The 105536-nt window shown below is 50.8% G+C and overlaps 5 protein-coding genes, 1 non-coding gene and 1 pseudogene across 8 annotated transcripts; all 7 read left to right on the plus strand.

Moving 5' to 3' along the window:
• The first annotated feature begins 2614 nt into the window (after positions 1–2614).
• LOC116827229 (E3 ubiquitin-protein ligase TRIM15-like) lies at positions 2615–10569 on the plus strand. The gene is made up of 6 exons (XM_032784598.2): positions 2615–2708; positions 3667–3897; positions 5777–5799; positions 7509–7624; positions 8322–8354; positions 9044–10569. Exons 1-6 carry the CDS (start codon positions 2625–2627, stop codon positions 9547–9549), a joined length of 993 nt encoding a protein of 330 aa, XP_032640489.1. The 5' UTR covers positions 2615–2624; the 3' UTR covers positions 9550–10569.
• Positions 10570–11739: 1170 nt separating this feature from the next.
• On the plus strand, positions 11740–27252 carry LOC116827221 (zinc finger protein RFP-like; annotated as a pseudogene).
• Positions 27253–32646: 5394 nt separating this feature from the next.
• On the plus strand, positions 32647–40350 carry LOC142045775 (zinc finger protein RFP-like). Its single transcript, XM_075071655.1, is given in 7 exon segments — positions 32647–33063; positions 33919–34014; positions 36418–36648; positions 36971–36993; positions 37767–37882; positions 38497–38526; positions 39424–40350. Coding segments are annotated over 7 exon segments (1089 nt in total). The 3' UTR covers positions 39600–40350.
• Positions 40351–49006: 8656 nt separating this feature from the next.
• On the plus strand, positions 49007–61601 carry LOC116827219 (E3 ubiquitin-protein ligase TRIM7-like). The gene is made up of 7 exons (XM_075071595.1): positions 49007–49456; positions 50616–50711; positions 53886–54116; positions 56428–56450; positions 58213–58328; positions 58837–58911; positions 59759–61601. Exons 1-7 carry the CDS (start codon positions 49049–49051, stop codon positions 60640–60642), a joined length of 1833 nt encoding a protein of 610 aa, XP_074927696.1. The 5' UTR covers positions 49007–49048; the 3' UTR covers positions 60643–61601.
• Positions 61602–66070: 4469 nt separating this feature from the next.
• Positions 66071–78481, plus strand: LOC116827224 (zinc finger protein RFP-like). 3 transcript variants are annotated; one of them, XM_032784594.2, is made up of 7 exons: positions 66071–66789; positions 70635–70730; positions 71587–71817; positions 72493–72515; positions 73594–73709; positions 75496–75528; positions 76894–78481. In XM_032784594.2, the coding sequence occupies exons 1-7, from the start codon at positions 66373–66375 to the stop codon at positions 77406–77408; spliced, it is 1431 nt and encodes a 476-aa protein (XP_032640485.1). In that variant the 5' UTR covers positions 66071–66372; the 3' UTR covers positions 77409–78481. The 3 variants fall into 3 exon arrangements, with proteins under 3 accessions (XP_032640485.1, XP_032640484.1, XP_032640486.1); XM_032784593.2 differs by having other exon boundaries at positions 66117–66789; positions 73582–73709; XM_032784595.2 differs by lacking the exon at positions 70635–70730 and having other exon boundaries at positions 66313–66789; positions 73582–73709.
• TRNAR-UCU (transfer RNA arginine (anticodon UCU)) lies at positions 69818–69889 on the plus strand. The gene has a single exon. It is a non-coding gene; the product is annotated as a tRNA-Arg (tRNA).
• A 14555-nt stretch (positions 78482–93036) lies between the features above and the next one.
• Positions 93037–103589, plus strand: LOC116827218 (E3 ubiquitin-protein ligase TRIM39-like). The gene is made up of 7 exons (XM_075071527.1): positions 93037–93480; positions 95240–95335; positions 97581–97811; positions 98837–98863; positions 100017–100024; positions 101164–101267; positions 102927–103589. The coding sequence occupies exons 1-7, from the start codon at positions 93064–93066 to the stop codon at positions 103466–103468; spliced, it is 1425 nt and encodes a 474-aa protein (XP_074927628.1). The 5' UTR covers positions 93037–93063; the 3' UTR covers positions 103469–103589.
• The last annotated feature ends 1947 nt before the right edge of the window (positions 103590–105536 follow it).

Here is a 105536-nt window from a genome sequence, read left to right on the forward strand (position 1 = left end):
GTCCCAAAACCGATCCTTGAGGGACTCCACTAGTAACCTCCTTCCAGCCTGACAGTTCACCCTTCAGTACGACCCGCTGGAGTCTCCCCTTTAACCAGTTTCTTATCCACCTTACAACTTTCAGGAGCTGGAGGAACTCTGCCACTTCCCTGGCTACCCACTCTCACTGTTAACATTTTGTGCCCTATTTGTCATTTGAAATGACCTGTCTTTAATTTTGAGCCATTTGTTCTTGTTGCTTTATCACCCAATCCACTAGATTAAAGAATCCTTTAGTACCTGGCATTCTCCCCCCACCCCCTTTGAAGGTATTTATGCACTAATCAAGTTACCTTTCAATAGTCATGATAAAATAATCGGAATGAAATCCTTAAATCTCTCGCTGTAATGGCTGGGCTACATTGAAAACTTACACTGATATAGCTACGTCTCTCAGGGATGTGAAAAAAAAAAATCCCCCTAGCCCTAGTGTAGACAGTGCTACCCCACTTCTTCGCTCAACCTATCTACCACCTCTTGGGGCGGTGAATTAACTACAACGGCCAGAGAACCTCTCCCATGGCTGTAGTGAGTGTCTACACTGAAGTGCTACAGCAGCCACTGTAGCGATTCAAGTGTAGACAGAGCCCTAACTCGTTGTTTCCAGCCCTTCAGTTGTTTTTTGTGCCTCTTTCCTGCACCCTGTCTGATTTTTCATCGTTCTTTTAAAAATGTGGACCCTGGAATGGGAGGCAGTATTCCAGGGTCAGCCTCACCATGAACAGGTAAAAAAAATATACAGACTAGTCACAACCCCACTATTAATATATCCAGGGATCATATCAGCCTCCGCATCACAGTGGGAACACATGTTGAGCTGTTTGTCCACACTGACCTCTAAATCCATTACGGCAGTGGTCCCCAAACTTTTGAGGGTCATGCCCCCCCTTACCCCTGTCTGGCTCCTCCCCAAGCCAGGGCAGGAAGCAGGGCTGCGGCTCCAGGCAGGGGATGGAGGGCAGACAGGGGTAAGGGGGTTGAGGCTGGGGCTGCAGCTGGGTGTGGGTCGAGGCTGGGCCAAGGCTGGGGCAGGTGCGGGAGCGGATCCGCAGCCGAGCTGAGGTGGGGTCCAGCAGCCGGGCCCGCAGCCAGGTGTGGCTCTGCTCCTGGCCGCACCCCCCAGCCTCAGCCCTGGAGTTTCACCGAGGCTAGGATGGGCCAGGGATGCAGCTAAGGACAGGACTGGAGCAGAGTTGGGGGTAGGGAGGGGCTGGGTGGCGCTCCCTCCCTGCCCTCTGTGGGGGTTGGCCCAGGTCCCATTGCGCCCCCCCATCGGACGTTCCTCCACACCCCCCTGGGGGGGCATGCCCCACAGTTTGGGGGCCTCTGCATTACAGGGTCACTGCTTTCCAGGATTCAGTCTCCCCTTCCGTAGGTCTGGCCTGCATTCCTCGCTCTTAGATGTATAACTTGGAATTTGATTGTAAAATACGTTTAACTTATCAAATGATCCAGATCACTCTATATGACTGCCCTATCTTCATCATTATCTACCACTCCACCAATCCGCACACCATCCGCATATATTGTCAGCATTGATTTTATATTCACTTCCTGGTCATTGATAAAAATATTGAATAGTTTTAGGCCTTGCACTGATCCTTGCAGAACGCCCCAATTCAGTGAGGGTTTCCTATTGAAAACTATTTTTTTGAGGCAGGTCAGGCAGTCCTTAATCCATGTAACATGGGCTCTGTTGACACTGTGTAGTGCTAATTGCATTATCACCCCACATTCTGATTAAAAGTCAAATGCCTTCCAGAAGTGTAAGGACAGTACATCTGTACAGTCAACAATTAAACTTGTAAATCTCATTTAAAAAAATTGAATCAGGTTTGACGACCTGTTTTCCGTAAAACCACATTGACTGGCATTAATTGTGTTCACGTTGAATCCCATATCAATTTTTCCAGCCCAAGATTACCCAGATCATCTGATTGTCCTTTTTGATTACTGGCATGACATTAGAACTCTTCCAGTCCTCTGGAATTTCCCTACCGTTCCAAGATTTATTAATAATGAACACCAGCTAGCCAGAGATCTCCTCAGCCAGTTCCTTTGGAGTTAGTTATCTGGGAACGCTGATTTAAAAACGTTTATCCCTCCTAGATGTTTTCTAACATCCCCTTTGGTTGCAAATGGGCTGGGAAATACTTCATAATCCTCACATGTGGAATGGATCATCCTGCTTCTTCCCAAGCTCAGACCAGAAATATTTATGGACTTCTGCCTTTTCTGCATTGTTCTTAGCAGGTTTATCATGATCATGATGTAGTGATGTGCCTACACCATTGTTGGGGGGGGTTGTTTGTTTTTTCTGATATGCTTAAAAAAACTCCTCCTTGTTGTCCTTAGCCATGCCAGTTGTGCTTTCTTCCCCCCGATGTCTCTGGCCTCCCTTATCAATTTTCCACACTTCATTACTTCAGATTGATTACTGTCTACTTCCCCTTTCCCCCTTTTGTTACGTATTTTTCTAAGAAAATCAATCACAGAAGAAAATAGCCCCCCTTCCCCAGTGAAATAGCCCCCCTTCCCCAGTGAAATCTCATCCAGATCATTTCCCCCCAAAGGAACAAATCCAGATGCAATTGCAGACTCTGAAAGAAGAGAGAAGAAAGCTCCTGGGGTTTAAAGTGACTGGAGAGAGGAGAAGCCAGGAATATCTGGTAGGTTCCCATTGTTATTACCCAGCAGGGACAGGGGCGTGGGTCTCTCTCTCACTGGGTCAGCCTCACTCTTTGACCAGTACAGTGAACAATAAAAATCAAAAGATGCTCACATTGCTAGATCAGCACCTAAAGCAAAACACACAGGGGTCACTAGGAAGAAGAACTCAAACAGCCACAAGCTAGGCTGCTCCCGATGGCTTGCAAGGAGCTATCCCCCTGGCAGTTACTTCACTAGAATGGCCCTGTGCCACAATAAAGCAGACTTGCTCCAAACGCAAAATCGGTGGCCACAAACTAGGGGGCGGAAAGCGGGAGGTGCAACGCACAGTTGAAAGCAGCATTTCTCAAACTGGGGAGCCCGACCCAAAAGGGGGTTGCAAGACTATTGTGGGGGAGTCGCGAGGTCGGCGCCTGCTGGCCAGGCGCCCAGCTCTGAAAGCAGCACTGCCACCAGCAACAGTGCAGAAGTAAGGATGACCTGGTATGAGGGGGCTGGGTTGTCACAGCCTGAAGTATTTTCAAAGGGGGTCCCAGAAAAAGAGTTTGAGAACCCCTGGTCTAAACCCAGAAAGGTTGGGCTGAGCAGGCAATGGGACAGAGAGAGACACTTTCCACTCCAGCGGACTAAATACAAGGAAGCAAGAGACAGATATTGCCTCAAAAGTATGAGCAACCATAGAAGGTTTCTCAGCCAAACATGATGAGGATAAATTGTGTGTGACCCTGGGAGGAAGGGAAGAGACATCAGCGATAGCAACTGGCCACCGGCTCACAAGCTTCCTAACTCTGAAGAGCGTTAAGCGCTGGGAGAGGTTAACTGGGGTGGGTGTAGAATCTTTGACCTTGGAGGTTTTTAAGGACAATTAAAGTACATTCAGGGGCCAGTTATATGTCCCCTGAGTCTCTGTTCATGACCTGCCTTTCCTTTTCCTTCGTTTTAATCCGTTCATTACAGGAACAGACGAAAATCGAGAGGTGCAAGGTCGTGTCTGAATTTGAGCAGCTGCGCCATCTACTGGAGGAACAAGAGCGGCTCCTGCTGACCCGGCTGGGAGAGGTGGAAAAGGAGATTGTGAACTGGCAGAATGGGAGCGTCGCTAAACTCTCGGAGGAGATTTCCCATCTCAGCGAGCTGATCAGTGAGTTAGAGAAGAAGTATCAGCAGCCAGTGAGTGAATTCCTGCAGGTGAGACTTCCGTTCTAGGCAAGAACTGGAGCCTAGGCAACTCAGTGTCTGTCACTTTTGATGTATATTATCTTTGTTTTCCAATCACTTTTCATTGGGATTTATTGTATTTCATTCAAATACGTTGATTTTTTTACTTTGCATTTTGTCATGGTGCTGAGATCCTGGGTGAGATGGGCAGCAGGGATAATAGGCCGGTGGAGGCTCTGCCTCCCCTGGTGCTGCCGTGGTTGCGGGGTTTGGCGGCAAAGTTTTTGCTTTATTATGCCCCATGCAGGTTCTGGGGCAGCTGAGGAGGTGGCTATTCAGCTTCCTGGGTTCCTCAGTAATCTCCCTGGACTCCAAAGGGATTGTCATTCAGGGTTGCAACACCTGGCTTTTCAGCCTCTTGAAAATCACTGGCGCCCACAATGCCAGGTTAGCCGTGGAGGCTCCCTATGCAATGTACACTCAGCGGGGAGCTGCCTCAGCCAGCCAATGGGAGATGCTGATGAGAGGGATGTGTGCTAAGCCCGGAGTTAGAACCTAAACCTGGGCTGCAGGGAGGCTCCTAGCTCTGCGTGGGAGTCACAAATGGGACCCACTCTCCTCATTTAGGCATTTCTTGTGAGAAGGGTTTAGGCCAGGGGTTCTCAAACTTCGTTATATTGCAACTTTCTGCTGACAACAAAAATTACTACATGACCCCAGGAGGTGGGGTCAAAGCCCAACCCCTGCTGTCCTGGGCGGGGGGTGGCGGGGCCCTGTAACCTGAGCCCCACCACCCAGGGCTGAAGCTGAAGCCTGACTCTTACCATCCAGGGCTGAAGCTCTTGGGTTTTGGCCCCTGGGAGTGGGGCTCAGGCTTCGGCTTTGGCCCCAGGCCCCAGCAAGTATTGCCAGCCCTGGAGACCCCATTAAAATGGGGTTGCGACCCACAGTTTGAGAATCACTGGTTTAGGCACCTGCTTAATGGCAGACAAAATGGCTGGGTGAGGGGATGAAGCAGGCTCTGCCCTCAGAAGCCTGTAGCCTAGCGGTTAGTGTACTTGTTTAGGCTGTGGGTGACCATGGTTCCCGTCTGCCACCTGTTAGGTGAGTGTCTGCCCTAGGGGATGGACTGCAGTGGGTCTTGCTGGTTGAAGCTATTGTGCTTTATTTACATATTAATTAGACCAGAGACAGAATGAGAATCACCCTCCAGTACAGTGAGGCCTCTTCCCCTTCCTCCGGCCCCATCCCTGGCTCTTGTGCTTACCTGATCGGCCCTGTGGGAAAGCTAGGAATAGGAGCTGCTCTTCTCCCTTGGTTCATTGATCTCACAGAGGCTTGGACATGACGTAGGTCCCCGGACACCGGACACTGCCTGCCAGAAGCTTGGGGGACTTGTACAGTGAAAATGTAGGTGCAATGTGTGTTTAGGGGCTGGTATCCTCATTTCACACACGAGGCACGGAAAGATGAAGTAAAGTTTGCCAAGGCCACTGAGGAAGGAGCCGGGCCAGCAACTGAACCCGGATCTAAGCCTGCCCAGGCTATTAAGCACAAAGGTAGTCACTCTGTGTTAGCCAATAAAGGTCTATCGGTTGGGCAGCAGGTGTGCCAGCTGGGCACACCAGTAGCGCAGTGGCGTTCAGATTCTCATGTGGCCAGATCCCAACACCTAGGGGCCTGCTCCACTCCAGAACTGATTGATCCATTCCTTAGTTCATAATAACTGATTTGTGCTTAAAAGGGGCAGTGGCAGGAAGGTGTGAAATTAACAAAGCACTGTTGCTCACCAAATAGAGCAGAGGGTCATGGGGATAAAATGCGTGGAGAGGTGCAAAGACCCTTTGTTGTTCATTCTAGTTGTTATTGCTGTGGGTCTGAGCTCTCTGTATCTCTCTCTTTTCTGTAGGACATCAGAAGCACCCTGAACAGGTACGTGGCTCCTTCTCCCTCCCACTTGACTGTGTGGGAAGCTCGCCCCAAAACTCAACAGCAAAGCACACAGGAGAGGGGCACAGTTCAGCTTCTCCTCTCTAGCTGGGGATGACTGGCTGATTCTGATTCCCGAAGGAAGCACGAGTCAATTTGATTATATAAACTAAGGGTACGTCTACACTACCCGCCACATCGGCGGGTAGTGAACGATCTATCAGGGAGCGATGTATCGCGTCTCATCTAGACGCGATACATTGATCCCCAAATGCACTCCCGGTCGACTCCGGAACTCCACCAGGGTGAGAGGCGGGAGTGGAGTCGATGGGGGAGCGGCAGCCGTCAATCTCGCGCCGCAAAGACGAGAAGTAAGCCAATCTAAGTCGGCCTAAGATACGTCAACTTCAGCTATGCTATTCTCGTAGCTGAGATTGCATATCTTAGATCGACCCCCCGCCCCTTAGTGTAGACCAGGCCTAAGGGGCCATACTGCAGTCACGAGGTATGGTTTTTGCTCCTAGCCAGTCTATAGCTCACTTACTGAGAGCAACCAACCTTCAGCGGCCTGTGCTTTCGCACAGGCAATATAAACCTACCCAGAACCTTGGGTCATTACTCACCTGTGCTGAAGCATGTTCTGCCATGGCTTTACAGTCCGGGACCTGAGTTCGTTCAATGAAAGCTACCTTGGGTACCTTAACTGGCATTGCAGTCACATCCCAGGATTGCAGTGTAAGCCATACCCTGAATAAATAAAGCCCCATCTCCCTAGCTCAGCCTTTGGGGCAGAATCACCATTGGTATAGAAATCTCCCACTGCTGAACAAACCCCCAGGGTAGCTTCCATTTCTACTAGACTATAGAATTAGCCATCCTAAGGAAAGGACTCGTCTGTCATCTGAATGTGTGTATTGAGTAACTTGGATACCTGAGGGACTGACACGTCTGGAAGTGGGCTTTGGGTTGTTTCATCTCTGTGTCACGGGTTAGGACCCTGGGCAAATCAGCCATGATCAAAAATCTGCCCCACCCGATGAGTCTTTGGGGAGTTGGGTTGGAGTTCTCAGTCCAGTTCTTGCTGGATACATTTGGTGGCAATGATATCCAAAAGACTGAGATGACTAAATGCCTTTATATTTGTTTTGGGAGGATGGGGGCCACAGAGAAATTAGTTGTCCAGGCTTGTGACAGAGGTACCGTCCCACCATGCCCCTCCCCCCGACGCAGAGTGGTGATGCCTCAGTTTCTCCACATGATCTTCAGCCAGCTTCCCCTGTAGAGGTGGCTTAGCCCTCCATCCAAGACACTTATTCAACCCCTTCCATCCAGGGTTACAGACTCCTCTGGTCAAAATCCAACAGAAACGCCAAACAAAAGAATCATCAGGCCAGCTGGGGTCTGCTTCCAACCTCCTTCCTAGCAGGCAGGCTCCTATCTGCAAGTGTCTGTCTCAACACCCAGAACCATGTGCCTAGGCTTCAGTCAAACCAATAATCCAGTACAGGCCCATTCTCTTGCCATGGGCTCTGGGCAGTTGCCATCCCCAGACAGCACTGATTTCAACTGAAGTTATGCACCTATCCCTAACCCTAACCCTAACCCTAACCATAACCCTGGCTGCTTAGTACAGCAGAATTCACTGGCGTGAAAGTCACGTTACAAGCTGATAAAATGAAGACCAACCAATAAAAAACTGTGTCTCCCTCCAGGTGCAAGGTGGGAGACTTCCAGCAGCCACTGGAGATTTTTCCAGACGTGGAAAAGAAACTCAGCAATTTCTCTCAAAAAAATATTGTTCTGAAGGAGACACTGAGGAAATTCAAAGGTACCAAGGGGGTGGAAATCCAGATGTGTGTCTGTGACGGGGAGGATTTAGGCACTATGCAATTGGCTGCTAAGGGAAAGCCCAGCTAAATAACAGTGAAGGAATATTTCATCATCTCTGAATTAGGGATAGGGTTTGGAGAGGTGTCTATCATTGTGTTCTCATAGATGGATTTGCTTATCTATCAATTACTGAGGAGTGCGATATACTGGGGATGACATCAGTTCTACCTAGGGTGATCAGACAGCAAATATAAAAAATCAGGATGGGGGTGGGGGATAATAGGAGCCTATATAAGAAAAAGACCCAAAAATTGGGACTGTCTCTATAAAATCGGGACATCTGGTCACCCTAGTTCTACCTAACACAAAGGGATCAAATCATATTCTTGATTCTATTTTATTTCAAACTGCCTCGGAATTCGCAGGAGGTGAAACTCACCCCTCTGCTGAGAGCCAGTGATCCATCATCTCTCACTTGAATTGTATTATGGAGATTCAAGAGGTGCATAGATCTTGGCCTGGCCCTTCTGTAGAGGGATGAATTCACACTCTGTCCACCTTAATTTCTCTCTGTCTGGATAGCTCTGTCCCATCCCCACCATTTGTTTCCCATCATCAAAGCCCTGTTAGACTGGTGAACTGCAGAAGTCTTATCCTAAAGATAACACCATGACATCCCTCTCTTCTCTCTCTAGATTCTCTGCCATCTGAATTGGAGGTGGAATGGGGTGAGTGTCTGGAAAAAAGCTGGAAAAGTGACTTGTGTCAGGTATATTTTCCGACTGAGAAGACCATGAGAGTTGTGGCTCAGGCTTTGCTTGCAGAAGAAGTGTCTGAGGTCGGACAAAGTAGCCTCTTGGCAATGAAGGAGGATCTTTACAGGAAAGAGGGAAGGCCTTTAGCACCCCAGTATTAGTAACTGCTGTTATCGCATGGGAGTGAGAAGAGGGCTGCCGGGCCATATGGAGACTGGCCAGCTCCCATCACCACTGAAAAATGGCAAAACAGCTTTGCTAAAAATTGGAAAATTTGGAAGTTGTTTCAATTTCTTGTGTCTCCAAATTCCACCCGGTCCCTGGGCTGGGAGAAGAGTCTTGAGTTGGTTCCTTTTCCATTCCCCGTGGGCTGGGGTGACCACCTGGGCTCTTTGGTACAAACAAGAGGCCTCTGCTCTCATTCAGGGCCACTGATTCCAGCCCTGCAGAGTCATTCCATGTGCCCTGGGGTTTGCGTTCTCCCTTCAGCTGCCTTCTGGCTGGGTACAGGACGTCTCTTCAGCAGGCAGCATGATTCTCTTGTCTCTCTCTACTGCTGGGAGTGTCCTAGCCAGGACGGGGCTGCTGGGGAGTGTGAGAAATGGTCCCAGCCTCCCCCAGGACTGAGCTCTGCCCCTAATGCTCTCATTCTCTCTTCCCAGCGAATGTGACTCTGGATCCGGACACGGCGAATCCTCACCTCGTTCTGACCGAGGATCGGAAAAGCGTGTGGTGGGAGGACACACCTCAGGATCTGCCCGACAATCCTGAGAGATTTGATACGTACTGCTGCGTGCTGGGCCGGGAGGGATTTACCTCGGGGAGGAATGACTGGGAAGTGCACCTGGGGCAGCAGGGATTCTGGAGTGTCAGGATCGCCCGAGAATCTGTGTGGAGAAAGGGATGGATCAGTCTGGACCATGCCGAGGGGATCTGGGCTGTGGGGCTCTGTGGGGGACAGTACTGCGCTTACCCTGACACCCTGCTTCCTCTGAGTAGAAGGCCTGGGAGGATCCGAGTTTCTCTGGACTACGAAAGGGGGCAGGTGGCTTTTTTTGATGTTGATAACAAGGCCCCGATCTTCACTTTCCATCCTGCCTCTTTCAATGGGGAGCGAATCCTCCCTTTCTTCTGGGTCTGGGAATCACAGCTCACGCTGTGTCCCTAAGCTATGGGCTAGTCTATCCCAGTGTGGACCACGAACCGGGCTCCTCTGGCCTCTGACAAGCCCATCTCTATGATCCTGGAAACTGAAGTGTATTTCTGAGGTGTCAAAAATGAGGAAGAGAGTGAAGAGGTCGAGCTAGAGAAGCAAACCGCATGGCTCAGCCTGTGTGTCTTCATCCTCCGTTCTTGGGGAGGATTGTAGATGTCGGAAGGATGAGTAAATTAGAAATTCTATAGCAAGTTCTCTGGATTCTGTAGCCCCTGGGCAAAATTCCATGGGAGCTCCAGCTAATTGTTTCCTATGGAGTATTTGACTTGAAGTGAAATGGGGTATTTATTTTGGCACGGAATTGGGTTTATTTTACTCTGTTCCCACACGGTCAGTTTCCGGGTTCCCATTCATGTGTTTATTGACATTGTTGGGAGAAGGAGAATCTGAAGGCTTTGGCTGCTGGTTAGTACTAATAGGGCCTTTAAGGATGTTTGGGACTGTGGATGTTTCTGCTTAAAGCGATTGGCAATCAAAGGGTTAACAATGTTGACGAATGAAATCACCCTCTTTAGGTTTCAGAGTTAAAGCCCATTGATTTCAATGATGTACTCCACATTTCTCAAGGCTGCATGGTAAGGATGGGTGAGGGACAACAAGATGGGTCCTGAAGGATGGACCTGGAAAGAGATGGAGAAAATTTTATGGACTTTTATAGTGTTAGTGTTTTAGCAAGTGGATTCTATGTCTTTATGATCCACCAGATGATTGTATTAAAGTGTCTTGATCGCTGCAATGGGCTCTCTGGTATTTCCTGTTTAGTACACAATACGGTAGCACCTCAGAGTTACGAACACCAGAGTTACAAAGTGACCGGTCAACCACACACCACATTTGGAAATGGCAGTACACAGCCAAGCAACAGCAAAGTCATAAAAAAGCAAATACAGTACAGTGCTGTGTTAAACGTAAAGTACTAAAAAAAAAATAAAGGGAAAGCAGCATTTTTCTTCTGCTTTGTAAAGTTTCAAAGCTGTGTCAAGTCAATGTTCAGCTGTAAACTTCCGAAAGAACCACCATAAATTTTTGTTCAATGTTACGAACATTTCAGAGTGACGAACAACCTCCGTTCCCGAGGGGTTTGGAACTCTGAGGTTCTACCAGAGAGAAATAAGCCAAGGAACCCTCAGAACTGTCTAATGGGTGCGGTGGTTGCTTTTTACTGACATTCCCATTGCCATGAGGGTGGGTCACTTCAGTGAAAGGGAATGGCAACCAGAAGAACTTTCTCACCTCTTTTTAGAAATGTCCACACGTCTACTGGGCAATATTCAAGTGTCTTCATGTGGTTCCTTCGGGATCTAAATGTCCAGTGATGGAGGCACGTCCATCATTACATCTGGCTGAGGAGCTCAGCTCAGTGCACGAACACTTCTTGAAATACTTCCTGGACTTAAACAAGGTTCACGGGCAGAGGCGCCAGTTTTCTACGTTCCCAGGGGGTGCTTGACCCCCACTCTGCCCCAGGCCCTTCCCCCACTCCACACCTTCCCCCAAGTCCCCACCTGCCCTGCCTCTTCCCTCCCTTGCTCCACCCCAAGCCCCACCCCCACTCTACCCCTTCGCCCAAGCCCCCACCCTACCCTGCCTTTTCTCCCCCTGCTCCTCCTCCTTCCCCAGCAGGGCCTCCTGCATGCGAGTGAATAGCTGCTCATTAGCGGAAAGGAGGCACTGGAGGGATGGGAAGGAGCTGATTGGGACTGCTGCTAGTGGGTGCTGAGCACCCCTATTTTTTTTCGAGAGTGTTCCAGTCCCAGAGCACCCACGGAGTCGGCTCCTATGTTCAGGGGCCCCGAGGGAAGCTGTCAGTCCAGCCTTTGGAGGTGGCACTTCCTGAGGTGTTTATCTCATAGCGGCATCTGTGACAACCCAGACAGCCCAGACAACCATGGCTGCCAGCTAGTGGTGTGACCGTGTCAGCCGTTCTACCGACTTGGGTTCTAGATCTGTCGCTGCAGAACCTCACGGTTAGCTTCTTTGCCCTAATTATCCATGAGTGAAAAGCCCTCGGCAGACACAAGCCCTGGAGTCACACAAAGCACATGTATTATCTTCCTTATTCTGGGAGAAGGGCTGGGGTGGGGGCGGGGCCTTGGCTGGGAGGGGCCAAGGTTTGGGCACAAGTGCCCCCCGCCCACTTTTAGGGAGCTTAAGCTGCTCCTGTCCCCCACTGGAAAGGTTCATAGATAGATAGACAAAACAATCACAACAACTTGCAGACAAACAGACTAAACGTCAGGGCACCGACTTCCTGCTCTGCTTTGTCTCCTTTATCCTCTTCCCTGACCCATCATCTGACTGGTAAACCTAAACCAAAGCGTCCTAAGGGCGGGGATGGTCTTAAATCTCCAACCATCCATGTCTCCTCCCACTGAGGGCAGGTCTATGCTTAAAACGCTGCAGTGGTGCTGCTGTAGCGCTTCAGTGCAGATGCTACCAATACGGACCGGAAGACTTCTCCCACTGTTGGCGTAGGTACTCCACCTTCCCAGAGGGGCAGTAGCTATGGAATTATCCCATCAACACCGTGCTCTCTACACTGGCGGCTTGGTTGGTTTACCTGTATCACTCAGGGGGGTGGATTTTTCACATCCCCTGAGCAATGTCATTATATGAACTGAATTCCTTAGTGCAGACCAGGCTTCAGTTTCTGATTTTTTTTTTTTGATTGCTTGTTGCTCTGGTAACACAGTTTGTCTTGCCTTTAATGGTCTGCCTTGGCTGATGTACAGCCCTGTCTGCAGCATCCACTCCTTTCCCCTTTCCAGGAAATCATGGAAATTTTAATGAATACAGAGGAAGGATTTTTGCTTTGACCCAGGTTCTGAAATGTATGGACCAATGGAGACCTCCAATGGAGACTAAATACCTGAGGATCTGGACTTTTATTACAAGTTTGTCTGGCCTGCTGCACAAGAGGACTCTGAGCCTGACTGGGGCAGGTCTTGGAATATCAATAAATAATATAAATGCAATTTGGTTGGCACAAAGGTGTGAGATGAGCAAGGGATAAAGACGGACAGGGACAGAGATAGCTTGGAGCACTTCCCTACTTGGTAATCATAGAATCATAGGACTGGAAAGGACCTTGAGAAGTCATCTAGTCCAGTCCCCTGCCCTCATGGCAGGACTAAGTATTATCTAGACCGTCCCTGACGTGTTTGTCTAATCTGCTCTGTAAAATCTCCAGTGATGGATAATCTTTATCTGTTAGGTGAAATCTGACTGCTAACCACCAATAATTTTTCTTACTGTGTCTGGATTTAAATAAATGATTATATTACATTTATTTATTGACATTTGAGGGCAGGATTTCACCATTCTGCCCTTCAATAGCAAAGAGATGCATTCTCTTAATTGTGGTTTCAAAGAGGTTTTTTTTGGTTTTTAACCTGGAAATCAAGTAGCATTGTTCCCTGCATGGGGAGGGTCACCTTGCTCTCCAGGGCCTCAGGGGCTGAAACTAGATGGGGCTCATTCCAGCCCAGCAAATGAACCAGCTCCAGGTGAAGAAGTGCTGTCAGGATGCACTCAAAGGGAAGTGATGTGAAACTAAACTGCTGTCACACTTGTCTTCACAGAAGACCATGACTACTGTGGAAAAACTCCAAGAGGAAGCTTCTTGTTCCATCTGCTTGGAGTATTTCCAAGACCCGGTGTCTATCCACTGCACGCACAACTTCTGCTGAGCCTGCATCACTCACTGCTGGGGCGAACTGGCTACAAACTTCTCCTGCCCCCAGTGCAGACAGACCTCCCAACAGAGAAACTTTAGGCTCAACAGGGAGCTGGCGAACATGGTGGAGCTAGTGAAACAGCTGAAGTTGCCTCCAACAACAGAGCCAGAGGCAGAGCGAGTGTGTGAGAAACACAGGGAGCCTCTGAAACTCTTCTGTGTGGAGGAACAACAATTAATCTGTTTGATCTGCAGAGAGTCCTGGGTGCATGGAACTCACGCTGCGGTTCCCATAGAGGAGGCTACCCAGAAGTACAAGGTAGCGAATCTCTCTCTCCAGAGTGTCTATTTATTCTGCATTTATGTTTTTGGTTGGTTGCCTTCTCAAAATCAAAATGGCAGGAGTTCAGTAAATCCTAGTGTAATTTGGGCCCTTCGTCGGGCAATTTCTAGACTAAATGTTTGGGTTTCTTTCCAGTTTAACCTGAACGCCTCATTGCCTGCGTTATTGATGATCAATTTATGCTCACAACAATTCTTGCATGGAATTTTGGCTCAAAGCTTCAGAGGTCTTATAGATTTCTGGATTCCATTGAAATCACTGGAAATCGAGAGCCTAGGAATCTTTGAGGAGCAAGGCCTTCGCCACTAAATTTTTGATCTGTGCTCCTGGTAACTGGGTTTTTTTCTAGTGGAACCTGAGTGCCTAATGACTCATTCATTCAATTTGCTAACAAGCGTTCCTGCAAGGGGTTGTGCTCTTAAGTTACTGATCTGTGCACCTAACATTAAATAAAATGTTATATAGTCTGGGAATCAGACCTAAAGGACCTTTTGCATCGAAGGTTGCAGTCTTCCAAACACTAATTAGGGCTTGTCCGTTACGTGGAGAAATTCCTGATCAACTCTGTGTGTGAATACTCTTATTTTGGAGCAAGAGTGCCCTTGCCCCTGTGAAGTGGATTAAGCTGAATAGGACTATGTCACTGTTGTTTTGGAGTAAAAGTGTCCACACACGTACTGTGCTTTAAATTCACACCCTCAGTGACTGGCAAGTCCAGATAAGTCCTTATGCACATACTTCAATTTATATTATCATGTTGATGAGGCTACTCAGAGTAGTAAGTTAAGCACCTGTGTGTCGCAGGATCAGGGCTATTTCACCCTGAAATTACATTCCTCAGGCACTGAACCTGTTGTGAATAAAACTGTTGTGAATAAGACTGACTGGAGTAATACTCCTTGTTCCTTGTCACTTATTTCACTCCCAATAAGGTAATACACTTCTCCCATTCTTGTACACTGGGTATCTAGTTTAACAGCCAGTCAACATTGATACAGCTGTGCTGCTGTAGAATTCTAGCATAGATGAGCCCTTTAGATGTTGCAAGTCCCTTTCTGAAGCTGGTCTATTTGAAATAAAGTTGACTGAAGTCGTTTTATTCTTCTTTTGTGTCATTAATTTCATACCCAACAAAGCAATAACCCACTCCTTGCTCCCCAGACTGCCTGACTGCTAAGCAGGGTATTCAGAGCCCTTGGTTTGTGTAGATCTGGAGTCAGCAACCTTTCAGAAGCGGTGTGCCGAGTCTTCATTTATTCACTCGAATTTAAGGTTTCACGTGCCAGTAATACATTTTAATGTTTTTAGAAGGTCTCTTTCTATAAGTCTATAATATATAACTAAACTGTTGTTGTATGTAACGTAAATAAGGTTTTTAAAAATGTTTAAGAAGCTTCATTTAAAATTAAATTAAAATGCAGAGGCCCTGGATCGGTGGCCAGGACACGGGCAGTGAGAGTGCCACTGAAAATCAGCTTGCGTGCCACTCTCGGCACGCGTGCCATAGGTTGCCAACCCCTGGTGTCGATTATACAGACCAGCATTACTTACTGGGGGAAAAAACCCAGTGAATTATGGGAGGCAAACTTGGCCCCATCTAGCCAGGGAATTTACATGCAAGTGACATTAAGAAAGTTCCCCCTGTGAGTTAGAGTAGCTGGTAAAGCGTTTATTTAAATGAAATCTGAATTGGATCCACTCCTCTCCCACCCGAAGCAGAAATCCCACCAAACCCTTTTTGTCTTCTCAGGAGCAAGTCAAGGCTGGACTTCAGGCTCTGAGGGAAGAGAGAGAAAAACTCCTGGGGTTTAAATTGACTGGCGAGAGGAGGAGCTGGGAGTATCTGGTAGGTGCCCAAAGTAGAGATGGGTATGTCTGCCTGTGAGTGAGTATCGGTGGCCTTGTCTAGACTAGGATTAAAGTGTGGATTATTAGATCTTGGGGCTTATCTATACTGAAAACACGACCGCGGCACAGCTGTAGTGCTTCAGTGTGGGCACAAGTTATGCTGACAGGAGGGGCTCTCCCACTGGTGTAGGTAATCCACCTCCCTGAGAGGTCAATGGAAGAATGCTTCCTAGTGCTGGCTACATGGGTACTTAGGTCAGCTGAACTATGCTGCTCAGGAGTATGAATTTTTCACACCCCTGATCACTGTGGTTATGTTGATACAACTTTTAAGTGGAACTCAAGCTTAAGAGCCTGGGATGTGACTGTTTGCGTCCCTCTGAGACAATAAATGTGTGTGTATCAGGATGTCTCTCACTCTACAGCTTCCGTGTGGGGGCGGTATTTGTGTTTTGTGGTGACCACATGCTCCTGAGTGTGGTGCATGTGTGATTGCATTTCCACATGCAGAGGCAACACATAAGGGGGTCATGTGCCCCCCCAGATGTGCTGCACGGTGTGTACTGAGCATGCACCCACGGACTGAGCATGCTCAGTAACACTGCTGAAGCTGGCTTCCCTTACTCTGCCCATAACCTCCCCTCCTCCCATTAGTGGCAGGCAGGGGTCCTTTCTGTCCCTGAGAGCACCTGATAGGAAGTTTCTGGGTGTCTCTCTCATATGCGTCCATGAGCATTTGTCTCTGCAGTTTGTATTTGTTGTTAAATGACCAATGTGCTGATATCATGATTTTTCTCATTGGATTTTTTTGTTGGTGTCAAGCTTTTAATTTCCCACACCTCCCTTTGCCCAGGAGTCTCTGCCAGTGCAATGTGTGTGTGTGTGATAGACAGACGGGCCAGGTCTATGCTAACATGTTAGTTTGACCAAGCTATGTCATTCAGGGTTGTGAAAAATCCACCCCCCACGAAAGACGTAGTTAAGCTGACCTATCCTGGTGTAGACAGTGCTAAGTTAATAGAAGAATTCTTCCATCACCCTGGCAACTGCTTCTCAAGGAGGTGGATTTAGCACAGCAATGGGAGAACCAGTGCCGGATTACTGCATGGGCCAACGGGCTGGAAAAATCTCCCCGTCACAGCCCCAGGTGGGAGGAGCTCTCACTCCCCACCACAACCTCGGTGCAGAGCTTCTTCAGTCTCAGTGCCGCAGTGGCGGGGGAGGAGCAAGCAGAGGGGTGGGGCTGTGGCAGAAGAGGTGGAATGGGGGCAGGACTGTGGGTGGAACAGGGGCAGGGCCCCGGAGAAAGGGTCAGAACAAGGGTGGGACCATATGTTGAATGAGGGCAGGGCCACAGGGGAAGGGGCGGAACAGGTTGGGGCCATGGGTGGGGTCGCAGGTTGAAGGGGCGGAACGGGGGTGGAACTTCAGGCGGAAGGAGTGGGGTAGGGCCACAGTTTGGGCATCAAGGCCCCCTCACTTGCTGTGGCCCAGGGCCCCAGGAGACCTTGATCTGCCTCTGGTGAGACCCTATCCTGTTGCTGCAGTGAGTGTCTACACTGACGCATTAGCAAGGTGCAGCTGCAGCGCTGCCACTGTGCCGCTGTAGCGGTTTCAGCGTAGATGCAGCCAGAGAGAGAGAGAATGTTAACCTGAGTCCTGCCTCCTGCTGCCCTTTCTGCTGCTAGATGAATCTGGAGTTCACTAGGCCAGTGATATGACAACAACCTAATCATGCAACTCTGTAGCCAAAATGTGATCCTTGGATACGTAACTATGGGACTCTTGAGTAGGGGTAGAGAGGTTATTTTACCTGTGTATTTGGTCCTGGTGAAACCGCTGCTGGAATCCCATGACCAGTTCTGGTGTCCTCAGTTCAGAAAGGATGTTGATAAACTGGAGAGGGTTCAGAGAAGAGCTATGAGAATGATCAATGGACTAGAAAACATGCCTTCTAGTCATAGATGCAAGGAACTCCATCTATTTAACTTAACATAAATAAGGCTTCAGAAGTGACTGGATCATGATGTGCAAGCATCTATGTGGGAAACAAATGTTTGATAATGAGCTCTTTGAAACTAGCGGACAAAAATATACCACCATCCCCTGGCTGGAAGTTGAAGCTAGACAAATTCAGACTGGAAATAAGGCGTATATTTCTAACAGTGCGAGTAATTAACCACTGGAATATTACCAGGAATCATGGCGGATTCTTAATCACTGACAATTTTTCAATCTAGATTTTAAAAAAATAAATAAATAAAAGAAAAAGATATGCTCTAATTAAAGAGAAAAAATTTCGGAAAAATCCTATAGCCTGTGTTACACAGGAGGTCAGATTAGATCAGGGGTCGGCAACCTTTCAGAAGCGGTGTGCTGAGTCTTCATTTATTCACTCGAATTTAAGGTTTTGCGTGCCTGTAATATATTTGAATGTTTTTAGAAGGTCTCTTTCTATAAGTCTATAATTTATAACTAAATGATTGTTGTATGTAAAGTAAATAAGGTTTTTTAAATGTTTAAGAAGCTTCATTTAAAATTAAATTAAAATGCAGAGCGCCCTGGACTGGTGGCCAGGACCCAAGCAGTGTGAGTGCCACTGAAAATCAGCTTGCGTGCCGCCTTTGGCACTTGTGCCATAGGTTGCCTACCCCTGGACTAGATGATCACAATGGTCTCTTCTGGCCTTGGAATCTATGAATCCATGCTAAAGATCGTACACTATTAACATAAATTAGGACTGACTAAGGAAGTTTTAGGAAGATCTCTCTCTCATTCATAGGGAGTTTGTCTCAAAAAATAGTCTTGAAATGACTTTTTGGGGTAGTGAGAAATTTCCCTGTGGCAGACACATGGCTGTATGAAATACCCCTGATCTCTCTACTGGGTCTTTACCTGCCCATTCCCCATTTCTATCTGTCTGTAACAGGAAAAGATCAAAAAGGAGAGGCAGAGAATTGGGTTTGAATTTCAGCAGCTCCGCTAGTTTCTGGAGGAACAAGAGTGCCTCCTGCTTGCCCGGCTGGAAGAGTTGGACAGGATTATGAAGTGGCAAAAGGAAACCAACACCAGATTTCCCATGGACATTTCCCATCTTAATAGCCTGATCAGTGAGCTGGAGGGGAAGTGCCAGAAGCCAGTGAGTGATTTCCTGCAGGTGAATTTCCTTTCTGTGGAGGTAGGCTCCAGCAGTGGGCAGCTGCAGGAGCCTTTCCCCGCTGCCTCTCCCATTGCCAGAGCCAGGGCAGCCGGTGCAACCTATTAGGCGACCACGGGCACTAGGATTTGGGGGGCGGCATTTTCTTCAGCGGCGACCGGGACGGCTGACGATCCAGCCGCCATAGTCGCCGCCGGCATTTAGGCGGAGGGAGCTGGGACAGGGGGGCGCAGGGAAGGCCACCTGCAGCAAGTAAGGGGGGGGCAGCACACAGGGGAACTCCCCGACCCAGGTCACCCCTGCTCTGCCTCCTCCCCAAGCACGCCGTGGCTGCTTCACTTCTCCCGCCACCCAGCTTGCGGCGCAAATCAGCTTAGGTGCCGCAAGCCTGGTAGGTGGAAGAAGTGAAGCAGCCATAGCATGCTCGGGGAGGAGGCGGAGTAGGGGCGAGCTGGGGTAGGCAGCTGGCACACGGCTCCCCGGGCCGGGGGAGGGGGGGGAGCTGCCATGGCCGGGGGAGGCGCCTCAGGGCAGAGAGGGTGTAGGGAGCTGCTGCAAGGGGGGTGCCTCAGGGTGGACGGGGGGAGCTGCCACGGGAGGGGGCGCCTCAGGGCGGGAGTGGGGGGTGGGCAGGGAACTGCCGCAGGGCTCGGGAACGGGGGAGGGCACAAAGTGGAAGTTTCCCCTAGAGCGCGAAACATCCTTGCACCGGCCCTGGCCAGAGCCTTTCCCCACTTCTGTTAGAGACACCTCAGTTGCCTTTGCACAGTATCCTGAACTATTTTCACAGGGGATGATGCCAAAATTACCCCCCAAATTCTCTCTGATGCGGAATATTCCTGGTATGTAGCCTGCTCTCCCAGTTCTCTGAGATGCTGCCTACGGCTGCCCTGTGCATGCAGACTGCGTCAGAGCCGCTTGGCAACTTTACTTGCCAGAGCTCTGCACTCAGCTAGTGTCCTAGGGAAGTTCAAATCCCAATGAGCCCATGAATATTTAACCTCCTGTTTGTATTGCAGTAGCCTCCAGAGGCCCCAGTGTGCCAGGCACAGAGAGAGGCTGCAGCAGAGCCAGCAAATGAACCCTGTATCCCAGCCTCCAAAGTAGGAGGCTAAACATTTTGCTAAGGCAACATAACATGTACCAAACCCAGGAATCTGCTGCGGAGATGGAGGTGGAGATTGGAGTGGGAAATGTTAATCTTCCTGATTAGCATTTGCCTTTTGAAAACACCCTGGATTGTTTCTCTGTGCCCAATAGAACGTGCCATCTAACCCCAGGGGACGATTTAGGGGCCGTTTTGGAAAATCCAACTCCGTGATCTAAATGCTTTAATAAATATATAGAAATAGGTTGTGACTTTAAGCTGTGGAACTTGAAGGGTGAAAGCTCGTTTCCCACAGGTGGTATCTTTGGCTTTTCACATGTGCAATCAACTTCCTTTCTCTCTTTCTCTCCCTCTAGGATATCAGGATCACCCTGAGCAGGTACATGGCTCTGTCTCACTCCCCCTCGCCTCTCATTCTCTTGTCATGTTCAAACCCCAGGGCACAGCAGCAGGGTGTAGGAGGCACAGTCACAACTCTCCCAGTGTTAAGTTTAATTTAGTGGTTTTAAATATCTTCCACCCAGGGCTGACTTTGTAATGAAAGAAGTGCCGTGGCTCAGGCAATTAAGAGCCATATATTTTACTTTCATAACTGATGTGTCAAGCCCAGAGCTGCCGGGGCTATGAACTGCCAGGCCCAGAGATGCCAGGGTTATGAACTGCGAGGCCCAGAGGTGCCAGGGCTATAAACTGCTAAGCCCAGAGGTGCCAGGACTGTGAACTACCAGGCCCAGATGTGCCGGGGCTGTGAACTGCCAGGCCTAGAGGTGCCGGAACTGTGAACTGCCAGGCCCAGAGGTGCCAGGACAGTGAACTGCCAGGCCCAGAGGTGCCGGGACTGAACTGCCAGGCCCAGAGGTGCCAGGACTATGAACTTCCAGGCCTAGAGATGCTCGGCCTATGAACTGCCAACCTAAAGGTGCCGGGGCTAGGAACTGCCAAGCCTAGAGGTGCCGACACTAAGCCCTGGAAAGCCCTGGCACAAATTAAGCACTGCTTCCACCTCTAAGGGACTGGCTGTGTCAGGATGCTGGGGATGGAATAAAAGGCCTTTCATCTCTAGGGCACTGGTTACAATCCAGCAACGCTGACTCTTTTTTTGGCTACATCTACACTACACACCACTGGTGGTAGCATGTGGGGTGTGTGTAGCTACACAGCACAATGAGAAACTGCTGCCTTTCCCATTGCCGGAGCCTTACCCCACTTCTGGAGTCTTTTTTCCTGCAGCGGCCAAAGGCTCCAGCTGCAGGCAGTCAGCGGGATGCTATTCTGCTGAAAACAGCGCTGAGTGGACGGGGAGGCATGGCTTGGGTGAGCAGAGAGCATGTGAGGTATGTTCTCGTGTACACCCTCACCCTTTGGGAGTGTCTTTACTCTCCTAAGCCATGCCTCATTGTCTACACTGCACTTTACACCATGCTAAGGGGGCCTCCCCTTGTGTGCACTCTATACGCTGCTGAAAGAACCGTGCAGATGAACCCTTTGTGTGGAGTGAGCTGTGTCTGGGGAGGGACTGGTCTGACTCCAGTTGCTTTTGGGCTTGAGGTCTACAATGCAAAGATCACTTGCGACATGGGAACATCCTGGCCATCAGAGCAGAGAGGACATGGACCGAAATGGCCATGATGCAACTTCCTTCCTACCCATACACACAGGCCCGGATCTTCTAAGGCATTGCAATGATGAGATTTGACCATAGGTTTTCCACCTCTCAGGTGAGTGCCCTCTGGGACTGGCAAGTCATTCTCTGTCTGACTTAAGTTATATTGAATTATGTATAGAAAGGTTGAATGATCTCGACAGGAGATACTGCGAGACCCACAGCAGAACATCCCGTACCCCAGAGGTTACCCATTTTGTGTGCCGTTAGGCTTGTCTCAGTACCTCTACAGGCAAGATAGATGGGGGGACACCTTCCTGGTTTGAAGATTACACTGCAGCATAGGCAGGAGACACCTACTGGGAGGTAACAGTGCCTGTGCCCGGAAGCAGAAACATAGGTACCCAGGGCATTTTTAGAACATAAGAGCGGCCACACGGGGTCAGACCAAAGGCCCATCTAGCCCAGTATCCTGTCTCCTGACATTGTCCAATGCCAGGTGCCCCAGAGGGAATGAACAGAACAAGGAATCATCAAGTGATCCATCCCCTGTCACCCATTCCCAGCTTCTGGCAAACAGAGCCAAGGGACACCATCTCTGTCAGCCAGGCTAATAGCCACTGATGGACCTGTCCTCCATGAATGTATCTAGTTCTTTTTCAAACCCTGTGATAGTCTTGGCCTTCACAACATCTTCCGGCAAAGAATTCCACAGGTTGACTGTGCATTTTGGCTAAAAGGTAGGTGTTGAGTGAGCTTAGGCACCTACAGGGTTAGGTGGCAGATGAAAGGGGTTGCAATGCCACTTAAATCTGGGACTCAGGTGCCTAAATCCCTTTGTGGATCTGGGCCTAATAGTCTCTGTGGCCTAAGGATGGATCATAACTGTGGGGGAAGCATGCACAGCTGGTGCTTCAGTGTCACCTTCTGTGAGGGTAGGACACACAGAGGAATCCATTCTCCATGGCCCCCAGTACAGCAGCATTGACTGGCACGAGCTTCATATTAAAAGGCAATTAAGTAATGCATAATAAGGAGTAATTAATGTAATTAATACAATTAACTTCAGAGAGTTTTCTCTCTCCAGGTGCGAGATGTTCCAGCAGCCCACGGGGATTTCTCTTGAGCTGGAAAAGAGACTCAGTGATTTCTCTCAAAAAAATATTGTTCTGAAGGAGACACTGAGGAAATTCAAAGGTACCAAAAGGGGAGGCAGGCAGAGAATCGAGATGTGTCTCTGTCACTGTAAAAGGGAAAGAGCTCTGGCCACTTAGCAGCCAATGTAAAACCCAGCAAAAGTACAGTAGAGGACCACTGGACGGGGCGGTGGGAACTGTCGAGGGCTAAAGAAGTTTCCTATGAGAATTCAGAAAATAAATAACATGAATATAGTTCAATATTTTATTTACTTGTTTCTCCTACATCATGAGAAATTTGGGATCCAGGTGAAGGGAGCAGTGCCAGATCCAAAAGGGGCTGAATCCTGCTTACGAATAGGGCCCTATCAAATTCACGGCCATGAAAAATGCGTCACAGACCGTGAAATTTGGTCTCCCCCTGTGAAATCAGGTCTTTTGTGTGCTTTTGCCCTGTACTATATAAATTTCATGAGGGAGACCAGTGTTTCTCAAATTGTGGGTCTTGAACCAAAGGGAGTTGCAGGGATGTCACAGGGTTTATTTTAAGGGTATTGCCACCCTTACTTCTGCATTGCTGCCTTCAGAGCTGGGCGGCTGGAGAGTGACAGCTGCTGATTGAGGGCCCAGCTCTGAAGGCAGCAGCGCAGAAGTAAGAGTTGCAATACCATACTGTGCCATCCTTACTTCTGTGTTGCTGCTGGCGGTGGTGCTGCTTTCAGAGGTGGGTTCCCAGCCAGCAGCCACCGCTCTTCAGCTGCCCAGCTCTGAAGGCAGCACCGCGGCCAGCAGCAGCAGCACAGAAGTAAGGGTAGCAGTACTGCAACCGCTGCTACAATAACCTTGTGACCTCCCCCACAACTCCTTTTTGGGTCAGGAGTCAGGACCCCTACAGTTACAACACCATGACATTTCAGATTTAAATAGCTGAAATAATGAAATTTATGATTTTTAAAATCCCATGACTATGTAATTGACCAAAATAGACCATGAATTTGGTAGGACCCTACTTATGAATGAACGGAGAAAGAGATCCAGTAAACAATGGTTTAATAATAGAGAAAAAGAGGGAACAGATCAAGGAGATAGAGCTGGGGGCTGGGAGTCAGGAGACCTGGGTTTTGTTCTAGCTCCTCCACCCATTTGCTGAGCAACCCTGGAAAAATCAATTCAGTTCTCTGTGCCTCCATTTCCCCATCTCCAAAATCACAATGTTCTATTCCTCCAGCACAGACAGCCCCTTGCACTTCGTGCACAGGAAGTCCCTTCTGGCTTCCGGCAGGCAAGAAAACATGGCGCATCCGTGGTAGGTCACTGCTGCTGTTCTAGCGCTGGCCGTCTTGAAACCCGCATGGAGAAGGAAAGCTTCTCATGTGACCACTCTCGGCTCTCTGCCAAGCTCTCCCATTAGTTTGCCCAGCAAGTGACAATTTACATCGAGTCTCCCGGCTTAGGTCAGCCCAGCCCCTCACCACTAGGGAGCAACCAGTGGGGCTGATCAAAGCTTGGTAGGTCAGGCCAACAGACGATGAGAACTGCAGTCTGCGCTGGGTTCTCTGATGTTCAGTCTAGGAATGTATTGGTGTTCTGAGATCCTTCAAGAAAACAAGTGATATAGTCACATAAAAATGCTCCTGGGATATTCTTGGTTCTGTTTAAGGTATGTCTGGCTTGACTAAACACATTTTTTCTCTCCATATCTCTGCCCCTTTCCCTCTCTCTGTTTTCCTTCCCTCATTAAGCAGACTTGTTTAATTCAGAGTGGAAAGCTGGGCATAATGCTGACTGCATGACATCTCTCCTCTCTAGACACTCTGGCTCTGGCACTACAGACTGGGGCAGGGAGATCTCTAGCATGGGGAGTGGACACCATAGGAAGAAAGGGTGAGTTTTTACAGGGATATTTCCTGGTTTGCATTTGTAGCTCGGGCTTGAATGGCAGAAGAGCCTCCAAGATCAAACAAAACAGCTTCCTGGCAACAGAGGAAGAGAGGGGATAGGAAAAGGGAAGGGAACTTAACAATCCTACAATATTAACCCCTTAACAATCCTACAATATTAACCCCAACAAATGAGGCATGGAAGTGAGACGGGGGCAGCAGTGCAATCCACTGACTCAATGGGACTCAGTGCTGTTGGCTTGATCCTCCCCCAGCCCCAGTGTCCCCCTGGGGCACTTGCTTCTCTCCCTCAATCACCTGGATCTCCCATTTTCTCTTCCCACTGGGCTGCAGGGTCTCCATTTATGATCCTCCCTTCAGCCTGGCTCTTTAGGACTTCTCCACTGTTGCCTGATCCTTTGGGAGGTTAATCATGTTTGGATTGGCAGCCAATCAATCAGCATGTGATAAGGGTCTTCCCCCAGAATCAGACCTAACACTATGGAGCTTGATGTCTTGTGGGGAGTCTCAGGTTGGATGACAAGGACACATACCCTGAGGGCAAAATAAAAACTTAGATACCTTTATGAAAATAATGGAGAAAGCTAGAAAAGACCCAAGCCACATAACAAGGTAGAGATCATATAGATCAGGGTTATTTGTGGTATCACTCGACGCATAAGCTCCCAGAATTGCATACTCAGCCTTGGTTGAGGACCTGGTCATAAGGGACATCAGGACCAGCCCCGTCTCTGGCATCTATGGGCTAACACAGCGGTTCTCGAACTTTAGCAACCCGAGGACCCCCATTTTGATTTACAAATTTTTGAGGACCCCTAAGCCCCGTGCTTCACCCCAGGCCCCACCCCACTCCACTCCTTCCTCCAAGGCCCCACCACTGCTCCATCGCTTCTTAACCCTGCTCCACCCCTGCCCCTCCTTTTCCCCACCTCCTCTGAGCGCAGCCCTTCCTTGCTCCTCACCCTCCCTCCCACAGCCTCCTGCATGCTGCTGAGAAGCTGTTCCCTGGCTTGCAGGAGGCACTGGGAGGGAGGGGGAAGAGTTGAGAAAGAGAGTGGGAGGAGTTGATCAGTGGGGCCGGCAGACCCCCGAAGTACCCATGCGGACCCCCAGTTTGAGAAACGCTGGGTTAACATGTAACAGCCATTTCAGCCCATGATCATACTGTCACCCCTTGCTCCAGTGGATTCGCGGTTATTCCTTCTTATGTTCCTTGCAGTAGCACTGACTGGAACATTGTACCACTGAGCAAGCTCTCCTTAGTTCCCAACATCTAAATGTAACTGTTAGGCCAGGGGCGGGCAAACGTTTTGGCCCGAGGACCACACTGGAGTTGTGAAATGGTATGGAGGGCCGAGGCAGCAGGGCTCGGATGGGCTCAGGCTTCAGGTCCTCCTCTTGGTGTCATATCGTAATTTTTGTTGTCAGAACAGGGTCGCAGTGCAATGAAGTCTGAGAACCCCAGATTTACAGTACACGGGCCTGTAGGTTTCTTGCATTAAAGCTGAATATAATGAAAGCAGCTAAATATAGTGAAGGCAAGACAGTGAATATTGGCAAGCTTGCCCTATGGGATACACCACTGCCTGCTGTCTTTTCTCCTCGTCCAGCTGGGCTGGGAGGCAGCTCTCCAGTGGTTGGAGTCCTCTATTTCTCTTCCAATCCGCAGTGCGCTGGGTGCTGTTCCCCAGCGTTGTGCCACCCCCCCTTCCCCAATTTCCCACTGCATAGAAATTTGGGCTGTGATCTGCTTCCTCATTCCTTTTGCTAGTGGGGGACGGGGCATCTCTCCCTAAAAGGCACAGCTGGTGGCTCCCAGGCTCTGCTGCCTTCCCTGCTCTGTCCCTGATGCTGGCAATAGGGCAGCCCCCACAGGGAGACACAGCAGGGGAGGAGGCAAAGAGAAGCAGCCACAGCAACAGATATAGGAGCACCCCTCAAGCCTGGGAGAGGACAGAGAGCCAGGACAGAGAGCCAGAAAGTCAGGGAGCGACCCAGGTGGGATGGGGCTGCTGGGGAGTGCGAGAAAAGGTCCCTTCCTCCCCCAGGGCAGAGCTCTGCCCCTAACGCTCTGATTCTCTCTCCCCAGCGAATGTGACTCTGGATCCAGACACAGCTCATCCCCAGCTTGTCCTGTCTGCGGACGGGAAAGGCTTGAAACGGGGACATGAGACGCAGGATCTGCCCGACAATCCCAAGCGATTCAATTCCGTTCTCTCCGTGCTGGGCTGTGAGGGGTTCACCTCGGGCAGACATTACTGGGAGGTGGAGGTGGGCGTTGGGGGAATCTGGTCGGTGGGGGTGGCCAGGAAGTCTGTGAGGAGGAAGGGACGGATGAGCAATTACCCTGAGCAGGAGATCTGGGCTGTGGGTCACTGGGGCAGTCAGTACCGGGCTTACACCTCCGGTGAGACCATTCTGCCCCTGCCTACGATCTCCAGGAGAATCCGGGTGGCTCTGGACTATGAAGGAGGGAGGGTGGCATTTTTTGATGTTGACAACAAGCTCCTGATCTTCATTTTCCCACTGGCCTCTTTCACCGGGGAGAGACTCTTTCCTTTCTTTTTGGTAGGATCCCCACTTCGGCTGTGTCCCTGAGATAGGGGCAAAGGAGAATGGTCCCATGTGACCATAGGGGCTGACTCCACGGGTGCTCCGGGGATGGAGTGCTCCCAGAAAAAAAACAATGGCTGCTCAGTACCCATCAGCCACAGCTGTTCAGTGGCGCAGCCAATCAGCTGTTTGGCCGTTCCCCATATCAGCTAATTGGAGGCGCTGCTAAACAGCTGATGGCGGTGCCAACAGACAGCTGTTTGGCAGCTCGGGGAGAGGTTGGAGGGAGGGTGGAGAACAGTGAGTGGTGGGCAGGCGGGGGCTTCGGGCAGTGGGTGGATCGGGGGCGGGAAGAGGCAGAGCAAGGATGGGGCCTTGGGGGAAGGGGCAGAGTGGGGGTGGGGCTTCAGGGCAGAGTGGGATGGAACATAAAAATGAAAGTTGGAGCCTATGCATGTGACTACCATAAAATAGGTTTCTCTAACATCTGACTCCACGACACTGAGGCTAGAGCATATTTCTGGCCAGTCAAAATGGCAGAGAGCTGGACGTGAAGGCAAAGCAAATGGCATTTGTCTGTCAATTCTTTATGATTCTGAAGGCCTACGGATTTGCAAGGTCAGGGAATAAGAAATGCTGCCTGTAGCCACCTGTGATTCTGCAGCCTCTAGGGGAGATTGCAATGTCTGCAGCAACGTCAGAGAATTTTAAAGGGCGTTTTAAAATAGATTTAAATGGTGCAATTAGTGCAGCAAGATGTTGTATTGCATTTATTTTACACTATTCCCAGGTGATCAGTTTCCAGGATCCCAACATCTTTGTGCTGAGAATGTGCAGCCACTGGAGAGAGTCTTTTAAGTGGGGCAGCTGGAGGTTTTAGTTTCTGGATGGGGGACATTTGGGGATTTTGGCACAGGACCTTAAAGGAGTCTGTTTCAATGGGAGTTACACACTTAAATACCTTTGAGGATCTGGGCCAGTGGTCCCCAACCTTTTTGTGGCCAGTAGCACATTCGTGTTTTCAGAAGAGTGTGGCTGGCGCCAACAATTTTTCAAGGCTTATTTTGTATTTGTACATTAAATAATACGAAAACCATCATATTTAATATAACATAATGTACGAATCCAGAGAGAAGAGAGAAGCCGGAGAGAAGCCGCAAGGACAGAGAACACTGGCGCCCACAGCCTGCAGCCCCGGAGTTCTCTGTCCCCGTCAGGCACGGGGCAGCAGCTTGTCTCCCCTGCTGGGCACTACGCAGGCCCCGCACCGGCTTGGAACAGAGAACACCACACTCGTAGCCTGAGTTCTATGTCCCCATTAAGGTGCGGGGTTGCGGCTTCTCTCCCCTGCTGAGCACTAGGTGGGTGCATATAAATGCCCCGGCGGGCGCCATGGTGCCCATGGGCACCACATTGGGGGCCACTGATCTGGGCCATTGGCACCTGGGGTGGGATGAGATGCTGTTTGGCGTGGCTGGAGGTTTCGGAAAAAGAGCAGCAGTGAAAGCATTGACAATGCCGAATTTAGTAGGAAGAGAACCTAAGATATAAGCCCTGGTATGAGGCCTGAGCTAAAGTAGTGGGCAAGCTTTGCTCATATAAAGCAAAGTTAGCAGAAGTCAGGCTGTGAGCAAACATCACTCTCTTCCTGCTTGCAAGCTCACAGAATCTGGCAAGAACAGGGCTAATATTGCAGAAACACAAATTCCTAAGATATAAGTGCTAGTTGCAGAGTACTCACCCAAACACATTCCAGAGGAGTGGTACCAGAACATCCCCAATATCAAGGATGGTACCAAAACATTCCCCAAGGATAACAAGAACACACTGATACCTCCTAAAAGATAAGGTCAGGATGACAGTGTAATAAATAAAGATGTTTTAATCAAACCAGTATGTACAAGGAAATGGGTAATAACTAGCTATGTCAGGGGGCAGTAACTAACTATGTCAGGGGGCAGTACGTAATTTGTTTGTATCAGGGTATAAAGATGCATCTCTGAGAGAGTGTTTTGGTCCAGCTGAGGGGGCAATGAAAAGTCCCGCAATTCACTGAACTGCATCCATTTTCACGGGCATACTTGTCTTCGTATCTTCGTAAAGTCTGCCAGGTGCCATTACTGTGCTTTGTCGACAATAAACCTGGCCTGGTGCCTTCATCCCTTAATGGATCTTGTGGTCATTAGGTGGTTCGCTTGAGGTCTGCTGCGCCGGCTGTCTGCGCAGAGGTGGGGCAGCACACAGGGAGCACACACACGTGGCTGAACATCTAACCACACCCATCTTTATGTTTGAGTTAAAAACCCACTGAACTCCATGAGGGAGTCCATATTTCTCAGAGCAATTGGAGGTGGGGGGAGGTAGCGAAAGGAGGAGAGAAGACCAAAGAGGGAGGAACCTGAAGAGAAGGGAGAAAATGAATCATTTCCAAGTTTGAAGTTTTAGTTTTTTTAAGGAAATGGGTTTGACTTTTTCAGGATTCACAAAATTGACTGTGTTAAAGTGTCTCAATAGCTCAAAAAGGCTCTTTTGGGGCTGGGTATGTGTGTTATTGATTTGTTTGTCATTTTTCTGTTGGGTGAAATAATTAACAATGCCATCATTAGGTTTCAGCGTACCCAGTTGATATCAGTGGTACAGGCCACATTTCCCTGAGCGATGGGATTGTGGTTGGGGACCCCAGGGAGAGGGGAGAGGAGATGATGGGACTGGAGTGGCAACCTGAAGATGGTGGAGAAAATTAACAGGAGCTCTCAAATCCCTTTTATAAATTGGGAATGCTTTTTTTGCTGGTGTCTTTGTAACCACTGAGATGAGTTACACTGAATGGGAGCTACAGCAGCCCCTTGCTCCTTCTCAGTGATATGCTGCATCTAAATGTGCAAGCCTGGCTGGGTCAGATGCTCATATGCTATCAAGATAAAGGCACATAATAAACTAGAGAGCTTAGCATATCCTCCCCAAGACTGAAACATTTATTCTTCGAATAGAGAATGCATGTTCTGAGAATTTACAAACAAATCAGTTAGTTGGCTTATACGTTAAAAATGGAGCCTGTCAGAACTTTATCACACCGTGTCAGACCATTTTTTGGATCATGATGAGCTTACGGAAGACTGCAGACTCCTCAAGCATCCCACATTTCACTGATCTCTAATCCACAGGCTACATTTGAAGTTTTCTTGTCCTTTTTTTAAAAGGGAGAATAGTCATTTTTTGCCATTATTAATAGATTTTAGGCCCAGAAGGAATGATTATGATAATCTAGTCTGACCCGCATAACAGAGTGGTACAATTTACCTAGTGATTTCTGCATCAAGCCCATACCTTGTGGCTGAGCTAATGAATAGGTCCATCAATAGCTATTAGCCAAGATGGTCAGGGATGCAAGCCCATGCTCTGGGGCCTGATTTAAAGGCCTCAAAGCATGGAGAATTTGCTGTATTCCTAGGAGGGTTGTTCCATCAGTTACTTATCACCACCATTAAAGATTTGTATCTTAGTTCTAATCTGAATTTGTCCAGTTTCATCTTCCGGCCACTGGATCTTGTTATGTCTTTTTTTCTGCTAGATTGAAGAGCCATCGGCTATCAGAAATTCCTTTCAAATAATCGGTTCAGTGACAAAAGAAAAACCAAAATGCCAGTGAAACCAGAGAAGAGAAGCAAACAAAAGTTAGCAATGAAAATACTGAAATGAAGGAAAAGAATCAAACTAAGCTCTTTCTCCTAGCGCCACCCCCAGAAGCCTCTTCTTCACTCCGGGGGTAAAAAATGATGCATTCTTAAGCTGCATTTAAAGCCTAATGAAGACAAGCTTTACCCTGCAGTAACTGGTCTGGGTAAATCCTCTGGGGGAAGTGGAGTGGGGTCAGATCTGAACCTGGGAAACTCCACTGTCAAGGCCCAAAGCCAGCCAGGTGGCAGTGTGGAGGGAGCCTCCAGGATTGGGGCTTAAATTTAACTCAGATACTCACTAGTGGCAGGGCCGGCTGTAGGCACCAGCATTCCAAGCATGTGCTTGGGGCGGCACTTTCAAAGGGGTAGCACTTCGTGCCCCTCCCCCCACTCCCTTTTTTTTTTTTTGGTTGTGATGGCAAAAAGCCAGAGCCACTCGCCCTGTCAGCGCGAGAACTGGGATCCGTGGCCCCTGCCCAGTCCGGCAGCGCCCTGCACAGCCCACTCGGGCGGGGAAATGCGGCGCCACCCTGGGGAGACTCAGAGCAGAGCAGCAAGACCCCTCCATCCTCCCTGCATCCCAGGCCCTGCTTCCCTCCCTCCCCGGCTCCTCAAACACTCCGGGAGCCCATCTCGCCCGCTGCCGCAGCCCATGCTCGGCTCCAGGGCCTGCCTGGGAGAATCAGACCCAGGGGGCCGCTCAGGAGGTGCAGACAGCCAGCCACACATGCCTAGGGGGCCACTGGGGAGGTGCAGAGACCCAGCCGCTCATGCCCAGAGGGCCGCTAGTGACAAGCCCGGAAAGGCTTTCGAACCAGGCGGCGAGCCGGAGTCTCACTTGATTCTGCATTCCAGTTCCCAGGTTGCCTCGGCTCCAGCACAGGGCCAGTCAATAAAACAAAACACAAAGTATGTTGCGGAGCAAACCCGGACCAGTTCGGAGCCTGGCCTACGAGGTTGCCTTGTGCAGGGCATTCTAGCATGTGGCTGGCTGCGAGCTGGGGCTAGGCACCATCTGTCCCCCCCACCCCCCAAGCTCGGGAGATCAGATGCTGACTTTGGGAGTTCTTCCTATTCCTTGTATGGAAAGTGGCTCCCCACAGGGCTTGCAGAGACTTATCTAACACCCTCCCCCGCTGTGACTTTCCCCAGCTCCCTTTTCTTCCTGCTCATAGCAGAGAAGCAAAGAAGAAATCTCCCAGACTCTGCTGCTTCCCACAACTCACCCCTCTCCAACACCCCCACGCTCGCCTCCTACCGCATCCCTCCTGATACCCACTATCCTCCTCCATGAGTACATCACACCCGCTTCTCTGCCAGTGTAGAGCCCCCAAGCACCCCCACGTCCGCTCCTGTGCCTGAACCCTCTTTACTAGATCCCCATCCCTTTCCGGGTACAAGGTTTGAGGGTTAGTCCCTATGCCTTCCATGTGCATTTGGAGCACTAAAGATGGGGTTGCGGTGGACGGGGGGCGAGATTTATACGAAAGTGAAATAAAAATAAGAGAAACTGTTTGATCCCCACCGCAAGTGTAAATGGGGATTGCTGCGGTGAACAAGGAGGTCACTTTGCAGGGGGAGCCCAGTGCTGGGGCAGCAGGGGGGGCATCGGTGGGCGAGAAGCGGAAGCCCAGGGCTAGGGGAGAACCAAAATTTTCTTTGCTTGGTGCTGCAGAAAACCTTGAGACGGCCCTATTAGGAGAGCATCCCAACACTGAGAAATCAGATCTGTTGCAATGAACAAAGCCCCGCCCAACAAAGGGGTGTGTGGATTTGGGAGTCAAATAATAGAATTCAAGTCAACTGTTCACTTTTTTGAAACCAGTGACATTCCCCCTAACCTGACTCTGCTTTTTCCCCTGAGCACTCTTTCCAGCAGAGAGAGGGTCACCTTTCTCATCAGAGCCCCCAGGGGCTGGGAGAACTCACAGACACAGCTGATTTTAGCTCAGCCAATGAGACAGAGCCAGGAAGGGAGACACCCAATTTCTGACCCAGACAGCTGGAAATTGAAAGTAACTTTCTGTTACCCTTCCCGTCAAAAGCCATGGCTGCAGAGAGCCCTGCGGAAAGTCTCCGGGATGAACTTTCTTGTCCCATCTGCCTGGAGTATTTCACAGACCCGGTGACTATTGAGTGTGGGCACAACTTCTGCTGGGCCTGCATCAACCAGTGCTGGGGGGAGTCGGTGCCAAACTTCTCCTGCCCCCAGTGCAGAGAAACTGCCCAGCAGAGAAACCTGCGGCCCAACAGACAGCTGGGGAACGTGGTGGAGTTAGTGAAAGGACTGAGGTTCCAGGTGGTGACAGAGCCTAAGGGAGAGACAGTGTGTGAGCAGCACCAGGAGGCTCTGAAACTCTTTTGTGAGGAGGATCAAACCCCCATCTGTGTGGTGTGTGATAAATCCAAGGCTCACAGATCTCACACAGTGGTTCCCATAGAGGAGGCTGCCCAGGAGTACAAGGTAGGAAATCTCTGCCCAGCATCAGTATCTGCACCTAAGGGTTTTTCAGATCTATTTCCAGGCCCAAAGTACAGGTGCTCATGCAGAAAACATGTAGCCTGCGGCCATAACCGGGGGTTCCCAGACTTCCAATGTTTGGGTTTCCTTCTAGTGTCACAGGACTCCTATGTCCTCCTGTCATAAAGGATGGGTTGTTTTTTTTTTTGCTAACTGCAGTGTTATGATAAAGATTTAGAATGTTACGCATGGATCTCTGCTCTTACTTGAGGACGAATTTCCAGGTGTGAGTGGGGAAAAATATTCATTCTCTTGTGATGCCCTTTTCCTGAACTAATATTTCTGTTCCAACCCATGTTCCTGCTGAGTGGGACACACCGGAGCCAGCACTGCCAGCCCCCACTATTCTAAAATCCTGAGATCTTTGAAAAGTTTCAATCAGACTCTGGGAATTTATCCTCCCACCCTCTGCTTCACTCATTTCAAACCAACAGAGAAATAACTTGGTTCTTGGTCCTAAAAAGATTTTGAGGGATGTGCGGTGAGGCAGTGGTGTAGTCAGAGCTCCTGACTGGTGGACAGATGATGAAACCCAGTTTGTGCTCTTGGCCCCCAGGTGTCAGAATGAACTAGCTCTCCTTTGCTACCTGCTGTTTTTCCCCAGATCCTGCAGCATCCCTGGCCTGGTCTGTGAGTTGCCATGTGGGTGCTCTCCTGGCCTGCTGCTGTAAATAAGCTAGACATGTAAATCCCTGCAGCAACATTATTGCAGGGGGAGAGGAGGAAATCATTGCTTCTCAAGCTCCAAAAGAAAAAAAAATTAACACCCCCTTGCTCCTCCCATTTGTCTTTGCCCAGGAACAATTTCAGACCCGACTGCAGGCTCTGAAAAAAGAGAGAGAAAAGCTCCTGGGATGGAAACTGACCGGAGAGAAGAGCAGCTCGCAGTACCTGGTAGGAGCCCAGTGTTGTTACCCAGGAGGGTCATGGAGATGAATGTGTGGAAGGATTGTGCATCTCTGGGGCCGTGTGCTTCTCGTTTGGGATTGTGTGTGTGTGTCTCTTCCCCTCTATGGGCTGGAGTGGGACTGGGACTCCTTGCCTGGCTCTGGGGCTAGGACAGATTCCCCAAGAGCTCTGGGCAGCTTGAGACAGGGCAGATGCTGATTGAATCCAGCAGCAGGTGCAGCCTGTGCTCCCCTCCGCCCATGATGGAGGGGATGTGGGGTCATGACCCGACTTCCTCCCTGCTGCTCTGGCAGCGCCAAGGCTGCGTTCATGGTCCATCCCCAGCTATCAGAGAGGCCTGCTCGGCTCGGCTTCAGGCTTGATCTTTGTCTGTGTCTGCACACGCTGTCTGTTTCGCTGTATGCCAGGGGTGGGCAAACCGGCCCTCGGGCTGGATTCGGCCCATCAGGGCTTTGGATCTGGCCTGGGGGACCACGTCCCTGCGGCCAGTGTGTGTGTGTGGAGGGCGGGGGGGCAGAGGGCTCCGTGTACTGCCTTCGCCTGCGGGCACTGCCACCTGCAGCTCCCATTGGCCAGGAACAGGGAACCGCTGCCAATAGGAGCTTCAGGGGAGGTACCTGCAGGTGAGGGCAGCATGCGGAGCCCTCTTCCCCCCCCCCTCCAGGGGGTGCAGGGATGTGGTGCCAGCCGCTTCCTGCCCTGGCATCGGTGCTTGCCACTGCCACCCCGGAGCTGCTCCAAGTAAGTGGCATCGGGCTGGAACCCGAACCCCAACCCCCTGCCCTGAGCCCCCTCCTGCACTCTGCACTCCCGCCTTTACCCCAACCCCCTGCCCTGAGCCACCTTGTACACCCCGCACCCCTCCTGAGCCCCAATCCCTTGCTCTGAGCCCCTTCCTGCACACTGCAACCCCGCCCACACCCTGCGTGCCCTCCCGCACCCCAACCCCTTGCCTCAGCCCTACATTCATGACCCTGCATGCAATTTCCCCACCCAGATGTGGCCGTTGGCCAAAAAGTTTGCCCACCCCTGCGCTATAAGGTGCAGTTGAAGCTGTGTCGGTCCCAGGATATTGGAGAGACAAGGGGGAGAGGTGAGACCTTTGATTACACCGATTTCTGTTGGTGAGAGGGACAAGCTTGCACACTGCCCAGAGTTCTTCAAGTCTGGGCTGGAAACCTCTGCGTGGCTCAAAAGCTTCTCTCTCTCTCTCCGACGGAAGTCGCTCCAGTCAAAGATATCACCTCAACCCCTGGTCTCTCTCTCTCTCTATTATAGGTGAGCACTAGAGAGGCAATAGCTGAGTGACAGCTAAGCTCTCCTGCTAAGCGCTGATGGTTTCACAGGGCTCTAAAACCCAACTGCATCCTGACGTTGTCCTGGGAAATCACTGTGCCCCATCCGGGCCTGAGACAGGTTATTGGACTGAATCAGAGTCATGTGGCCAATGGGATGCAGAGGTGAAGGGCTCAGAGGAAAAGAACCAGACATTCAATTTGTCTCCCATTCTGATAACTTTTCTGAGCCCGCCTATGGCTGAGATCATAGCACGGATCAGCCCCAAACTGATCTGGGTCTGATTGGATTGGGCCACACCAGGGAAGCAGCATCTTAGATCTTATTAGAATGTCTTTCAGTCTCTGTAAATACGCCTACATCTCGGATATGCACTTGGGAAAGTGATGTGAGCACGCTCCAGGAGACAGTTACACCTCAAACCAGAGTGAGGAGTGGTAGAAGGCAGCTGTGGAAAGGGGGCAGAGTTAAGACTGGGTGGCAGTGTGCTGTGGGAGGCACAACCTTAACCCTGCATTCCCTTGATTTCAGAGCTGTGTTTGTCTTCGCTTCATTCTTGATTTCATGCTACAAGTTTATGGCCTGGGGCTGCATGAGAGATCCTGAGCTCTGCACTAACACAATTAGCTTTTAGGCACTGAATTCTCACGTCTCTCCAGAGGTGCGGCTGAGCATCCTTCCAGGGCATGTGAATATCAGGAGCTTCTTCATTGAAACTTGGGAGTTTTGGTCTGTTTTCTTATTTTATTTGTCTTTTCTTTACCCCATTCAGTCTCTCTCAGGAGTCTGTGCTTGTGTACTTTGGAGTCCTGCCCTTTCTACTGCTGGCAGGACTGAGATTGTCCGAGGTCACTGATCACAACAGAAAGAAACCATGTCAGATGGGAAGGAAATTTAGGGCAAGTTGGGACTTTCTAGGAAAATCTTCTCTCTGGTCAAATGGGGAAAGTTTCTGTCTGTTTTTGAGGTGCTGAATACTTAGAGATTGCAATGAAATTCCCCCTCCTGCTGACACAGGGCTGTGTGAAATCTCCCCTGCCTGTCGGTGTGTCCATGATGTGCGTTTTCCCTGTTTGTCTCTCTTCTTTACAGGGAAAGACTGAAGTTGAGAGAGAGAAAATTGTGTCTCAGTTTAAGCAGCTGCACCAGTTTCTGGAGGAAGAAGAGTGACTCCTGCTGGCCTGGTTGGGAGAGCTGGAGAAGGAGATTGTGAAGCTGCAGGATGAAAATATCACCAAACTCTCTGTGGAGATTTCCCGTCTCAGCGAGCTGATCAGCGAAATGGAGGGGAAGTGCCAGCAGCCAGCAAGTGAATTCCTGCAGGTGAGACCTCAGAGCCTTGGAGATATTTGGGAAATGGATGAACGGGGAGACCCATGTGGCTTGGAGTGCAGAATCCTAAAACTACAATGAAATTCACTGTTTCTAGTTTTTAAACAGGAATCCTCTCTCGCTCTCGCTTAATGTTACCTCATCTTATTGTTAGGAACTGTACTGTTAAAATGTGAATTCTCTGGTTTATGATCACTTCCACTTGCTTCTGTTTTATTATTCTCTTTTCATTATTAATAATTTGATTAGGGGTTTCAACAGCTTCTATATCATTTGTAACTGAGCTCTTTTTCCTCTGTCTCCCCCACTCTAGGACGTCAGAAGCACCTTGAGTAGGTATGTGGCTCCATCTCACTCTCAGGGAGATGTCACTATGCAGGGGAGGGGCTTGAACCCCATTTGAGGCCCACATCTCTTCAGGGCACCATGGCCAACTGTGTGGGGCAGGGTCACCCCTCAGATCCAAATCTCCCCTCTGCTGACTTTACTCCTGGGATTGCAGCAGAGTCCTGTGGCACCTTATAGACTAACAGACGTGTTGGAGCGTGAGGTTTCGTGGGTGAATAACCACTTCGTTGGATGCATGTAGTGGAAATTTCCAGAAACTCCTGGGACTGATGCTTTTTATTCAAGACGCTGAGATGAGGAAGCATGAGGGCAAGTTAACAGGTCCATTAAATCTCTTGTGTCCTGGGGAATGGCAATATGGATGCTTCCAGAGCAGCAGTAGTCAAATATGTCCAGCTTGTGTCTGTTTGGCGCCCTGTGTGAGGTGATTTGGGGTTAGTGGTCTCCATCCATTTCTGACTGGGCAGGTGTGCACGCTAAAAAGCTTAGCAGAGTCAGTGCAGCTTGTTGGCCCATCTGCCTGCTCCACTTCCCCTCAATGTCATCTCTCGCCAGGTCATGCTGGAAACAAACTGGGCTGCTGCGGGTGAAGCTTGTGCTGCCATTGCCTGAGTGGTATCTGCTCTGAGGCCAGGATATATAGAACAATCCAGCCTCCAGGCCCCGCAGTCCAGCAGCTTTCACTGGCATGAAACCGATCTGAAATGAGGATAAACCCATGATTTACAATCAATCAGTTAGAGAATTCTGTTTCTCTCCAGGTGCCAGCAGGGGAAATTCCAGCAGCCAGTGGCGATTTCTCCTGATCTGGCAAAGAGACTTGATGATTTTACCCAGAAAAACATTGTATTAAAGGAGACTCTGAAGAAATTCCAAGGTACTGAGCAGGGATTGAAAAAGGAAAGTGGAGTCTGATCTCTGTGAATGTTGGAGGAAACGGGCTGTGTCCAATTAGCTGCGAATCTAAAACCCAATATAAGAACATGGAAGAAATATAGACAAAGTCTTGAATTAACTAAGCAATTTTTTTCAAGACACAAGATATTTATGCAAAAACAAGCATAGTCTGAATGTGATTCATTGTCACCTTGTTTGCCCTAATTCTTGAGGACTGCAAAGACCTTGGTTGAGATAAATTCTGTGCTAATGCAAAGGGCTCCATCTTCTCTTCCTGAGTCTGTTTCATTCTGGTCTGACCTGTCAAGGACTTTTCTCTTGTGGAAAGGCAAGAAACACTAAATGCCACTTATGCCATGTTTATAACCATGTTATTAGTGCAGAAAGGGTCCATAAGCCTGATACTGGCCCATCTCCATATGGGCACATTTTCCACCATGTGTCTCTCTGTATTTCTCTCTCTGGGTCTCCCTGCCATTTTACCTCTGTTCATGGCCTAGAACTAAAGCTCAGTTGTTCTGATTAATTGTAAAAATCCTGCATGAAACCTAATTTTGATACCATGTAATCTCTTTCTCTCCCTCTCCTCCCTAGACGCTCTGATGTTTGAACTGCAGACAGCAAGTAAGTGGACCTCTGGCAAAAGGGGGTAGTGGAATGGGTGGGGTTTTAGATGGATTGAGAGAAAAGGACAGTTTACGTTTGTGGTGGAGGATTCATTTGAGGAAGAATCTTCTGAGATTGAACAAAACAGAGGCCCCCTTCCATAGAGTGAGCATTGCAGGGGATGGGGCTGGAGCACTCCAATCTATTATTAACTCCTTAATTGCTGTGCAGTGCACTGCCTGAGTGAGGGCTCTGACTCCTCTGTTATGCTGAGGGGGTCGGTGCCTGGTCTGACTCTCCTCGGTGTCCCCGTAAGACATCACCCCCTTCTCTGTCTCTCCCTGTAGGTTCCACCTCTCCCTTCCCCCTGGGCTCTAGTGTTGCCAACGTGGCCCCTCCATCCTCTCTATCTTTGGGAGGTCTCCCCTGGTGCTGCCTCCTTCTTGTCTATTCCCCATGGGCTGGGGGCCCCCCTCTTTCCACCCAGGGCTGCTACCTCCTCCCCCCGCCCCACCTGGACTAGGGTGTGTGCTCCTCTCTCTGCTGCCTCCTTGATTCTTGCTGACTGCGGTTGTCTCCCCAACAGCTGAGGCTGATGCCCCTTCGGTCCCACTCCAGGCTCAGCTGCCTGCCTGCCCTGCTGAGCCTGGAGTGGGACCGAAGGGGCATCATCCAGGGGCATGAAGGGGCATCATCCAGCAGGGGGAGCAGGGAGACGCAGCCAAAACTGTAGCAATTGTGGCACCTCTAGGGCCTGGGAGGAAGGAGCCCTTGTGAAATCCTGGCTCAGCCCCAGCACAGAGGCAGCTCCTTGGGACCCAGCCAGAACAAGGCTGCTGGGGAATGTGAGAAATGGTCCCACCCTCCCCAGGGCTGAGCTGTGCCCCTAACTCTCTGACTCTCTCCCCCCCACAGTGAATGTGACTCTGGATCCAGCCACGGTTCCTCCCTGTTCCTATCTTTCTGCGGTTCAGAAAAGTTTGAGATGGCGAAACACACGGGAGCTAGGGCCGCCCTTAGGTATCCGGGCCATACGCAACATGCACAGCTGTGTAAGGCCCCCCAATATTTGGGGCACCCCTGGGTCTTAGTGTCCACCGTCCTCCTCTTCCTATCCCTGTTCTGACCCTTCCTGCAGGCTCCCACCACAGCTGACTGCTGCAGCCTGGTGAGTCTTCCTCTGGGGGTGATCTAGTATCTTAGGCTTTGTCTACTCTGCCAATTGAAGGGCAAACATTTTGTCGTTCATAGGTGCTTAAAGAAGCCTCCCCTTCCCTCCCCCTAGACAAAAAGTTTTGCCTTGGCAAGTGCCAGTGTAAATGGCTCCTTGTCTGCAGGCGCGCTCTCCTGTCCACAACAAGAACCCTGCTCGTAGCAGGTGGAAGTATTTTGTCTGCAAGAGTGCTGACAAACAGGGTTTAGGCTGCCCGGCTCTTAGCAACACGACCATGTCAGCATGGCCGTGTTCCAAAAGCTGTGTAGTGTAGAAAAAGCCTTAAAACTGAAAAGGCCTCTAGCCTGCCAGACCAATTATCACAACATTGAAACTGTTAAACAGCCATTCAAGTGGTAATGAAGCCATTTAACAGGCATTTGCTAACCCCCTGGTATGTACTGTTAGTTTCTGGATTTACTGACAAAAACAGTTGTGCATAATTGTATCGCTTCTTGGCCTTTTGGCTAGATGGGTGAAAACATTATATCTGAGGGCTTGGCTACACTTGCAAGTTGCAGCACTGGCGAGGGGGTTACAGCGCTGCAACTTAGCAGGTGTCTACACTTAAAAGCTCAGCCAGCGCTGCAACTCCCTGTTTGCAGCGCTGGCTGTACACCTGGGTCTGCTTCCGGTGTAGCGAGACCAGCGCTGGTGATGCAGCGCTGGTCATCAGGGTGTGACATCACCAGGTTTTTATTGGCCTCCAGGGTATTGGACTCATCTACGCTTCCTTGTCAGCCTCTCTGTCATCGCTTTGCATTTCCACTGACTCCCTGGCCCCTCTAGAGCCATGGAGAGGAGGGGGAGTTGAGAGGAACCCAAGAGGGAGGCGCTCCACTGAGTGTTTGCGAGACTCTCAGTCGCAGTCATGCATGCTGGTAGCGCCAGCGTTGATGTTTCCAGCCAGAAGAGCTGTCCAGTCGCAGCTGCTGGACTGGTAGTTGAGGACTCATACGCAGTAAGAGGAGCCATTTTACCGGTAAGAAGCTTATTATAAGGATGCAAATTTTGGAGCAAGGTGGTATGCTGCCTGCCAAGCATGCCTAGATGTGGAATAGCCCATTGATTTCCTTGTAGCTGCTTTGCCTTTCCACAAGCCAACAGGAAACTCCCATGGCTTCCAGAGTGAAGCAACCCCCACTCCCCACCCCTTCCCAGGTGAGCTGCTGTGCAAGATGGCTCTAGAGTAGCTGCTGTGGCAGATGTGGGTGTAGGTTCGTGTTATTTCCATGTAGCTGCTCTTGCTTTTCACAAGTCACAGAAACCCATGGTTCCACAGTGAAGCAAACCCCACCCCCACCCCTTTACCCAAGTGTGACAAGTTCGCGATTCTTGGCAGCCCCCCCTTTCTACTTGAGGCCGCGTGGTGGTGGGAAGCTTCGCATCTCCCTAATCCTGCAGCCTCTCGCGGCTCTCTGTGCTATGCGCAGAATGTGTAAATGACTGCTACAAAAATCTTAACAAACGTGCGGCTCTTTATTAACAAGTTTATCTTCTGTGTTTTTCTTTAAAGTGACCTTGAATACTGCTCATTCTCACGTGCAGACTTCTGGAAACTAGGGCATAGACGCGGAAAAGCTTAAAGAAAAAAAACCAAGGAAAGACTAAGAAAGAGATGGTGGAAGCAGATGGAATCTGTATTCCACAGAAAATAAAAAGTTGCAGATGGAGCAGGATCAAGGAAACATGAAAAAGGCAACAGGCTGCCCAAGACTTAAGGAGAAGGCTGCCAGCAGAAAGGAATTGATACCCAAGAGAAGCACAGAATCGGCAGGGATGACTTAAAAAAAAAAAAGGGGGAAAAAAAACAGCCTCTCATTTCTTCATGTATATATTTTACTTTTTCCATAACTATATGACATAATAAAAATTTATACATTGCATCATATATGCTGTTGATTGAAACAGGCATCATTAATATACATGGTTGGTCTCCCAGCGCTCCCCTGCAGGTTAATCCCTCGGAACTGCAGGGCAGCAGTGGACATGGGGCTGGCCTGAAGGCAGGCAGGGGCTGACTTGGAGGTAGGGCTGGCTGCAGCAGGCAAGGGATGAAATAATCTTTTAATTTGATGGAGAAGCCTGGTTGGAACAGGGGTGATGGAGCGAGGTGAGCTTCAGGCAGTGGGGGGCCTTACTCGCGCCTACTAGTCTGAGTGGTTGGTGGAAACAGGGGCAGTGGGGTGCGGGCTGCGGCAGAGTGTTGCAGAGCTGGTGCGGGGCAGCAGTGTGGGGGGGCTGGCTGAGCTTTGGCAGGGCTGCAGGGGGTGTGGCAGGGTTGGCTGGAGACAGGACAGGTGTTGGCAGAGGTGGCTGTTTAGGGCACGTAGGGGGCCGGACTGGGTGGGCAGGTCATGGCCGGGTGCCAAGCAGAAGGCATCTGGAACCCCAGCCCTTTTAATGTAGTCTCCCAAACCCCCTTCTACTGCGGAGGACCGTCTGTTCAAAATAGGCTGCGGGCTAGCGCCTGCGGCCGAATAGCGAAGAGGAGGCCGGGGCTCCGGGGCTAATTTGACGGACCGGACCTAGGGTGGCCAGCTCAGGCACGCTGGATGCCCCAGCGACTTTAAATACCTCCCTCACTGCGCAGGGCTAGGGGGGCACTACTAAAGGGCCCGAGGAGCTCGCGAGCATAGGTAAGCGGGGCTTGGCACGCGCGTCGGCCTCGAGCGTTGTGGGTCCTTGCCCGCCGCTCTCACAGCCTGAGCTCCCCGATGCGAGAGCGGGGCTTGCCCGCCGCTCGGCCGTGACGCTGCGGGCCTTGCCGTTGCTTAGCCGCGAGCTCCAAGACGGGTGAGCCGGGCCTTGCCACGTCCGGCTGGTAGCCCCCGTGTCAGAGCGCAGGCAAGCTCCGCGATCCAACTCTCCGGCTGGAGCCCCCGGTCAGAGCGGCCAAGCTCCGCCGATTCGCGCTCTCCCGCGGCTGGAGCGCGTAACAAGCCCGCCGCCCCGTCTCTCATGGCCCTGCCAGCCCCGGCCGGATGCGCCGCAGAGCCCCTCAGCCGTGGCTGGCTCTAGCGAAGAGAGCGGGGGCTAACATCGACCGCGCTGCTATTGGCGGGCCGTGTGGCCACCCACTGTGGGCTGTGCCCGCAGGCGCTTCCTCTCACAACGAAAGCTTAGGGACCATGGAGCCAGACCGCAGCTGGGGACAGGGTAAGTTTAAAAAAAAAAAATTAAAAAAGGTGCCTAGACGGTGCCAGGGGCTCCTCTTAGCGTGGGGTCCGATTCCCCGTGCAGCACGGTCGTTGGAAAGGAAGCGGAATGACCCGCACCCTTCCGCTCCCCTTCCCACAGCACAAAGTGACGAATGCGGACAGGTGCTCGTGTGGAATACGCTGCCCACAATGCACCACTCACAACAGCGGCTTGGCTAGTGTGTGGACACACTCATACTGTTGCTTCAGTGTGAACATCTGCAGCTGGCTGCCCGTATCACATGCTGTTTAGCGGACTCAGCCTGTATATACCTGACACGCTGCTGCAAAACCCTGCGCTATAGTGTCTAGACTCAAAGTGAGTTTACTCAGAACATGTCAGTCTACAGACCTTAGTTCTGAAAGATGCCTTTAAACTAACTCATCTCGAGTATAGTAAAGATAGTGATATTTATACCTACATCTCTAAAAAATCCTTGAATAATGATTTTTAGATGCACATCATCTTTAGCCTTAAATGCTTGGATCTTCAGAATATCGTTTTTAAATAAAATCAATTCAATACCCCTCTATTAAATTAAAATAATCATCATTTGAATTTTAATATGACTTATACTACACGAAGGAAGGCTTGCTTCCCTATAGTGTTCTTCTGGCCTGTTGTCCAGATATCCTTTTTGTCTCTTTCTCTCCCTGTTGTGAAGAAAGCCCTTAAAGGGACAAACACCCTTTTTCTCTGTCCAGGATTAGCTGGCACAAATGAGTTTCCTCTTTCTTTACGTCTGACTTATTTGATGGAACGTAGTTTTAAGAGAACCCCTTCAGACAAAATGATCAAGTAACCTTCGGTAAGATCCAATATCCTTTTTATGACCTAAAATTTCTTGTGGAAACATATTTTTAAGTATAGGTGGATTGCAATGTAAAAGAACAAATAGCTACCTTTTGTTATGGAGATCACACAAAGTAAATTACTGTTCCCTTTTTCTAAAAGCAATGAACATTGTTATGAACACATTAAACTTCTGTGACTGATTAATTTAAAATAATGTCTTTGTGTCAGTGTGTTAAATATGTAGTAATCTGGAATGATTACTTTATGAAGGCTTACGAGTACATTTAAAATATAAAATCAGCTTAGAAATACTGATTAAGAAAATGTAAAACAGAGAAGAGCTGCATCATGTATTCCATAATATTTAATGTTGTATTCAGCAGGACAGATGACTCGCCCTTACCATAGGTGCCAACTTTCCTCGGCGCCGCTGGGTACTCGTGCCTGCCCGCCCCGAATCCACCCCTGCCCCACCCCCATTCCAACACCTTCCCCGAAGTCCCTGCCCCAACTCCACCCCCTCCCTGCCCCTTTTGGACCCCTCCCCAAATCCCTGCCCCAGCCCCACCTCTTCCCTGAGAGCATCATGTTCCCCCTCCCTCCCAGCGCTTGCTGCATGAAACAGCTGGGGGGTAAAAGCAGGCACGTGGCGCACTTACGGAGGAGGCAGAGGCGAGCTGAGGCGGAGGGGTGGGTCGAGGAGCTGCCAGTGGGTGCAGAGCACCCACCAATTTTTCCCCATGGGTGCTCCAGCCGTGGAGTTTTTGCAAATAAATCTCTGACAAACTTCAGGGCATATCAAAAAACCTGTGACTGACATTTTTTATTCCCAAGTTTAGTGCTTTTAATTAGGTACCTTCTGCATGTCCAGTCTTCACTATGTGGCACGCAGTGGAAAACATGCTCCATTTTCTTTAGAAAGAAATTGCAGAAGAGTGTTTTTTTCAAATGTCATTTGCATCATTTGGGTTCATGGATTTGGCTGGAAGGGTGCAGGAGGGAAGAGAGGAAGGAGACAGTGGGGAGAGGGTGGGGCCTGGGTGGAGTGGGGCAGGGCCTGGAGTGGAGCAGGAGTGGAGTAAGAGCGGGGCCACAGGCAGAAGAGGTGGGCTGGGGAGCTGACCTCCCCAAGGGGCAGCTTCACCCACTTCCCATGACAGCAAGTAAGAGCAGGTCGGCTCCCACACACCCAGCACGTGCTGCAGTCTCTTTAGGCAGAGGCCGTCGTCACAGAGCCGAATGCGCCGGCACAGCACATTCTGCGTAAGGGAGATGGGTACGAGGTTCTGCGGGGAGCTGTGACTCTCTGCCGCTGTGAGGCTGGGCATCTCGGTATCCTTTGCTGCCTCATCCCTCCCTGCCCCCACACTGCGAGCCCTGGCTGCCGTTGGGCACAGGGGCACCAGTTCAGTAATACTGTGTAGGGCCCCATAAATCCTAAGGGACGTCCTGCTGGCAGCATCTGCCTGACAAGCCTGAGAGATCTGGCACTTAGTTCTGCATGCTGGGCTGTGAGGGATTCACCTCAGGGAGACATTGCTGGGAGGTGGAGGTGTGGGGATGGGCAATTCTGGACTGTGGGGGTGGCCAGAGAGTCTGTGAGTAGAAAGGGACAGATCTGCTTTAACCCTGAGGAGGAGATCTGGGTTGTGGAGCAGCAGCGTGAGGGTCAAACTATCATGCCTTCACTTTCCCTAAGACCACAGTGTCACTGGGCCGGGTCCCCAGCAGGGTCTGGGTTTGTCTGGACTATGACCAGGGACAGGTGGCATTTTTCTGTGCTGACAACAAGTCCTCGATTTTCACTTTCCCCCCAGCCTCTTTTTAATGGGGAGAGAATCCACTCTTGTCTCAGTGTCTGGTACAGTGAAAACCAGTTGAGACTGTTTCTGATACACAAGGTTAACTATCCCCCTGCAGGCCATGAAATGGGATTCTGTAGCCTCTGGTTGTGTTTTATTGTTTCCACAATCATTGGCTGCTGCAGGCGTTTTTGTTCTTTCACCAAGAGGATTCTGTATCTTCAGCTGCAAAGATGCTGAATTTTTTGTGGCTCACAATGGATTCTCTTGTCTCTCCTGTTGGGTAAAATATAGCAATAAACCCAGAAGCCATCAGAACTACTTGATAAACTGGTGAGGGGTTTGTTTGCTTTTTCCTGACCTGCTCAGTGGGATCGAGGTGGGTTGTAGGCCATTGGAATTGCAAGTAAAGCAACCCCTCTGGAATCGCAACAACAGTAATGATCATGACTCTGCTAGGCCATATTCAGGTGCTTTCACCCAGTGTCTGTTGGAACCGAATTTCCCAGCCTGGGCGCATCAAGCATTCAGACAAACAGTGACATGTAGCTAGTTCCTGGTCCAAACTTTTCAGTGACCAGGGTCACGTGTAGATTTGCAACACTTCTACTGGCTGCGTTCAGAAACAAAAGGGCATCATCGTCTGTTCAATGTGACCTTGCACGTACACCGTGTGCAAGGTTATGCTGTGCAGAGGATGCCATTTTACTCTACAAAATGGTGTCTGGACTCTGTTAGTACTGTGTTTTTGAGATTATGACCTCATTCCTATGGTGTATGAGAGGTTGCGCTATGCAGAGGACACCATTTTGTAGAGCTTGTCTGCTGCGGGGACACATACGTTCAGGGACCAGACAGAATGGCCCATGAATCTGGCCCATGGTCCTGCGGGTGAATCTGGCAGATACACAGATGTCAAAGTTACGAGTGGGGATCTAAAGTGGGAACTTCAGCCCTGAATTCACAAGCCCGACCCCTTGCCTTAAAGCAGTGACTCCTTTGAGCCGTCATCGGTGGAAGCCAAATTTAAGTGAAGACACTTCCACAGCTTGGATGCTGAGCCCTGTGCGCTGGGCTGTGAGGGCTTCAGCTTGAGGAGATGTTACTGGGAGGTGGAGGTGGAGGGATGGGCGATATTGGGCTGGGGGCTGGCCAGAGAGTTTGTGAGGAGAAAGGGATGGATCAGGTTTAACCCTGCAGGGTGGATCAGGGCTCTACAGCAGTGCAAGGTTAAGTATTTTGCTCTCACCTCCCCTGAGACCCGCCTGCATCTGAGTACGAACCCCAGTAACATCCCGTTTCTCTGAACTATGAGGGGAGGCAGGTGGCATTTTATGATTCTTATAGTGAGGCGCCGATCCTCACTTTGTCCCTGGCCTCTTTCACTGGGGAGAGAATCCTCCCTTGGCTCCAGGTGGGGCCAGGATCCCAGCTCCGATTGTAGGCGTTGCTAACTGCACTGGAGCAAGTGCGGCCTAGCAGAAAAGGCTGTTGAGTTACTGCTGCATGTGCTCACTGCGGTCATGTTGACTGGAGTGAAGGTGAGGGCAGAGATGACCCGTGCCTGTCAATTGTGGGGGGACACAGTGAGGGCGGCCGGCTTCAGCAGCGTTACTGTGCGTGCTCACTCCGGGTGAGCAAGTTCAGTACAAGCTGAACAGGAAATTGGGGGGGGGGGGAGGAGACACATGACCCCACATGCTCCCCCCCCGACCACGTTGCCTCTAGGTGGGGGCATATCCCTTGGTTCTCAGCACTGCACTATTCCAAGCCACTCCTTCCCAACCCTCAGTAGTAGGGTTGACAACTTTGTAATATATAAAAACCGGTCACACTAGCAGAAGTATCGGAACCTTCCCTGCTTCATCCCTTCCCTCAAGGCATCGCCCCTGCCCCGCTCCTTCCCCCTGAGGCCACAGCACCTGTTCACTCCTCTTTCCCCTTCCCCTCCTTGCACACTGCTCTTCCCCTCTCCCACCTCCCTGATTCACCTGCAGCCGCCTGATGCAGGAGGCAGCTTTGGCTGAGTAGGGGCTGGTGTGGGTGATGACTCAGTGCCTCCCCTGCCTGCAGTAATTGGACTTCAGGTGTCTAGTTAGTAGATCTGACCGGACACAGTCAGGTCCCCTTTTTGGCTGGACTTTCCGGTCGAAAACCAGACACCTGGTCACCCTACCTCGCAGTGCATTTTGGGAAAATATTTTGGTCCTTTATGGTTATGTGCCTAGAAGTGGAGTTGCACATGGAGAATTTTGCAGCAGGCCATTTCTGGCTGCACTCTGTAGGGGAGTCACGGATTCTCCCCCACCATTTTCTCCCCCGTCCCCCTGCGTGAATGAAGAAGATTGCAAAATCCTGACATTAATGCCGCTGTGATTTCAGCGAAGGGTGTCGTGTCCCAGGGATGAAACACGCTCAAGGGCCTTTCGCTGATGTCATTCCAAGAGGAGGAGGCGGGGGTAGGCTCTCATGAGGAGATAGGGCAAAGAGTGGAAAGAAGATACAAAATGCAGAGCTTGATCCTTATGCCACTCCTTTCTGGTTGGGCTGTTTTTCCAGTGAGAGGCTACCAGCAACCAAGCAGCTCCTAGTGGATGAGAGATCCATTCCTCAATTCCTTGGGTGTGACCACTTCCATGAGGAAGTCCCAGGAGCTGGAGGGAGGGGGTGCAGAAGTCTGATGGGGGCGGAGAGAACTCTCCATTTCAGTGGGGTTTACTGGCAACCCTATCACCAGTTCAGCTTCAAACGTATTTCTCCCATTACAGTAAGATGCAGTGGCTGGAACGCCGTATCCCCTTCCAGATCCTGGAGTTAGCATCTGCAGCCAGAACCTGCTTCTTCACAGCAACTGCATTTCCTCTTCCAGGTGCAGTTTCACCAGCCCCCCCTAGATAAGTGGCTCTCAACCCTTCCATACTCCTGCACCCTTTTGAAGAGTCTGATTTGTCCTGCATACCCCCAAGCATACGAGGTAAAAACGTACAAAATCAGACATAAAAACACAAAAGTGTTACAGCCACACTATTACTGAAAAAGTGCCAACTTTCTCATTTTTAATATATAATTATAAACTAAATCAATTGGAATATAAAATATTATACTTACATTGCTGTGTATAGTCTATAGAGCAGTATAAAGAAGTCACTGTATGAAATTTTAGTTTGCACTGGCTTTGCAAGTGCTTTTCCTGTAGCCTATTGTAAAAGGAGGCAAATATCTAGAGGAGTTGATGTACCCCTTGGAAGACCTCTGAGTACCCCCAGGGGTACACATACCCTTGATTGAGAACCACTGGGCTAAAGTACCAGAGAGATGTATTCTCCTCTCTGGGACTGAACGGGGCTGTCCACCAGCACAATCACACAGCTCCCAGCACAGCCAGGCTCACCAGAGCAGAGCCCCCAGGCGCTGGGAGTCTCAGATGCAGCTCAGCCAATGAGAGGGACCCAGGAAATAAAACCTGCAGCTGGGCTGTACCAGAGAAGTGAAACTAACCTGGTCCCACGCATCTGCAGTGCAGGGAGCGATGGCTGCCGTGCAAAAACTCCAGGATGAAGCCACGTGTTCCATCTGCCTGGAGTATTTCACAGACCCGGTGTCTATCCACTGCGGGCACAACTTCTGCCGGGCCTGCATCAGCCAGTGCTGGGGGGAGTCGGAGCCAAACTTCTCCTGCCCCCAGTGCAGAGAAACCGCCCGGCAGAGAAACTTCAGGCCCAACAGGGAGCTGGCGAACATGGTGGAGCTAGTGAAACAGCTGAAGTTGCCTCCAACAACAGAGCCAGAGGCAGAGCGAGTGTGTGAGAAACACAGGGAGCCTCTGAAACTCTTCTGTGAGGAGGATCAAAGCCCCATCTGCGTGGTGTGTGACAGATCCAAGGCTCACCGAGACCACCCTGTGATTCCCATCGAGGAGGCTGCCCAGGAGTACAAGGTAGGAAAACACCATCAAGGATCTGAAACCCAGATGGCCGGAATTGACCTTAGAATTACTAATCTGTGTTCTTTACTGTAAAGGATTTTTGGTGTACGGGGTCTGTTAGGGTGACCAGATGGCAAAGTGTGAAAAAGCAGGGTGGGGGGTAATAGAGTCCTATGTAAGACAAAGCCCCTAATATCAGGACAGTCCCTATAAAATGGAGACATCTGGTCACCCTAGGGTGTGTGAATTAGACCTAAATCATGCTGCCTTTTGCCTGTTAACAGCTCGCTTTCTAACCAGGTTCTATACGAGCAGGACAGATTAAAACATTTATTAAAGCTAATTTTAACAAATTTCATAGTACACAGGTTAAGAAAAGCGTGTCTGTACATCTGGGTTTAGTGCTTAGATTATCCACAAATACAGAGTTTGTTTTAAAAGTCATACGATACATATAGCACATAATCCAGCAGTAACCCAAATTTAGGTGAATAAATTTAACAACACAGTTTAGCATGCAAGTATTTGGGTGCATCACTCATGAAAAGATATACAGAGAATGGGTTGTGGAAAGCAAATATATCAATGAGTGAAGATCGTCCCTCAAGAATTGAGAATTTGGGGTAGGTTGTCCATTGGAAAATAGAACCATCAGGGAAATATTTCAGTCACACCCAAGGAAAAGAAGAATGAATCGCTCATTTGCGAGTAGCTGCTCAGCTGCTGGTAGCTTCTCACTGGAAAAAGAAAAACAGCCCAACCAGAGAGGAATTTATTCTGCCTCTGTCTGTGCCAGTCATTTCAGGGTCCAAAGAGTAATAACCCAATTCTTCCTTCCAAAACATCCTGGCCAATCATAAACCAGCACAGCGGACTATTCAGAGCTTCTGGGTTACATGGATTATCCAGACCAGGTTTATAATATTGCTAACCAATAAAGCAATCCAGTAAATTGTAAGATGCAAATCTGCTTACGTTCAGGAGCTCCAGGAAGTGAGTTTTCCTACAAACAGCACCAGCAACTCCTATAAAGTTGAATACACTGTGTAAATTCTTTCTAAAGTCTGAATCGGATCCATAGGTTTTGTTTATTTAAATTATTTTCTGTGAAGAAGACACCCAGGATGCCCCTCCCAGCAGAACAGATCACATACCGTGTTTCTTTGCTCAGGAACAAATCTGGACACAACTGCAGACCCTGAAGGAAGAGAAAGAAAAACTCCTCAAATACAGACAGGCCGAGGAGGGGAAAAGCCAGGAATACCTGGTAGGTGCCTGTTATGAATCTGTAGATAGGAGGTGGTGGTATGCTGTGTGGTGTGGTGTAGTGGGGTGGGGTGGAAGGGCGGAATAACACAACTACTGCTTACTGATTAGGGTTGTCTCTGAAGCCTCCCCCTCCATTTTTCCCTCTCTTCAGGGTCCTTTAAGAACTCACACAGGCTTTCTCTGGTAAATGGTACCCCTAGTTTCATACCAGAACCAGTTTACAACAAGCCAGAGTCCCAAACTAAAGTCCATTAGAACAACACAAAGAAAAAGTCCATACTTAGCTTTAGAGAGAGAGAGAGAAAGTGGATGAGGTAATATCTTTTATTGGACCAACTTCTGTTGGTGCAACATAACAAGCTTTTGAGAATCTGGTCCACTAAAAAATGTCACCTCACCTACCATGTCTGTCTAATAACCTGATCAGCTATGGAAGATATTTAGCTCGGGCACTTTCTCTCACCCTCCCTGGGCTCTTCTTCCATTCTGGTCTGATCTCCCAAACGTTTCCCCTCACTGGAGCTCTGACACCCACTCCCAAACACAGTCAGCGTTTCCCAGCGCCCTGAGCCTCCTGCTCACTGGGCTTTACTCTCCTAGCTTCCTGAGGTCATGGTCCTGCCAGAGCCTTCCTCTGCAGCTATGTCTACACTGCCGCCTAGGGTCAGCAAAACTTCTGTCGCTCTGGGGGGTGACTATTTCACCCCCCTGAGAGACATCAGTTATACTGACATGTTCACAGCGCTTCTCCCGCCGACATAGCTTATGCTGCTCGTGGGGCTGCTTTTCTTATGCCGACAGGAGAGCATAGAGCGCTGTTCATGTAGACGTGGCCTTCATCTTTGCACTAGCCATTCCCTGAGCACAGCCACCTCTATCTGCTTTGTTGGCAATTGCCTGATTCCCCTCAGGTGGGGCTTCTTCCCAAATCTGGATTGGCTTAGCCCAGTGGTCCCCAAACTTTTGAAGGTCATGCCCCCCCTTATCCCTGTCCACACCTGCCCCTGCCCAGAGTGGGGCCGTGGCTCTGGGTGGTGGGGGAGAGAAGACGGGTAAGGGGGCGGAAGCTGGGGCCACAGCTGGGGCTGAAGCCGCGGCCAGGGCGTAGGGATGTGGCCGGAAACAGAACTGCACTGAAGCTGGGGGCCAGGTGTGGGGCAGGGAACTGGGGCCACGGCTGCAGGTGGGACTGGAGCATAGCTGGGGGCAGGGAAGGGCTGAGTGGCACTCTCTCCCTGCCCCCCACAGGGACTAGCCTGCGCCATGCCGTGCCCCCTGAAGGGTCCTCCCTGCCCCCCACCGGCCCCAGGGAGTGTCCCACAGGTTGGAGACCTCTGGCTTAGCCCCACACTCTTCAGCTCATGCAGCAAGTGGCCCTGTTCCGGGGTGTTTCTTGGATTTGCTCTGTTCCTCTCTTTCTCTTTGCATGCATGTTTGCAGCCGTATATGTGTCACAGTTGCCCACTTTCAAGTGGTAAATAAGCACCCCGACTTTCACAGTAAGCCAAAAATCAAGCTAATCCCATTTCAAAACAAGGTCAAAACAAGCCAATCCCTAAGAACCCAAACCCTCTGTGTGACTAGATCCCCCCCCCGGCCTGCAGTCTGGGACTGTGGTGGGCCTGCTGTGCACCCCTGACTCCCTCCTCCCCTTGCCTCGGCTTGCCGGGAGTTGATCCAAAAAACAGAAGCAACAAGCTACAAGCCAAAAACTAGCCAACACGCAACTTACAAGCCAATTAAGCCAAAAACAAGCCCAATGTCTGCATTTTTTCCTGCGGGTTTGGCATGTTTCGTGCGTGTGTCTCCTTCATCTCTGCATGAGCATCGTGATTCTCCTGAGTTGTTTGTTTTGATCTATACTGATTTGCACCCCTTCCTTCGGCTTCTGTCCCAGTAAGCCACTGCCCTTGTAGCTCTGAAATCTGCTCTTGGAAGAATCTGGATTGTTGGAGGCCATTAATCAGATGATACATGAAAAGGCAGCAGAAAGGCAAATTAAGGCCACACAACATTAAGAGACATTATGACCAAAGCGGGAAGCTTTAGGGGAAAACGCTGATCTAGTGGCGTGGGGGAAGTTTCTGTCAAAAGGCAGTGAAATTCTCCTGAATGCGCACACCTGGCCATGGAGGTCAGTCGAAATATGTTCATTTTAGGGCTGTCAATTAATTGCACTTAACTCAAACGATTAATTTGTTTTGAGTTACCTTGATTAAAAAAATTAATCACGATTAATCGCAGCTTTAATCGTCCTGTTAAACAATAATACCAGTTTAAATGTATTATAAATATTTTTGGATGCTTCCTACATTTTCAAATATATTGATTTCAATTACAATGGAGAATACAAAGTGTACAGGGCTCATTTTATGTTATAATTTTTATTACAAATATTTGCACTGTAAAAAAGATAAATAATATTTCAATTCACCTTCTACAAGTACTGTAGTGCAATCTCTTTATCATGAAGGCGCAACTTACAAATGTAGAATTTTTTTTTACATAACTGCACTCAAATATAAAACAATGTAAAACTTCAGAGCCTACAAGTCCACTTCCTGTTCAGACAATCGCTAAGACAAACAAATTTGTTTATCTTTATGAGCGATAATGCTGCTTGCTTCTTATTTTGTAGTCAGTGTTGCAAGGTGTTTACATGTCAGATATGCTAACCATTCGTATGCCCCTTCGTGCTTCGACTTCCAGATTACACTATATTTTGTTAATCTTTTTTTACAGTGCAAATATGTGTAATAAAAAAAAAATGTCAAGTGAGCCCTGGACACTTTGTATTCTGTGCTGTAATTGAAATCAATATATTTGAAAATATAGAAAAACATTCAAAAATATGTATAATAAATGTAAATTGCTATTCTATTATTGTCTAACAATGTGATTAAAAGTGTGATTCATTTTTTTAATCTCGCAATTAATTTTTTGAATCATTTGACAGCCCTAGTTAATTTACATCTGTGCAAGGTATCCCACCACATGTCCCCTGCCCTTAGGGTGACCAGATGTCCCAATTTTATAGGGACAGTCCTGATTTTTGGGTCTTTTTCTTGTATAGGCTCCTATTACCCCCCACCCCCTGTCCCGATTTTTCACATTTGCTGTCTGGTCACCCTACCTGCCCTACTTTTTCCTTATTTGTGTCTGTCCATTACAGGAGAAGACAGATGTTGAGAGACAGAAAATCATGTCTGAAATTCGGCAATTGCGACAGTTCCTGGAGGAACAAGAGCGACTCCTGCTGGCCCAATTGGGAGGCCTGGACAAGGAGATTGTGAAGATGCAGAATGAAAATGTCACCAAACTCTCAGCGGAGATTTCCCATCTCAGCGAGCTGATCAGTGAGATGGAGGGGAAGTGCCAGCAGCCAACGAGTGAATTCCTGCAGGTGAGACCTCTGATTCTTGCAAGGCATTTGGGAAAGGGGTAAAAGATGAAGCTCATGAGTCATGGAGTGCAAAATTCAAACCTCAGTATAGAACTCATAGTGTGTATTTTTAAAACAAATTCTCTATGTTGCTATTAATGAATTTTCCTCCTCCTGTGAGTAGAGGACTGAGACCCAGAGAGATTAAGGGTACGTCTCTGCTGCCAGGAAGGGTGTGACTGCAGCTCATGTAGACATGCCTGAGCCAGCTTTGATCTAGCTAGCTCCAATAACAATCACCGTGAAGCCAGAGTAGTCCAGGTGGCACCATGGCCTCGCTGCTCAAGTACATACCAAGGGTCCCGGCTGGGGTGTATAATCCGTGCTGCTGCAGCAGCTTCACTGCTATTTTGGTTGGAGCTAGCTCGATCGAACCTAGCTCAAGTACATCTCCACATGCTGCGGTCACACCTCGGATTGCAGTGTAGCCGTCCTTGAAGTGAGTGCAACTGTGTCTGTGTCCAAGAGCTGAATGGAGATTTCCTGCACCTCAGTCAAGTGCTTTGCCACAAGGCCAAACGTCTTCTCCTCCAGACATCATTGCCCTCTGCTGGCTGGGTAAAGAACCCAGGAGAAGGGCTTAGAAGGCAGATCTGCTAACCACTGCAACACCAGCTCAGCAGCATTGAGATGGTGTGTAGCCAGATACCCAGTCCTGTGTGGCTACTTCATTCAAACACAGATCTGGGCTGAGGATGATAATTATTAATTACTGTTACATTTATTTGTGTTCCAAAGTGATTGTGACAGGGGAGTACAGTTAACTAAGCAGTTAGGTACAGAGGATATCCCTGAGATTACACTGTTAAATAGAAAGTAGGACTGGAGGGGACCTCGAGAGGGCATGTAGTCCTGTCCCCTGCATGGAGGCAGGGCCATGTATTATCTAGGCCATCCCTGAGAGGTGTTTGTCTAAACTGGCCTTAAAAACCTCCAGTGATGGAGATTCCACAACCTCCCTACGTAATTTGTTCCAGAGCTTAACCACCCTGCCAGTTAGGAAGTTTTTCCTAATGTCCAACCTAAACCTCCCTTGCTGCAGTTTAAGCCCATTGCTTCCTGTCCTGTCCTGGGTGGTTAAGAAAAATGTATCACCCTTCTCTTCATAACAACCTTTTACATACTTGAAGACGGTTATCATGTCCCCCCCTCAGTCTTCTCTTCTACAGACTAAACAAAGCCATTTTTTTTCAATCTTCCCTCATAGGCCATGTTTTCTAGATCTTTAATCATTTTTGTTGCTCTTCTCTGGACTTTCTCCAGTTTGTCTCCTCTTTTCTGAAGTGTGTTGTCCAGAACTGGACACAGTACTCCAGTTGGGACTTAATCAGTGTGGAGTAGAGCAGAAGAATTACTTCTCATGTCTTGCTTACAACACTCCAGCTATTAGATCCCAGAATGATGTTTGCTTTTTTTGCAGCAGCATTACACTGTTGAGTCATATTTAGGTTGTGGTCCACTGTGACCACCAGATCCCCTTCCGCAGTGCTCCTTCCTGGGCAGTCATTTCCCATTTTGTATGTGTGCAACTGATTGTTCCTTCGTAAATGGAGTACTTTGTATTTGTCCTTATTGAATTTCATCCTATTTAATTCAGACCGTTTCTCCAGTTTGTCCAGATCATTTTGAATTCTAATCCCGTCCTCCAAAGTGCTTGCAACCCCTCCCAGCTTAGTATCATTCACAAACTTTATAAGTGTACTCTCTATGCCATTGTCCAAATAATTTATGAAGATATTGAATAGGACTGGATCCAGGAGAGATCCCCACTTGATATGCCCTTCCAGCTCAAGTATGAACCATTGATAACTCCTCTCTGAGTATGGTTTTTCAGACAGTTATGGACGAATCTTAGAGTAGGTTTGTCTAGGTCAGGGTCCCCAACGCAGTGCCGCAGAGGTATCTAAATGTGCCTGTGTCCTGCCTGGCGGTCAAGCATCTGCTGAAATGCCGCCGAATTTCTGTTGCATTTCAGCGGTGACACCTCTCGATGACACCACTTGCCGCTGACAAGCTATATCATTGAGAGGCGTCACCGCCCAAATGCCGCAGAAATTCGGCGGCATTTCAGTGGATGCTCGACTGCCACCACGGTCCTTCGTCTGGCACCCGCCAGATGAAAAGGTTGGGGACCACTGGGATAGGCTCTGTTGCTCTAGTTTACTTATGAGATAAATAAAAAAAGTAATGGGCACCAAGATAATGTATTAGCTCTGATTCATGTCACTGTGACACTGAGCTCCTTTTTTCTCTCTCTCTCTCCCCCTTCTAGGATATCAGAAGCATCTTGAGCAGGTACGTGGCTCCTCACTCCCTCTGATCTCTCGCTATGCTTGGAAAGGGCTTGCACTCGCATCTTCCCAGCCACTAACCTTCCCTGCTTAAAAATGTGATGGGTAGAGTTGATTGGGAGGCAGGAAATGGATCATTTGATGGTTTCCTGTTCTGTTCATTCCCTCTGAAGCACCTGGCATTGGCCCTGTTGGAAGACTGGACTAGGCTAGGCTAGGACACTGAGCTAGATGGACCTTTGGTCTGACTCTATATGACTGTTCCTATGATTAAAAAAAAAGGGGGGGGGAATACAAACATGGAAAAGTTATTTTCATTCCACAAGTTTCAAAAAACAGCGTTTCATTTTCTTTAATTCACCCAAATTGTCATTTATTTACTTAGGTTTCAAGAGAGTTATTTTGCTTTTTTTCCAGTTGGAGAAAAAAGTTGCAAACAAAAGATTGATGAAACTGTTTTCAAAAGTACCCAAGTGACTTGGGAGCCTGTATAGCACCAGACTTAGACTCCTGGGGCCTGAAACCTCAAAGGGATTTAGGGCCCTAACTCCCATTGATTTCAGTGGAAGATAGGCACCTAGATATGTTTGACAGTCTGAGCCTAATCCCTTCCCCGCCTCAGTTGGAGGGAGTACTTGAACTGAGGGTTTCCAATATCCCAGGTTTACTACTGTAATCACTGGGCTAGAAGTTCTGAAGGCGTCTCTTGTCCCCACAGCCATTTTGTGTAAGTTCTCCAATAGGCATGGGTGTTGCGTATAAGAGGCCAGGGAAGGCTGAGCCTCCCAAAAAGGCCGGCCATGCAGGGGGGAAATGGCACGGATGTAGCATGGGTCACCCATCCGGAGGCGCGCTGGCCAGCCACTGCCTTTGGAGAACCAGAAGCAAAGCTCCATAGAAGTGTGAAGGGGTCCCCCATTGGTGCCTGGACCGTGGCCCTGCCTGCGCTCCACCCCATCCCCACTTGGCCTCTTCCGCCGTGGCCCTGCCCTTGCTCTGCCTCTTACCGCCTCTGCTGTGTCTCTCTTCCTCGGAGGCCTCTCCCCGCCCACCGCTTGCTCCTCTCTTCCCCTGTCCCCCCAACCCTGGATCACTCGCCTAAGGCAGGAAAAAGTGATGGGGCCATGGCAGAGCCAGGGTGGGGCCTTGTTCCGAAGAAGCCAAATAGGAGTGGGGACTCAGGGGCATGGTCTCAAGGGTGGGGCCATGGTCCAGCCATCAATGGCCCCTGCCCCACTTCTAGGCAGCTTCTGGCAGTCACATGTGAGCCTCCCCAAATGGAAAACTCACGTGCCACCTATGCCAATAGGGACCCGATCCAGCAGAGGTGATGTCTGAGCAAAGTTACCAAATCGGGCCTCATAAGGTTCTTAGGCAGAGGAATGCATCTCTTCCCCCCCAGTTAGTGGATTGCTCTGGGGCTTGGACATCTGAGCACCTGGTGAGAAGCAAGAACATAGGCTCCTTCAAAAATGGCAGTGCTGAGCAAATTTAGGTGCCTGTAGGGTTTGGCAGCAGCTGGGGCAGGTGGATTGTGGCACCTAAAATCGGGACGTGGACACCAAAATCTGGGATTTTGTTGCTCAAGTAACTTTGTGGATCTAGGCCTACTTGCCCTGAGTAGAGCAAGTTATCCAGCAGGCTGCTCGACTCCACAGCTTTCACTTCCAAGATCATCAGAACATAACGGATGTGAAGGAGTCATGCCTAAAAGAAATAATTACACTGCAAACTGTGATTCCATAGCAAAGCCTGTTTCTTTCTAGGTGTGAGAAAGGGAAGGCCCAGGCAGTGGGAGAGAGTCTTTCCAAGCTGGAAAAAAGAATTGGTGATTTCTCCGAGAGAAGGATTGTTCTGGAGATGATTCTGAGGGAATTCAAAGGTATCGTAGAATATCAGGGGTGGAAGGGACCTCAGGAGGTCATCTAGTTCAACCCCCTGCTCAAAGCAGGACCAATCCCCAGATAGACTTTTGCCCCAGATCCCTAAGTGCCCCCCTCAAGGATTGAGCTCACAACCCTGGGTTTAGTAGGTTAATGCTCAAGCCACTGAGCTATCTCTCCCTCCAAGAAGGACAAATCAAAATGTCACCATGGGAGGATGTGGGTTCTGGATAAAGAGTGTTGATGTCAAGCCCAACTCAATAAGAGTAAAAGAATAGGTTATACATTCTTGGGAAGGGCCAAGGGAAGAGAAAATACAATAGAGAGCCAACAACAATAAGAGTGAAATTTATTATTCACGCTCTCTTCCTTTGTTTCTCTCTCTGGGTATCTGAGCTTCCTTCCCCTGTGTTTGTGTCACAGAAATAAAGCACATCAGTTGTAGGAAACCTTGGCATAATTGTGAGCATATGAAAACACATCTCTTCTCCCCCGTCTTCTCTCTAGACACGCTGGTATTTAAGCTGGAGGTGGAAGGGAGTCAATTTTTGGCAAAGGAGATGGAAAACGTAGGTGAAAAGGGTAAGTTTTCCCAGGGATATTGTAATAATGAGAAGAACCAAAGAGGAGACAGGTTTGCGGATCCGGATTCACTTGCAGAAGAAAAATCTGAGATCAAACAGAGCCAGCTTCCTACCTCATGGCAGTTTCCCACCTCTGGAGATTTGTAGGAAAGGGGCTGGGTGGAGAGGCCATTACTGCTCTAAACAGTAGATGTGATTTACAGATGGGCTGGGATTCAGTGGTGGGATGTCTCTGCTCTCTTTTGGGAGGGGGCAGGGACTGGCCAGCCTGATCAGCCCCCAGTGTCTCCTTGGGGCATGATTCCCACCATTCTCTCTCCTCCAGTCCCATTGCTTTCCTGTCTTTTCCTCCTGGACTCGGATGCCGTATTCCCACACTTCCCGCCCTTCCACGGGGTAGGTGCTCTTCTACAGGGTTCCCACTGTCTTCCTTCCCCATAGGTGGTGGGTCTCTCCATCCACCCACTGTCACTTCCATTTCCCCATGCTGCCCCTCCTCTCCCCTTCCCTCTGGGCTAGCCAGAGGGTTTCTCCAGTGGACAGCTGAAAACTCTCCTTCTTTCACTCAACTTTGCCCCCACTCCAGTCCTAGTTGTGAGAGTGTAGCAGCCCCAGTAGGAGCAGAAGCAGAGTCAGTTCTTACAGCACCTCCGCATGGCAGAAGAGAGCTGCCGTGAAATGGCTGCTCAGCCCCCAGCAGGAGCAGTTCCTTGGGACCTGAGAGAGGCAGGAAATCAGGGAGGGTCCCAGCCAGGACAGGGCTACTGGAGAGTGTGAGAAATGGTCCCAGCCTCCCCCAGGGCTGAGCTCTGCCCCTAACGCTCTGATTTTCTCTCTCCCCCAAGTGAACGTGACTCTGGATCCAGACACGGCTCATCCCAAACTCGTCCTGTCTGAGGACTGGAAACATTTGAAATATGGAGACGCCTGGCAGGATCTGCCCCACAATCCCAAGAGATTTGATTCTTCTCTCTGTGTGCTGGGCTGTGAGGGATTCACCTCGGGGAGATGTTACTGGGATCTGGAGGTGGGCGAAGGGGGAGGCTGGGCCGTGGGGGTAGCCAAAGAGTCAGTGAAGAGGAAGGGACCGGTCAAATATAACCCTGAGGGAGGGATCTGCGCTGTAGCTCTGTGCAGAGGTGAGTACCGAGCACTCACCTCGCCTGAAGAAATCCCCCTGTCTCTGAGGTGGGTCCCCCAGAGGATCCGGGTTTCTCTGGACTATGAAAAGGGGCAAGTGACATTTTTCGATGCTGATCGCAAGTCCCTCATCTTTCGCTACCTGATGGCCTCTTTCACTGAGGAGAGAGTCTTCCCTTTCTTCTGGGTGGTGGGAAAGATGTCCTGGCTCAGACTGGCTCCTTCAGAAATGAGGTTTCAAAGCCACATCTCCAACCGTCATTTTCCCCAAAAAGGTCACAATCACGTCCGCGTTGCACCCCCAGAGATTCTCCACGGTCCAGAAAGAATGAGCAGCACTGAACCAAACCTAGCTGCTGCCTCAGCAGAGCATGCAACCCCCACCTCCGGCAACTCTTGGCCCAGTACCTTCCAACAAAGGAAACCAAAACCAAGCACTTGTCACCCACGCAGGCGGGTCCACCGCAATCCAGCCCGTGCCACCTACCCTGTAAGGGGAACAGAGCACCATTCAGCCCAGGCAGCCACCCGCCAGCCCAGAAACAGGGATAATTTTTATTCCTGGCTCGACCTCCTGAAAAGATATTAATAGTTTCCAGCTGCCCTGCACCTCACTGCCCTTGTGCCCTGAGGTAATGAATGATCTTGAGTCCTCAACCGCTCTGCTCCTCTTTGCCTGCTAGAAGCTGTCTCCCAGTGAGAGCCCAGAATGAGCCACTTTCTCTCCCTGGAGAGAAGCTGGGAGCTGCAGTGGGATCTAGGCCCATGTGGGCCCTGGCAGCTGGGAGTGGCCAGCCAGGGAGGAGCTGGAATTCTGTTCCTCGCCTTCCAGCTGAAGAACTAGCCTCTCCCCTGCTGCCCTAGGGTCACTCCTTGGGTTATGGGAGTGGTCAACAGCGCTGGGCAGGCTGGGAAGTTGTGTAACTGGAGGGGAGCAGAGAGGGCAGAGCCCCTTGGAGTGGGAGGCTTTGGAGTATCAGTCACTTCGTGAACAGGGCTGAGGTTTCTGTACTGTACGGATTAGTCTGCTTATTTTAGGAGCAAGGGGCCAGGTCATGGCTGTGCAGTGGCTGCTTATTGTGCTAAACATGCTGATTCCTGAGTCCATCCTACTTTGTGTCCACCTGCTTTCTCTCCTTATCTACAAGACTGTGAACTCTTCAGGGCAGGGGATGTCTTGAAATACAGCTCCAGGGGCCCCAGAGCCCAGACTTGTACCGACACGTGCTACCACAGTTCCAATACTACACAATAACATCAGTGAATGACTTGCCACTTGAAGCATTTCTCTTTCTTTACAGCACCGTTTTGTATTTTACAGGATTTCCCGCCCATTAGAAATTAAGAATCCGCAGCTACAAAGAGGGTTTGGTGGACATTAGCGAGGGTTGTTTTAGCAAATTCTCTCTCTCTCTCTTTTTTAAATGATTCACACAATCTGGGCCCAAAGAGTTTTTAGAACAGAGTCTCTAGGGGATGCTAAAGGGCTCTCTTGTCTGAGCCATGTAGCATTAAATACAGAAATAAATTCGGAAGTGATCAGAAAAAGAGTTGCTTCTTCTTTGTTTGCCTTTTTTTTTTTAATTGAAACTTTCTTTACTCTCAAGATGGGAGAACGGTACAGGGAACGGTAGCTGCAGCCAGCCAAACAGTGTCCCCCTTTGTCAGTTTAGAAATGGGAGATGTGGACAAACCCTCTTTAAATGGAAAATGAGGCAAACACCTGTATGCGACTGGTCACCGGGCCCAAGTGATAGAACATGTCATATCTGAATGTCCCCTTCGTTCTTTTGCCCAGGGGCCTAAAGGACATTCATCCACTCACTGCTGCAGCAATGTGCTGGCTATCAAACTTATATACCTTTGTAGTTGTTGCTTACCTACCCAAGCCATATAAAATAATCAACTTAGGAAGTATCCTCCCCTGTTGTGCTCTGTTTAGCCTGCTAGATCCAAATCTTGAAGCCTCGATGGAGCATAGTCAAGGCCCCGTGTATGGGCCTTGGGACAGACATGGTTATTAACAGGGATCCAAACTAGGACCTTCAGCCCCCAAATTACTTGCTCGTACCCCTGGGGATAAAAGAGTTAGACCCAGATCCTCAAAGCTACCTAACTCCCTTTGGTTTCAATGGGAGTTAGGTGTTTAAATACCTTGTGGGTTTTACTCCTTTATGGGTATGTTTGTATCTCCACTACCCAAAATCTGAGCAGATGTAGGGGAGAGGAAGATGTATTGAGATTCTCCCCTCAAATTGCATCAGAGATAGAGAGGAGAGGGGCTGGGGTCACTCCCACAAGATACCTTCATCCTGTACACCTCTCCCTTCTCTGCTGTGACCACAGGACTAGCTGGGAGCTTGCTGCAATCACTCAGGTTGTCTCAGAGCTCCTGCTCCAGCATCCTCAAAAGTCCATCGGTGCCTAAATCACATAGGAGTTAGGCACCTAAATATCTTGGGTCCTGGAGTCTTTCTGTAGACCTCAGCTGGCTGCAGTTCAGATCCCCAGACTGTCCAGGAGTGGGGAAGGTGACTGTCTTGAAGTGAGAAATCGTATTTGAATGGCAGAGATTAGGAGATACGCTTATCGCAGTCTGATTTGGCTCCAGCAGATCTTGCTTCTGATGTTTTTTACTGTCAAGATACTTTGCTTTAACTACATTGATCCAAAGTGCTGGTTGGGCAGAGCTCCCACTTCCGCAGTGGATTCCAAGTTCCCTCATCAGTTGGGGAAGGGACCGTCTATTGTGCAGAGCCAAGGATATGCTCCAGGCTCAAGGAGAAATAACAATGAATCATCACGGCATTTCCCTGTGATGTAGGTTGTATTTTCAACTACGGATTAACAGGACGTTGCCCGATTTATAGATAATAAGGGTTATAGTCTCGCCAGTTCATCTGATCAGAATCTGGCTACACAGAATTTCCAAGGACCCTCTATAATAAACCTATTGTAATAATAAAGAACATACTTCTAACGTAACAAATGGTCAAACTCATAAGAAAAGATATATGGGCAAGCAATCAGAATAGCCCTATAGGCTACAAGCCCGAATGGGATTAATTACATAACTCAGTAAAGCATTACTGAGTGGGAAATGTGCTAGAAATTAAGACACTTTGGTTTATTTTTGAGGGAAATCTCCAAGATTTCCTAGTATTGGGTAGCAGTACCAGGAAATGCTGGTAAAGACTGACAATCCCGGAGGGGGATTTAGTCCTGTAGGGACCAGATCCTCAAAGGTGCCTAAATCCCTTGATCTGGGCCTATGTTCCTAAAGGGAATGCTTAGATCCTGTCTTTCCCGCAAGCTGACTCCACGCCCACCAGCCAGGCCCATTCTATTCTATTCTATTTAATTTGTCTGAATGAATTTCCTGGTAGTGAAAGGCTGTCAGACCCTGGGAATCCTTATTGGTCTATACCACAGAGCCAACACAGGCAGCTCTATACACTCAGCACCTCCTTCAAACTCCAAGCTGGAGTGAGTGAAGGACATGCTGCCGAAGACTTGGAGGTGGAGCGCCGCCCGCCCGGTGAGTACAAGCCCCATGTGTTTTTTACACGCAGTTGTTTTTTTTTTAAAGTTATCCCTGCCGGGGCCCCATCGAAACTGTTCGAATTGGGCCCCGCGCTTCCTAAAGCCGGCCCTGTTGACATACTCTGAGTGCATGGGTGGCGCGTGAACTGCTGGCTGGGGGAGGCTAGCCCCTCCAGCCCCACCCCTTCCACACCCCCCAGAACCCAGAGCCTCCGCACTGCAGCCGTTGGCCCCCACCTCAGGCTGGCTAGTGCCTACAGCCTCCTCAGCCCCAGAGCGCCGGGAGGGAGAGTGCACAGTGCTGTTGCAGTGCTCCGCATCCCCCAACGCTGGGAAGGTGGGCAGCGTGCCCTCCAGCCCCTGGAGCCCAGAGGCACAGTTAAAGCAGGGGTCTGGGGGTAGAGTGTGAGAGGGGTCACGCCTGGCTGTTTGGGGAGACACAGCCTCCCCCAGCCTCCCCTACCCACCGCCCTTGCCCGGGTGCTATAAAGTCGGCATGGTTCCTTGGATCGTCTGTGCCTCCTGTGGGTGTGTGAGTGAGGTGCCAGCGTCCAGCTGCCAGGGAACAGTAGGGGCCGGGGGGAGCCACTTGAGAACGAAGTAGCCAGTTCATGTTACAGTCAATCCTTCCACAGTGCGTTTAAACAGCGGCAACATCCTCTTCAGCGACCCTCTGATCTCTGCTGTCATGAGATGTCCCCATTGCCTTCAGTTACTCACAGGAATAAAGTTAAGCCCCTGTGTGCAAGTGTCTGCAGGATCAGGGCCTTAAAGAACTGCTGGCAAGGGGCAGTAAGGCCCAGAGCCCGAAAGATATTTAGGCACCTAACCCATGGGAGTTAGGTGCCTAAATACTTAGGATAATCTGGGGCCTAGGTGTATCCTTTTCAAGGTAGCAGTAACTGCACTGCTTCCCCCCCCCCCATTATACAATACCAGAGGGGAGCAGGGCAGGAATTGTCTCTCTCAGAGGGGTTGTCCCTGCAATCACACCCCTCCCAGGCCTGCTCCAGATGTGGGACAAATCATGCACCAGCTGATTCTTAGGTGGGAGAGACAAAGCGGAGCAGAATTGGGATTCCCACCTCTGAGATACAATCCCCCTCACCTCCCCAGGGGTATCGAGGATGTTCCTGAACCCATAACACTGGACGGCTGGCAGCATACAATGCGCAGCCTTATGGAGTGCCCAGGGCTGCACCCTTGAAAGAGGGACAATCCCGGGAAAGCCTGGCGAACTGGTAACCCCATTCAGAGCAGCCACAGCCACAGTCCGGCAGCAGGGAGCGAGGACCTGGCAGTGCTTGCCCTCTGCAGCTGCTGCAGCTGGCTCTGCCCCCTCCTGCACATCAGCCACTGGCTCAGCAACTCCTCCATTGTCTCCCCAGTACTGAGATCCAGGGCACTTCTCTTGGGGTCCCTAGCCTCTGTTTGCCAGAAGCTGGGAACGAGCGACAAGCAGGGGACCAGACACCAATTGTGAAAAATCGGGACAGGGGTTTGGGGGGGTAATACGAGCTCATATTTAAAAAAAAGCCCCAAATATCGGTACTGTCCCTATAAAACCAGGACTTCTGGTCACCCTAGCGACAGGGGATGGATCACTTGATGATCACCTGTTCTGTTCATTCCCTCTGGGGCGCCTGGCATTGGCCACTGTTGGCAGACAGGACAGTGGGCTGGATGGACCATTGGTCTGGCCGGTCTCATGAAACTCTGCCCCCTTCAAACACCAGAATGAGATTTGCTTCCCTGGGCATTGGACGTGGCTCCCTGCCAGGCTGGGCTCCAGGCACCAGCCCACCAAGCACGTGCTCCAGGCTGCCCCTCGGGACGGGGGTTTGTTTTTGTTTTGGTTCGGCCCGGCGGCGCTGGGGGGTCGGGGCTTAGGAGGCGGGGCCGGGGAGAACGGGGACTTGGGCGACCCGGCGCGCGGCTGGGGCGGGACTTGGGCGACGCGACGCTTGGGGGACGGGACTTGGGCGGCGCGACTGACACTCGGGGGGGTGCGACTTGGGCGGTGCGGCGCTCGGGGGGGCGGGGACTTTGGGCGACGCGACGCTTGGGGGGTGGGACTTGGGCGACGCGACGCGACACCAGGGGGGCGGGGAGTTGGCGACGCGACGCTGGGGGGTGGGACTTGGGCGACGCGACGCGACACTGGGGGGGCGGGGACTTGAGCGTGCACGCTCACGGAGGGGGCGGGACTTGGGCGACGCGACGCTCGGAGGGGCGGGACTTAGGCGACGCTATACTCAGGGGGTGGACTTGGGCGACGCGACGCGACACTCGGGGGGCGGGGACTTGAGCGGTGCGACGCTCGAGGGGGCGGGGACTGGGCGACGCGACGCTCGGGGGGCGGGGACTTGGCGACGCGATGCTTGGGGGGGTGGGACTTGGGCGACGCGACGCGACACTCGGGCGGGGACTTGGGCGACGCGACGCTGGGGCGGGACGTGTGGGGGACAGGACGCTTGGGGGCGGGACGTGGCAGACGCGGCTCTCGGGGCACTGGGACTTGGCGACGCGACCTGACGCTCATTGGCGGGGACTTGGCGACGCCACGCTCGGGGTGGGCGTGACGCTTTCTGTGTTCCCTTGGGGCGCAGAAATGTTAGCGCCGGCCCTGCCCCCGCACCCAGAGCGAGTCACGTTCCTCCCCAGTCTCAGCCGCAGCTCCCAGGAACAGCAGCGAATCAGCCGGATCGAGGGGAACGCCCCGTAGGCTGAACAGAGCCCAAGCCCGGGGAAATGACACTGACCCCGCCACGCAGCCATGGCCGCGCACAGCTCTGTCCGGAGTCTCCAGGATGAAGCCACGTGTTCCATCTGCCTGGAGTATTTCACAGACCCGGTGTCTATCCACTGCGGGCACAACTTCTGCCGGGCCTGCATCAGCCAGTGCTGGGGGGAGTCTGAGTCTAACTTCTCCTGCCCCCAGTGCAGAGAAACCGCCCGGCAGAAGCTTTTCAGGCCCAACAGGGAGCTGGGGAAAGTTGTGGAGATAACCAGGCAGCTGAGTTTCCAGGTCACAGTAACGGCAGGAGGGGAGCAAGGGTGTGAGACGCACCGGGAGGCCCTGAAACTCTTCTGTGACACGGATCACCAGCTCATCTGTGTGATCTGCAGAGAGTCGCAGGCTCACCGAGCGCACCGCGTGTTCCCAGTGCAGGAGGCGGCCCAGCAGTACAAAGTAAGGCCTGGGTGTCTTGTGTTGGCATTTAAAAGAGTTTTGTTTTGACGAGCGTTATTTTCTATATTTTGGCGGCTGTAGCGCCCCAGTGAAAGTCCCCACCCGAGACTCTCCCCAGAGTGGGCAGCAGCCGGCCCGCGCTGGACGCTGGGCGTGAAGTGGAAAACCAGCTGACTAGCGACTGAACCCTGAGAGTGTCGCTGAAGACAGGTGCTAGGTCAGAGGTGGGCAAACTATGGCCCGCGGGCCCCATCCAGCCCGCCCGGCCCCTCCCCTGCTGTTCCCCCTCCCCTGCAGCCCCAGCAGGCCGCTCTGCCGGTGGTCTGACTCCTGCTGGCCAGCGGGGGCTTGGCTAGCTCCGGTGGGGCTGCGAGCTCCTGCTGCTCTGCGCAGCATGGGAAGGGGGTTGGGTATGGGGCAGGGGTCGGTGGGATGGGATGGAGATCCTGGTGGGGGCAGTCAGGGGATGGCGAACAGGGGGCATTGGATAGGCGTGGGAGTCCCGGTGGGGGCCTGTCTGGTTGTGGAGAGGGGGTGGGGCAGTCAAGGGACAGGGAATGGGGGGAGGGTTGGATAGGGGGTGGAGTTCCAGGGGGTGGTTAGGGGACAAGGAGCAGAGGGAGTTAGATGGGTTGGAGGCTGTGAGAGGGGCAATCAGGGAGTGGGAAGTGGGAGGAGATGGGGGTGGGGGCCAGGCTGTTTGGGGAGGCAGAGCCTTCCCTACCCGGCCTTCCATATAGATTCTCAGCACTGATGCCTAAAGGTTTTCCCACCCCTGGGTAATGCATATTCATGGATCCTGAGGACAACTAGCAGAGTAGCATGGGTGGTGTAGCACTTAATATGGCTGCTTTCCAAGCAGTCTGGCTGGGCTCAATGCCAAACAGGTGTGGTGTTTGCCTCAGCTCTTGCCCTGCTTTTACCACAGCAGTGTTGCCAAGCAGAGAGAGGAGAAGAGCTCCTTTACCCTACTGTGGTGCACTGGATAGTGTGTTAGCCATATGAGGAGCACTTCTTGGCCTTCCTACATTAGTACAGTCATTCAAAGGTTGTGAGTTCAAATCCCACCAGAGTCAGTTTAGCTGCTGCCATTGTGGCTTTTACACAATAGGTAGGATCCTACCAATTTCACAGTCACAGGATTTTAAAAGTTGTAAATGTCATGATTTCAGCTATTTAAATCTGAAATGTCACGGTGTTGTAACTGTAGGGGTCCTGACCCAAAAAGGAGTTGGGGCGAGGGGTCACAAGGTTATTGTATGTTGGAGCGGGTTGAGGTACTGCTACCCTTACTTCTGTGCTGCTGCTGGTGGTACTGTCTTCAGAGCTGGGCAGCTGGAGAGTGGTGGCTGCTGGCCAGGAGCCCAGCTCTGAAGGCAGAGCCGCTGCCAGCAGCAGTGCATGGTATGATATGCTATTGCCACCCTTAAATCTGTGCTGCTGTCTTCAGAGCTGGGCCCTCAGTCAGCAGCCGCCACCCTTTGCCCACCCAGTTCTGAACTCAGTGCAGAATTAAGGGTGGCAGTACCACTCCCCCCTAAAATAACCTTGCAACCTCCCTGCAACTTCCTTTTGAGTCAGGACCCCCAATTTGAGAAACACTGGTCTCCCCCATGAAATCTGTATAGTACAGGGCAAAAACACACAAAAGACCAGATTTCACAGGGGGAGACCAGATTTCACAGTCCATGACACATTTTTCATGGCTTTGATTTTGGTAGGGCCCTAGCAAAAATCAGCCACTTGAGTTCAGCCAAATGGGGCCAAGACAAGGGCCGAAAGGTGTGCCTGGCTACCACTAGGTAGAAGCCTCTACCTGCATCTCTACTGCGCAGGGAGACGTGTTTAACCCCCTCGAGAATTAAGTAAGAAATGGGAAGGAGAAAAAGAAATGAAAGCCTCTTCCAGTGGCTGAGGCCTGGTACAAGCCTTCTGTGGCTGCTCCTTTCCAGCCCATCTGGGTGCCCCCTTCTGGCCTTAGTGGGGTTGAGGCGCTGCCACTAAAGAGTGGGCAGCTGGGGTCCAGCAATCCCTGGCCTCACACTGAAGAGACAAGCATTTAAGCATCTCCACTAATGTAGGTGTCAACTCTTAAGCTGTCCCACTTTGTGTTGCAGCTGTAGTATTTAGCCTTCTTGTATGGGTTCTCCTGCCCTGGAGAACGGGCCCTGCTGGGCTCCATTTGAGGAGCAAACCTGGGCCGGAAAGAATTGCGGCCGGCAGGTCAAGCTCATGTGTCCGGAGGGCTGAGCTGGTGGCCCCAGGAGCTCAGGCCGGTGCTCTGACGAGTAGGGGAGGGAGCTGAGGAGGGTGACAGGCCTGGGGCCTCAGGCCCATTCATTCACCTGCTCTTCCCAGGACCCCAGAGAGGCGAAAAGAGGAGGTGGCCAGACACTCATCCTGGCAGGCTCACCCTACTCTCTTTCTCCCCTCAGAATGGCCATGCCCACCTCTGGCACCTTGATCCTCCCCCCGGGATCACTCTCCTCACATCCCGAGCAGGGAAGGCCCCTGCACCAGGCGCTGCGGGGCCCTTTCCCAACTTGTTGGAGGGCTCTGCTCTGGAGCGCAGGTTTTGGGGGAAAAGGCCAAGGCTTGTCTCAAAGGCTGATCTTCCAGAGATGGCAGCCAGGGAGCTGCTCTGCTTGGCACCCAGGCTCTGCTTTCACCCCCTCTGCTAGAGTGAAGATGAAGATTAAACCACCTTTAGCCCTTCGGCTCCACAGAAGGTTTCTGTCCATCCTGAGCTGGCTGTAAGACACCTGGGTGAGGATGTGACTGGTATTGCACCTAGTGAATGTTCCCACTTGAGACTGTCCCTAGGGTGGGCAGCAGCTGGTCTGTACTAGACTTTTGGAGCCAACCACCAGAGTCCCTTGCGGGGGCTTGCCCCTGGCCTCAGGAGGGAAGTGAAAAAAACAGCAGTGTAGATGATTGAACCCTGCCAGTGTCATTTTGGCTGCAGTCTGGCTGAAGACAGGTTCTAGGTGATTCATAGTCATGGGTTTTAAGGGCCATTAACAAGGCAGCATTGGTGGTGTAGTGGTTAGCATGGCTGATTTCTAAGTAGTTGGTCTGGGTTTAATTCCCAGCCAATGCTGTGTTTTCCTCATATCTACCCCTGCTTTTACCACAGCAATTGCAGTGTTGCAAAGTAGAGAGAGGAGATGAGGTAACCAACTCATCCAAGGGCTCTGTGGTGCAATGGAAAGCATATTGGACCTCTAAGGAGCAGTGCATAGTATGGTTTGAGACAGTCATTCAACGGTTGTGGGTTCAAATATCACCAGAGTCTCCTCTAGCTGGCTGCCAGTGTGGCTTTTACGGAATAGGCAGCCACTTGAGCACAGCCAACTGAGGCCAAGACAAGGACAGAAGGGCGGCCCAGGCTAGCAGGAGGTAGAAGTCTTGGCAGTGCGGGGAAGCGTGCTTTCACCCCTAGCACTGGTGTCTTCGGTTGAACTCAGGGTGGACAAAACCTTTGGGGCTAAAGGTGGTTTAATCTTCATCTTCACTCTGAATAGAGAGGGTGAAAGCAAGGCCCAGGTGCCAAGCTGAGAAGCTCTCTGGCTGCCATCTCCAGAAAATCAGCCTTTGAGATAAGCCTTGGTCTTTTCCTCCAAGACCTGCACTTTAGGGGGATCCTCCAGCAGGTTGGGAAAGGACCTCACAGCAGCTGGCGCTTCCCTGCTTGGGAGGTGGGAATCCCAGCGGGAGGGTTCAGGTGCCAGAGGGAGGCCCTGTCTTGTGTCCTGGGTTCTGTAGGGAGGACAGACTCCTCGATCCCTGCTGAGGAAACTGCCCACAAAAAGTCAGTTCCAGCTGTGCTATTTTTCTTTGCTCAGAAACAATTCCAGACCCAGCTGCAGACTCTGAAGGAAGAGAGAGAAAAGCTCCTGGGTTTGAAAGTATCAGCAGAAGGGAGAAGCCGGGAGTATCTGGTATGTGTCCAATGTTATCAGCTAGCAGAGACACAGAATGGGAGTCTGTTTCCCTGGATGAGTGTGGGGATGGGTGTGTGTGTGTGTCTCTGACCACTCTGGTGGGATTGCAGGGAACCAATACACAAGTTTGTGCCTGCGGATGGTCTCACATGGCTAAACTGACCTTTGCCCTCCCTGAATTCTGGCCCCTCCACACAAGTTAGAGCAGCCTCGGGTCGCACAAGCTGGCTCTGGCTGCCCAAGGGGCCTGAGTAGCACAGACCAGCTGGGATGCAGTGGGCTTTTTCCACACTGCTGTTGCACCTCTTATCCCATGAGCCGGGAGCAGGACTATTGTGGAACATAAATGCCATTCTCCCCTGGTCGAGGCAACCCACAGTACAGGGTTATTCTTAGGGCAGTTTAAAAAGGCCTGAGAATTGGGCTTCCAGTGTCTGTGCATGTCGTCCTCTGGGGATATCCCTGTCTCTCCATAGGCTGGATTGTGCCAGTGATTTCTGCCCTTCAGTGGGGCTGGACCAGATCTCCAGGATCTCAGAACAGCCCTGAGGGAGCGCAGCAGCTGCTACAGCCATGGGAGCGGTGCAATTGCTTCTCTGGCCAGTGCAGGCTGTGGGGTCATGGCCCTGCCTCCTCCCTTCCCAGACATCAGAGAAAGTAGGGCCAATATGGATGTTCTGGGCAAAATCTTCTCTCCGACAGCTTGGAGAAAGTTTTTCTCTAAATGGCAAGTGTTGAAGTTTGGATCTGTATTGAAATTTGCCCCACTGCACACTAAGGGCCATGGGAAATATCCCCCGACCCTCTCCACGTCCCTGACCTGCCTTTCCACTCTTTTGTCTGTTCATGGCAGGAGAAGACAGATGCCCAGAGGCAGAAGATCATGTCTGAATTTGAGCAGCTGCACCAGTTCCTGGAGGAACAAGAGCGACTCCTGCTGGCCCGGCTGGCGGAGCTAGAGAAGGGGATGACAAAGATGCGGGATGAAAATGTCACCAAACTCTGCGAGGAGATTTCCCGACTCAGCAAGCTGATCCGTGAGATGGAGGAGAAGTGCCGGCAGCCAGCAAGTGAATTCCTGCAGGTGAGATCTTGGCTCCTGGTATAGAATTTTGGAAAACAACATAGAAATGAGACTTGTGAGGTGGGGGGTCCAGGATTCAAACCTCCCCCTATAACTCACTGTACATATTGCTTATATGAAAATCTTCTTTATCACTTCCCTTTGGTCTTCATTTTATTGTTCTGAATTTTATGACTCATAAGATCAGGGAAAAGGCGATACTTAGTTTATAGAGATTTTATTTCTTCATGCACATGTATCTAGAAATGTTTATGGCCCACATCGCTGCGGAGTCTAAACACCTGAATAGTGAACGAATTTATCCTCTGCTTGGAAGGCTGGGAAATATTACGTGAATCACACTGTTGCACCCATTATAAAGCTGGGGAACTGAGGCACAGCCAGATGATGTAACTTGCCCAAGTCACTAGGGGTGTCTAGGGCAGTTCAGGGAACAGAGCCTAGATCTCCTGCAACCAAGTTCAGGGCTTTAACCGCAAGGCTGCTGGCTGGAACAGGACCCTGGGCTCTGTCTCTGCAATGTCAGCAGTGTCACGGTTAGCACTGCCACACACTTCCCTAGGAACGTAGCGTGTGCCCCCTCCACCCATGGAACATAGAAACAGGTTCGATGATTATGCATTATTCATTCCCGCTGTTATCACTGTGAGACTGAGCTTCCTTTTTTCTCTCTAGGACTTCAGAAACACCCTGAGCAGGTACGTGGCATCTTCTCAGTCCCCTCTCACGCTTCAGTGTGCTTGGGCCCTTGTCCAATCCTCATCTCCTTCACAGACAACAGCAAAACATGCAGGGCAGGATATGCAGGCTTGGGCTGAAACTTGGGCTTGATGCTCTTTGATTATTAGCCTGAATATAGGAACATGCTGTAAAAACTCCATGGTTTACCTGTGCCAGAACAGCTGGCACTACCTACACCAGGGGTTAGGTCAGGGGTATGGATATTTCCCACCTCTGAGTGAGGGAGTTATACCCATGTAAGTTTATAGTGTAGACCTGGAATTAATCCAAAAAGTGACAGAGCTGTAGTGATCTGTCAACTCAAAGTGTCTGTCAGGGTGGACCCAAAGTGTGTTTCAGGATTCTGGCCCTCTCAGATATCAAACAGCAAAGAGATGGAAAATTTTCCTGTGAGGTTGCTTTATTTCCATCCTTCAGCTTCCAAGCCCACAGGACTGAGCTTTCTTGCAGGTAGCATTTCCAAGGTGCAATGTGGCATTAACCAATCCTTTGTATTGTGATGTTTCTTGATGGCCCATCAGATTTTGACAATTCTTCTGTGTGGGCTAGGAGGAGGATTCCCATGCCTGGGTTCTCAAATTCACAGCAAATATTCTCAAAGTTAGAAAGCAAAACCTACATGTTTTTATAGCATAGAATATCGACATTACTAGTGAGATTAATGCATGCAGCAACTTACAGCATTTCACAGAATCTAAATACTAAATACCTTCCTGTAAGACTAATAGCTATTCTGAGCAAAACTAACACACAAGTGAACTGGTCTGATCTGAAGCTATGAGTTCACCAGTTCTTTGCTAGTGCTGGGTAACAGCTGGCATCTGGCCTGCCAGTGTCACAAGGGTCACTATGACCATTGGTTGGGCTGGACCTGGTCTGAGGTTGGGTCACACAGAGAAAGGTGCTCAATTTAATAGCTTTCACAGCCCATCGGCTTCCACTGACATGCGACTGATATTAAATGATGAACGCCAAAATAATGAAGAATAGCGATTTAAGTAATCAAATGATGACTCAGAACAGCTTATCTCCTAGGTGCGAGAAGGGGCAGTTTCAGCAGCCAGTGGAGATTTCTCCTGAGCTGGAGAAGAGACTCAGTGATTTCTGTCCGAAAATCTATGTTCTAAAGGAGACTCTGAAGAAATTGAAAGGTACGACCAGGAAGGGATCTAGAAAGGGAAATAAAAACTTGTCTCTAGAATTTGGTCACTGCTCAGCAAATCCCACATCAGCTGCTAATTTAAAAATAACAAAAAAGAGAGAGATCAAAATTCTTGAATGAGGGGACTGGGCTGGATAATTTTTTAGGGCAAATGAAATTCTGATTTAGAAACAACCATAATATGAATCATTGTCACCATAACTCATTTGCCTGAATTATAGAGGAATGCAATCTCTTTTGTTGAAGCAAGCCTTACGGTCATACAGAGTGCTCTGATCATATTCCTGCCTAGGTTCAGTTTCAGTCTGGCCTCAGTAGAAATTCTCTGCGGATAAATAAAGTTCATGACCTTATTTATGAGAGGACAAGTCTGGTGCATGAAATTGTCACGGAGTTCCTGGGCGATGCTTTGGAACTGCTCCCCACAAAGCCAGTCAGGACTTTGGGGAGCCTCCTCTCTCTTGGAGCAGACTGTCTTCAGGGCAAGAAGCTTACATGGCTTCACCTTCCTGGGTCTGACCTTGGAGCATTCAGCGTATGTCCCTCCTTGCACTTCCCATAGTGAGTCCGCCCAGTGCAGAAAGTCCTGCATGCACCCCGCACTTTGCAGTCAGATGTAACTCTTAGCCAGCCAGTAAAACAGACATTTATTAGATGACAGGAACATGGGTTAAAACAGAGCTTGTAGGTACAGAGACCGGGACCTCTCAGTCAGGTCTATTTTGGGGCCCAGCAAACCAGACAACCCCATCTGCCCTTACTTCCCGTCCCCAGTCAGCTCCAAACTGAAACCCCCTCCAGCCCCTCCTTCTCTGCTGTGTTCCTTTCCTGGGCCAGGAGGTCACCTGACCTTTTTGTTTTCCCACACCTTTAGCACCCCTTTGCAGGGGAGACAGGCCCAGTCTATTAGTTGCCAAGAGACAGAAACTGAGGCACCCACACAGTATTCAGAGGAAACATTAAGAACAGTCTCACTTTGTCACATCAGTCCTCCTTACACCATATTAAGTGGACTTAAGTCATGCATAGCTTGGTCATTCCACATGGAAGAGGGGAAACATTTCACATTCCCTCTTAAGCCTTGTCTACACTGCCACTTTATAGTGCTGCAACTTTCTAGCTCAGGGGATGTGAACTTCTCCCGAGTGCTGCACGTTTCAGCACTGTAAAGTGGCAGTGTAGACAGTGCTCCAGCACTGGGAGTTACTCCCCTCATGGAGGTGGGTTTTTTAGAGCACTGGGAGAGCTCACTCCCAGTGCTGACATGCCCTTAGTTTCTCTTTCTGTCTGGGTATCTCTGTCCCTTTCCTTCTGCGTTTGGCCCAGTCCTCAGGCTCATATATCCTGATTATTTGTTAAACCGTGACACCAGTATTAAAACTGGTCAAAACATTTCATTCAAAAAAAGTTTGATAGAAAATCCCCTCTACTCACAAAAACCCCTTCCAAATCCACAAAGAAAACAAACAGAAACAACTAAACAAACCCTCCTGATTTTGTTTGTTTGTTTTTTTTCCCCCCAAAAAAATTATCTAATTTTTGATTTTCCAGGTTCCTCTCACCCTTTTTTTTTTTTTTTTTTGGCACTGAATACAAGGAGGGTATTTTTGTTTTGTTTTTTCACTTTTACGTTTTTCTTTCCTCTTTGCCACCGGGTAACATTTCAACACTTCTTCTCACCTTGTCCCCAAATTCATCCCAGCTCTGGCTATGGACGGCAGAAATCACACCATAATGTGACAGCATGACATCTCATCTTTCTCCTCTCTCTCTAGATACCCTGCCCTCCGAACTGGAGAGAGAATGGGGTGAGTCTCTGGGAAAGGAGGGGCTGGGGAAGAAGGGTGAAAATGGGAAGAGATCATAACACTTTGTGTTGGTGACCCTGGATTCACTTGCAGACAAAGCTTCTGAGATCAAACAAAGCAGAAGCTGTTATGACTAGAGAATGGGCATTCCAGAGAGGGGGACGGCTTTAAACGCTCCAGCATATTAACTCCTTAACTGGTCGGACCAAGCCCCTTGCTGTCTCCAGTCATCCTCTTTGATCTCTCTCCCTCTTGCTGGGTTGTGGGGTCTCCCTTCACCCTGACCTTGGGGACTCCTGGGTGCTGCCCCATCTTGTCCACCCTCTCCGGCTGGTGCCTCCTTCTCTTCCTCCCCTTGTGGGCTGGGGGCTCTTTCTTGTCCTTGCCATCCGTCCCTCGTTCGCTGGGGTGGGGTGTATGTCTGTGTCTCATCATCCCCTCCTCTGCCTTCCACATGCTGCTGACCCCTCCCTCTGCCCCACACTGAGCGTCAATCCCCAGCCCCTTCCTTCTGGAGTGGGGTTTGCACACCATCCCTCCTGTGTAGAATCCTACCGAATTCACGGTCGCAGACTGTGAAATCTGATCTCCCCCGTGAAATCTGGCTATGACGGGAGGAGCAGGCCTGAGGGTGCCCCAGCCTTGGGCTCCCACTGTGGGTCAGGCTCCAGTGTCTAGTCCCAGTCCAGGCTGGGGAGGGGCAGGACTTCCTCTTCTTCTGCAGGGGCTGCACTAAGAGGTGGGTCAGATCCACCTCTGGGAACCTCCCCCAGCTGCAGGAAGCTCTGCAGATGCTGGCTGGGACAGCTCCTGACTCAGTCAGGGAGGCTGCGGGGAAAACCCAGATGGATAATAACTCACCCCATCCCATACCCTGTGACCCTCACTTCTGCGTTGCTGCTAATGGTGGCACTGGTGGTGGTGCCCAGCCAGCAGCCGCTGCTCCCCGGCTGCCCAGCTCTAAAGGCAGCACTGCCACCAGCAGCAGCGCAGAAGTAAGGGTGGCAATCCCATGACTCCCCTGCAATAGCCTTGTGACCCTCCCATGACCTCCTTTTGGGTTGGGACCCCCATGGTTACAACACTGTCAAATTTCAGATGTAAACACCAGAAACTGTGAAAATCCCATGACTGTGATATTGGCCAGAGTAGGGCTCTACCAAATTTATGGTCCATTTATGTGCCATCTCCTGCTTCCTCCCTCCTGGCTGGCAGGGCTGGGGAGGCATCTCCCAGCAGCCCTCCCTATAGGCGCCAACTCTGTGGGTGCTCTGGGGCTGAAGCACCCACAGGGAAGCAGGAGATGGCACATAAATGGACCATAAATTTGGTAGGGCCCTAACGCTCTGATTCTCCACCCCCCAGCGAATGTGACTCTGGATCCAGACACGGCTCATCCTGAACTCGTCCTGTTTGAGGATCGGAAAGGCGTGAGGCGGGGACACACACGGCAGCATCTTCCCTACAATCCGGAGAGATTTGATGCTGAGCTCTGCGTGCTGGGCTGTGTGGGGTTCACTTCGGGGCGACATTGCTGGGAGGTGGAGGTGGGGGATGAAGGGGGCTGGGCTGTGGGGGTGGCCAGAGAGTCTGTGAGGAGGAAGGGAGAGTTCATCTTTCAACCCGAGAAGGGGATCTGGGCTGTGGGGCTGTGGAGGACTCGGTACTTGGTTCTCACCTCTCCTGCGACACCCCTGTCCCTGAGCTGGCTGCCTAGGAGGATCCGAGTCTTTCTGGACTATACACAGGGGCAGGTGGCATTTTTTGACGCTGATAGTGAAGCTCCGATCTTCACTTTCCCACCGGCCTCATTCATGGGGGAGCGAGTCCGCCCCTGGCTCTGGGTGGAGATGGGATCGCAGCTCAGGCTGTGCCCCTGAGACGCAGGGTGAAATTCACCGCTGCACCTTTCCTCTAGGCAGAGGCTACCCTGGCACCTGGCTCCTCATCTCTGGGACTCTGATCAAGTGCAGGGAGCCTCTGAACTGACACAATCTTGGGTTGGTGGGTGTGATTAGGGCAGAGAGCCCAATCCTATTGTCCAGTCTGGTCCTATCCACTCTGATTCTGGAGAGCTCGGGCAGTCTGCTGGGCAGATGGAGGGAGAGGAGGCCTGAGGGTAGGCATAAAGGTGGGGGCTGGAGAGCAGTTTTACTCCAGTGACTTCACTCCTGATTTACACTAGGGTGGGGGAGGAGAATCAGCCCCAGTGACTCCTGAGGGGGTCACTCCTGATTCGCACGGGAGTGAATGAGGCCAGGAGGCAATCACCTCCAATGGGAGTGACACCTGATTGACACTGGTGTGAATGAGAGGGGAATCAGTCCCAATTATTCCAATGGGAGACATGGCTAGAAAAGGTTAGACATCTCATGTTTTTTTGTATTTACATATGTATGAGTAGGGTCTACAATGTAATCAATGGTCCCTGTCTGTGCTGTATTCTGAGAATTCAGAGGTCAAAAGAAGATCCTATCACTTAAATGAATTGTAAACATGGGATATCTCGGTATTCATCTCTCTTTGAAATGTTCTGCGAATGGTGGAGGAACAAGCAAATGGCCTTGTGTTAATTCGTATAGCTAAGTACAGGTGATGGACCTCCTTCAAAGTCATCCTAATTACCTTCTGTTCCCTGAGGAACTCCAACTTGTCAAAAGACATGAAATTGTACAAAAGATCCTTGGATCCTGATTCTGTCATCTCAGATCTGCTTAGACTTCATCAGGGGACGTTTGAGTCACAAGATTGAGGTCCCAGTTATGCTGACACTTACTGAAGGTGATATTGGACATTGGACTATAATCCTTGAACTCTTTGCAACCACAGAGCTCACCATCTCTGCCATGAATCTGCACCTCAATAAATTGAACTCATGTCTGTGTGTATATTGATCTTTTAACCATATTCTCTCTCTTGTTTTTTTAATAAATTTTAGTTTAGGTAATAAGAATTGGCTGTAGTGTGTATTTGGGTAAGATCTGAAACATGCATTTACCTGGGAGGTAATGTGTCTGATCCTTTGGGATTGGCAGAACCTTTTCTTTTATATGATGAAATAAGATTTACAGAAATTTTCGTCATATTTGACGTGGGTACCTGGATGGAGGCCTGAGGCTGGATCACTTTAAGAGAACTGTGTTGTTTGGACGTCTGAGTAACTGATGTCAAATTTGCAGATGAACTGAAGCTCAGCAGTTTCTCTTTGAAGTCTGGTCCTGAAGTTTTTTTGCTGCAATTTTTTTCCTGCTGTTGGTCTATAAAGTGCCACAGGATTCTTTGCTGCTTTTACAGATCCAGACTAAGACTGCTGCCCCTCTGATACTTGGTAAATCTAAGTATTGGAATATCCACAAGTTTTATGGGGATTGTCTGCCCCATTCTTTGCAGTTCACCCTAATCGAGTGACCACAGCTGGCCCCCACTAGGACCTGGGTCACACTACTCCTGATTGACACTGGTGTGAGTGAGAGGGGAATCAGGCCACGTATCTTGTATCCTGCCGTGAGTTACTGGGCATCACTTTATGCGAAGTCAATAAATAGATGCTAGCACCGGTGAGTTCAATGGCAGATGCACTCATTGTATGCCAGCACTGCGCCTGGCCCAACATGTCTTGGCAAGGGTGACTACAGCTGTGGAACGGGAGAGACTGGCCCAGTTTGTCTTGTCCGAGTTAGTGTGATCTGAGTCGAGGGCTCTGAACAGGATTCCCCTTTCTGTGCCTGTATGTTTCCATGGTGCCAGCTGCCCCTATCCCAAACCCACATGGGCTGTAGCTGCATTCAACCCTGCAGCAGCTGCCATGATGGTCTTTATTCGGTCATGTCTGTGCAAGGGCTGAGGCTGGCTCCAGTGTGACCCCACAGGGGTGTGGTACTGTGAGATGGCTACAGTGAACGAAGGCATCCCAGCTTAAGGCAGGCTCCCTCAGTGAGCAGGCTTCCAATCAGGGTCGCTGGAACAGGGGGGCCAGGCGGCCATGGCCCCATCACTTTTATAAGTGGAGGGGGTCTGTGGGAACTAGAATCACGAGCACCAGACGCTCCGAGAAGTGGGGTGGCCACCGACGCCTGGACCGCCCCTACCCCTGTTCCAGTGTCCCTGGTTAGAACCCAGGTCTATGGGCCAGCTGGCCTCTCTGTGCCTCTACAATAGGGCTGTGTGCGTTATCCCATTGCCCCTGTGGAGAGAAACACCAGGAGGAGTTCCAGGAACCGTCAGCACAGCAAGCAGGACTTCCCTGCCAGCTGTAGTGATGAACCTGCCTCTTGGACGCCTGACCTTGGCTCCGACGTCTGGTCCCTGACTTTGGCTCTGACCTTCGGTGCTGTTCTTGGCCTCTGACCGTCACTGCTAGGCCTGACTTCCACTGCTCTGACCATTAGGCCATCAGCACCCAGGCCTGGTCATGAGACTAGCTCCTGCCTCTCAGAGAGGTGCCTAAACTACAGCAACAGAAAACCCCCTTCCATTGCTGTAGGAAGCATCTGCATGACAACACTACAGGGAATCCTGCAGTGTAGACATGGCCAGTCTGCTGAGAGAATGGACCGCTAGCAGGTACAGCAGTAAAACGCAGAGCAACTCAGTCAGATTGTTTCTGGGAGTGGTGGCAGGGAGGCGACTGGGGGCCAGCAGCATTTAGCTGGGTCTGCAGCCTGCCCACAACTAAGCTGCACCCAGAGAGTGAGGCTGCACTTTTCTACCTTCTCCTGTTCTTCCCTGAGCGCCCCCCACCCACTTTTGTGGTAATTTGTCTTGCTTTGTGCGATTAGTGAGAGAAAAAGGGATGAAGCAACAGAGGGAAGATTAGAGTTTCTTTAATTTTTTTCCTAGTTGGAAATGTCTGCTTCATGAACATTCCAGACATGTGGGCCTTTGGTTTGCGCAAGCAGAGGCCACATCTACCCTAAAAAATTAAGTCAACCTAATTCACATTGGCGTACAGCACCTTGCTCCTCATGTCAGCAATACGCGTCCTCACCGGGAGCAGTTGTACCGATTATACTGTTGGCGTGGGGCATTGTGGGACGGCTCCTGGAGGCCAGTAGCAGTCGACGGAAGCAATGTAGTGCCTACACTGACACTGCATTAACCTAACTACATCAGCCATGACTCTATGCTGCCCATGGAGGTGAGTTATTAAGTCGCCATAGCAGGGCAGTTTAATCAGCGGGAGCGAAATTTTAGTGTAGACACTTTCATATTTAGGTCAACATAAGCTGCCTTACGTAAACTGCCCAGATGGAATGACCACACCACAGAGAGATAGCGCATACTGCCAGTGTCCGCGTACCATGCTGGGGGCTGAAAGCAAAGAAACTATTATTTCCTTTTGTTTCTGGTTCCTTCTGTGTTCAGAGAAACAGGATTTTGTATGTCCTTTGTCTAAAAACAAAAATACATTGGCAAAAATACCAGACTCCATCGTCAATGTCTACTCCCATCCGGAACCTCCCCAGGCCCTAAACTTCTACTGTGGCCAGTTGCCAGTTATGTCCATCCAGACCCAATCTGACCCTGATCTGTTCACATATTGCAAACCTTCCCCACTCTGGCCTAGGGTTACCACCTTTGAAATGGAACAAACCCAGCACCCGCCCCCTCACAAGGCAAGCCCACGGCAACCCTAACCACAAGGCAACCTCGCACCCCCCCTTCAACAGCCACTTATAGTATCTAGAGAGAGAGAACACATATAGATAAGATTGGTAACATCACTGAAAACAAACAGGCCTTTGTTTTATCAGCACATTTTTCCAGCCAGTCTTTGTAGTCTGTTTTGTTTAGCCAGTTGTCATTGAATGTGCTATTTCTGATGCCAGCTTTTTTTCGCCTGTCTCCTTGCTGTCTCGTGACTCAAACCCTCTCTCGCACACATGCTCGTGGTTCACTTGCATGTTGGTGGGCAGACAGCTACTGTGTTGATCTGTTGTTGCTTAAAGTTGTGGCAGTGGGAACACTGCAGCATCTTTAGCCAGGCATGGAAACTTTTAATATTAGACAGCCAGTGTACTGTGAGAATAATGCAAAGATTTAGACCCATATAAAACAAACCCGGCAGATTAGATTATTTTTCCTGGCAACAGGCATATGCATAAAAAGAAAATGCCCAGGTTGGGGCACAGAAACTAGGGGTGCAGGGGGTGCTGCAGCACCCCCAGGTTTTACCTGGGGCTCTGCTCCCGGCCCTGCATGTACGTCCCGGCTGCCAGCCCTGCACCCGGCCTCTGCTCCTGGCCCCTCACCCGAGGCTTTGCTTCTGGCTCCCCATGTGGGGTCTTGACATTTTAGTGAAAGGGGTTCACTGCTTGTTAAAGTTTGGGAACCACTGATCTAGCCCAATATCCTGTCTTCTGACAGTTGCCAACACCAAGTGCCCCAGAGTGAATGAACAGAACGGCTAATCATCAAGTGATCCATCCCGTTGCCCATTCCTGTACCCAGAAAAGGTATGATCCTTTTCTAGGGCTACAGAACTTGTACCACTACAGTTTAGGTTTGATCACTGTTGCTTTCTCTAGTATTTCAGAGGGCAGGAGTCATCCCTGTTGCAGATGCCTCACAAGGGAAACAGACCAACTTCCTCCGCCCCATGAAAAAATCTCCAAACTAAACTGGTGTGCATGTCATACACCCAGCAACTGAAAACTCCCCCCACCCCTCAATTGCTTTCTCTTTGCTCAGGACCAAATCCAGGCCCATTTGGAGGCTCTGAAGTAAGAGAGGGAGGAGCTGGAGGAATGTAAAGATATGGAAGAGGGTAGAAGCCAGGAATACCTGGTAGGTGCCCATTGTTATGACCCAACAGGGACATGGGTGCTGGGAGCTCTCTCCCTGGGTGGGTGTCACCCTCAGAATGTCAGGGGATTGTGTGTGTCTCAGTAAGTACGTGTCACCAAGCACGTGTCACCTGTTGGGATTGTGCATGTGGGAGCATGGCCCTCTGTAGGGCTGTCCCTGCCCCTGCAATAGGGTTAGATCCAATCTCTAGCAGCCATGGGCAGCAGGGCCGGTGCAAGGATGTTTCACGCCCTAGGCAAAACTTCCACCTTGCGCCCTCCCCCCCAGCGCCCCCACCCTGAGGCGCCCCCCTTGTGACAGTTCCCCACCCTCCGCTCTGAGGCACCCCTCCCGCTGCCCCAGCTCACCCGTACTCCGTGCATGAGCACCCCAAGCATGCTGTGGCTGCTTCACTTCTCCCGCCTCCCAGGCTTGCGGCGCCTAAGCTGATTGGCTCCGCAAGCCTGGGAGGTAGGAGAAGTAAAGCGGCCACGGCGTGCTTGGGGAGGAGACAGGGCAGGGGTGAGCTGGGGCGGGGAGTTCCCCCTGACCCCCCCTACTTTCTGTAGGCCGCCCTCCCCATGCTCCCCTGCCCCAACTCCCTCCGCCTAAATGCCGGCGGCAACCGGGGTGGCTGAAGATCCGGCCGCCGTGGTCACTGCTGAAGAAAGTGGTGCCCCCCAAATGCCAGTGCGGTCGCCTAAATGGTTGCACCAGCTCTGATGGGCAGCTAACTACAGTCACCAAGGTGGGGTGTTGTGAACTCTGCCCTGAGCAGTCCAGGGTGTAAGGTCTTTGTTTTGCTTCTCTCCCCATTGGGGTAAGGGGGCGAGTATTAATCTGGAGCAGGCTTCCACCTCCCTGAAAAATGACTAGCTTACAAAATCAGACATAAAAATACAAAAGTGTCGCAGCGCGCTCTTACTGGAAAATTGCTTCCTTTCTCATGTGTGCTATAAAATTATGAAATAAATGGAGACCCTAGGTTGAGGAACACTGATGTAATATACAGAGCAGTATAAACCAGTCGTTATCGGTATGAACTTTTAGTTTGTACTGACTTCGCTAGTGCTTTTTATGTAGCCTGTTGTAAAACTAGGGCAAATATCTATATGATTTGACATAATCCCTGGAAGACCTCTGCACACCCCCAGGGGTACATGTACCCCTGACAGAACCATTGGTCTGGAGTCATTCTTGCGTGTCTTGGCCAGTCCCAGGATAATAAGCAGCCAGTCAGCTGTACTATAGGCACTCTGGAGAAGCTAATGCTCTTTTCTAAGGGCTCTGAAACCTGCCTGCTTCCTCAGATTGTGCTGCAATTGGGTGTGTCTCATATAGGGTGGATTGATTCAAATCACCACGTGGGAAGCCTGGCTTTAAACCATCTGTTTGAATCAACTTTCTTTTGTACTTCACTTATTTTCTGAAGAAAGGGGCATTCTCACTGTTTGAGAGCACCACTGAAACATGCAGATTTACAGCTCAAAAGAGCCTTTGCACTAAGTTTGGTAGCTCATTTTGCTACCTAAGAGGGTGCACTCTCTGTACCTTCATATATGCAATTGCATAGTGTAAGCAGAGTCAGGATTAGCTGTACCCTGACATCTGGTGGTGAATTATGGGAAGTGTGGAAAGAATGTCTGGAATGTGAAATCGCTAATATTTGCATAGGCACGCCTACCCCATCCCAGACTGCCGAGCTGTGGGACTGCTTTGTGACAGAAATGACTCAACCTCAGTTGGGTGGTACTTGCTAGACAAGGGACATGGGTTCCAAAACCCAGTGAGGGGAGAGAGGTTGGGGACAGGTATTTGTGCTTGGTGGTGCAGGCTCCTTGTGGAGCTAGAAGCATCAGTTGCACCTCCTCCTCTCTCCACTGTGGAATGTCAGAGTTGATTTTTTTTTCCCTTAAGACTCTAGATACAGGTTGCTGAGCTGAACTCACTTTGGGCTAATGGTGCAATAGCACTGGGCTCCCCTACTATGTGCTGAGATCACTAAGAGCTGAAATCACAAAAGAGCTGAAATTACTGAGCTGGGAGCACTGAGTACTGTGCTAACTAGTGGGGGAGCCTGAAGCTATACTGTGGAACAGAGCAGCTGGCGGAGTGGAGCAGTTTATGGGGATGGCTGGAGCGGACCACAGGACAGCTGGTGGAGTGGAGCGGCTGGCAGAGCGGAGTAGCTGTGGGGCGTGTGGAGCAGCCCACAGAGCGAGCGGAGCCGAGCAGTTTGCTGGGACAACTGGAGCAGCTCACGAGGCAGCTGGTGGAGCGGAGCAGTTTGTGAGGACGGCCGGAGGAGCAGAGTGGAGCGGCCGGTAAGGCGGAGCAGTTCGTGGAGAAGGCGGAAGCAGAACCCACGGAGAGGCAGGGCAGTTGGCCCTGGACCACGTAAGGTGCCCCTTTCACCCAGGCTGGGGGGAGGGACCTCTACAGATAGACTCTTGAATTCTGGGGTGGCATTGACCAGAGACTTTTGGGTTGTTGGACTTTGGAGTGATTGGACTTGAGACCCTAAGGGGAAAAGGACGTTGCCAAATGTACTTGGGGGGGTGGTTATGGTTTGTGTTATAACTCTGTTTGTGGTGTTTCTCCAGTGGGATGCCGCATTGATTCCTCCCTTTATTAAAAGGATTTCGCTACACGCAGACTCCGCGCTTGCGAGAGGGGAAGTATTGCCTTCTAGAGGCGCCCAGGAGGGTGTGGTATGTAAGTGTCCCAGGTCACTGGGTGGGGGCTCGAGCCGGTTATGCATGGTGTTATTGAAACGGAACCCCTGGATACTGAACCCGGCCCTTGTTGCTACCAACTCAGAGGGGCAGAAGGGTTACAATAGCAAGATATTTTCAGATTCTGCCTCAACTGGGAGGAGGCTTAAAAAAGCAGGATATTAGGAAGGAATGAAGGGAAGCTCAGTTATTTACAATCACAAATCCCAGTGAGTTCTCACTACAAACCCTAATGGAGAAGCGCAGCATGGCCTCCCAGCTTCAGCTTTGTTGACTGCAGGTATTTCAATCCCTTGGACGGTGGTGTTTGCTAGTTGTAAACTTGCTTATCCACTTTGTATTTGAGTTTGTTGCTCTCCCAGTAAGGATGTTAAGGAGGCCCTGGGCTCTGTGCTGTGTTAACTGTGAAATGTCCTTAGAGGAAAAACCTCTCTATAAAATCTGAAACTCTAGGAACAATTTGGGAAGCTAAACAAACAGGCACAAAGCATAATTGTTAGCAATTTAACAGGTTTACATGGGAAGAAAGGAAAGAACCAGCAACTGCAAAATAAAAAATCACATGAAATCTATTTTTTAATGATGATTTTCATCTACCCTGTCTTTTTCAACTATCTTTGTGCATGTTTTTGCTCCTCTTTGCAGGAACAGACTGAGGCTGAGAGATAGCTGATTATGGCTCTGTTTCAGCACCTGCACCACTGTCTGGAGGAACAAGAGCGGCTCCTGCTGGCCCAGCTGGTGGAGCTGAAGGAAGAGATTATAAAGATACAGGAGGAAAATATCACTACACTCTCAGAAGAGATTTCGGTAGATGGAGGAGAAGTGCTGGCAGCCAGCGAGTGAGCTTCTGCAGGTGAGACCTCAGATCTTTGCGGGGAAATATAGAGAAGGGGTAAAAGGTTAGAGTCAGAAGCCACACAGGACTGAAACTTCGTAGATCTCACTATAGGTGGTAAAGTATAAACTCTCCCTTGATTTCCACAGCTTTATATGATCATTATTTTAATTTATTTCGCTGCTGTGATTTGCTAGGGTGGTGAGGTCCTAGGAGAGGAGTATGATTGCAGATATTTTAAATTCTTTGCTTTGAAGCCTTCCTCTCCTGTTCCGTGTTGGACACAAAAAGATCTCAGGACATGGGCACCAACTCCATGGGTGCACTAGGGGTGGAGCACCCGGGGGAAAAAATTGTGGGTGGTCAGCACCCACTGGTTGGCCCTGCCAATTAGCTTCGCACCCTCCCCCCTAGTGTCTCCCGCACGCCGTTGATTAGCTGTTCCACAGCGTGCAGGAGGCACTGGGTGGGGAGGGGGAGAAGCAGGGGCGGGAAAAGGTGGGATGCGTTCAGAGGGGACGGGGCAGAACAGGGTGGGAAGTGGCAGAGTGAGGGTGGGGTGCGTTTGGGGAAGGGGGCAGAACAGTCGGAAGAGGAGGGGCGGAAAGAGGCGGGACAGAGCCGTGGGTGAAGGGATGGGGCCTGGGGCAAATTGGGGGTCGAGCATCCCTGGGGAAATGAGAAAGTTGGTGCCTGTGAGTCAGGGCATTGCTTGAAGGCAGATGTGCTAACCCTGATGCCACTGGCCTACCTACACTGGCATTGTACTGCAGGCCAATGGCTCACCTCTCGTGTACATGCACAGCTGCAAAACAGAGATGGTGTTACTGTATAGCCACCGAATTGGCTGCAGCTCAGTGAACGTCCTGGTGGTTGCGTGGTGCCGTGTGTAATTGGTCACTATTATGATTATTATCAGCTTGGGAATGAGCTTCCTTTTCTCTTCCTCCCTCTTAGGACATTGGAAATGCCTTGATCAGGCACATGGCTCCTTCCAATTCCCCCCGCCCCGGCACTGTGCTAGGAAGGGGCCCAGGCATCGGCAAACTGCCCAGGGAAGTGGCACAGTTTATACCCTCATTGACCTTGGTGGCACAAAATCCTGTGATCCATCCTCCTAAAGCAGTGGTCCCCAAACTTTTTCACTTGCACCCCCCTTATCTGGTCCATGCCCCCCCCTCCCCATGGCAGCTGGGTAGAGGAGTGATGCGGCAGGGTGGGGGAAGAGGAAGCTCCATTCCAGAGGTGGGGAGGTGACTGGGACAGGACGAGGGAGCCACGCTCCGGGCAGAATGAGAGAAGCCTCCAGCCGGCTCTGCGTGCTCCTCCAGGCTTCAGCAGCAGCTGCTGGTCTTCCCACCCCCTGATGGTGGAGGCCGATTAGTAACTGGACTTTTAGGGTGTGGGTAGCTGGGACTGGCCAGAGCAGAACTGCGGGCAGAGGAGGGCTAGGTGGCTCTGGGCTCCCTGGGCTAGCCTCATGGGCTCCCTGTTGGCCCTGGGTCAGTGACTGACTGCCCACTTTAAGGCCCCTTCACACTGCCCGAGGGGTGAAGTTGAAAAGAGGCCTTGGTGCACATAAAGCTCGGCCCAGCTCCCTTGTTTCATGCATGGGTTTCAGGAACGCTCTCACCAGCCCCTCAGCTGACGCAAGAATCCGCCATCACACTGGAGTGCAGAAAGCACCAAGAGGCACTGAGGACCAGCGCACGGACCTGAAGCTCTACAGTGAGTCAGCAGCGATGCCCTGAGGAGAGGCAGGCTGGTGACGGGCTGAGGAGACGGGAAGTGGATGCCAGGACGTCATGAGCGGATACCAGGCAAAGCCCTACATATCTGCCTGGGCAGCAGAATAGGCAAACTGGTGGGTGGAGGTTCTGAGTGGAGGGAAGGGATTTTGGAACAAAGCAGCCAGTTCAGAGCCCAGCAAATCCAGCCCCAGTGGGGGAAAATGGCTGCAATGTGGTATTATCCAGCTGGCCGCAGCAGGTGGGGCGCAGAGCACAGATCCAATGAAGGGCTGCAGCAATTCCCCCCCGCAGCGGGCAGAGGGGGTGTGTGCAAAACGCATCCCCCAGTAACACCCCTCCCAGGGCTGCTCCTGGCTGGAGCAGTTCACACAACAGCCTGGGCTCAGGGGGAGAGGGAGGGCTCCAGTGCCTAGACTGTGGCCTGGCCCGTGCTCTGCCCCCGAGGTCCTGTCCTTGCTCCTCCTCTTCCCTCAAGTCCCCACCCTCGCTCCACCGCCTCCCTTGCCTGCTGCTTGCTCCGCCAGAGGAGCAAGTGGCAGGTGGGCAGGGCCTCAGGGGAGGAGGCGGAGAGGAGTGGCGGGTGGGTGGAGCCTCAGGCCCTGCTGCCTCCTCACCCATCCCCCCAGGTCCCAGCTGCCTCCCCAGGCTTGCCACACATCCCGCCATTGTCCCTGGCCCCCACTGCCTCCACGACTCCCTGCCCATCCCCCAGGCCTTGCTGCCTCCCTGGGCTCCCCATCCATCCCCCCAGACCCACACTGCCTCTCCAGGATCCCCCCCACCCCCCAGGCCTCTGCTGTCTCTCTAGGCTCCCCACCCATCCCCCTATCCCTCCTGGCCCCCGCTGCCTCCCCAAGCTCCCCACCCATCCCCCCATCAACCCTGACCCCTGCTGCCTCCCTGGGGGCCCCACCCCTCCCCCATTCCAGTCCCACCCATCCCCCCATCATCCCTGGTCTGATGCCTCCCCACCCAGCCCCCATTTGCCTGGGCTCTGCTGTCACCCATCATCCATCCCCATGTTCCACAGCCTCCCCGGCCTCCTCCTCTTGTCACCCCTAGTCTACTTGCCTCCCCATTCACCCCATTTGCCCCAAGCTCCCTATCCACAGCCTCACATATCCAGGCTACGCCTGATTCCTTGCCTCTTGCACCATTGGCATTTTGATTGCGGTCGGTTGCCCACCCGTAAGGCCTGACCCTGCACGTTTCCTCTTCTCAAATTTTACATTTCTGGTGAGATGAACCGTACATGGTTAACATACAGTTTGGGCTGTGATGGGTCCCCAGGGTTCCTACCAGCTGTTCATGATCTTATCCTGCTCTGACTTAGCTGGAAGCTTCTTTAGGGCAGGGCTGCCAAGATGGTTAAAGGTTATTCAGGGCCCCTAACTCCCATTGAAATCAGTGGAAGTAAGGCCTCTAACTACTTTGGCGAGGAGTGTGGGGCTTGTTGCATGACTAGGGTTCTTCCAACTTTCTAATCGCAACAAAAACCTGAACAACTTCCGCCCTGCCCCTTCTCTGAGTCGCCCGCATTACTCACTTTCACTGGGCACGGGGTTGGAATTGGCCGGGTGGGGAAAAGGGGTGAGAGCTCAGTTGGGGGGCTGTGGGCTCTGGGGTGGGCCATAGATGAGGGGTTTGGTGGTCGAGGGCTTCCTGGGGCTGGGGCAGGGGGTGGGATGCGGGGGGGGGGGGTAAGGACTCTGACTGGGGGTGCAGATTCTGGGCTGGGGCTGGGTTCTGTGTCCTGATTTTATCTACCAATAGGAAAGAGGACAAAGCAATTACCAGGTGGGGCAACCAGACAGCAAGTGTGAAAAATCGGGATGGGGATGGGGGGTAATAGGAACCTATATAAGAAAAAGGCCCAAAAATTGGGACTGTCTCTATAAAATAGGGACATCTGGTCACCCTATTACCAGGGGTGAGGGACGAATCCCCCCTTTGGGGAGGCAAGCTCACTGGCTCCGTCCCTTGAGCTCAAGCCCCCACCAGCTCGAGCCCCAAGATGTTCCCCCTGCGACCGGAGGAGTCCTGGCCCATCAGCCTCACCCTCCAGGTAAGCTGCCAACACCCCCAAGCACCAGGCCGGCCATGAGCACCAGGCTGGGCCACTAAGCTGACCCCCTTCCTGGGCCAGCGTAAGTGCTGCCCCTGGCCGCCGGTGGGCCTGAGCTCCAGTCTGCTGGCTGGAGCTGAGCCCCCGCTGGCTTCTGGGTAGAGGGAGAGGGAGGGCGGGGCTCCCGGGGAACATCAGCGGGGTCACAGCCTGGGTCCGGGGACACTTAGCCTGCCCTGGTCCTTAATACCTGCCACCCATGGCAGTTACCCCAGAAGCTCCCTGTCACTCAGTGGAAAGGACTGTGTTCTCTTCATTAGGAGCCAGGGCTGAGTAAGAATCTCCCAAGTTCATGTGCTCCAGTCAATAAATAAAAAGCCTCTAATTTGAGCTGGCAGCTGCAGAGGAGCTCGGGGCCAGGCGCTGGGTTTGGAGAAGGATTTACATTCTCTGATGGGCAAAGACCATTTCCTGCTAGTAGAAGAGAAGCTTGTTTAAATTGGGGAAACAATTTTGTTTAAACATGGGCCACTGAAGGTTGGTCTACACAATTAAACAATTGTTTAAACATGGGCCACTGAAGGTTGGTCTACACTGCCTTGTAAACCCAGGTCTCCTCTGGCTCAGGTCTGCTGCTTGAGCTGTGTCCACACTGCACCATGACAAGGCTTGGACTCGAGACACAGCAGGACTCGGGTTCTGAGCTATTCCCATAACGGAGCCCTAAACACTCACTGACCTGAGTCACACTGATTTATGTGTGAATGGAAATGGGGCTTGGGCTCAAACCTGAGTCACAGTCCAAGCTTAGTGTGCGGTGTAGACATACCCTGTGTGGCGTCAGCTCTCCCCAGTCCTGTTGAGGCCTTTCCGCATTGTACTGAAGCCACAAGGGGGTCTAGGTGGAACTGTGGCCAGCTGTGTGGGAATGCATATCAGCTCCACTATGTCCTTTAGAAGTTACCCAGTGAAGAATGCACAGCTCTGGGCCACTGTACCCTTCCCACTGAGCGCGCCATCTGGGTGTCTGCAGGCAACCATAGCCAAGGGAGATCTCTAGTTGTTCCAGCCTGGGGGTCTGATCCGTCGCAGGGACCCTGGGATATTACATGGATAGCCCTGCTTTCCTGGGCATCCCCTAGATCCATGCGGGTTGCCACGAGTCCCACTGCTCCTGCTGTCTGGGCTCTGTCATAATTCTTCAGGGCAGGAGATGCAGGGGGGCGAGGGATCTGACTGGGGATCATTGGCTTTCCCCAAACGTCTGATATATTATCACTAAGACTTAAGATTTTATCATGGGCATCTGATGAAGTGGGTACTCACCCACGAAAGCTCATGCTCCAAAACGTCTGTTAGTCTATAAGGTGCCACAGGATTCTTTGCTGCTTTTAATAAAAAAAAATTCACGGAAGCCCCCCGTGACCTGTCTGTGACTTTTACTAAAAATACCTCTACGGATTGGGGGGCCCAGCTGCAGGTCCCTACACTGCCTGAAGAGGTTAGGCAGCTGCAGGGGCTGCTCCAAGCTCTGGGGGCCCCCACCATTTGTGGGGGCTTGGAGCTCCAGGGTCCCTTCACTCGGAGGTCTGAGGTACCCCTGCCACCTGTGGCCGCTGGGAGCTCTGAAGGACCCTCGGTGCTTGCTGCAGTTCAGAGCTCCTGGGGCCCTGCTGTTATCGGCAGCTCAGAGCTTCTGGGTCTCCTGCCCCCTGCGGAGGCTGGTTGCTGCAAGGGGTCCCACTGCCTGTGTCGGCCAGGAGCTGTGTCAGGAGTCCCGCTGCCTGCAGCAACTTGGAGCTCCAGGGGGGCCCTCGCCTCTATGGCCGGGAGCTGAGGCTCTGCTGCCCCTGGCGGCTGGGAACTCTAGGGGTCCCCGGCACCTGTGGCCACGGGGAGCTGTGGAGTCCTCCTGCTGCAGCAGATGGTGGGGGGACCCTGCAGCTCCTGGCCAACAGGGCTAAATTCATGACTGTCGCTGGAAGTCACAGATTCCGTCACTTCCGCGACCTCTGTGAAAAAATCATAGCCTTAATTATCACTGAATGTTTCATTACCACTTTTGTGGGCCTCTATGGGCACAGATTGCACTGACTTCGAGCCTTAATGCCCAAGGCAAACTTTGCAAATGCAGTGGATTGTCTGAACGAGTTTAAGATTTTGCTTTGAAGTCCTGCTCAAAACTTCCTTCATTAGGGGCCCTTCCTCACCTGACACAGAAAGGACGGTGGGAGAGGAGGTGGAGGGTCGATAGGAGATAAAGTAGAAAGAGCAGAGCTTAGGTCAGGGGTCAGCAACCTCTCAGCAGTGGTGTGCCGAGTCTTCATGAATACGCTCTAATTTAAGGCTTCGCGTGCTGGTAATACATTTGAACGTTTTTTAGAAGGTGTCTCTATGTCAGTCTATAATATATAACCAAACTACCGTTATATGTAAAGTAAACAAGGTTTTCAAAGTGTTTCAGAAGCTTTATTTAAAATTAAATTAAAATGCAGATTTTATTAGTTTAGTGTGATCCTTGCCCTTGCTTTTCCTTGCTGAGTTTTCCAATGTCTGGTGGCACCGATTTAGATACTTTAAGCTGCACACAGGCTTCTGAGTTATAAGCTGATAACCAGCTGGCAGGAGGTCAGCGGCTGGAACCCCAGATCAGCAGCTGAAGTGAGTGGAGCTGGTGGCTAGTAGGGCTGAGTAGGGCCGGAAGCCTGGACCCTCTCTGGCAGGGGGCCTGTGCTGGAACTCCAACTGGGAGCAAGGTGAGTGGGGGTGTGGGGACCCCGGCTGGCAAGGGGCCAGCAGCCAGAACCCCAGAGCAGCAGCGGGCTGAGTGTCTCAGCCCGCCTTGCGTGCCTTCAAAAATTGGCACGCGTGCCAAAGGTTGCCAACCCCTGGCTTAGGTTATCTGCATGACTTTAACTATGCATTTCAATTTTGCCATGTTTTGGAAGGAGTTTGCCTTAGTATATAAACAGGATCAGGACCTAATTTATGTTAGTCAGTTTCTTCTATTAAATAAACAGTAACCTCCAGTGGGCCCATATGTCATTAGGTTTAAATGGCTATTTTATATATTTATTTTTGAAAAACCAACAGTGTTCTCTCAGGGTTTTTCCTCTTAAAGAAACACAGAAAGCTTTATCACTTCCCCCCACTTCAGCACTGCTCTTTGCCTGGGGGAATTTAATATCGGTCCCTTCACAGAGATCTTTGCATTTCTCTGCACAGTCTCCAGAGCCTGAAAATCAAATAGGCTTCCCCTCCAGCTCAGCCAATGAAAAAGACCATAAGTGAACAAACACCCAATTGCAGCTAAAGGCGGACAAGTGAAATGAAACCTGTCACTTTCCCCTGCTGGGAGCCATGGCTGCAGACAGCCCTGTACAGAGGCTCCAGGATGAAGCTTCTTGTTCCATCTGTCTGGAGTATTCCAAAGACCCAGAGTCTATCCACTGTGGGCACAACTGCTGCCGGGCCTGCATCACCAACTACTGGGAGGAATCGGATACCAACTTCTCCTGCCCCCAGTACAGAGAAACTGCCCAGCAGAGAAACTTCAGACACTACAGGGAGCTGGCGAAAATTATCAAAATAACCAAGCGGCTGAGCTTACAGGCAGCCAAAGGCTCAGGAGGCAAGCGAGTGTGTGAGAAACACCAGGAGACCCTAAAGCTATGCTGCGAGGAGGATCAAGCCCCCATCTGTGTGATCTGCCGAGAGTCCCAGGCTCACAGAGCTCACACGGTGGTTCCCATAGAGGAGGCTGCCCAGGAGTACAAGGTAGGGAAGCCCAGTCTGTTGTAACAGGCAGGAGTTTAAATAAGTAAAGCATCACATAGAATGGGATCTTCCACTGTGAATGTCTAGACTTGCACGTATTTAGGGTTCTCGCTAGTTTAATCTGAATGCTTCATTTCCTGTGTGTGTATATATACACACACACATACCATTAAGAAGATAGGAAATGACACACTTACGTTAATTGATCTCTGTTCTCAACCTCTTGCTAAATTACTTCTGGGTGTTGGATCAAAGTGACGCTGAACTTTTGCTACCTAATAGTTCTGTTCAAAATGACATTGCTCAGGAGCTGAATAAAACCGACAGCGCTAATACAGGGCTCAATTCAGCAAAACGCTTAGGCACAAGCTTAATTTTAAGAGCATGAATTGTCTGACTGAAGACAATGGAGCTATTCCCTTAATCTAACGCAGTGGTCACCAGCCGGTAGATCGTGATAGACTGGTCAATCCTGGAGCCTCTGTCAGTCAATTGCGATCTCTGGCTGCTAAAAGTCAGGCAGCACAGTGGGTCTAAGCAGGGTCCCTTCCTGCCCTGTCCCCACGTCACTCCCAGATGCATGTCTCTGCGGCATCTGAGGGGAAGGGGCAATGGGTGTCTGTGAGCTGCCTGCGCCTGGAAACACCGTCCCCGCAGCTCCCATTGGTCATAGTGCCCGGCCAATGGGAGCTGTGGAGTTGGCACTGTGGGGGTCAGGGCCAGTGGCAACGCATGGAATTGCCTGCTGCCCTCTCCCCCCTGGGCTGCAGAGACATGCCAGCTGCTTCCCAGAGCGATATGGGACCAAGACAGGCAGGGAGCCTCCCTTAGACCCGCTGCACAGTCAACTGGGAGCCACCTCGCACCCCTTCCTGAACCCCAACCCTTGCCCCAACCCAGAGTCTCCTCCTGCACCCAATCTCCCTCCCAGACCTCACACTTCCTCCCACCGCCCTGCCCCAGCCCTGAACCCGCACCCAAACTCACTCCCAGAGCTTGCACCCTCACGCCCTCCTGCATCCCAACCCCCTGCCCTAGCCTGGAGCCTCCTTCTGCACCCAAGCTCCCTCCCAGAACCTGCACTACTCCCTCCTGCACCCCAATCCCCTGCTCCAGGCTCAACCTGGAGCCACCTCCCACACGCCAAATCCCTCAGCTCCAGCCCAGAGACTGCACCCTCTGCACCCCAACCTGCTGCCCCAGCCTGGTGAAAGTGAGTGAGGGTGTGGGAGAGCGAGCAATGGAGGGAGGGCAGAATGGAGTGAGCACCACAGGGCCTCAGGGAAGGGGTGGGTAGATCCTGGGTTGATCTTAAATTCAAAAAGCGATCTTGTATGTAAAAACGTTGTAGACCACTGATCTAACACAAGCATGTGTTTCAGTGTTTTGCTGAACAATGGCCATTCTTTTCCTTTCTCTGCATCTCGCATTTTATTCCTGACAAAGGAATCACTCAGTTCTTGGTTCCCAAACATGTGATATCTCAGAGGCCAGGGGGGCAAGGATCATACAGACCAAGATGGTAACATCAGTAACCAGTAAAACAGTCCAGTGAATTGGAGGAGACAAACCTGGTGGCCAACTATGCATGGCTGTGGAATCATTTTCTCCTTTTGAGTTAAATCAGCTGCAAAGAGTTTAAACAAATGCAGTCATATCCGTGCAGCTGGGTTGTAGTTTGTAGGGACTGGATTCTCCCTAAGCTGCTATCCAAAGAAGGGAAAAAAAGTTGAACACCCAACATTATTTCTTTGCTCAGGAAAAAATTCAGATCCAATTACAGATTCTGAAGGAAGAGAGAGAAAAGCTGATGGGATTGAAACTGACCAAAGAGGCAAGCATCTGGGAGCATCTGGTAGGTACCAGTTGTTATTATCCAGCAAGGACATGTAGGTGCGTGTCCCTCCCAGGGTGGGTATCTGGTAGTGTGGGGGTGGGAGAGTCTGGGGTCTCATGCTGTGACCACGTGTCACTGAGTGAGATCCTGTGTTTCTATGTTCTGCTTTGGTGATGTCCCATCTCTGTCGGCTGGATTATGTCAGAGACTATGTATCTTTTACTCAGGCTGGTGAAAATGCCCCTGGACTCTGATATGTGAAGGGGGAGAGATGCAGTGTGTGATCCTGGGCTGGCTTGCACCAGGCATGAGGCCATGGCCTGGCTGCCTCCTTTCCCTCTCCTGAGCAGCCAGAAGCATCACATCTGCTCCAGGGGCACAAGGCAACTCGTGTGATACAGAAAGTGCCTGTTCTCCCGACATCCCTGCTGAGTCCAAGCTCAGTCTGGGCCTGTGTGTCTGTTTGGACAGGCTGGGAATTACTGGGTGTTCCTGTTTGCACCCCTAGATGTCTACGTGTTTGGGCATCTCTGGGAGCTGGGCAGATATCCAGATTTCCTGAGTTAATGTATTAGCGCAGGGGTCGGCAACCATTCAGGAGTGCGGTGCCGAGTCTTCATTTATTCACTCGGATTTAAGGTTTCGTGCACCAGTCATACATTGTAATGTTTTTAGAAGGTCTCTTTCTATAAGTCTATAATATACAACTAAACGATTATTGTAGGTAAAGTAAATAAGGTTTTTAAAATATTTAAGAAGCTTCATTTAAAATTAAATTAAAATGCAGAGCTCCTCGGACCAGGGGCCAGGACCCAGGCAGTGTAAGTGCCACTGAAAATCAGCTCACATGCCACCTTCGGCACGCGTGCCATAAGTTGCCTACCCCTGTATTAGAGAGTTAAGCTGTCTGTTGAGTTCTCTTTTGTTTCATTCTTTTTTGTTTTTTTGCTTTCCCCAGACTTTCTCACTCTCAATGTCATCCAGGTCTGTCTACACAGTAACTAAACACCCATGGCTGGCCTGTGCCAGCTGACTCAGGTTCGCCGGGCTCAGGCTGTGGGGGTCTAGGACCCTGAGAAGTGAAGGGTCCCAGAGCTCAGGCTCCACCCTGAGCCCTGAAGTCTACACAGCAATGAAACAGCCCAGAAGCACTGACTTTCTGTTTTCCCTGGGGGTGCTCAACCCCCGCTCTGCCCCATGCCCACCCTCACTTCCCCCCTTCCCCCAAGGCCCTGCCCCATTCCACACCCTTCCCCGAGTGCGCCCCAGCCTCGTTCCGCCTCTTCCTGCCCTCGCTCCCCCCCCCGCCCCAGCACATCGTGCATGCCACTGAACAGTTGATCACTGGCATGTGAGAGGTGCTGTGTGAGGAGGAGGAGCTGATCAATGGGGCCGCTGTTGGGTATTGAGCACCCACTCTTTTTTCGCTGTGAGTGCTCCAGCCCTGGAGCACCCATGGATTTGGTGCCTATGCTGCAGCCTGAGCCCTGCAAGCCCAAGTCAGCTGGCACAGGTCAGCTGCAGGTTTTTCTTTGCTGTGTGGATATACCCTCAGAGTCCTGTCTTAACTTCTCCTTCAGGGACCTACCTGAAAGGTCACAGACTCTCTCGTGTTAGGCACATAGACTCACCCGTCAGATTACAGCCAGCAGGGAACTGTAGGAAAATCTTCCCCCTACCAATACTGGGAACTAGATAAATTCCTGGAGAACTGGTCCACCAAAGGCTATTAGCCAGGATAGGCAGGGATGGTGTCCCTAGCCTGGTAGCCAGAAGCTGGGAATGAGTGACAGGGGATGGATCACTTGATGATCACCAAACCTGGATCCGAAAGGGTCTTGTCAATTGCAAGGCCTACACTTTCCAGGTCTTAAGAAATCACTGCTAACAACAGTGGGTCCACAACGTTAGGCGCCAGGCTCCTGCACGAGGCACGACAGAGCTAGGCACCAAAGAGTTCTGTTCATTCCCTCTGAAGCACCTGGCATTGGCCATTGTCAGAAGACAGATACTGGGCTAGATGGACTTCTGGTCTGACCCAGTCTGGCCGTTATGTATTTATGGGAAAGTTTCTCTCAAGCACTATTTAAGGTTGCAATAAAATACCCCTTCCCCCTCCCCCTTGAGTACCCAGGGTCTCATCTGGAACTGCCATGAATTGGCAGAGCTGCCTTGATGTTCGTAGAGTTAAACCAGCTGAAGATCTGGCCCCAGGTGACTCACTCTGTGGGGCCTGCCCTGCCCTTTCCCTTCCTCATTACAGGAGCAAGTAGAAACAGAGAGGCTGAAGATTCTGTCTGAATTTGAGCAGCTGCGGCAGTTCCTGGAGGAACAAGAGCGACTCCTGCTGGCCCAATTGGAAAACCTGGACAAGGAGATTGAGAAGAGAAGGGATGAGAACATTGCCAAACTCGTGGAGGAGATTTCCTCTCTAAATGACATGATCAGCGAGCTAGAGGGGAAGTGCCAGCAGCCAGTGAGTGAATTCCTGCAGGTGAGATACTGGATCCTTGATACGCAAGAGCCTTGGAGTCCAGGAGTCAAACACTAGAGTAGAACTCACAGGTTATGCAGCTGAAATATAATTTTTTACTTTTTCTATCCATTAGTATTGTTATTTGCTTCATTGTTCAGAGAACCTGGGTGTTTTAAATCAAATGTAACCTATTTAAGTACTCAAACGTCCCCCATGACCATCGGATCTGCGTGGCTCCCCAAAATTAATGCATTTATCCTCTTCTTAGGGAAGGATTATTAGCTGCAATTTACAGTTGGGGTGGACTGAAGCAAAGAAACCTGGATCCCAAAGGGACTTGTCATTGCAAGACCTAACTTTCAGGGCCTTAGAAAATCACTGTAACAACAGTGGGATCCACAACGTTAGGCCCCCAGGCTCCCTGCTTGAGACACTGGCAGAGCTAGGCACCAAAGAACGGGAGCAACAAAGCCAGCATACTAGGCAAGGGGCCGTTGAAGCTGGCCGATGGGAGATCCCGAGGAGAGGGGTGTGTCTCACACCCACCACTCTTACAAAGAGAGGTGCCCAAATCCGGACTGCAGGGGAGGCGCCTGGCTCTTGGAAATGGGAACCCCTTACCTGGAGACTGGTGGCTTCTGGTGCTTAAATCGTTCTTGTGGGAAAGAGTCAGGTGGGTAACTAGTGCCAACAAAGCCACACCGGTGGCAGAGCTGGCTTGCCCTTGTGACCTTTATCTCAGTAATTAGGGTACTCAGTTGGAAGGTAAGAAATTCTGGTTCAATCCCTGTCTGATGAGAAGAAGAGAAGTGACACGGGGTCCCCATCTTAGAGATACACACCCTAAACCCTGGCCTAAAGAGTGGATTTCAGTTTGCTTCTCTTGTAGCCTACTCGAAGGAAGGGGCACAATGGACTAAGCAGTTAAGTACAAAGAATAGCCCTAAGGTTATATCCTGAACTCATCTAAACAGCTACCGAGATTGGTTTGCGTTGCATCTCATTGATTTCACTAAGGATCCTTCTCTTCCTTCCCTTTCTAGGATGTCCGGAGCACCTTGAGCAGGTATGTGGCTCCTTCTCACTTCCACTCACAAGTTTCCATTCTGTTCTTATTATCGGTTTGTATTGTGGTAGTATTTAGGGGCCCCAAACCGCAGACTAATAGGGCTCCATTATGCTAGGCAATAGACAAAAAGGTAACAGACACCCCATGCGATAGGCGCCGATTCCGTGGGTGGTCTGTGGCTGGAGCATCCAAGGAAGAAAAATAGAGGGTGCTCAGCACCCACCGGTGGCCCCGCTGATCAGCTCCTCCCCCTCACTGCCAGCAGCTCCCGCCCACTGCGGATCAGCTGTTCGGCCTCCTGCAGGAAGCACTAGGGTGGAGGGGGCAGAGAGAGGGCGGGGCGCATTCAAGAGAAGGGGTGGAATGGAGTGGGAAGAGGTGGACCGGGCGGGGTCTAGTGGGAAGGGATGGAGTGGGGCAGAGCGTGGATTGAGCATGCCCGGGAAATGAGGAAGCCAGCGCCTGTCCTGCCATACACCTCACTGGGAAAGGATCCCTCCTTCCTTGCCCTTTTGACTAGGACAAGCGTCGGTGTCCTACGCTCCAGAAAGCCTTACCTTGCAGGTCCCTCCAAATAAGGAGACCCGCGTGCTTTCCTCCTCCTACAGGGAAGGCAGAGTGAATTTCCAAACACACTTCTTGTAGTGAAACAAGATTTATGTGAACATAGAGCAAGAAGATCATTTTTTAAAAATTGATGATCTCCACTTATGTATGTTTATATCTCTACTGGCTGAGAGTAAAATTCTTGGTACCTGATAACTTTTGGGTGATGCATGAGGCAAGCTGGAGCTGTGGCGTTCTCTCAGTCCACTTCCAAGCGCTTAAATGGCCACATCACAAAGATGTACAGCACAGACGTCATATTTTTTGCCCACTTACTGGTAAATCACAGCAGGAAAGCCAAGGATGGAACTGGCCGTGGGTTCAGATGGGTTTTGTCTGCTCCATATATAAAGCACAGGAATAAAACTCTGTTAGGGAAGCTTCAACTGAGGGCTTGTCTACATGGCCACCTTACAACAATGAAACTTGCTTGGTCAGGGGTGTGAAAAAACACACCCATCGTGAGCTGGAGCCGGTTTGGCTACTGGTTCGCGGGAAACGAGTTATTAAATTTAGAAAGCCCTTTTAGAACCGGTTATCCGGCACAGGACAACCAGTTCTAAAGGGCTTCTAAATTTAACAACCACAGCAGATAACCCGGGGGAGGGGGACATGCAGGGAACCACTCCCTGCTCCAGCTCACCTCCGCCTCCCTGGGCCTGAGCGCGAAGCTGCCACTTGCTTCTCAGCCTCCTAGGCTTTCTGCATGAACAGCTGATTTGCGGGAAGTGGGGGTTGCAAGCTCGACCTGACCACTGCTCCAGGTGCTGCACAGTGGCATGGCCCAGCTGCAGCCGAGCGGCACGGCTGTAGCGCTGCCAGCCAACCTCCAGGCAGAACGGTAATGGGGCAGGGAGCAGGGTATGTTTATGTGTGTGGACAGGGCAGGGGTTGGGGAGTTGGTTGGGGGTGGAGGGGGTGGATAGAGGTTGGGGAGGTCAAGAGGGCAGGGAACGGGGGGTGAATGGGGGCAAGGGTCTGGGGGAGCAGTCAGGAAGGAGGAGGGGTTGGATGGGGGCAGTGGGAGCCAGTCAGGGGCAGAGGTTTCAGGGCGGTCAGGGGACATGGAGAAGGGTGGTCGGATGGGGCAAGGGGTCCCAGGGGCCATCAGAAGTGAGGAGGGGTTGGATAGGGCAATCAGGGGGCAGGAAAGAGGGGTGGATGGGGTAGAAGTCCGGGGGGGTGGGCCACGACCCCTTGTGGGGTGAGAAGGGAACCGGTTGTTAAGATCATGGCAGCTCATCACTGACACACCCCAATGAGTGATGCAATTTTCAGCGCTGTAAAGCGGCAGTGTAGATAGGGCACCAGTGCTGCGAGCTACTCCCCTCCTGGGGGTGGGTTTTTACAGCACTGGGAGAGAGCTGGAGCTGGAGCTGCGACTACACAGCCACATTAAAGCACTGCCACGGCAATGCTTTAATGTTGGTAGAGGAAGGCATACCCTGAGGCTGGGATACACGAAGGCAGTCTAGGGTAGAATCGTCGCTCTGCTGAAGTCATAAGAAATTTTGCTATGGACTTCATTGGTATTCAGGTTTCACCTAAGTCCTATCAGGACAGCGGGGTTCCATAGCATAAAAGTCATGGGGAAAGATTTTTTTTTTTTAAAAAAAAGCAAACAAACAATAGAGAATAAAGCATAAACTAAATAATGAATTAGAAGAGTCTTTCTTTCCCAGTGTGAACTGGGAGAGACGTTCCGCAACCGGAGGAGGTTTCTCCTGAGCCAGAGAAAACCCCCAGCAGCATCTCTCATAAATCTATTGCTCTAAAGGAGACTCTGAGGAAATTCCAAGGTACAGAGAAGGGGATCTGGGAAGAGGGGAGCTTGACATATGACAATGGGAGGAGATGGACCAATTAGCTGTTCATGTAAAGTCCAGACAATAACAGTAAACCATGATGTTGTCATTACTGAACTCTGTAAGGGCCTAGAGCAGAGGTTCTCAACCATTTTGTGGCTAGGACCCCCTTTGAAAATATTTCAGGCTGTGATGACCCCCCTCAAAAAATGATGACACCCCTCCACACCGCACTTTCCTTACTTCTGTGCTGCTGCTGGCGGCGACGCTGCCTTCAGAGCTGGGAGCCACACCTGCCGCTCTTGTGAGTCCCCCCCCAATGGTCTTGCGATCCCCTTTTGGGTCAGACCCCTGCAGTTTGGGAAATGCTGGATCAGAAGAGATTCCTTGGGACTAGAACGTAGGATGAGAGCTGGTTGGAAAGTGAGAGGTGTTTTCTCTCTCTCTCAAACACAGTTACTTTCGAAAATGTTTCTTTACAAATAATTCATAAGTATTATCGAAATTTCTTTTTCCCATGGGGCAGTTTTGTCCTCCCCAATGCCCTCACCTACCACTCCTGATCCCTCCTTTCACCCTGCACCCCCTGGGCTATCCTTTTCTCTACTTCTACCTCTTGGCTGAGGGACCCACCCAGGCTGCTGATGCTGGTGTCCCTCCTCTGAGGGCCGGCCTTACGGAAAATGGTGCCCTGGGTGCATGGGCAGCAGGTGAACCCCCTCTTTGGGGAGGCTAGCCCTTGGCCCTGCCCTCCCTGTGCTGACAAAGCCCTGAGCAACCCAGCTGCACCTAGGGTGACCAGCCAGCAAGTGTGAAAAATTGGGATGAGGGTGGGGGGGTAATAGGAACCTATATAAGAAAAAGATCCAAAAATCGGGACTGTCCGTATAAAATCGGGACATCTGGTCACCCTAGCTGCACTGGCCCAAGCTGCCCCAGCCAGCCCAGCCCCTGGCCTCCAGTCTGAGCTAAGTCCCTGCCGGCTTCAGGGGAACGTGGGTAGGGTCTTGGGGTGGAGCATGGGTGGGGCCCCAGCCTGGGTTAGGGAGGCTTCGTCTCCCCTAGCCTTTGATATCCACTGCTTGTGCCTGGGCAAACTTGTATTTTGGTGTCTCTGGCCCCCACAGGTGCCCCACCACCCTATTGCCCCGACCCCACTGGTCCCCCCATCCAGGCCCCGCTGCCTTCCCTCAGTGCTTAATTTGTATTGAAAGAGGTGCCGGTGCTCAGCCCTGGCACAATTAAGCACTGGCTGTCAGCAGGACAGAGGGTAGGAGTACCAATCCGGTGTCCCCTTAAATACCGCGCCTTGGGCGGTGGCCCAGCCCACCCGCGTCTAAGGCTGGTCCTGCCTCCACTCTCCCCAGCTCTGTGGCTAGGAGCGGGGCAGCAGGGTGGGAAGCAGAGAGGCAGAATCTGCAGCCACAACTGCAGCTGTGACAGCACCTCTAGTGCCTGGGAGGTGGGATCCGCAGTAAAATCCCTGCTCCGCCCCAGCAGAGGCAGCTCGCTGCAAGCCGGGACAGAGAAGCAGGAAATCAGGGAGGGTCCCAGCCAGGATGGGGCTGCTGGGGAGTGTGAGAAATGGTCCCAGCCACCCCCAGGGCTGAGCTCTGCCCCTAACACTCTAATTCTCTCTTGCTCCCCCGCCAGCGGATGTGACTCTGGATCCAGACACGGCTCATCCCCGCCTCGTCCTGTCTGAGGATGGGAAAAGCGTGAGATGGGAAGACACGCGCCAGCACGTGCCCGACAATCCCAAGAGATTTGATTCTTCTCGCTGCGTGCTGGGCCTGGAGGGCTTCTCCTTGGGGAGGCATTACTGGGAGGTGGAGGTGGAGGATGGGGGAGCCTGGGCTGTAGGGGTGGCCAGAGAGTCTGTGAGGAGAAAGGGACGGGTCAATGTTAACCCGGAGGAGGGCATCTGGGCGGTGGGTCAATGTGGGACTCAGTACCTGGCTCTCACCTCCCCTAAGATCCCCCTCTCCCTTGCTGAACGGCCCAGAACGATCGGGATTTATCTGGACTGCGAAGAGGGGCGGGTGGCATTTTTTGATGCTGATAATGAGGCCCCAATATTCACTTTCCCACCGGGCTCTGTCCCTGGAGAAAAAATCCTCCCTTTACTGTGTTTGGGGAGAGCATCCCAGTTCAGACTGTGTCCCTGCATCACAGGGTATAATGTAGAGCCTTAGAAATACACATGGTTAGCCTCACACAGCCCAGTTTGTCCTGAAGGCCAAAGGGTATTTGTGCACATCAAACCCAAGAGAAAGGGGAAAAGGCATCGACCTGTCTGTGTGTCCCAACACTGATTCTGCAGGATTCTAGCAGTTTGCAGGGGCAACCGGAACCAGAAATGGGGCATTGGAGAAGGGTAATTGGGTAGGGGGAAACGGGGAGGAGGTGGATACTGGAGAAGTGGACCTGAAAGGGTGGGAGCTAATTAATAATCTCCAGTTTTAAATGGGATTTTACAGGTACATTTTTTTTAAAAGTGAATGGATTCTTCATTCTTATGATCCATGGAATAATTGTATTAAAGTGAATTGTAAAGTCCCCAAGGGTCCTTTTTAATCTCCTGGTGGATTTAAAAAGAAAACAAAATGGATTAAGTGAAACTGCAATAAGGGAGGCAGTGTTGCCTAGTGGATACAGCACTGGATTCAGGAGAGCTGGGTTCTCTTTCCAGCATAGCCACTAGCCTGTTGGAGGAGTTTGGGCATGGTTCTGTACCTCTCTCCTCATCTGTGAAATGGGGCTGATACTGTTCTCCTTTGTAAAGTGATCTGAGATCCTTGGCTGAAAAGTGCTGTCAGAGAACTACATAGAGGCTTGCATCAGTGTGACTGAATCTGTTTCAAGCAACACCCCTTTAGTTGAGCCTGTGAAATGCTGTGTGTAGACAAGGCCATGCGCAGCTCACGCTTGTTAGCAGAGACTGATACTGGGCTCTTGCTCAAACACAGCACTTTCTTCACTGGGGGACAGGAGCTGTTTGTGTCTGATGTATTAAAGCGGAGCTCCAGACCTGTCCCCCTCCCCTCCCAAGGTCTTTTCCATTGGATGCAAAACACAGACTCCCCAAACGAGTGAAAGCTTGTGTCCCAGGGGCAATCAAGAACCTCCAGGATGAGGAAGCAGGAGATTGGAGATGGATTGCATGGGAGAAAAAATATCCCCTGAATTTCAGTGTACTGCTACTCTAGCTCTGACAAAGGAAGGAAGAATGGCCATGTGGTTCAGGTGTTAGCTTTGGACTCAGGAGATGCAGGCTCCTTTCTTGGTGTTGCTTCGGGATTCCCGTGTAATTTGAAATGAGTCATTAGACCTCTCCATGCCTCACATTCTCCATCAAGAGTGTGGGGATTGCACACTTTCCGGAAGTCACAGAGGTTGTGGGAGGTTAAATTAGTTCGTGAATGTGAGCTACCAACTCACTCCAAGATGAGAGAGCAAATTGGTCTAACACATGGTTTGAAAGTGTGAGTTCTCCACCTCGTCGCAGTGATGTGGGGGTTATTGGAACAGGAAAAATGTCCGAAACTTCCAAACGGAGTGATAGAAAAAGACAGAAATTAGAAAAATTCCCATATACATGGTGGGGAAATGTAATTCACCTACTAGATGCATGCGGGTATTTAGCCTGTAAGTATGGTGTCTATGGCTATTTTGGATATAGGGGATTGTGCTTGCACATTTGCATCAGAGTCTCACACGCCCACTATGCTGATGTCTCATGCATATCTCTTAAATATATAGTTATGTTCACAGATGCCAACTTTCCCATTTCCTCGGGGGGTGCTTTACCCCTGCTCCACCCTAGGACCGGCCCCTACTCCACACTGTCCCCCAAGGCCCCACCCACCTCTGGACCCAGAGAGACAAAAGATTCCTGTCTTATGAAAAAGCTATAAAAGGGGGTGAAGCAGGACAAAGGGGCTGCCAGTCATGAGAAACGCCCTGCTTACCACCAAAGATGTCTGCTGGAAGTAAGAAGGTCTGTACCAAGGGAAAGGATTGGGCTCAGACTAGGAAGGAGTCCAGTCTGTGGAAAAAGCTGTGAAAACTGGGGAAAAAAGAGATCTTGTGTCAAACTGCAATGCTGTTATAATTTGGGTTAGGCTAGGTAACAAGGAAAAACTAAATTGTTTGCACAAGTGTATTTGTCTAAAAGGGTGTAGAGGCTGGGCTTTAAGAGGCAGAAAGCCATATTGTGGTGGTTGGTAGAAGGAAGCTTTGTTTTTCCCATGGCCTCCAAAG

The sequence above is a fragment of the Chelonoidis abingdonii genome, chromosome 12 (genome assembly GCF_003597395.2).
Source record: "Chelonoidis abingdonii isolate Lonesome George chromosome 12, CheloAbing_2.0, whole genome shotgun sequence".
Lineage (NCBI taxonomy): Eukaryota > Metazoa > Chordata > Testudines > Testudinidae > Chelonoidis > Chelonoidis abingdonii.

Excerpts from the sequence above, each read along its gene's own strand:
- LOC116827229 (XM_032784598.2), top strand. The coding sequence starts at position 2,625 with ATGCAATTGCAGACTCTGAAAGAAGAGAGAAGAAAGCTCCTGGGGTTT. Across the intron at positions 5,800-7,508 it reads ATCAGAAGCACCCTGAACAG|GTGCAAGGTGGGAGACTTCC; the intron begins GTACGTGGCTCC and ends GTCTCCCTCCAG. Across the intron at positions 8,355-9,043 it reads TGAATTGGAGGTGGAATGGG|CGAATGTGACTCTGGATCCG; the intron begins GTGAGTGTCTGG and ends CTCTCTTCCCAG.
- LOC116827224 (XM_032784593.2), top strand. The coding sequence starts at position 66,373 with ATGGCCGCGCACAGCTCTGTCCGGAGTCTCCAGGATGAAGCCACGTGT. Across the intron at positions 66,790-70,634 it reads AGGCGGCCCAGCAGTACAAA|AAACAATTCCAGACCCAGCT; the intron begins GTAAGGCCTGGG and ends TTCTTTGCTCAG. Across the intron at positions 72,516-73,581 it reads TTCAGAAACACCCTGAGCAG|CTTATCTCCTAGGTGCGAGA; the intron begins GTACGTGGCATC and ends GACTCAGAACAG.
- LOC116827219 (XM_075071595.1), top strand. The coding sequence starts at position 49,049 with ATGGCTGCCGTGCAAAAACTCCAGGATGAAGCCACGTGTTCCATCTGC. Across the intron at positions 50,712-53,885 it reads GGAAAAGCCAGGAATACCTG|GAGAAGACAGATGTTGAGAG; the intron begins GTAGGTGCCTGT and ends TGTCCATTACAG. Across the intron at positions 54,117-56,427 it reads CAACGAGTGAATTCCTGCAG|GATATCAGAAGCATCTTGAG; the intron begins GTGAGACCTCTG and ends TCCCCCTTCTAG.
- LOC116827218 (XM_075071527.1), top strand. The coding sequence starts at position 93,064 with ATGGCTGCAGACAGCCCTGTACAGAGGCTCCAGGATGAAGCTTCTTGT. Across the intron at positions 93,481-95,239 it reads AGGCTGCCCAGGAGTACAAG|GAAAAAATTCAGATCCAATT; the intron begins GTAGGGAAGCCC and ends TTCTTTGCTCAG. Across the intron at positions 97,812-98,836 it reads CAGTGAGTGAATTCCTGCAG|GATGTCCGGAGCACCTTGAG; the intron begins GTGAGATACTGG and ends TTCCCTTTCTAG.